The 144,179-nt window shown below is 46.0% G+C and overlaps 1 protein-coding gene and 1 long non-coding RNA gene across 2 annotated transcripts; one reads left to right on the top strand and one right to left on the bottom strand.

The window, feature by feature from the left end:
* Nucleotides 1-78,443: 78,443 nt before the first annotated feature.
* On the bottom strand, nt 78,444-79,484 carry LOC123106752 (uncharacterized). The gene is made up of 3 exons (XR_006451463.1): nt 79,021-79,484; nt 78,713-78,804; nt 78,444-78,613 (listed from the first exon to the last, which is right to left on the bottom strand). It is a non-coding gene; the product is annotated as an uncharacterized lncRNA (long non-coding RNA).
* A 6,834-nt stretch (nt 79,485-86,318) lies between these two features.
* LOC123102746 (exocyst complex component 5) lies at nt 86,319-115,551 on the top strand. The gene is made up of 24 exons (XM_044524176.1): nt 86,319-86,554; nt 86,629-86,826; nt 86,940-87,014; nt 92,434-92,535; nt 92,661-92,711; nt 92,791-92,896; nt 93,697-93,810; nt 93,897-93,988; nt 94,663-94,831; nt 95,101-95,177; nt 95,261-95,359; nt 95,456-95,546; nt 106,858-106,943; nt 107,015-107,191; nt 107,503-107,556; nt 107,645-107,773; nt 107,887-107,979; nt 108,052-108,198; nt 111,990-112,087; nt 112,166-112,250; nt 114,117-114,175; nt 114,831-114,929; nt 115,016-115,099; nt 115,192-115,551. The coding sequence occupies exons 1-24, from the start codon at nt 86,492-86,494 to the stop codon at nt 115,262-115,264; spliced, it is 2,421 nt and encodes an 806-aa protein (XP_044380111.1). The 5' UTR covers nt 86,319-86,491; the 3' UTR covers nt 115,265-115,551.
* Nucleotides 115,552-144,179: the final 28,628 nt, after the last annotated feature.

Raw genomic sequence — 144,179 nt, 5'->3', positions numbered from 1 at the left:
ATCCGTGGGAGGCGTAGGATGAAGATGGTCTCTCTCAAGCAACCCTGCAGCCAAATAACAAAGAGTCTCTTGTGTCCCCAACACACCCAATACAATGGTAAATTGTATAGGTGCACTAGTTCAGCGAAGAGATGGTGAAACAAGTGGTATATGGATGGTAGATAAAGGTATTTGTAATCTGAAATAATAAAAACAGCAAGGTAGCAAGTGATAAAAGTGAGCATAAACGGTATTGCAATGCTAGGAAACAAGGTGTAGGGTTCATACTTTCGCTAGTGTAAGTTCCCTCAACAATACTAACATAATTGGATCACATAACTATCCCTCAACGTGCAACAAAGAATCACTCCAAAGTCACTAATAGCGGAGAACAAACGAAGAGATTATGGTAGGGTACGAAACCACCTCAAAGTTATTCTTTCCAATCAATCCATTGGGCTATTCCTATAAGTGTCACAAACAGCCCTAGAGTTCGTACTAGAATAACACCTTAAGACACACATCAACAAAAACCCTAATGTCACCTAGATACTCCATTGTCACCTCAAGTATCCGTGGGTATGATTATACGATATGCATCACACAATCTCAATTCATCTACTCAACCAACACATAGAACCTCAAAGAGTGCCCCAAAGTTCTACCGTAGAATCACGACGAAAACATGTGCCAACCCCTATGCATAGGTTCATGGGCGGAACCCGCAAGTTGATCACCAAAACATACATCAAGTGAATCACGTGGTATCCCATTGTCACCACAGATACGCACGGCAAGACATACATCAAGTGTTCTCAAATCTTTAAAGACTCAATCTGATAAGATTACTTCAAAGGGGAAACTCAACTAATTACAAGAGAGAAGAGGGGGAGGAGAAACATAAGATCCAACTATAATAGCAAAGCTCGCATACATCAAGATCGTATCGTCTCACGAACACGAGAGAGAGAGAGGGATCAAACCCATAGCTACTAGTACATACCCTCAGCCCCGAGGAAGAACTACTCCCTCCTCGTCATGGAGAGCGCCGGGATGATGAAGATGGCCACTGGTGAGGGCTCCCCACTCCGGCAGGGTGCCGGAACAGGGTCTCGATTGACTTTTGGTGGCTACGGAGGCTTCTGGCGGCGAAACTCTCGATCTAATCTCCGTTCTGGATGTTTTAGGTCACGTGGGTATATATGGGTGCAGGGAGGACGTCAGAGGAGCCACGGGGGTCCCACGAGACAGGGGGGCGCGCCCTAGGTGGGTGTCGGTGTCAAAACCGGCGGATCTCGGGTAGGGGGTCCCGAACTGTGCGTCTAGGCCGGATGGTAACAGGAGGCAGGAAACACGATGTTTTACCCAGGTTCGGGCCAAGTCCTTCACTCGAATCATTTTCACTTTTCCACCTCAGCGTGTTTTGCGAGAAGGTTTCCTTGGCACGTCTTGTCAAAGCAGAGATCGTGTGCCCCCCTTTTACGGGATTCTCATCAATACGGGCGTGGGTAACCCAATCGTGCCCGTTAGCATGTTTTCTCAATTAAAGGCGAGTCCCAAACGGTTACGGGGAGGGCTCCTGGTATTCAACGTCTTATAAAGAGACCAGGGCCTTACTCCTTTTCTCCAATCCCAAAACAAGTTCGCCCATCGCCTCGAGTTCCAACACCCTAGGCTCCAGATTCCGGGCGCCTCAGACCTTCGACAATGTCCGGTTCCGACCTTCAAGGCCGATGGATGCCCCCCACCGTCACGGAGGAGGACGTGCTAAAGTTGAGAGAGGCTAAGTTCTTGACCACCAAAATTCCGCACAGGTTGCCTGCTCAAAGGCAGGCTATCCCCAGTCCCCAGCCCGGTGAGAGCGTAGTGTTCATGTCTCACTTCCTTCGGGGGTTAGGCTTCCCGATGGATCCCTTCGTGAGGGGGCTGCTGTTTTACTACGGGCTGGAATTTCACGACTTAGCTCCGAAGTCTATCCTGCACATTTCCTCATTCATCGTTGTGTGTGAAGCGTTCCTCCGTGTTACTCCTCACTTCGGATTATGGCTCAAGACTTTTGGAGTGGAGCCGAAGATGATCGAGGGACGGCACGCAGAGTGCGGAGGCGCTGTCATAAGTAAGAATGCTGATGCTCCATGGCCCGAGGGCTCCTATCAAGAGGAGCTCGGCTTGTGGCAACGAGAATGGTTCTATATCACCGTTCCCAGGAGCGCCAAGTGGGTGGCGCCTCCTGCCTTTCGCTCGGGTCCCCCACCACGGCTAGCGTCATGGGTTAACAAAGGATTAGATTGGGGGTTATCCAAAGACGTGCCCCTGTTGCAGGGCCGCATTAGGGATCTCTTAGAAGGAGACCTCAACCTGGTCAAGGTGACGCAGGTCATGCTGATTCGCCGAACATTGCCCGGCAAACGTCGCTCCCTTCGTCTGTGGGAGTTTAATCCGGAGGGACCACGAGCTCTCTAGCATTTTATGGGCGCAACGCCCGTGGAGATGTATAAACTGTTCTTCGGATCACAAATGATGTGTCCGGATTTGACCGAGGACGCATGCCTAAGCTGCAATTGCCCGGATACCCAAGTAAGTAACCTTGTGCCCGGACCTACTATCCATATAATCGTCATAAACTTGCCCCTAAAAGAGCTGTCCTTCTAAACAGAAGTGGATAGCGAAGGCAAAGCTGATCAGGTGTCCGGCTCCCCTTCCCGAAACCAGGCTGGATCCCGTGCTTGTCAGGATGTTGAAGATAACGCCTTTGGAGGGAAGTAAGGGGAAGGACAAGGGAACTATTGCCTCCTCGAAGGAGGCTGCTCCGAAGGGAGGAACCGACAATTCCTCTCCCAAGGGGAAGAAGAGGGCCGCCTCTGACGACCCGGAGACCATGGCCTCGAAGCGGGGGAGAAAATCCTCGTCAGAGGGTCCGACGCCGGGGAGTTCCTCGGCCGAACTACGCCCTCAAAGGGATCAGCCCTCCAGCGAGCCGTAAGTAGAGAGAGGTTTTCCTTTTGAGGGATGAGAGAAATCCTTGATTTATATCTGAGAAGATTAACCGAAATTTTACCTTGTAGCTCGGACCTCAGCCCTTCTCAGCAAAGCTCATCTTCGGGGGATCTTCTTCCGGAGATGATGGAGAGCGGGACGCCTCCTCCTGCCGTACCGCCTAGCGAGGCAGGCGACCCTGAGGTGTCGTCGCGGAGGGTTTCTCTGAATCCGGCAGGGGCGGAAGATAGCTATGTGGCCCCCCAAGGCTCTCCATGTCCGGCCTTCGAAAGAGGCCATAGGACAAGTCCGGCACCGTCTGGTGCTCGGCCAGAGGAGCTAAAGATTCTGCTGGGGTGAGCTTCTATCTCAGAGGAGCACCGTGCATTGATGGGCATGGTGATTGAAAGGATTTCATCCGTAGAAAGCGGATTGCATGAGGCCGTCAAAAGTTTGCTGATGGGTTTTGAGGTACGTTAGATAATGTACACTTTTGTCAGTTGCGCATAAGTAAGATGCGCCCTGTGTAGATAGTAGCCCCTGAGACTCTACGCGCTGTCAAGAAATGACGGCACGCAGAGGATCATAATCCCAGGTCTAAGATGTCGCCTTTGAATGTAGGTGACGAGGTGTCCGGAATCAAGCCGAACTGATGATGTGGCCGAACTAAAGCGGCAACTAGACGTGGCAAATGCCGACATCGCGCTTGTCAACAAGCTGCTTGATGAGGCTCAAGGTATGTAATTCTTCGGGCGGCATCAGGTAAGAGGAGCTTCATGCCAGTGTCTTACAATGTGTGTGCTTGACGCAGATGGTACGGCCGCCGTGGAGAATCTTAGGGCAGAACTTGCCCGAGCTAAGGAGCAAGCCAGAAAAAGCGATGCGGCTGCCGAGAAGGCCCTTGAAGAGCTGAGAGCCGAACAGGCTGCTCACTGCCGTAGCAAAGAAGAGATGGCCGAGATGGCCGAGAAGTTAAAGAGCGCTGCAAACCGTTGCAAACTTCTTGAGAAAGAAGACCGGGTGAGACAGACGGACTTAGAGAAGGCCGTTGCCGATGCCAAGGACGCTCGCTCTGTGATGAGAGCTGCGAAGGAGGAGCTGCGTTAGGCCGAACAGATTGCGGCTGGAAAGCCCTTTATGCTGCGGAGGAAGTTTTGTGATCCGAAGTTTGCTCCGTTGGACCGGATGTGGAGGGTGGAGGACACCTATCTGGATTTGGCAGCAAGTGCTGCTGATGCGACCGAACACTTTCGAGATCTAAAAGATCGCGAAGTGGAAAAGCTTTTCTGGTCACAGTTCAACAATCCAGAGCATCCACTGGCAGTGGATGATCGTTTGGCTCAATGGGCCGAACTGAATAGGTTGTCTGGACTCGCCATGGAGTACGTCATGGGTCACCTGTGGCCGGGGAGATCGGAGTCGAAGAGTTATTTCAGCTTGGTGCAGCAATTCCTTGACGCGGTGCCGCGTATAAATGCAATGAAGAGGTCAGCATGCATAGAGGGCGCTAGGATGGCTCTTGCCCGTGTTAAGACATACTGGGTAGAGATGGAGACCACCGTTGTTGCGTCCCGAGATTCGGACATAAGTCGAGTACCCTTCGAGCACTATTTTCAGGAAGTTCTTGAAGGCGCTCGTGTAATAGAGACGCAGTGCCCGAAAGATGATATGTTATGATAGCATATGTAATTATAAAGTAATATTTTGATAAACTGTAGTGGCCTTTTTTATACTTGAGCCTCCAAGTATTGGGAACACCTCATGTGCGGCCGTTTTAAGATATATATATATATATATATATATATATATATATATATATATATATATATATAGAATGTGAAAGATGGCAGTCGTTGGCTACAGCCCCCACTCACATAGTGCGGGGGTGCTCGCAGAAGACGCATTTTCACACTTAACCCAACGTCTTGGTCCTACAAAGGAGGTGATAGCGCAGCGGGCCAGGAAACCAGACTATAATGCTTTAACACTTTCACTTAGCCATAGGAGTTTGACAATGAGACTATTTAGGTAGCTCCTTGGTGGCAACTGCGCTCGTCCGAGTTCGGGCGCGTATGTGCCTGACCGAGAAGCGGCCCTTCGTTAAAGCAGAGGAATCCGATAGATTCTGATAGGTCATCGAGTGGCTGACTAGTCTCACGCTACATCATGACAGTCAGTTTTCGGCTTTCTCTACTGAGGTGCTCGCCTGGCCGAACCGGGGCACAATCGCAGTAGTTCTCCTGGTGCTACCTTAGCCGATAGAGCGGAACGTAAGGTAGCCAAACTCAAGAGCCGGGCAACCCAACATTTGACCAAAGACATGATTCGGAGCTGATGCATATAATGCCAAAACTCGCGACGCCGAACACTCCCTAAGGTGTTCGGTCTTTATGAGTGCGGGCGAAACAACACTCTATTAAAAAAGAAAGCCCCTAGTGTCCAGGTACGTGCAAAAATTCTGACGTGGCCACATGCCAAGACGCCAGCCTCCTCCTTGGTTATATCAGAAAAAACCAGGGGATGTCTAGCAACAAGAGACAGTAAAAAAGGTTTACGCAGGGTCTTAATCTAAAAAGAATCCTTTAGGATGGGTCCCTACTGCACGTCTGCGCATGTGTCTCCGTTGTGCCATATTCTGGACGGGCGCCGCACGACGTTCATCTGTAAAAGAGAGGAACTGAGTTGAAAACGGGTCGTGCCGAAAAAGTTTAAAATAAACAAAGTATAAAGTAAGATATATAAGGTTGAGCTTTATTGTCTCTTATTGTATATGCGTGGAGCCCCTAGTGCGGGGGTATATGGCTTCTAGGCCTGCATCAATGATGATTTTGCACCGAACTCGTCTATCCGCGTTCGTGGTCTTGAATGACCTATTTTGAAGTTTTTTGGCCGGTGAGGCCATTTTGCTATGGGGCTGTCAAAGCGGCCGCACAGTCCTCCGCTTGGGGAGGCGCACTTTAGTGCTTCCCCTTCAAAAAGAGATGATGCCTCGTGGACTGGGCATCTTAAGCGTAAGAGATGCATAATGCGGTATTGCGTTAAAGCGAGCGAAAGCTTCGCGTCCCAGTAGTGCTTGATAGCGACTTGAGAACGGGACGATATGGAAGGTCAGCTTTTCGCGGCGGAGGTTATCGGCAGAGCCGAATGTGACTGTGAGCTGGAGAAAACCCGTACAATGGGTGTCCGGACCAGGTATTACCCCTTGAAAGGAGGTTTTGCTGCGGTGGATTCTTGCTGGGTTTATCCCCATGTGCTGGATTGTATCCTGATATATCAAGTTTAGTCCACTGCCGCCGTCCATAAGGACATTTGAAAACTGGAGTCCGCCAATTATTGGATCGAGTATCAAGGCAGTCCAGCCTACATTCTTGATATTCCTAGAATAATCTAGCTGATCGAAGATGATCGGTTTTGACAACCAGTGGCAGGACCCTTTGGGGATGGGCCGTGTGGTGCGTACCTTTACGGGCGCCACACGTTTTGTTATGTGAAGTGAGTTCACTGTTTTTACTTCTTGTGGGAAGTTCTTTTGTTTCCTGGTGCTCTGCTTTTGGGGTTCGTCCTCGTCTTCGCTTGGTGTGTCGAGCCCCTTGTGTTCGGCATTGAGTCTGCCGGATTGTTTGAAAACCCAATAGTCTCTGTGGGTATGGTTAGCAGGCTTCCTGGGAGTACTGTGTATCTGACATATCCTGTCTAGGATTTTATTTAGGTTGGATGGATCGTCCATGTTATCCTGGGGGGCGATTTTTCCTGATTTTGTCGTGAGCCTTTGAATCTGGCATCGACTGCCGTGCTCTTCGGACTTTTGTCCTTAGTCCAGCGACGGTCCTTGTTGCATCGCGGTTTTCCGTTTCCATCCCTGGTTTCGGATGTACTTGGGTCGCTGGGGCTGCACCTTGCCAACTAGCTGTCCTCCCCTGCACAAAAGCGGGTCATGAGGCTTGTTAGTGCGGCCATTATTCTTGGCTTTTCTTGGCCGAGGTGTCTGGCGAGCCATTCGTCTCGGACGTTATGCCTGAATGCTGCTAAGGCTTCGGCGTCCGGACAGTCGACTATCTGATTCTTTTTAGTGAGGAATCTATTCCAGAACTGCCGAGCTGATTTTCTGGGTTGTTGAGTTATGTGACTAAGATCGTCTACATCCGGAGGACGGACATAGGTCCCTTGAAAGTTTGCTCGGAAAGCATCCTCAAGCTCTTCCCAGCTTCCAATTGTGTTTTTTGGAAGGCTTTTAAGCCAATGCCGGGCTGGCCCTTTAAGCTTAAGGGGTAGATATTTTATGGCGTGGAGATCATCTCCTCTAGCCATGTGTATGTGGAGGATATAATCCTCGATCAAGACTCCAAGGTCTGTTGTTCCATCATATGCCTCTATGTTTACGGGTTTGAATCCCTCTGGGAATTCATAGTCCAGGACCTCATCGGTGAAACATAGGGGGTGTGCAGCGCCCCTGTATTTGGGTCTGCCGGATTCTGATGATGGCTTCATAGCGTTGCTTACGAGAGCTTTCTTTCTTGGCCCATAAATGGACCTGACTGGGCCATGACGCGAATCCTTAAGTGGGTCGCATGCCGATTTAGGTGCGGCGCCACTTGCCGCTTTATGGGGTCGTCTATCCGACCGTGTGGCTTTTTCATTTTTTGAATGCGAGGGCTCTAGGGCCTCTTCGTCGAATTCAGGCAGTAGCTTTCTTTTCGGATAGCTTTTAGTGCGGCGACTGTCGTCGTACTTATCTGTGGTATTGATTACTTTGCTCCATCTAATCCGGAGTGCGTCTTCCGCTGTTTTTAGCTTCCGCTTCTGCTTCTTTAGGCTGCATGCAGTTGCAATGAGCCTCTCGTGGAGATTCTTCTGCTCCATAGGTTTATTCGGCGTGAGACCGTCCAAAATGCCGTTTTCGCCGGAGGAGGGATGTTCGGTTTCTCCATCCGTGTTGCCCTGTTCGGACGGTTGCTCTAAGGCCTGCTCGTCGTCTACTGGCTCGTCCTGCTCTATGGTTGGGTTTTTGTCGAGGCAGGGCTTGGGTCGGCATTTACGCCGACGCTTTGATTGTTTTTCGGGGGGTCGATCTCCCGTCCCATCCCCTTTTTCCTCGTTGTTGCTTCCTTTAGGGGTACCCACCGTGTACACATCGTGAGATGAAGTGGCTGTCCAGTGCCCTATGGGCGTTGGTTCGTCGGTATCTCCTGCATCGTCATCCATGTTGTCGATGTCTCCGGAGTCGAAGTTGAGCACGTCGTTTAAATTGTTGACAGTGGCTACCAAGTGGGTGGTGGGTGGGCTTTGAATTTCTTCATCGTCTGTATCCCATCCTCGCTGATCGTAATTCGGCCAGGGCTCTCCTGATAAGGAGAGAGACTTGAGAGAGTTCAGGATATCGCCACAAGGCGAGTGCTGAAAGATGTCTGCGGTGGTGAACTCCATTATCGGCGCCCAATCGGATTCGATCGGCAGGGGCGCAGGGGGTTCGGAGTTCGGAAAGGAGTCCGGATCCTCGGAGTCACGGATCATGCAGAGTGCGGGGCTAGCGTTCGGCTCGATCACTTTTGGGATCGCAGCCCCCGAGGTGACGTCCAACCGCTCATCCTCGATTGGCGCAATAGGCTCCAAGTTAGGGGTCGGAACCGATGCGTGTGCGGCCTCCAGGACACTGTCCGGGGGCAGAGCTAGATCATGCCCCTCGAGATAGTGCGGCGCGCTTGGCCGTGGCTCGAACCCGTCGAAGATCAAGTCTCCGTGGATGTCAGTCGTGTAGTTTAAGCTTCCAAACCTGACTTGATGGCCAGGGGCGTAGCTTTCGATCTGCTCCAGGTGGCCGAGCGAATCGGCCCGCAGAGTGAAGCCACCGAAGACGAGGATCTGTCCGGGGAGAAAAGTCTCACCTTGGACCGTATCGTTGTTGATGATCAAAGGAGCCATCGGGCCTAAAGGCGACGACACAGAGGAACCCTCAATGAAAGCACCAATGTCGGTGTCAAAACCGGCAGATCTCGGGTAGGGGGTCCCGAACCGTGCATCTAGGCCGGATGGTAACAGGAGGCAGGGAACACAATGTTTTACCCAGGTTCGGGCCCTCTTGATGGAGGTAAAACCCTATTTCCTGCTTGATTAATATTGATGATATGGGTAGTACAAGAGTAGATCTACCACGAGATCAAGGAGGCTAAACCCTAGAAGCTAGCCTATGGTATGATTGTTGTATATGAAGTTGATTGCCTACGGACTACAACCCTCCGGTTTACATAGACACCGGATAGGGTTAGGGTTACATAAAGTCGGTTACAATGGTAGGAGATCTTGAATATCCGCATCGCCAAGCTTGCCTTCCATGCCAAGGAAAGTCCCATCCGGACACGGGATGAAGTCTTCAATCTTGTATCTTCATAGTCCAGGAGTCCGGCTAAAGGTATAGTCTGGCTACCCGAAGACCCCCTAATCCAGGACTCCCTCAGTGGGGAGCGTGCCCCCCACCCTCGTGAGCACCTCGTTCCTTCCTTGACGTGGGGTCCAAGTCCATCGGATGTGTTTCCTTCCAAAAATGACTTCTCCAGTTGATTTCGTTCCGTTTCGACTCCGTCTGATATTCCTTTTCTTCAAAACACTGAAATAGGCATAAAACAGCAAATCTGGGTTGGGCCTCCGGTTAATAGGGTAGTCCAAAAAATAATATAAAAGTGGATAATAAAGCCCAATATTGCCCAAAACTTTAGATAATATAGCATGGAGGAATCGAAAATTATAGATATGTTGGAGACGTATCAGCGTGGAACTGAAGGATGTCCGAGCCCAACTTGCGGACTCCGTGAAGGAGAATAAGCGGCTTCGACGCGGCATTTTCAGTAAGTGCTTGAATGAACTTTTGAAAGAGTTCGGCGAAGAAGCTGGCTAACAGAGTTATGTCTGCAGGTATGTTGACGGGTCGTCCTGCGGAGGAGATGTCCGGGTCTGCGGGTGATCTTCTACCAGAGCTCTCGCAGCTGCACGAACAAGTTTGGCAGGTGATGTAGGGTATTGCCCAAGCCTTGTGGCCATCCGCCTCCCCGCCAGGAGGCATGGGGGGCTTGCAGAGAAGCTCAAGGGCGCACGGCAGTTCTTCCGATTATGGAAGATATCAGCCTGCCGACAAGGCGCGAGGGAAGCCTGGGCCATGGTGAAGACGCGATATACCAAAGCTGACCCAAACCACATGGCCGAGGTCGGACCTGTGGGGCCCGATGGGAAAGAGATCCCCGTCAGTTTGGTGTATGACCAAGTAGAATTAGCCGCAAAGTATTCCCAACAGGATTGTAGGCTAGACAGCCTGTTGGATAGTATAGAAGAAGAATTTGGTCGGTCTTAGTGACTGTGTACTTTAAGTGACATGTATAATGTCCCTAGCCGGATTGTAAATCATTTGTCATGGCGGACCTTTTCGCTTCAACCTCTGGACCCGATAATCCGGAGTGTATCCGAATACCCGCTCGGTTATGTAAAAACCGGAGTATGCATGGAAACCAGGCATAGGGGTCATAAGTGCTTGAATAGACAAGGACCCAACTAGCTATGTTATATTACATGGATAGTAAGAAAAATCTTCCAGGGAGAATAGTTCTGTTAAGGGTTCCTTTCCCTGGGTACGCATGCCCTAATGTACATGTCCAAACTGCGAAAAGAGACGCAGGCTATAAACATCTGGGGGCATGTATCAAAATAAATAAAAGTCATCTTTTGTTCACCGACCGAATATTCCCTTAAGAACGCTAGCTTTCGGCTTCACCCAGTCTGAGGTACACATCCGGCTGACCCGGCCGTAACAATTGCGGAGGTGCTCCCCTTATGCCCTAGCCGAATTAACGGGAACGTAGGGCATAAATACAAGAGCCAGGAAACCCAGCTTGGCCAAAACTTAAGTCATATTGATGCATATAATGGCGAAAAAAGGGTACATGTGGAAGAATGACACATGTGCGGGGCCTAAAGCCCAGAAAAATAATTATATTAAGCTTCTGTATAAGAAGGCCCCACGTATAATGAGCGCGGTTAGCGCGTCAAGATTGTGTAACCAAGACACAAGTTAGCCTTTTAAGGCCTTGAGGAGAAGAAAAAAGAAGAGAGAAAAGATAGATAATTGATATGCAAAAAATTGATGGAGGTAAGGAGACGAACATAGAGTCCGGCACTAGGTGTAGAATCTTCGGAGTCTAGCTGCGTTCCATGGGTTTGGCTCGAGTCGATTGTCCGATGCATACCGCAGACGGTACGCTCCACCGGTCAGAACCTGGTCAATAATGAAGGGACCTTCCCATTTGGGATTGAGCTTGTTCTTTTTCTTCTCCGGCAGGCATAGAACTAGTTCGCCAACGTTATAGGTTTTGGCCTGTACTTCTCTGCTTTGATACCTTCGAGCCTGTTGCTGATAGAATGCGGAACAGGCTTTTGCCACGTCGCGCTCCTCCTCCAGGGCGTCCAAACTGTACTGCCGATCGAGCTCAGCCTCTTTTTCTTCGTACATGCGCACTCGAGGTGAGTCATGAACTATGTCGCAAGGCAGAACCGCCTCTGTGTCGTACACCATAAAAACGGTGTGTATCCGATAGTGCGATTCGGTGTGGTCTGTAGCCCCCATAGTACGGAGTCGAGCTCCTCTACCCAGTGCGTGTTTGATTCCTTTAAGGACCGCACTAATCTAGGTTTGATGCCGGTCATAATAAGACCATTTGCTCACTCGACTTGACCATTAGTTTGCGGGTGACAGACAGAAGCATAATCGAGCTTGATGCCCATGTTCTTGCACCAAAGTTTTACCTCGTCGGCTGTGAAGTTAGTGTCGTTGTAGTGATGATGCTATGGGGGATGCCATAATGGTGCACAACCAGGGATAGGAAGTCTATCACCGGTCCGGATTTAGCCATTTTAACGGGTTTGGCTTCTATCCATTTGGTGAATTTATCCACCATGACCAGTAAGTATTTTTTCTTATGGGTTCCTCCTTTAAGGGGTACGACCATATCAAGCCCCCAGACCACAAAGGGCCAAGTAATGGGGATTGTTTGGGGAGCGGTAGGCGGCATATGGCTTTGGTTTGCAAAAAGCTGGCAACCGACGCAATGTTGGACCAGATACTATGCATCTGCTCGGGTCGTCGGCCAATAGAAACCTGTATGGAAGGCCTTGCTTACAAGGGCCCGGGATGCGGCGTGGTGGCCGCCGAGTCCAGCATGGATTTCTGCCAAAAGCTTCCGCCCTTCCTCTTCGGAGATGCACCTTTGAAGGACTCCGGTAGTGCTTTTCTTATAAAGCTCTCCCTCGTGGACCTTGTAGGCTTTAGATCGCCGCACTATGCAGCGTGCCTCATTTTGGTCCTCGGGTAGTTCCTGCCTGGTTAGGTAGGCCAAGAATGGTTCTGTCCACGGGGCAATAACGGCCATTATCACGTGGGTTGAAGGTGTTATTTCGATGGCAGAGCCACCGATTGTGTCAGAGTGTTTGATATCTGGTGTTCTGGCCGGGTCCGGAATATCCGGTGTGACCTTCCCATACCACGGATGGCTTAAACAGCCTTTCCAAGAAGATGTTAGGTGGGACAGGATCGCGCTTAGCGCCGATACGGGCGAGGATATCCGCCGCCTGATTGTTTTCCCAAGCCACATGGTGGAATTCGAGCCCCTCGAACCGAGCTGACATTTTGAGGACGGCGTCATGATATGCCGCCATTTTCGGATCCTTGGCATTGAAGTCTCCATTTATTTGAGATATTGTGAGGTTCGAGTCCCCATGCACCTCCAGGCGTTGAATGCCCATGGAAACTGCCATCTGGAGACCGTGTAGTAGGGCCTCGTATTCGGCTGCGTTGTTGGAGTCTGTGTATAGTATTTGGACAACGTATTGGACTGTATCTCTGATGGGGGACGTCAGGACGACGCCAGCCCCCAGACCAGCCAGCATTTTAGAGCCGTCAAAGTGCATGATCCAATTGGAGTACGCACCGTACTCTTTAGGAAGTTCGGCTTCTGTCCACTCAGCGATGAAATCGGCCAGTACTTGCGACTTAATGGCTCGCCGTGATCTATATGTTATGTCAAACGGGAGGAGCTCGATAGCCCATTTGGCAATCTGGCCCATGGCATCGCGGTTGTTTATTATGTCGTTGAGTGGTACTTCTGAGGCCACGGTAATTGAACACTCTTGAAAGTAGTGTCGTAATTTCCGGGATGCCATGAATACCGTGTATGCTATCTTTTGATAATGTGGGTACCATGATTTGCATGGAGTGAGGACAGTGGATACATAATATACCGGCTTTTGAAGTGGGAATTTATGTCCATCCGTCTCTTGTTCGACGACGAGCACTGCACTTACAACTTGGTGAGTTGCCACTATATATAGCAGCATTGGTTCGTCGACATTTGGCGCGGCCAAGATTGGATTAGTGGCCAGGATGGCTTTTATTTCTTCCAATCCGGCCGTGGCTGCGTCCATCCACTCAAAGTGTTTGGTGCACCGAAGAAGGCAATAAAGGGGCAGTGCCTTTTCTCCTAATCAGGAGATAAAGCGGCTTAAGGCCGCCACACATCCAGTTAACTTCTGGATTTGCTTGAGGTCAGTTAGGATAGCCAACTACGACAGAGCTCAGATTTTAGCCGGATTTGCTTCAATTCCTCTACTGGAGACGATGAAGCCCAGGAGCTTTCCGACGGGTACGCCGAAAACGCATTTTTCCGGATTGAGCTTAATGTCGTATGTTCGGAGATTGTCGAACGTGAGCCTCAAGTAGTCTATTAAGGAGTCGATGTGTCTGGTTCTAACGACCACATCGTCGACGTATGCCCCCACTATTTTGCCGATCTGCTTTTCCAGACATGTCTGAATCATGCGCTGATACGTTGCGCCGGCGTTTTTGAGCCTGAAGGGCATTGTGTTAAAACAGAAGGGGCCATATGGAGTGATAAATGTCGTTGCGGCTTGATTGGACTCCGCCATCTTAATTTGGTGGTAACCGTAGTATGCGTCGAGGAAGCACAATGAGTCGTGTCCTGTGGTAGCATCAATAATTTGATCGATGCGAGGGAGGGGGAAGGGATCCTTTGGGCAAGCCTTATTAAGGTCCTTGAAGTCGATGCATAGGCGCCAGGATTTGTCCTTCTTTGGTACCATCACCAGGTTTGCTAGCCAGTCTAGATGCTTTATTTCTCTAATTAATCTGGCCTCCAGTAACTTGGCTAGCTCCACTCACATGGCTTGTCGCTTAGGTTCAGAGAAACACCGAAGAGTCTGCTTGACCGGCTTGAATCCCTTTAGAATGTTAAGACCATGCTCGGCCAGCCTGCATGGGATTCCTGGCATGTCTAAAGGATGCCACGCGAATATGTCCCAATTCTCGCGTAGGAACTCCCGTAGTGCGGCGTCTACAGCGGGGTTTAATTGTGCCCCGATGGATGTTGTTTTTGTGGGGTCCGTTGGATGGACTTGGAATTTGACTATTTCATCTGCTGGTTTAAAAGAGGTGGACTTGGATCTTTTGTTGAGTATCACGTCGTCCCTGTCCACTATGGAGCGCAGCGCGGTTAATTCCTCCGCTACAAGGGCTTCAGATAATGCCTCGAGGGCTAGTGCGGCTATTTTCTTCTCGGCGCGGAGTGCTATGTCCGGATCACTAGCTAGAGTGATGATTCCATTGGGCCCGGGCATTTTGAGCTTCCTGTACCCGTAATGGGGTATGGCTTGGAAGATCATGAATGCCTCCCGCCCTAGAAGGGCGTGGTATCCGCTACTGAACGGGGCCACTTGGAATGTAATTTCTTCGGACCTGTAATTCTACGGAGTGCCGAATACCACATCTAGTGTGATTTTCCCAGCGCAACGTGCCTCCCGACTAGGGATGATTCCTCGGAAGGTTGTGCTGCTTTGCTCAATATGGTTTCTGTCTATTTCCATTTTTGAAGGGTCTCCTCATAGATGAGGTTTAATCTACTGCCGCCGTCCACGAGCACTTTAGTAAGCCGAAAGCCGTCCACAATTGGACTAAGGACCAAGGCGGCTGGTTCTCAGGCTGTTCGGAATTTAGGTTCATCACTGGCATTGAAGGTGATAGCCGTGTCGCTCCATGTATTTATTGCTGCCACTTGGCAGACTTCGGTGAGGCTGCGGAGTGCTCGCTTATGCCTTTTATTTGAGGCGAAGGTCTTGAAGACTGTGAGTATTGTATTGTTATCCATGGGATGGTGCTCTGCGGTGTTTTGAATGAGGAGATCCTCACCGCTCTTTGCCACCTGCCGGAGTACCCAACATGCTCTAAGGCTGTGTGTTGGTATGGTATCCGTTGTACTATGAATTTTGCACGGCCCGTTAAGCCATCCCTCCAATATGGTTCCACGCCCTGTAGTGGGCTTTTGCTTCTTTGTAATTGAGTCCGGTGACTTATGAGAGTGCACCCTCTTAGTTTGGACTGGGAGTTTTGTCAGAGCCGGATTATCCCAAAATTGTGTTTGAGTTTTCGAGGCGCTTTCCATCGCACAGTCGTACTATGGCTGCCAAGTCAGCGAAGTGTGCAATGTCACGGTGACTTATGGTGTTGAGGATTCCCTTGTCCATGCAATTGTTGCAGAAGAATGAAATTGTGTCTTCCTCACGATAGTCCATGACCTTGTTCATTACAAGGAGGAATCTGGCCCAATAGTGATGTACTGTCTCTTGGGGCTCTTGCCTAATGCGGGAAAGATCGTTTATATCTGGTTGGGTGGGTGGATTTAAGTCTAGACCTTGACCTAATCTAATACCCAGGGGCGGAGGAGTTTCCGATCTTGGAAGTTCGGGCTCCGGGATGTTGCCCCGCAGGTTCGGCATGCAGCCTGATTCTAGGTTCATGTTTAGGGCAATGTCCTCCCTTGGATGGGTATCCGGCCCGGAGAGCTCGGGAATCCGGACATAGTTCGTCCTCTGGGTAGAGGAAGATTCGTCGCATTGCTCCTCCACCACCGCTATCTGATGGGTGATCGGCGGAGAGTTAATCTCCCTTTGGTCAGGTTTAAGCCCAATCCGATCATAGTCCATAGCAACTCCCAGAGCGGCGATGCAATCCAGGAGCTCGTTCAAAGAGGAGAGCTCCATTGGATCCATCTGCTCGGTGAATTTCAAGCCGATGCGGAGGATATTTTCGATGACCCGAGAAGTCATCGTCGGTGCAGCGGCCGAGCAGGCGGTCAAGACGAAGCCGCCTAGTCGGAGAATTTGGCTTACAGCCAGGGATCCCCCAGAGGTGATGTTGTTCTTGACAACAAGACGAGCCATCCTTCCTTATGATGACGACACAGCGGAACTCTCAATGCAAGCACCAATGTCGGTGTCAAAACCGGCGGATCTCGGGTAGGGGGTCCCGAACTGTGCGTCTAAGGCGGATGGTAACAGGAGGCAGGGGACATGATGTTTACCCAGGTTTGAGCCCTCTCGATGGAGGTAATACCCTATGTCCTGCTTGATTGATCTTGATGATATGAGTATTACAAGAGTTGATCTATCACGAAATCGTAGAGGCTAAACCCTAGAAGCTAGCCTATGGTATGATTGTTGTTGTCCTATGGACTAAACCCTCCAGTTTATATAGACACCGGAGGGGGCTAGGGTTACACAGAGTCGGTTACAAGGGAGGAGATCTACACATCCGTATCGCCAAGCTTGCCTTCCACGCCAAGGAGAGTCCCATCCGGACACAGGATGAAGTCTTCAATCTTGTATCTCCATAGTCCAACAGTCCGACCAAAGGATATAGTCCGGCTGTTCGGAGACCCCCTAATCCAGGACTCCCTCAACGGACTCTGATAGTAGTGTTACTATCTAAAAAGCTCGAATTGTCGAAAATGTTTTCGACAAGATCAAGGTGTTGACTATGATGAGATTTTCTCACTCGTATCGATGCTTAAAAGTCTGTCCGAATCATGTTAGCAGTTGCCGCATTTTATGAAATCTGGCAAATGGATGTCAAAATTGCATTCCTTAATGGATTTCTTAAAGAAGAGTTGTATATGATGCAACCAGAAGGTTTTGTCAATCCTAAAGGTGCTAACAAAGTGAGCAAGCTCCAGCGATCCATCTATGGACTAGTGCAAGCATCTCGGAGTTGGAATATATACTTTGATAAAGTGATCAAAGCATATGGTTTTATATAGACTTGCGGTGAATCCTGTATTTACAAGAAAGTGAGTGGGAGCACTACAACATTTCTGATAAGTATATGTGAATGACATATTGTTGATCGGAAATAATGTAGAATTTTCTGGAAAGAGTTTTTCAAAGAAAGACCTCGATGAAGCTACTTACACATTGAGCATCAAGATCTATAGAGATAGATCAAGACGCTTGATAAGATTTTTCAATGAGTACATACCTTGACAAGATTTTGAAGTAGTTCAAAATGGAACAGTCAAAGAAGGAGTTCTTGCCTGTGTTGCAAGGTGTGAAGTTGAGTAAAGACTCAAAACCCGACCACGGCAGAAAATAGAAAGAGAATGAAAAGTCATTCCATATGCCTCAGTCATAGGTTCTATAAAATATGCTATGTTGTGTACCAGATCTATTGTGTACCTCACCATAAGTTTGGCAAGAGGGTACAATAGTGATCCAGGAGTGAATCATTGGACAGCGGTCAAAAGTATCCTTAGTGGAATAAGGAAATGTTTCTCGATTATGGTGGTGACAAAGAGTTCGTCATAAATAGTTATGTCGATGCAAGCTTTGACACCAATCTGGATGACTCTTAGTCTCGATCTAGATACATATTGAAAGTGGGAGCAATTAGCTAGAGTAGCTCTGTGCAAAGCATTGTAGACATAGAAAATTTGCAAAATACATATGGCTCTGAATGTGGCAGACCCATTGACTAAATTTCTCTCACAAGCAAAACATGATCACTCCTTGGGTGTTAATCACATAGTGATGTGAACTAGATTATCGACTCTAGTAAACCCTTTGGGTGTTACTCACATGGAGATGTGAACTAATCACATAAATATGTGAACTATTGGTGTTAAATCACATGACGATGTGAACTAGATTATTGACTCTAGTGCAAGTGGGAGACTGAAGGAAATATGCCCTAGAGGCAATAATAAAGTTATTATTTATTTCCTTATATCATGATAAGTGTTTATTATTCATGCTAGAATTATATTAACTGGAAACTTAGTAAATGTGTGAATACATAGACAAACAGAGTGTCACTAGTATGCCTCGACTTGACTAGCTCGTTGAATCAAAGATGGTTAAGTTTCCTAGCCATAGACATGAGTTGTCATTTGATTAACGGGATCACATCATTAGAGAATGGTGTGATTGACTTGACCCATTCCGTTAGCTTAGCACAATGATCGTTTAGTTTGTTGCTACTGCTTTCTTCATGACTTGTACATGTTCCTCAGACTATGAGATTATGCAACTCCCGAATACTGGAGGAACACTTTGTGTGCTACCAAACATCACAACGTAACTGGGTGATTATAAAGGTGCTTTACAGTTGTCTCCGATGGTACTTGCTGAGTTGGCATAGATTGAGATTAGGATTTGTCACTCCGATTGCCGGAGAGGTATCTCCGGGCCCTCTCGGTAATGCACATCACTATGAGCCTTGCAAGCAATGTGACTAATGAGTTAGTTGCGGGATGATGCATTACGGTGAGTAAAGAGACTTGCCGGTAATGAGATTGAACTAGGTATTGAGATACCGACGATCAAATCTTGAGCAAGTAACATACCGATGACAAAGGGAACAATGTATGTTGTTATGTGGTTTGACCGATAATGATCTTCGTAGAATATGTAGGAGCCAATATGAGCATCCAGGTTCCACTGTTGGTTATTGACCGGAGATGAGTCTCGGTCATGTCTACATAGTTCTCGAACCCGTAGGGTCCTCACACTTAACGTTCGGTGACGATTGCTATTATGAGTTTATGTGATTTGATGTACCGAAGGTTGTTCGGGGACCCGGATGAGATCATGGACATGATGAGGAATCTCAAAATGATCGAGCCATAAAGATCGATATATTGGAAGGCTATATTCGGATATCGGAAAGGTTTCGAGTGATCCGGGTATTTTTCGAAGTACCGGGGGAGTTACGGGAATACGGGAGTACATATGGGCCTTAGTGGGCTTTAAGGGGAAAAGATGAGAAGCCACGAGGGCTGGCCGCGTGCCCCCCATGGGCCTAGTCCAAATTGGACTAGGGGAGGGGCTGCGCCCCCTCTTTCCTTCTTCCTCCCCTTCTTCTTCCTTCCCCCTCCTAGTAAGACTAGGAAAGGAGGAATCCTACTCCTACTAGGAGGAGGATTCCTCCCCCCTTGGCGCGCCTAGAGAGGTCGGTCGGCCTCCCCTCCCTCCTTTATATACGTGGGGAGGGGGGCACCCTAGAACACACAAGTTGATCAGTTGATCTTTTAGCCGTGTGCGGTATCCCCCTCCATCATAATCCACCTCAGTCATATCGTAGCGGTGCTTAGGCGAAGCCCTACGTCGGTAGCATCATCATCACCGTCATCACGCCGTCATGCTGATGGAACTCTCCCTCGAAGCTCTGCTGGATCGGAGTTCGTGGGACGTCACCGAGCTGAACATGTGCCGAACTCGGAGGTGCCGTACGTTCGGTACTTGGATCGGTCGGATCGTGAAGACGTACGACTACCTCAACCGCATTCTCATAATGCTTCCGCTTACAGTCTACGAGAGTACGTGGACGACACTCTCCCCTCTCGTTGCTATACATCACCATGATCTTGCGTGTGCGCTGGAAAATTTTGAAATTACTATGTTCCCCTACACTTGTATCACCATCTTTTCGCTGAACTAGTGCACCTATACAAATTACCATTGTATTTGGTGTGTTTGGGACACAAGAGACTTTTTGTTATTTGGTTGCAGGGTTGTTTGAGAGAGAACATGAAAGCACAAGTGCTCCCTAGGTGGTTTTGGTAATTAATGTCAACATATCTCTTGTTGGACTAACACTTTTACCTAGTATGTTTCAGATAAGTTCAACAATGAAGTGGCATGGACTAGAGGATGTGGAACCCCTTCAAGATGCTAAGGACAAAGGATTGGCTCAAGCTCCAAGCTCAAGACTCTACATTTTCTATTTTAGTGATCCAAGATCACATTGAGTCTATAGGAAAAGCCAATGCTATCAAGGAGGGATGAGGTGTTGCTTAATGAGGCTATTGCTCAAAGTGCCTAGTAATATGCTCCAAAGCCCTCAACTACTTTCTCACATCCACATATGACCTAAACCAAAAGTCAAACTCGGCCCCACCGATTCTTTCTATCCGGCGCCACCGAGTTCAGGTGTCATAGCCACTGCCACAAACCCTAGGCAAATCGATCTCACCGATAGGGATCTCGGTCTTACCGAGATGGGATTGCAATCTCTATGTATGGATCTATTACCAAAATCGGTCTCACCGAGTTTGCATAATCGGTCCTACCGAGCTTGCAATGTAAACTCTCTGTTTCCCTTTCGTAACATTACGGTCTCACCGAAATGAGCAAATCGGTCCCACTAAGTTTACGTGACCAACTCTCTGGTTAGCTTATTACCGAAATCGATCTCACCAAGTTTGTGTAATCGGTATCACCGAGATTACGTTATGCCCTAACCCTAACCATATCGGTCCTACCGAGTTGCATGTCGGTCCCACCGAAAATCCTAACGGTCACTAGATTTGTTGAATCGGTCCGACCGAGTTTATCAATTCGGTCCCACAGAGATTGGCAAGTTGTGTGTAACGGTTAGATTTTGTGTGGAGGCTATATATACCCCTCCACCTCCTCTTCATTCGAAGAGAGAGCCATCAGAACGAACCTACACTTCCAACTTACTTTTTTTGAGAGAGAACCACCTACACTTGTGTTGAGGCCAAGATATTCCATTCCTACCATATGAATCTTGATCTCTAGCCTTCCCCAAGTTGCTTTCCACTTAAATCTTCTTTCCACCAAATCCATATCCTGTGAGAGAGAGTTGAGTGTTGGGGAGACTATCATTTGAAGCACAAGCGCAAGGAGTTCATCATCAACACACCATTTGTTACTTCTTGGAGAGTGGTGTCTCCTAGATTGGCTAGGTGTCACTTGGGAGCCTCCGACAAGATTGTGGAGTTGAACCAAGGAGTTTGTAAGGGCAAGGAGATCGCCTACTTCGTGAAGATCTACCGCTAGTGAGGCAAGTCCTTCATGGGCGACGGCCATGGTGGGATAGACAAGGTTGCTTCTTCGTGGACCCTTTGTGGGTGGAGCCCTCCGTGGACTCGCGCAGCCGTTACCCTTCATGGGTTGAAGTATCCATCAATGTGGATGTACGATAGCACCACCTATTGGAACCACGACAAAAACATCTGTGTCTCCTATTGCGTTTGAATCCTCCAAACCCTTCCCTTTACATTCTTACAAGTTGCATGCTTTACTTTCCGCTGCTCATATACTCTTTGCATGCTTGCTTGATATGTATTGTGTTTGTTAAACTTGTGCCAAAACTCCACTTCAACTTAAAGAAATTAAAAAGTGCATCTTTTGGTGCTTAATGTCTAATCACCCCCCCCCCCCTCTAGACACCTCTTCTCGATCCTTTCAATTGGTATCAGAGCTTTGGTCTCCATTGCCTTGGTTTAAACACCTTTGGAGGAAGATGTATGTGTCTACTTTGGGCAGTCTTAGACGTTGAGTGCCTATTCTTGATGGAGAATATTTTCATGAGTGGAAAAATGAAATGCTTGATATTTTCAATGAATATCATTTGAACAAGTACATTACTAGCCCTTGTGCACCTCATGTTGATCCTTTGCATCCTACCCTTAATGAGTCTATTGACATGATCTACAACCTTAGAACTGTTAATCTTATCACTAGAGGCTTGCCTAGAAACTTGATTGAATGTTTGCCTACTCTTGATTGTGCCTACACTATATGGAGATTCCTTGAGAAACGTTTTCCAAACTATTCCTTAAAGAACTTAGATGAGATTCTTCATAAGTCCATTGCCTTGATTAAGATGAGTTCCAATGATCCCAAATTTGGTGACTACTTATTTGAGCTTACTAATCTTACGAGTGCCGAAGGAGATGTTGGAATCATTAGCAATATCATTTCCAAAGCTATTAGAATTCATAAAGATAACCACAGAAATGATCATTTATCTAATGAATTACCCTCTCTAGGAATTGATAAATCACAAGATGATGTTGAACATGGATACTATGATGAGGATGAGGATGACAGTGACTATGATCTTAATGATGCAATGAGACACTTTGGTCTTATGGAAAATCTTCGCGGCTACATGGCTGGAGGAAAGGAATGGGTTCTTGATAGTGGATGTACCGATCACATGACCGGAGATAAATACATGTTTCATGAGCTTGTTGAAAACGATGGTCCTCGAAAGTATGTCACTTCCGGTGACAACTCAAAGGGTAAGGTGGTTGGCCTCGGCAAGGTGGCCATCTCACATGATACTCCATACAAAATGTCATGCTCGTTGAATCTCTTGGGTACAATTTACTTTCAGTATCTAGACTTGCTGATTTTGGTTTCAATGTCCTATTTACTGATGTAGATTGCCAAGTGTTTCGAAGAGACAATCATAAAATAGTCTTTATCGGTATACGCAGAGGTGAACTTTACATTGTTGATTTCACTAAAAAGGCTCAATCTAGAACTTGTTTAATTTCTAAATCCTCTAAAGGTTGGTTATGGCATAGACGATTAGGTCATGTTGGTATGCGAAACCTTGACAAGCTTATTAAAGGAAATCATATCCTTGGCGTTAACGATGTCATATTTGATAAGGATAGACTTTGCAGCGCTTGTCAAGTAGGTAAACAGGTTGGAGGAAGGCATCCCGTGAAGAACATCATGACCACAAGAAGGCCACTCGAGCTACTTCACATGGATCTTTTTGGTCCTAACGCTTATAAAAGTCTCGGTGGAAATTCTTTTGGTCTAGTTATAGTTGATGATTTTTCAAGATTTACGTGGGTGTTCTTTCTCGATGATAAATCACAGGTCCAAAAGATCTTCAAAAACTTCGCTAAGAAGGCCGAAAATCAATTTGAAGTGAAAATCAAGAAGGTTCAGAGCGACAACGGAACGGATTTCAAGAACGCAAATGTGGACACCTTTCTTGACGAAGAAGGGATTTCACATGAGTTCTCGGCTACGTACACACCTCAATAGAATGGAGTTGTTGAGAGGAAGACCGGACACTCATCGAAATGGCGAGAACGATGCTTGATGAGTACAAGACGCCAAAGCACTTTTGGGTGGAAGCGGTTGAGACAGCTTGTCATGCAACAAATCATTTGTATCTTCACAAGCTACTCGGCAAGACGGCATACGAGCTCCTCACCTATTGTTGGGGAATGTAGTAATTTCAAAAAAATTCCTATGCGCATGCAAGATCATGGTGATGCATAGCAACGAGAGGGGAGAGTGTTGTCTACGTACCCTCGTAGACCGGCAATGGAAGTGTTGACACAACGTAGAGGAAGTAGTCGTACGTCTTCCCGATCCGACCGATCCAAGCACCGAACATACGGCACCTCCGAGTTCTAGCACACGTTCAGCTCGATGACGATCCCCGGACTCTGATCCAGCAAAGTGTCGGGGAAGAGTTCCGTTAGCACGACGGCGTGGTGACGATTTTGATGTTCAACTATCGCAGGGCTTCGCCTAAGCACCACTACAATATTATCGAGGATTTATGGTGGAAGGGGGCACCGCACACGGCTAAGAAAACGATCACGTGGATCAACTTGTGTGTCTAGGGGTGCCCCCTGCCCCCGTATATAAAGGAGCAAGGGGAGGAGGCCGGCCGGCCCTATGGCGCACCAAGGAGTCCTCCTCCTAGTAGGAGTAGGACTCCTACTAGGAGGGGGGAGGAAGTGGGGAGGGAGAAGGAAAGGGGGGCGCCGCCCCCCCTCTCCTAGTCCAATTCGGACCAGGGGGAGGAGGCGCGCGGCCCACCCTGGCTGCCCTTCTCTCTCTCCACTAAGGCCCATATGGCCCATTACTTCTCCCGGGGGGGTTCCGGTAACCCTCCGGCTCTTTGGTTTTCTCTGAAATCACCCGGAACACTTCCGGAGTCCGAATATAGCCGTCCAATATATCAATCTTTATGTCTCGACCATTTCGAGACTCCTCGTCATGTCCGTGATCACATCCGGGACTCCGAACTAACTTTGGTACATCAAAACTCATAAACTCATAATATAACTGTCATCGAAACCTTAAGCGTGCGGACCCTACGGGTTAGAGAACAATGTAGACATGACCGAGACATGTCTCCGGTCAATAACCAGTAGCGGAACCTGGATGCTCATATTGGCTCCCACATATTCTACGAAGATCTTTATCGGTCAGACCGCATAACAACATACGTTGTTCCCTTTGTCATCGGTATGTTACTTGCCCAAGAGTCGATCGTCGGTATCTCAATACCTAGTTCAATCTCGTTACCGGCAAGTCTCTTTACTCGTTTAGTAATACATCACCTCGCAACTAACTCATTAGTTGCAATGCTTGCAAGGCTTATGTGATGTGTATTACCGAGAGGGCCCAGAGATACCTCTCCGACAATCAGAGTGACAAATCCTAATCTCGAAATACGCCAACCCAACATTTACCTTTGGAGACACCTATAGAGCTCCTTTATAATCACCCAGTTACGTTGTGACGTTTGGTAGCACACAAAGTGTTCCTCCGGCAAACGGGAGTTGCATAATCTCATAGTCATAGGAACATGTATAAGTCATGAAGAAAGCAATAGCAACATACTAAACGATTGGGTGCTAAGCTAATGGAATGGGTCATGTCAATCACATCATTCTCCTAATAATCTAATCCCGTTAATCAAATGACAACTCATGTCTATGGTTAGGAAACATAACCATCTTTAATTAACGAGCTAGTCAAGTAGAGGCATACTAGTGACGTTTAGTTTGTCTATGTATTCACACAAGTATTATGTTTTCGGATAATACAATTCTAGCATGAATAATAAACATTTATCATGATATAACGAAATAAAATAATAACATTATTATTGCCTCTAGGGCATATTTCCTTCAGTCTCCCACTTGCACTAGAGTCAATAATCTAGATTACACAGTAATGATTCTAACACCCATGGAGCTTTGGTGATGATCATGTTTTGCTCGTGGAAGAGGCTTAGTCAACGGGTCTGCAACATTCAGATCCGTATGTATCTTGCAAATCTCTATGTCTCCCACCTGGACTAGATCCCGGATGGAATTGAAGCGTCTCTTGATGTGCTTGGTTCTCTTGTTAAATCTGGATTCCTTTGCCAAGGCAATTGCACCAGTATTGTCACAAAAGATTTTCATTGGACCCGATGCACTAGGTATGACACCTAGATCGGATATGAACTCCTTCATCCAGACTCCTCCGTTTGCTGCTTCCGAAGCAGCTATGTACTCCTCTTCACATGTAGATCCCGCCACAATGCTTTGTTTAGAACTGCACCAACTGACAGCTCCACCGTTTAATGTAAACACGTATCAGGTTTGCGATTTAGAATCGTCCGGATCAGTGTCAAAGCTTGCATCAACATAACCATTTACGATGAGCTCTTTGTCACCTCCATATATGAGAAACATATCCTTAGTCCTTTTCGGGTATTTCAGGATGTTCTTGACCGCTGTCCAGTGATCCACTCCTGGATTACTTTGGTACCTCCCTGCTAGACTTATAGCAAGACACACATCAGGTCTGGTACACAGCATTGCATACATGATAGAGCCTATGGCTGAAGCATAGGGAACATCTTTCATTTTCTCTCTATCTTCTGCATTGGTCCGGCATTAAGTCTTACTCAATTTCACACCTTGTAACACAGGCAAGAATCCTTTCTTTGCTTGATCCATTTTGAACTTTTTCAAAACTTTGTCAAGGTATGTGCTTTGTGAAAGTCCAATTAAGCGTCTTGATATGTCTCTATAGATCTTGATGCCCAATATGTAGGCAGCTTCACCGAGGTCTTTCATTGAAAAACTCTTATTCAAGTATCCCTTTATGCTATCCAGAAATTCTATATCATTTCCGATTAGTAATATGTCATCTACATATAATATCAAAAATGCTATAGAGCTCCCACTCACTTTCTTGTAAATACAGGCTTCTCCAAAAGTCTGTACAAAACCAAATGCTTTGATCACACTATCAAAGCGTTTATTCCAACTCCGAGAGGCTTGCACCAGTCCATAAATGGATCGCTGGAGCATTTCACACTTTGTTAGCTCCCTTTGGATCGACAAAACCTTCCGGCTGCATCATATACAACTCTTCTTCCAGAAATCCATTCAGGAATGCAGTTTTGACATCCATCTGCCAAATTTCATAATCATAAAATGCGGCAATTGCTAACATGATTCGGACAGACTTAAGCATCGCTACGGGAGAGAAGGTCTCATCGTAGTCAATCCCTTGAACTTATCGAAAACCTTTTGCAACAAGTCGAGCTTTGTAGATAGTAACATTACCGTCAGTGTCAGTCTTGTTCTTGAAGATCCATTTATTCTCAATTGCTTGCCGATCATTGGGCAAGTCAACCAAAGTCCATACTTTGTTCTCATGGATCCCATCTCAGATTTCATGGCTTCAAGCCATTTTGCGGAATCTGGGCTCACCATCGCTTCTCCATAGTTCGTAGGTTCATCATGATCTAGTAGCATGACTTCCAGAACGGGATTACCGTACCACTCTGGTGCGGATCTTACTCTGGTTGATCTACGAGGTTCAGTAGTATCTTGTTCTGAAGTTTCATGATCATCATCATTAGCTTCCTCACTAATTGGTGTAGGTGTCACAGAAACTGGTTTCTGTGATGTACTACTTTCCAATAAGGGAGCAGGTACAGTTACCTCATCAAGTTCTACTTTCCTCCCACTCACTTCTTTCGAGACAAACTCCTTCTCTAGAAAGTTTCCGAATTTAGCAACAAAAGTCTTGCCTTCGGATCTGTGATAGAAGGTGTATCCAATAGTTTCCTTTAGATATCCTATGAAGACACATTTTTCCGATTTGGGTTCGAGCTTATCAGGTTGAAGCTTTTTAACATAAGCATCGCAACCCCAAACTTTCAGAAACGACAACTTTGGTTTCTTGCCAAACCACAGTTCATAAGGCGTCGTCTCAACGGATTTTGATGGTGCCCTATTTAACGTGAATGCGGCCGTCTCTAGAGCATAGCCCCAAAACGATAGTGGTAAATCAGTAAGAGACATCATAGATCGCACCATATCAAGTAAAGTACGATTACGACGTTTGGACACACGATTACACTGTGGTGCTCCGGGTGGCGTGAGTTGCGAAACTATTCCGCATTGTTTCAAATGTACACCAAACTCGTAACTCAAATATTCTCCTCCACGATCAGATTGTAGGAATTTTATTTTCTTGTTATGATGATTTTCAACTTCATTTTGAAATTCTTTGAACTTTTCAAACGTTTCAGACTTATGTTTCATTAAGTAGATATACCCATATCTGCTTAAGTCATCTGTGAATGTGAGAAAATAACGATATCCGCCACGAGCCTCAACATTCATCGGACCACATACATCTGTATGTATGATTTCCGACAAATCTGTTGCTCTCTCCATAGTACCGGAGAACGGTGTTTTTGTCATCTTACCCATAAGGCACGGTTCGCAAGTACCAAGTGATTCATAATCAAGTGGTTCCAAAAGTCCATCAGTATGGAGTTTCTTCATGCGCTTTATACCGATATGACCTAAACGGCAGTGCCACAAATAAGTTGCATTATCATTATCAACTCTGCATCTTTTGGTTTCAACATTATGAATATGTGTGTCACTACTATCGAGATTTAATAAGAATAGACCACTCTTTAAGGGTGCATGACCATAAAAGATATTACTCATATAAATAGAACAACCATTATTCTCTGATTTAAATGAATAACCGTCTCGCATCAAATAAGATCCAGATATAATGTTCATGCTCAACGCTGGCACCAAATAATAATTATTTAGGTCTAATACTAATCCCGAAGGTAGATGTGGAGGTAGCGTGCCGACTGCGATCACATCGACTTTGGAACCATTTCCCACGCGCATCGTCACCTCGTCCTTAGCCAATCTTCGCTTAATCCGTAGTCCCTGTTTCGAGTTGCAAATATTAGCAACAGAACCAGTATCAAATACCCAGGTGCTACTGTGAGCATTAGTAAGGTACACATCAATAACATGTATATCACATATACCTTTGTTCACCTTGCCATCCTTCTTATCCGCCAAATACTTGGGGCAGTTCCGCTTCCAGTGACCAGTCTGCTTGCAGTAGAAGCACTCAGTTTCAGGCTTAGGTCCAGGTTTGGGTTTCTTCTCTTGAGTAGAAACTTGCTTGCTGTTCTTTTTGAAGTTCCCCTTCTTCTTCCCTTTGCCCTTTTTCTTGAAACTAGTGGTCTTGTTGACCATCAACACTTGATGCTCCTTCTTGATTTCTACCTCTGCAGCTTTCAGCATTGCGAAGAGCTCGGGAATAGTCTTATTCATCCCTTGCATATTATAGTTCATCACGAAGCTCTTGTAGCTAGGTGGCAGTGATTGGAGAATTTTATCAATGACGCAATCATCTGGAAGATTAACTCCCAATTGAATCAAGTGATTATTATACCCAGACATTTTGAGTATATGCTCACTGACAGAACTGTTCTCCTCCATCTTACAGCTATAGAACTTATTGGAGACTTCATATCTCTCAATCCGGGCATTTGCTTGAAATATTAACTTCAACTCCTAGAACATCTCATATGCTCCATGACGTTCAAAACGTCGTTGAAGTCCCAATTCTAAGCCGTAAAGCATGGCACACTGAACTATCGAGTAGTCATCAGCTTTGCTCTGCCAGACGTTCATAACATCTGGTGTTGCTCCAGCAGCAGGCCTGGCACCCAGCGGTGCTTCCAGGACGTATATCTTCTATGCAGCAATGAGGATAATCCTCAAGTTATGGACCCAGTCCGTGTACTTGCTACCATCATCTTTCAACTTTGCTTTCTCAAGGAGCGCATTAAAATTCAACGGAACAACAGCACGGGCCATCTATCTACAATCAAACATAAACAAGCAAGATACTATCAGGTACTAAGTTCATGATAATTTTAGGTTCAATTAATCATATTACTAAAGAACTCCCACTTAGATAGACATCCCTCTAATCCTCTAAGTGATTACGTGATCCAAATCAACTAAACCATGTCCGATCATCACGTGAGATGGAGTAGTTTCATTGGTGAACATCACTATGTTGATCATATCTACTATATTATTCGTGCTCGACCTTTCGGTCTCCGTGTTCCGAGGCCATATTTGTATATGCTTGGCTCGTCAAGTATAACCTGAGTATTCCGCGTGTGCAACTGTTTTGCACCCGTTGTATTTGAATGTAGAGCCTATCACACCCAATCATCACGTGGTGTCTCAGCACGAAGAACTTTCGCAACGGTGCATACTCAGGGAGAACACTTCTTGATAATTAGTGAGAGATCATCTTAAAATGCTACCGTCAAACAAAGCAAGATAAGATGCATAAAAGATAAACATCACACGCAATCAATATAAGTGATATGATATGGCCATCATCATCTTGTGCTTGTGATCTCCATCTTCGAAGCACCATCAAGATCACCATCGTCACCGGCGCGACACCTTGATCATCATCGTAGCATCATTGTCGTCTCGCCAAACTTATGCTTCCACGACTATCACTACCTCTTAGTGATAAAGTAAAGCATTACAGCGCCATTGCATTGCATACAATAAAGCGACAATCATATGGCTCCTGCCAGTTGCCGATAACTTGGTTACAAAACATGATCATCTCATACAATAAAATTTAGCATCATGTCTTGACCATATCACATCACAACATGCCCTGCAAAAACAAGTTAGACGTTCTCTACTTTGTTGTTGCAAGTTTTACGTGGCTGCTACGGGCTTAAGCAAGAACCAATCTTACCTACGCATCAAAACCACAACGATAGTTTGTCAAGTTGGTGCTATTTTAACCTTCGCAAGGACCGGGCGTAGCCACAACTAAAGTTGGAGAAATTGACACCCGCTAGCCACCATTGTGCAAAGCACGTCAGGAGAACCGGTCTCGCGTAAGCGTACGCGTAATGTTGGTCCGAGCCGCTTCGTCCAACAATACCGCCGAACCAAAGTATGACATGCTGGTAAGCAGTATGACTTATATCGCCCACAACTCAGTTGTGTTCTACTCGTGCATATAACATCAACACATAAATCCTAGGCTCTGATGCCACTGTTGGGGAACGTAGTAATTTCAAAAAAAAATCCTATGCACACGCAAGATCATGGTGATGCATAGAAACGAGAGGGGAGAGTGTTGTCTACGTACCCTCGTAGACCGGAAACGGAAGTGTTGACACAACATAGAGGAAGTAGTCGTACGTCTTCACGATCCGACCGATCCAAGCACCGAACGTACGGCACCTCCGAGTTCTAGCACACGTTTAGCTCGATGACGATCCTCGGACTCCGATCCAGCAAAGTGTCGGGGAAGAGTTCCGTCAGCATGACGGCGTGGTGACGATTTTGATGTTCAACTGTCGCAGGGCTTCGCCTAAGCACCAGTACAATATTATCGAGGATTTATGGTGGAAGGGGGCACCGCACACGGCTAAGAAAATGATCACGTGGATCAACTTGTGTGTCTAGGGGTGCCCCCTGCCCCCGTATATAAAGGAGCAAGGGGAGGAGGCCGGCCGGCCCTATGGCGCACCAAGGAGGAGTCCTCCTCCTAGCAGGAGTAGGACTCCTACTAGGAGGGGGAAGGAAGTGGGGAGGGAGAAGGAAAGGGGGGCGCCGCCCCCCTCTCCTAGTCCAATTCCGACCAGGGGGGGAGGAGGCGCGCGGCCCACCCTGGCTGCCCTTCTCTCTCTCCACTAAGGCCCATATGGCCCATTACTTCTCCCGGGGGGTTCCGGTAACCCTCCGGCTCTCTGGTTTTCTCCGAAATCACCTGGAACACTTCCGCCGAATATAGCCGTCCAATATATCAATCTTTATTTCTCGACCATTTTGAGACTCCTCGTCATGTCCGTGATCACATCCGGGACTCCGAACTAACTTCGGTACATCAAAACTCATAAACTCATAATATAACTGTCATCGAAACCTTAAGCGTGCGGACCCTACGGGTTCGAGAACAATGTAGACATGACCGAGACATGTCTCCGGTCAATAACCAATAGCGGAACCTGGATGCTCATATTGGCTCCCACATATTCTACGAAGATCTTTATCGGTCAGACCGCATAACAACATACATTGTTCCCTTTGTCATCGGTATGTTACTTGCCCGAGAGTCGATCATCGGTATCTCAATACCTAGTTCAATCTCGTTACCGGCAAGTCTCTTTACTCGTTTTGTAATACATCATCTCGCAACTAACTCATTAGTTGCAATGCTTGCAAGGCTTATGTGATGTGTATTACCGAGAGGGCCCAGAGATACCTCTCCGACAATCGGAGTGACAAATCCTAATCTCGAAATACGCCAACCCAACATTTACCTTTGGAGACACCTGTAGAGCTCCTTTATAATCACCCAGTTACGTTGTGACGTTTCGTAGCACACAAAGTGTTCCTCCGGCAAACGGGAGTTGCATAATCTCATAGTCATAGGAACATGAATAAGTCATAAAGAAAGCAATAGCAACATACTAAACGATCGGGTGCTAAGCTAATGGAATGGGTCATGTCAATCACATCATTCTCCTAATAATGTGATCCCGTTAATCAAATGACATCTCATGTCTATGGTTAGGAAACATAACCATCTTTGATTAATGAGCTAGTCAAGTAGAGGCATACTAGTGACGTTTAGTTTGTCTATATATTCACACAAGTATTATGTTTCTGGATAATACAATTCTAGCATGAATAATAAACATTTATCATGATATAAGGAAATAAAATAATAACATTATTATTGCCTCTAGGGCATATTTCCTTCACCTATAACATCCCAAATTTTCAATTTGGAATGTGATACACTAGATCATCATTGCATATCATATTTTATTGCATTTTGGTTGATCCTAGAAATTCTATGCAACTCAAGGACCCTCGGAGATAGTTGGGGATTTTGATATTTTCAAATTTGAGTTCTCTCAAATTTTGAAAATAGGATCATTTGATTTTATTTATTTTATCTTCAATTATTTCTATTACAAAAATATGAGAGAGGGAATAAAATGACTTTCCCAAAATAAAGAAATATTGAGGATTTAATAAAAAATGAAATAAGATTTTATTTTGGTTTTATTTTCTATTTTATTTGAATTTAAGAAAAATGTGCGTTTCTTAAAATTGCATTTAGGCCCCAAATAAATGTTCATCCTATGCGGCTTGATTTTAGAAGCCGGGGAAATTTTATTTCACGACTTTTGGAGTCCGTTTAGTATTCCTTTTGTTTTTTTTCTGAGCGTAATAATTAAAAAAACGTGAACCGACCTATCGGGCCGTGTCCGACCCGGACACCTGGCCTGGCCAGCCTTATAAGCCGGGGGAGCCCAGCCCGAGCCGCCCCCAAACCCTAGCGCCTCGCCCCGCTGCCTCTGCCACCGCTGCCGCACCGCGCCGACGCTGCCCCTCACCGCCGCGCCGCCATCGCCCCTCGCCACCCGCCGAAGTCGCCGCTCGCCGGAGGTTGACCCCATCCGGCCGCCGGTTTTTCTTGAAAAACCGTTCGATTTTCCGTTCGGTTTTTCGTTTCGTTTTTTTTTCTAGATCGGTTTTTTTGGTTTAGTTAATTAGCGAGCGTTCGTTCATTTTAACGAACGCGTTCATCGTTTAGATCCAGATAATGAATGTTTGTTCGTTAATCTGTTCGTCTTTTTCTTTTTCTCGGATTAAATCCGCGATTTTTCTGATCGCAATTCCTGATCCAATTTTCGTTCTAGTATAACTTTTCGCTCGTTTATCGGAATCAGGCGATTCAAGTGCCTGGAGTTTCGTCTTGAAACCATCTTTCCGTTTAACCAACTCAAACAAGTTTTTGCCTCTGTAAAAATTGCCCTAGATCTAGAATAGTAAACGAATCCTATTTCTTTTGCCGTTTGTCTTTCATTGCTTCGCTCGATTTGGTTCTTTTTGCCAACCAGAGTTCTTAAGTTGAACTATCTAGTTAGATCTCTTATTCGAGTTTTACATGTGCATTAGTTGAGTCCTTATTGTATGCTTGTTTGTTTGCGATAGAGTACCCGGAGTGCGCCGCTTGCTACTTCGAATCTCTAGGTTTCCCGGATCATCAGCAAGGCAAGTAACACTTTGATCATACTTCCTATTACCCAGTTTTTATTGCATTAGACCAATCCTCACACATTGCATGATTAGGATCTAATTAAATTGTGGGTCTGGGAAGTAGTTGAGGTAGTACCTATTACCTGTTTATTATCAAACCTTTGGGAGTTACTTCTGTGTTTGCTTATTATGCCATGCTATGCTAGTAGACGTGGATTGGGTGAGTGAAATCCATGACAGATGTGAGATTGTTAAATTAATGGTTTATCTAAGGTGGCAACTTAAATACACATCTGGGTGGATTGAGGCACCTGGGTATTCCAGCGATTGCCTGTTTTTCTTTTGGACCGCCACCCAGGCTCAAAGGGATCATGAGATTATTCATGCTAGAAACTTCCGTGTGCAACCACAAGCTACTATGGGCTCTAGCATAGTTGAGTAAGTCGTGTGAACTCTTATAGTGGTAGACTAGCAGATGTAGGGGTAAGTAGGTGTAATGGTCTACCCGGTCGTAAGGTGCTAGCGCTTCTGAAAGACTATGTCTCGGTCATCCGTTTCTCAAACACCTTGTAGTGTGAGAATCCCAATGGAGGAGATCGAGTCTTGTGGGGAAAAGTGCGGAAACCTCTGCAGAGTGTATAAACTAATCATGGTTAGCCGTGTCCCAGGTTATGGACATCTTGAGTATCTAGTACTTGGATTATCAGGTGAATCACATCATGTTACTCTAATTAATTTTGTTGGGTTTTAATGTTGATGCTTAATTGGGATTGAGAGGGTGTCTACACTCTCAATGTTTAACAACTACCATGATAGTTAAATAAAATTTATTCCTTTGCAGTAGGGAAAATTTGGCTTTACGCAAAACTGTAACCATAGAGCTTTCCACCAGCCAAATATGCATATAGTATAGCCTATTTCTTTCATTGCTCTCTATGTGTTACATTGCCAGCATATTCCATGTGATGGCCCGTTTTGGGCTGCAATGTTCATGTTGCAGACTTTTCAGACGACGAGTAAGGTGCTTTTAGGTCGTGGTTCTATACTCAGTGATGCCGTCGGAGTTGATGGACTCACTTATCTTCCAAGCCTTCCGCTGTTATCGTTATTAGATGGCCTTAAGCCATATTTATTGTAATAAGTTCTCTTTTGAGACACTCAATGTAATAAGTGTGTGATTGCTACTCTGTTATAAATCCTTCAAGTACTGTGTGGTGTTAGCATTACTGATCCAGGGATGACACCTGAGCACAGAGATTGGACCATTTGAGGTCTGGTCGCTTCAAGTACTGTATGGAGGAAACATCGATTGCACCAGCAAGTCAATTTTGCTCACCACCCCAGAAGGAAGAAGGATCAAGTATGTATCCCGACATGTGCTAAAGAGGACTCAAGTAAATTGCTTAACAGGAGTTGTGCAGGAGGAAGTACCAGTAGTGAAGGATTACCCTGATGTATTTCCAGAAGAGTTGCCAGGCATGCCACCGGATAGAGATATTGAGCTTTTGATTGAGCTTTTGCCAGGCACAGGGCCAATATCTAAGAGACCATATAGGATGCCCGCAAAAGATTTGGTGGAGATTAAGAAGCAGATTAAGGAGTTACTGGACAAAGGTTATATTCACCCAAGTTCTTCGCCTTGGGGGTCGCCGGTACTTCTAGTGGAGAAGAACGATGGATCGTTAAGGATGGTTGTTGATTATCGAGGATTGAATGAAGTAACCATCAAGAACAAGTACCCACTACTGATGATCAATGATCTATTTGATCGATTGCAAGGAGCTAAGGTATTTTCCAAGATCGACCTGCGATCAGGATACCATCAGTTGAAGATTCGAGAACAGGATATACCTAAGACGGCTTTTACCACCAGGTATGGGTTGTACGAGTATACCATTATGTCATTTGGTCTGACTAACGCACCTGCATATTTTATGAACATGATGAAAAAAGTATTTATGGAGTTTTTGGATAAGTTCATCGTAGTGTTCATCAATGATATCCTGGTTTACTCGAAGAATGAAGAGGAGCATAAGGAACATTTGCATTTGGTACTTGGTAAGCTCAGAGAACATCAGTTATATGCCAAGTTTAGCAAATGTGAGTTTTGGTTGAAGGAAGTTGGATTTCTCGAACACGTTATATCTGGAGAGGGTATAGCAGTAGATCCCACTAAGGTTGACACTGTGACAAATTGGGAAGCCCTTTCTTGGACTCGCGGGATACTACCAGAGATTCATTGAAAATTTCTGGAAGATTGCAAAGCCTATGACGGAGTTATTGAAGAAGGATACCAAGTTCATATGGACCGAGGAATGTGAGGCCAGTTTCCAAGAGTTGAAGAAACGTTTGGTTACATCACCAGTGTTGATTTTGCCAGATCAGACCAAGGATTATGAGGTGTATTGTGACGCTTCACGTCGAGGACTTGGAGCAGTGCTTATGCAGGAAGGAAGAATTGTTTCCTATGCCTCATGACAGCTTAAGCCTCATGAGTTAAATTATGCCACGCATGATTTGGAGTTAGCAGCCGTAGTGCATGCATTGAAAACCTGGAGACATTTTCTCATTGGAAATCATTGTGAGGTGTACACGGATCACAAGAGTTTGAAGTACATTTTCACTCAGAAGGAGTTGAATCTCAGACAAAGGAGATGGTTGGAGCTCATCAAGGATTATGATATGAGATTGCATTATCACCTCGTAAAGGCTAACGTAGTAGCCGATGCGCGGAGTCGTAAGAGCCTTGTCAACACACTAATGATGGGAGATTTACCAAGGGAGTTAGCCGAGAATCTTCGTGAGCTATGTTTGGAGATAGTTCTGAGAGGCTATGTAGCAGCATTAGAGATTCAGTCTACGTTGATGGATAAGATCAGAGAAGCCCAGAAGACTGACAAGGAGATTGCTTCTATTAAGGAGAAAATAAGCAAGGGAAAATCTAAAGGATTTCGTGAGGATGAGCACGATACCTTATGGTTTGAAGACCGTGTTTATGTGCCTAATGACTCGGAGATCAGGAAGTTAATTCTGCAAGAGGCCCATGATTGACCATATTCGATTCACCCAGGAAATACCAAGATGTATTTGGATTTGAAGGATATTTTCTGGTGGACTGGAATGAAGGATATTGCGGAGTATGTAGCAGTTTGTGATGTATGTCAGAGAGTAAAGGCAGAGCATCAGAAGCCAGCAGGATTGCTACAGCCATTGCCGACACCCGAATGGAAGTGGGATAAGCTAGGAATGGATTTTATCACAGGATTGCCTAGAACACGTTCAGGCTATGACTCGATATGGGTTGTAGTCGATCGTTTAACAAAGGTAGCTCATTTCATCCCAGTGAAGACTACCTATACCAGTGCCAAGTTGGCAAAGATATACATGACCAGGATCGTATGTCTGCATGGAGTTCCAAGGAGCATTGTATCAGATAGAGGAACCCAATTTACCTCAAAGTTCTGGAATCAGTTGCATGAAACTTTGGGTACCAGGCTAGAGTTCAGTACAGCTTTTCATCCGCAGATAGATGGACAAACCAAGAGAGTCAATCAGATTTTGGAGGATATGCTGAGAGCTTGTGCGCTAGATTACGGATCTAGTTGGGACGAGAATTTGCCATATGCAGAGTTCTCATATAACAACGGTTATCAATCCAGTTTGAAGATGGCCCCTTTCGAAGCCTTGTACGGAAGGAGGTGCAGGACCCCCATTGTCGTGGGATGAAGTTGGAGACCGCCAGTTGTTTGGACCAGATCTGATTAAGGAGTCTGAACAGAAAGTAAAATTGATTCATGATAGGCTCAAGGTAGCCCAGTCCAGGCAGAAGAGCTATGCAGATTCTAAACGCAAGGAGACAGTTTACGAAGTCGGAGACCGAGTTTATCTTCGAGTATCTCCACTCCGAGGAGTTAAGCGTTTTGGAGTTAAGGGAAAGTTAGCTCCACATTTTGTAGGACCATACAAGGTTTTGGAGCGTATGGGAGAAGTAGCCTACAAGTTGGAATTGCCCGAAGGATTGTCAGGAGTTCATGACGTGTTCCACGTTTCCCAGTTGAAGAAGTGCCACACAGAGGTGGCTGATATACCGCTGAGAGACATAGTGCCGCTGGAAGCGATTCAGTTGGATAGTGATTTGACCTATGAGGAGAAACCAGTCAAGATTCTTGAGTATGCCAGCCGAGTCACCCGCAGCAAGGTTATTAAGTTTTGCAAAGTTCAGTGGAGCCACCACACAGAGGATGAAGCCACCTGGGAACAAGAGGAAGATCTGTTGAAGGACCACCCTCACCTATTTTCTAGCCAACCCGAATCTCGAGGGCGAGATTCATCTTAAGGGGGGTAGGTTTGTAACATCCCAAATTTTCAATTTGGAATGTTATACACTAGATCACCATTGCATATCATATTTTATTGCATTTTGGTTGATCCTAGAAATTCTACGCAACTCAAGGACCCTCGGAGACAGTTGGGGATTTCGTTATTTTCATATTTGAGTTCTCTCAAATTTTGAAAATAGGATCATTTGATTTTATTTATTTTATCTTCAATTATTTCATTACAAAAATATGAGAGAGGGAATAAAATGACTTTCCCAAAATAAAGAAATATTGAGGATTTAATAAAAAAATCAAATAAGATTTTATTTTGGTTTTATTTGCTATTTTATTTGAATTTAGGAAAATGCGTGTTTTTCAAAATTGCATTTAGGCCCCAAATAAATGTTCATCATGTGCGGCTTGATTTCAGAAGCCGGGGAAAATTTATTTCGGGATTTTTGGAGTCTGTTTAGTATTACTTTTGTTTTTTCTGAGCGTAATAATTTTTAAAAAACGCGAACCGACCTATCGGGCCGTGTCCGACCCGGACACCTGGCCCGGCCGGCCTTATAAGCCGGGGGAGCCCAGCCCGAGCCGCCCCCAAACCCTAGCGCCTAGCCCTGCCACCTCTGCTGCCGCACCGCCGCATCGCGCCGCCGCCCGCCGGAGCCCCGCCACTGCCGCCGCTCGCCGGAGGTTGACCCCGTCCCGCCGCCGGTTTTTCTCAAAAAACCGTTCGGTTTTCCGTCGGTTTTTCGTTTCGTTTTTTTTCTAGATCGGTTTTTTTCGGTTTAGTTAATTAGCGAGCGTTTGCTCGTTCATTCGTTTTAACCAACGCGTTCATCGTTTAGATCCAGATAACGAACGTTCGTTCCTTAATATGTTCGTTGTTTTCTTTTTCTCGGATTAAATCCGCGATTTTTCTGATCGCGATCCTGATCTGATTTTCGTTCTAGTATAACTTTTCGCTCGTTTATCGGAATCAGACGATTCAAGCGCCTGGAGTTTCGTCTCAAAACCATCTTTCCGTTTAACCAACTCAAACAAGTTTTTGCCTCTGTAAAAATTGCCCTAGATCCAGAATAGTAAATGAAGCCTGTTTTTTTGCCGTTTGTCTTTCGTTGCTTCGTTTGATTTGGTTCTTTTTGCCAACCGGAGTTCTTAAGTTGAACTATCTGGTTAGATCTCTTATTCGAGTTTTACCTACGCATTAGTTGAGTGCTTATTGTATGCTTGTTTGTTTGTGATAGAGTACCCGGAGTGCGCCGCTTGCTACTTCGAATCGCTAGGTTTCCCGGATCATCAGCAAGGCAAGTAACACTTCGATCATACTTCCTATTACCCAGTTTTTATTGCATTAGACCAATCCTCACACAATGCATGATTAGAATATAATTAAATTGTGGGTCTGGGAAGTAGTTAAGGTAGTACCTATTACCTGTTTATTATCAAACCTTTGGGAGTTACTTCTGCGTTTGCTTATTATTCCATGCTATGCTAATAGACGTGGATTGGGTGAGTGAAATCCATGACAGATGTGAGATTGTTAAATTAATGGTTTATCTAATGTGGCAACTTAAATACACATCTAGGTGGATTGAGGCACCTGGGTATTCCAGCGATTGCCTGTTTTTCTTTTGGACCGCCACCCAGGCTCAAAGGGATCATGAGATTATTCATGCTAGAAACTTCCGTGTGCAGCCACAAGCTACTATGGGCTCTAGCATAGTTGAGTAAGTCGTGCGAACTCTTACAGTGGTAGACTAGCAGATGTAGGGGTAAGTAGGTGTAACGGTCTACCCGATCGTAAGGTGCTAGCGCTTCTAAAAGACTATGTCTCGGTCATCCGTTTCTCAAACACCTTGTAGTGAGAGAATCCCAACGGAGGAGATCGAGTCTTGTGGGGAAAAGTGCGCAAACCTCTGCAGAGTGTATAAACTAATCATGGTTAGCCGTGTCCCCGGTTATGGACATCTTGAGTATCTAGTACTTGGATTATCAGGTGAATCTCATCATGTTACTCTAATTAATTTGTTGGGTTTTAATGTTGATGCTTAATTGGGATTGAGAGGGTGTCTACACTCTCAATGTTTAATAACTACCATGATAGTTAAATAAAATTTATTCATTTGCAGTAGGGAAAAATTGGCTTTACGCAAAACTGTAACCATAGAGCTTTCCACCAGCCAAATATGCATATAGTATAGCCTATTTCTTTCATTGCTCTCTATGTGTTACATTGCCAGCATATTCCATGTGCTGACCCGTTTCGGGCTGCAACGTTCATGTTGCAAACTTTTTAGGCGACGAGTAAGGTGCTTTTAGGTCGTGGTTCTATACTCAGTGATGCCGTTGGAGTTGATGGACTCACTTATCTTCCAAGCCTTCCGTTGTTATTGTTATTAGATGGCCTTAAGCCATATTTATTGTAATAAGTTTTCTTTTGAGGCACTCGATGTAATAAGTGTGTGATTGCTACTCTGTTATAAATCCTTCAAGTATTGTGTGGTGTCAGCATTACTGATCCAGGGATGACACCTGAGCACAGAGATTGGACCGTTTGAGGTCTGGTCGCTACATCACCGGTAACAAACCACAAGTTGGATACTTTCGAGTATTCGGCTCAAAGTGCTACATTCTTGATAAGCATTGTCGTTCTAAATTTGCTCCTAAGTCTCATGAAGGTTTCCTACTTGGTTATGGCTCAAACTCTCACACATACTGTGTCTACAATAATTTCACCCGAAAGGTTGAAGAGACAGTAGATGTGAAGTTTGATGAATCTAACGGCTCGCAAGTAGAGCAATTGCCAATTGATGTAGGAGACAAAGACCCTTCGGAAGCAATCCAAGACTTGTCTATTGGCAAGATTCATCCAACAGAGGTGAAGGAGAGTACCTCGTCCATCCAAGTGGAAGCTTCTACCTCACGACAAGGTGAACCAAGAGTTGATACGGAAGCATCCACAAGTGGGACACACCAAGATGAAGAAAACGAGGAAGTGCACCAAGATGAACACCAACAACCTCCTCCTCCACCACGACAAGAGAACGACAACGCCAACAACGAAGAAGGCCAAGAAGAAGAACAAGATGAAGAAGATGTTCAACCAAGATCCAAGCAAAAGCTTTCACGAGTTCGAGCAAGAATTGCTAAAGACCATCCCGTCGAGCAAATCTACAATGATATCCAAATCGGGAGAATCACTCGCTCAAAAACTCGTTTAGCTAACTTTTGTGAACACTATTCATGTATCTCTAGCATTGAACCTATGAAGGTTAAAGAAGCTTTGGAAGATCCGGATTGGATAAATGCCATGCATGAAGAGCTACACAACTTTGAGAGAAATCAAGTTTGGACATTAGCTGAGAAGCCCGACAACAACCACAACATCATCGGTACCAAATGGGTGTTTCACAACAAGCAAGATGAAGATGGACAAGTAGTTCGCAATAAAGCATGTCTTGTCTCCCAAGGATACACTCAAGTCGAAGGTATGGACTATGGTGAGACATATGCCCCCGTTGCTAGACTTGAGTCCATTCGCATCTTACTTTCCTATGCTAATCATCATGATATCACCTTGTACCAAATGGACATTAAAAGTGCTTTTCTAAATGGTGAAATAGAGGAGGAAGTTTATGTTAAGCAACCTCCCGGATTTGTCAATCCTAAGAAACCTAATCATGTTTACAAACTTCACAAAGCTCTTTATGGTCTTAAACAAGCTCCTAGAGCATGGTATAAATGCTTACCAAGTTCCTTATTGAAAAAGGCTTTGAAATTATAAAAATAGATTCTACTATTTTTACTAAAAGGGTTAATGGAGAACTATTTGTGTGCCAAATTTATGTCGATGATATTATATTTGGATCAACTAACCCTCATTTTAGTGAAAAGTTTGGAAAGCTAATGTCGGAGAACTTTGAGATGTCGATGATGAGTGAACTCAAATTCTTTCTTGGTTTGCAAATCAAGCAAACTAAGGAAGGTACCTTTGTCTCTCAAACGAAGTACACCAAGGACTTATTCAAGAATTTCAATATGCAAGAATGCAAAGGTATGACTACACCCATGCCTACTAGTGGACATCTTGATTTAACCAAAGATGGTGAACCGGTTGATCAAAAGGTTTATCGCTCTATGATTGGTTCATTGTTATATCTATGTGCTTCACGTCCCGATATTATGCTAAGTGTGTGCATGTGTGCACGATATCAAGCCGCTCCTAAAGAATGTCATCTTAAGGCCGTGAAAAGGATAGTGAGATACTTAATCCATACACCAATTTTTGGCATTTGGTATCCAAAGAGGGCCTCCTTTGATCTTTTTGGCTACTCCGACTCGGACTATGCCGGTGACAAGGTTGATAGAAAGTCCACTTCGGGTACTTGTCAATTTCTTGGTAGATATCTTGTGTCTTGGTCTTCCAAGAAACAAAACTCGGTATCCTTATCCACTGCCGAAGCGGAATACATTGTCGTTGGATCATGTTGTGCTCAATTACTTTGGATGACCCAAACTCTTAAAGATTATGGGATATCTGTAAAACATGTTCCATTAATTTGTGATAATGAAAGTGCTATTAAGATTGCTCACAATCTCGTGCAACATTCTCGAACTAAGCATATTGAAGTTCGTCATCATCTCATTCGAAATCATGTTGCCAAAGGGGACATCTTAAGCATGTTCGCACCGAAAAGTAGTTAGCTGATATATTCACGAAACCACTTGATGAGAAAGTGTTTTGCAGGTTAAGAGGTGAATTGAACATCATTGATGCTTCAAACTTGGAGTAGGAACTCCATTTGATACATGCAAGGCATGAGCCTATGACTAATCCTTGATATTTCTCTTATGTTGACTATCTTATGTCTTGGATATATTTGCACCTTGCATGTTATCTAACCCGTGTAGGTACTTGGATGAATCTAAATCTATGAGATTGCAACTCACTCACATCTTGAGCAATTTCTATATCACCAAGTCTCTACACAATGGTGGATGAAGACAAGGAAGCACGCAACCATTCAAACATATCCTTTGACAAATTTTATGTTGAGTTTCATGATTGTCATTTTGGATGCACAAGTGCTCTTCCTTGCAAAAACTAACCCATGTAGGTAGATGAACTCCAACTCCAAGTGGTGCTCCCAACTCTTGATGAGCTACATCAACCTTGAGCAACCCACACAAGTTCAACTACATGATCATGATCAACGCCACCACCCAAGGTATGTTATTCCATCTTAGAGAAGCTTTACTCCAAGTCATGAGTCAAAGCAACTCGACAAGATGTGAATACATCAAAAAGCTTAAACAAAAAATGGTAACCCCATTTTGAGCTTAAACGATGAGTATGACCTATGATCAAGTGATCTCACTTGACTCCTAAGTCAATATACTCTAACATAGGTGACTTTGTCGACGACCAATTCTAGATGAAGTTCTCTTGTGTTCTTTTCTGTGCTCTTGGATTTGTCTCATGCATATTTGTTTCCCTCTTCAAAAAAAACTTCATCTAGACTCCTTTTAGTTTCTTCTCTTTTTTCTGTTCTGCATTCCTTGCATCAAATTCATTGCAAATCTTTCAGTTAATTCCTTGCAAATCCTTGTGAGATCTTACTTGTCTAATGAGCTGAGGTGACAAGCGTTTTCTCTGCGATGAACTCGGTCTCACCGGTATGATGCTTTCGGTCCAACCGAATCCTCTCGGTACAACCGAACCATACAACTTGGTGTCGCCGATTTCACTACAGGAAAGACATCTTGCCACTTGTTTCTGCATTCTTTTTGATCCAGCTCCACTCAATGAATCTTGTCCTTGACCAGCATCCCATTCAACTCGTTGCTTTGTTCTGTGACTCAAGGACCAAACCCATCATGACAAAAATCCAGAAGAACCCTTCTTGGAAATTGATGTCAAAGGGGGAGAGAGAGATCACATCAAAGCTTAATCATATCTATAGGGGGAGAGAATACTCAAGGGAAGAAAGAGTAATCATCAAGGACCCCAGATGCTTGGTGTTCAAGAGGAGAGAAGTCACATGTCTTCAAGAGGGTAAAGACATGTTCATATTTGCTCATCTACATTAGCTCTGTTTATTTCCTTTGAGCTCTGATTTTGCTCTGATTTTTTGTTCCCTATCTTCTCCCAGTATCCCATGCTAGATTCAGGGGGAGTAAGACATCTATGGGAAGGAAATCCTTGAATTTATTGCACACCTTTACCTTTGGGGACATGTCTATATCCAATGTGGTACTTAGTACTCACTCTACATGTCATCCCAGTCTTGGTACTCTTGTGGTTTCTTTTGTTTGCTCTGGTCAGTAGGTGTATCTGTGTTATCTAACCTTGTTTACGCAGGTTCATCCCATCCTAAGCCAACTCAAGACCACAAGGTAAGTATATGCATCACAGCCATGTGTATGAGAAATTCTTGCTGATGTACATACTGTTTGCAAGAAGGACTCATGAGCATGAAGGTACATTTCTCATATTCACATCATTTGCTCTGATGCATATAGCCAAGATACATGTAACAAATTGCTTACTCTGTCATGTTTATGCATTCACATGCTCCTATATTCCATATTCACATGATTGCATACATGTAGGGGGAGCCTATGCATGTTACATGTCTTTCCAAAGCTTTACTTACTATTCTCTATATCTTTATCTAAAGCTTTGATGTATGTTGTCATCAATTACCAAAAATGGGGAGATTGAAAGCACAAGTGCTCCCTAGGTGGTTTTGGTAATTAATGTCAACATATCTCTTGTTGGACTAACACTTTTACCTAGTATGTTTCAGATAAGTTCAACAATGAAGTGGCATGGACTAGAGGATGTGGAACCCCTTCAAGATGCTAAGGACAAAGGATTGGCTCAAGCTCCAAGCTCAAGACTCTACATTTTCTATTTTAGTGATCCAAGATCACATTGAGTCTATAGGAAAAGCCAATACTATCAAGGAGGGATGAGGTCTTGCTTAATGAGGCTCTTGCTCAAAGTGCTTAGTAATATGCTCCAAAGCCCTCAACTACTTTCTCACATCCAGATATGACCTAAACCAAAAGTCAAACTCGGCCCCACCGATTCTTTCTATTCGGCTCCACCGAGTTCATATGTCATAGCCACTGCCACAAACCCTAGGCAAATCGGTCTCACCGATAGGGATCTCGGTCTCACCGAGATGGGATTGCAATCTCTCTGTATGGATCTATTACCAAAATCGGTCTCACCGAGTTTGCATAATCGGTCCTACCGAGATTGCAATGTAAACTCTCTATTTCCCTTTCGTAACATTTTGGTCTCACCGAAATGAGCGAATTGGTCCCACCGAGTTTACCTGACCAACTCCCTGGTTAGCTTATTACCAAAATTGGTCTCACCGAGTTTGTGTAATCGGTCTCACCGAGATTACGTTATGCCCTAACCCTAACCATATCGGTCCTACCGAGTTGCATGTCGGTCCCACCGAAAATCCTAACGGTCACTAGATTTGCTAAATCGGTCTGACCGAGTTTATCAATTAGGTCCCACCGAGATTGGCAAGTTGTGTGTAACGGTTAGATTTTGTGTGGAGGCTATATATACCCCTCCACCTCCTCTTCATTCAAAGAGAGAGCCATCAGAACGAACCTACACTTCCAACTTACTTTTTCTGAGAGAGAACCACCACACTTGTGTTGAGGCCAAGATATTCCATTCCTACCATATGAATCTTGATCTCTAGCCTTCCCCAAGTTGCTTTCCACTTAAATCTTCTTTCCACCAAATCCATATCCTGTGAGAGAGAGTTGAGTGTTGGGGAGACTATCATTTGAAGCACAAGAGCAAGGAGTTCATCATCAACACACCATTTGTTACTTCTTGGAGAGTGGTGTCTCCTAGATTGGCTAGGTGTCACTTGGGGGCCTCTGACAAGATTGTGGAGTTGAACCAAGGAGTTTGTAAGGGCAAGGAGATCGCCTACTTCGTGAAGATCTATCGCTAGTGAGGCAAGTCCTTCGTGGGCGACGGCCATGGTGGGATAGACAAGGTTGCTTCTTCGTGGACCCTTCGTGGGTGGAGCTCTCCGTGGACTCGTGCAACCGTTACCCTTCATGGGTTGAAGTCTCCATCAACGTGGATGTATGATAGCACCACCTATCGGAACCACGACAAAAACATCCGTGTCTGATATTGCGTTTGAATCCTCCAAACCCTTCCCTTTGCATTCTTCCTAGTTGCATGCTTTACTTTCCGCTGCTCATATACTCTTTGCATGCTTGCTTGATATGTATTGTGTTTGTTAAACTTGTGCCAAAACTCCACTTCAACTTAAAGAAATTAAGAACTGCATCTTTTGGTACTTAGTGTCTAATCACCCCCCCCACCCCTGCCCCCCTCCCTCTAGACACCTCTTCTCGATCATTTCAAAACATCTTCATCCTACACCTCCCATGGATTGATAAACCTTAGGTCATCCACTTGAGGGTAATTTGCTACTGTCCTACAAAAAACTCAGTGCTTGGAGGCCCAAACACGAGTCTACAAGAACAAGTTGTGTAGTAGACATCAAGCTTTTTTCTGGCGCCTTTGCCGGGGAGGTGAGTGCTTGAAGGTATATCTTTAGATCTTGCAATCGAATATTTTAGTTTCTTGTTTATCACTAGTCTGGTTTATAAAAATAAAACTACAAAAAATATGGAATTGAGGTGGCCTCATATTATTTGTCTTTATCATGTCTTTCTTGAAAATGATGGAAAGGAAAATTATGCTCAATTTATAGAAGAAGAATTTTATAAAATGTTTGATAAAAAAATCTTTGAATGATGAGCATGATTGCAATGTTGTTAGTATGAATTCTTTGAATATTCATGATGCTAATGATATGCAAAACCATAAACTTTGGGAAGCTATGTTTGATGAAGATGATAATTTTAGTCCCCCAAGATTTGATGTGCAAATTTGTTATTGCATGCCTCCTATTTATGATGATTATAATGATGAAAGTGAATTTGAAGAGGTCATGACTTTATTTAGTGATGAATCCACTATTTTGGAAGAGGTTGCAATTGACTATGATGACAAAGTTGCTACTTATGATGATTATGGTGATGACATGTATGCTATAAAGAATAATGATAATCATGAAACTTGTCATCATGATTTTAATTTTCAATCACATGACAACTATTTTATTGAGTTTGCTCCCACTAATATTGATGAGAATAAATTTGCTTATGTGAAGAGTAACAAAATTTCTATGCTTATGTATCATGAAAAGAATGCTTTATGCGATGGTTATATTTTTGAATTCATTCATGATGCCACTGAATTTTTTTATGAGGGAGGAACATATGCTTGTAGGAATTGCAATAATATCAAGTTTCCTCTCCATGTGTTGAAAATCTTGAAGTTTTGCATGTTTTGCCTTTCTATGCTAGTTGATTCTTGCTCCCATAATTGTTTGCTCACAAAATCCCTATGCATAGAAAGTGGGTTAGGCTTAAATGTGTTTCCCATGTGGTTCATGATGCTCTTGTTATGTTTCAATTCTTATCTTTCATGTGAGCATCATTGAAATCATCATGCCTAGCTAAAATGGCATTAAAGAAAAGCGCTTGTTGGGAGACAACCCAACATTTTTACCTACTGCTTTTGCATCTTCACATGATTAATCTACTGTAGTAATCATGTTTTATAGCTTTAATTTCAACAAAGTGTCAAGTAAGACTTTTGGGATGGTCTATGGTGATAGTTGATTTGATATTGCTGAAAAACAGAAACTTTTGCACCTAGAAAACTAATTTTCATTTTTTACAGAAGTGTGATAAAATCCTGATTATTCTTGCACAAGATTGATATACAAATTTTCCAGGTTGTCCTAATTTTTCAGAATTCTTGGAGTAGCAGAAGTATGGTTGTTGTCCAGATCATTACAAACTATTCTGTTTTTGACAGATTCTGTTTTCAATGCATAGTTTGCTTGTTTCCTAGCTTCTATGGCTTATATTGCTCAATATAAATTATGAAAATTATAAGGTATAGTAGGAATTGTGTGAGAATAATTATGAATCTTGTCTTTGACAGTACCAAAGTGAATGATTTGCTTTATCATACTGACCTATCTCATGAAGTTCCGTTAAGTTTAGTTGATTGAAGTTTTCAAGTGTTGGAGAGACATTAGGTAAGACCCCAAGGTCGGCGCCGAACAAATGGCATAAACCTTTTGGATTTGTGTCCACCGTGAGTACCATGAGTGCAAGAAATTTGTGCCATACCAAATGCAAAGCACGCGCGGGTGGGTGTCCATTTCGAAGTGATGAAGGGTGATCCAACAAGAGTGCAACAAGTTTTGTGCCATTCTTGAGAGCATCAAAGCACGCTCCGTGAGCGGCATCGGCATGTACGACATGGTATGCATGCGGCCCTCTTCGTTTTCATTCCGTTTTATGCTTGCATGTCCATTTGCATACTCATTTGCCCATATGCTTGCATGCTATCCATTTGTAGGCGTTCCAATCTTTTGAGGTTTTGAAGGTACAACATGAAGGCAAGTCCTTTAACCTCTCGCATAACGGGGAGAAGAAGTTCAAGGCGTAATATGCCGCCCTCATGGCGTGTGAGGGGAAGAAAGCCGTGGAGGAGGTTGGAGAGGGCGAGAAGCCACGACCGAGGGGGTGATCAATCCAACCCCGTGCGCCTCTACTCCAACACCAGCACGATCGGCCGGCTTCTTCATCGACCCGGTGGCCGTCTGCCCGCCGGTCGCCCCGACCCAGCGGCCTCACGCGTCGTCCGCGCTTCTGCCCATCGGTCGCCCCGACCTGGCGGCCTCGCGTCATGTGGCGACCCTTCACCGCCGTCGTTCGCGCGTCGGCTCGCCCGTCGATCTACGTTGGCCGTCACCGCCTTGCTCCGACCAGGACTCCTGCATCACTCCGACCCGGCGGCCTGGCACCATGCGGCGGCCAATCATAGCCGCCCTGCCGCCCGCCGTCGCCGGTTTCATCTCAAACTCCGACGCCACCCCGCCTCCACCGAGCGATGTCCCCGACCTCGCGTGCGATCGGATTGATCACCCGCCCGCCGCCGCGATCCGCATCATCTACGCAGTGCGACCGACCTGGCCCTTCGGTTGCGCGCGCCTTCGTAGGCCATGTGAAGATCGTCCCCGAGTTCAGCGTGCCTCTCCACCGATCGAGCATCGGGCTGCCGCTGTGTCGCCCCGACGGGCCATAGCGCCGCCGCCCTGTGGTTCTCCCTGTGGCTGCATCGACCCATGTGCTGCCGCTGCGTCGCCCCTTTGGGCCGTAATGCCGCGGCCCACGGTCTACCGCCGCCCCAAGTACGTCCGTTCCAGGTCGTCTCCGTGGCAGAACCGACCCTCACGCTACCGCTGCATCGCCCCATCGGGTCGTAGCGAGTGTCGCACGCGGTCTCGGCCGCCGCCCGAGGCTGTCCCCGCGGCTGCATCGTCTCGCGCACCGCTGTTGCGTTGCCCCTTCGGGCCGCAGCGCCATGGCCCGCGGTCCACTCCGCCGTCACGCGTGTCGACCTCCCGTGGTATGCACCGCGCCGTCTCCCTTGGCATGGGAACGCCACCGTCCGGTCCGGTTTTCGTCACATTGTCAGGGTTCTTCGCCTACTTCGAGCACCGCCGCCGCGTCCCTAACCTAGCCTCCGCTGCTGTCGTCAGGCCGCCGCCGCCGCTCTTCTTTGGCCGTCGCCGCCGCTACCCCCGTAGCCGCCGCCGCACGTCCACCTCCTTCGTCTTCGTCCAGCACCAGCCCGTCGCCAGTGTCGCCATCATCTACCCCGACCACTTCGTCTACTCCAACAACCGAGAGCGACATCGGCCACGCGTCGATTAGCGCCGCAAATGTCGTCGAGTCTCCTTCTCTACTGGCTTCTCCGACTTCTTCGACATGGCTTACAGCTCATGCAGGTCCTAGTCTACGCATGTCCGGTGCTAGCAACACCGCCGCGTGCCTTAGTCCATGACATGTCCCCGGGCCTAGCAAGCCTGGAGCGACGCTTCGTCAACTTCGTCTTTGTCCGTCTACGCATGCCTGGTGCTGGCAACACCGACGCGTGCCTTCGTCTACGATGTGTCTCCGGGGTTGCCAACCCCGGCGCGACGCGTCGTGATACGTCTGCAACGTATCCATATTTTTTATTGGTCCATGCTATTATATTATCTGTTTTGGATGTTTAATGGGCTTTCATATACTCTTTTATATTATTTTTGGGACTAACCTATTAACCGAAGGCCCAGTGCAAATTGTTGTTTTTTTTGCCTATTTCAGTGTTTCACAGAAAAGGAATATCAAACGGAATCCAAATGGAACGAAACCTTCGCGGGGATCTTTCTTGGAACAAACGCAATCCAGGAGACTTGGAGTGGAAGTCAGAGATGCAACAAGGCGGCCACGAGGAAGGAGGGTGCGCCCACGGGGTAGGTGCTACCTCTTGAGCACTGTGTTGGTTTTTCCCCGAAGAGGAAGGGATGATGCAGCAAAGTAGCATAAGTATTTCCCTTAGTTTTTGAGAACCAAGGTATCAATCCAGTAGGAGGCTACGCGCGAGTCCCTCGTACCTACACAAAACAAATAAATCCTTGCAACCAACGCGATAAGGGGTTGTCAATTCCTACACGGCCACTTACGAGAGTGAGATCTGATACATATGATAAGATAATATTTTTGGTATTTTTATGATAAAGATGCAAAGTAAAATAAAAGCAAAGTAAAAAAGCAAAGCAAATAACTAGTATTGGAAGATTAATATGATGAAGATAGACCCGGGGCCATAGGTTTCACTAGTGGCTTCTCTCGAGAGCATAAGTATTCTATGGTGGGTGAACAAATCACTATTGAGCAATTGACAGAATTAAGCATGGTTATGAGAATATCTAGGCATGATCATGTATATAGGCATCACGTCCGAAACAAGTAGACCGACTCCTGCCTGCATCTACTACTATTACTCCACTCATCGACCGCTATCCAACATGCATCTAGAGTATTAAGTTAATGAAAACAGAGTAACGCCTTAAGTAAGATGACATGATGTAGAGGGATAAACTCATGCAATATGATGAAAACCCCATCTTGTTATCCTCGATGGAAACAATACAATACGTGCCTTGCTGCCCCTACTGTCACTGGGAAAGGACACCGCAAGATTGAACCCAAAGCTAAGCACTTCTCCCATTGCAAGAAAGATCAATCTAGTAGGCCAAACCAAACTGATAATTCAAAGAGACTTGCAAAGATAACTGTCGGTGTCAAAACCGGCGGATCTCGGGTAGGGGGTCCTGAACTGTGCGTCTAGGCCGGATGGTAACAGGAGACAAGGGACACAAAGTTTTACCCAGGTTTGGGCCCTCTCGATGGAGGTAAAACCCTACGTCATGCTTGATTAATATTGATGATATGGGTAGTACAAGAGTAGATCTACCACGAGATCGAGGAGGCTAAACCCTAGAAGCTAGCCTATGGTATGATTGTTGATGTGTATGTTGTCCTACGGACTAAAACCCTCCGGTTTATATAGACACCTGATAGGGTTAGGGTTACGTAGAGTCGATTACAATGGTAGGAGATCTTCATATCCGTATCGCCAAGCTTGCCTTCCACGCCAAGGAAAGTCCCTTCCGGACACGGGACGGAGTCTTCAATCTTGTATCTTCATAGTCCAGGAGTCCGACTGAAGGTATAGTCCGGCTATCCGAACACCCCCTAATCCAGGACTCCCTCAATAACCAATCATACATAAAAGAATTCAGAGAAGATTCAAATATTGTTCATAGATAGACTTGATCATAAACCCATAATTCATCGATCTCAACAAACACACCGCAAAAAGAAGATTACATCGAATAGATCTCCACAAGAGAGGGGGAGAACATTGTATTGAGATCCAAAAAGAGAGAAGAAGCCATCTAGCTAATAACTATGGACCCGTAGGTCTGAGGTGAACTACTCACACTTCATTGGAGGGGCTATGGTGATGATGTAGAAGCCCTCCGTGATGGATACCCCCTCCGACGGAGCTCCGGAACAGGCCCCAAGATGGGATCTCGTGGATATAGAAAGTTGCGGTGGTGGAATTAGGGTTTTGGCTCCGTATCTGATCGTTTGGGGGTACGTAGGTATATATAGGAGGAAGGAGTACGTCGGTGGAGCAACAGGGGGCCCACGAGGGTGGAGGGCGCGCCTGGGGGGGTAGGCGCACCCCCTACCTCGTGGCCTCCTCCCTTGTTTCTTGACATGGGGTCCAAGTCTCCTGGATCATGTTCGGTGAGAAAATCACGTTCCCGAAGGTTTCAATCCGTTTGGACTCCGTTTGATATTCCTTTTCTTCGAAACCCTAAAATAGGCAAAAAAACATCAATTCTGGGATGGGCCTCCGGTTAATAGGTTAGTCCCAAAAATAATATAAAAGTGGATAATAAAGCCCAATAATGTCCAAAACAGTAGATAATATAGCATGGAGCAATCAAAAATTATAGATACGTTGCAGACGTATCAATATCCCCAAGCTTAATTCCTGCTCGTCCTCGAGTAGGTAAATGATAAAAACAGAATTTTTGATGCGGAGTGCTACTTGGCATAATTTTAATGTAATTCTTCTTAATTGTGGTATGAATATTCAGATCCGAAAGATTCAAGATCAAAGTTCATATTGACATAAAAATAATAATACTTCAAGCATACTAACTAAGCAATTATGTCCTCTCAAAATAACATGGCCAAATAAAGTTCATCCCTACAAAATCATATAGTTTAGTCATGCTCCATTTTCGTCACACAAGAATGCTCTCATCATGCACAACCCCGATGACAAGCCAAGCAATTGTTTCATACTTTAGTAATCTCAAAGCTATAAACTTTCACGCAATATATGAGCGCGAGCCATGGATATAGCACTATGGGTGGAATAGAATATGATGATGGGGGTTATGTGGAGAAGACAAAAAAGAGAAAGTCTCACATCAACGAGGTTAATCAATGGGCTATGGATATGCCCATCGATTGATGTTAATGGAAGGAGTAGGGATTGCCATGCAACGGATGCACTAGAGCTATAAATGTATGAAAGCTCAACAAAAGAAACTAAGTGGGTGTGCATCCAACTTGCTTGCTCACGAAGACCTAGGGCACTTGGGGAGGCCCATTGTTGGAATATACAAGCCAAGTTCTATAATGAAAAATTCCCACTAGTATATGAAAGTGACAAAACAAAAGACTCTCTATCATGAAGATTATGGTGCTACTTTGAAGCACAAGTGTGGAAAAAGGATAGTAGCATTGTCCCTTCTTTATTATATTTTTTGGCCTTTTTTGGCCTTTCTCTTTTATTGAGGACAATGCTCTATGAATGATGGTCATCACACTTCTATTTATTTACAACTCAAGAATTACAACTCGATACTTAGAACAAGATATGACTCTATATGAATGCCTCCGGCGGTGTACCAGGTTATGCAATGAACCAAGAGTGACATGTATGAAAGAATTATGAACGGTGGCTTTGCCACAAATACTATGTCAACTACATGATCATGCTAAGCAATATTACAATGATGAATGTGTCATGATAAACGGAATGGTGGAAAGTTGCATGGCAATATATTTCAGAATGGCTATGAAAATGCCATAATAGGTAGGTATGGTGGCTGTTTTGAGGAAGATATAAGGAGGTTTATGTGTGAAAGAGCGTATCATATCACGGGGTTTGGATGCACCGGCGAAGTTTGCACCAACTCTCAATGTGAGAAAGGGCAATGCACGGTACCGAAGAGGCTAGCAATGATGGAAGGGTGAGAGTGCGTATAATCCATGGACTCAACATTAGTCATAAAGAACTCACATACTTATTGCAAAAATCTACAAGTCATCAAAAACCAAAGCACTACGTGCATGCTCCTAGGGGGATATATTGGTAGGAAAAGACCATCGCTCGTCCCCGACTGCCACTCATAAGGAATACAATCAAATAACACCTCATGTTTCAAATTTGTTACACAATGTTTACCATACGTGCATGCTACGACACTTGCAAACTTCAACACAAGAATTTATCAAATTCACAACTACTCAACTAGCACGACTTTGATATTATTACCTCCATATCTCAAAACAATCATCAAGCATCAAACTTCTCTTAGTATTCAAAACACTCATAAGAAAAAAAAATATTAATCTTGAACACCTAGCATATTAGGATTATTTAAGAAAATTACCATGCTATTTAAGACTCTCAAAATAATCTAAGTGAAGCATGAGAGATCAATATTTTCTATAAAACAAATCCACCACCGTGCTCTAAAAGATATAAGTGAAGTACTAGAGCAAAACTATATAACTCAAATGATATAAGTGAAGCACATAGAGTATTCTAACAAATTCCAAATCATGTATGGCTCTCTCAAAAGGTGTGTACAGCAAGGATGATTGTGGTAAACTAAAAGGCAAAGACTCAAATCATACAAGACGCTCCAAGCAAAACACATATCATGTGGTGAATAAAAATATAGCTCCAAGTAAAGTTACCGATATAAGTAGACGAAAAGAGGGGATGCCTTCCGGGGCATCCCCAAGCTTTGGCTTTTAGGTGTCCTTAGATTATCTTGGGGGTACCATGGGAATCCCCAATCTTAGGCTCTTGCCACTCCTTGTTCCATAATCCATCAAATCTTGACCCAAAACTTGAAAACTTCACAACACAAAACTTAAAGTAGAAAATCTCGTGAGCTCCGTTAGCGAAACAAAAACAAAAGACCACTTCAAGATACTGTAATGAACTCATTCTTTATTTATATTGGTGTTAAACCTACTGTATTCCAACTTCTCTATGGTTCATAAACTATTTTACTAGCCATAGATTCATCAAAATAAGCAAACAACACACGAAAAACAGAATCTGTCAAAAACAGAACAGTCTGTAGTAATCTATAGCTAGCGCAAGATCTGGAACCCCAAAAATTCTAAAATAAATTGCTGGACGTGAGGAATTTATCTATTAATCATCTTCAAAAAGAATTAACTAAATATCACCTTCCAAATAAAAATGGCAGTAGTTCTCGTGAGCGCTAAACTTTCTGTTTTTTACAGCAAGATATCAAGACTTTCCCCAAGTTTTCCCAATGGTTCTACTTGGCAAAAAAACTTACTAAACAAAAATACACAACCTAAAAAGAGGCTAGATAAATTATTTATTACTAAACAGGAGCAAAAATCAAGGAATAAAAATAAAATTTGGGTTGCCTCCCAACAAGCGCTATCGTTTAACGCCCATAGCTAGGCATAAAAAGCAAGGATAGATCTAGGTATTGCCATCTTTGGTAGGCAATCCATAAGTGGCTCTCATAATAGATTCATAAGGTAATATAATTTTCTTTCTAGGAAAGTTTTCCATGTCTTTCCTTAACGGAAATTGGAATCTAATATTTCCTTCCTTCATATCAATAACTGCACCAATCGTTCTAAGGAAAGGTCTACCAAGAATAATAGAACATGAAGGATTGCAATCTATGTCAAGAACAATAAAATCTAAAGGTACATAATTACTATTTGCAACAATAAGAACATCATTAATTCTTCCCATAGGTTTCTTAATAGTGGAATCCGCAAGGTGCAAGTTCAGAGAGCAATCATCAAAATCATGGAAACCTAACAAATCACACAAAGTCTTTGGAATCGTGGAAACACTAGCACCCAAATCACATAAAGCATAAAACTCATGATCTTTAATATTAATTTTAATAGTTGGTTCCCAATCATCATAAAGTTTTCTAGGGATAGAAACTTCCAATTCAAGTTTTTCTTCATAAGATTGCATCAAGGCATCAACGATATGTTTAGTGAACACTTTATTTTGACTATAAGCGTGAGGAGAATTTAGCATGGATTGCAACAAGGAAATACAATCAATCACAGAGAAATTTTCATAATTAAATTCCTTGAAATCCAAAATAGTGGGTTTAGCAACATCTAGGGTTTTAATTTCTTCGATCCCACTTTCATCAATTTTAGCATCAAGATCTAAAAACTCCGAATTCTCGGAACGCCTTCTAGGTAAAGGTGGATCATATTCAGTCACATCATTATTAAGATTCATATTGCAAAACAAAGATTTAATAGGGGACACATCGATAACTTTTAGATCTTCATCTTTATTTTCATAGGAACTAGAAGAACACGCTCTTATAAAGGCATCTTTCTTAGCACGCATCCTAGTGGTTCTTTTTTTGCACTCATCAATGGAAATTCTCATGGCTTTGAGAGACTCATTGATATCATGCTTAGATGGAACAGATCTAAGTTTCAAAGAATCAACATCAAGATAAATTCTATCAACGTTCCTAGCCAACTCATCAATCTTAAGCAAATTTTCTTCAATCAAAGCATTGAAATTCTTTTGTGAAGTAATAAATTCTTTAATATTAGATTCAAAATCAGAAGGCATCTTATTATAATTTCCATAAGAATTGTTGTAGGAATTACCATAATTATTAGAGGGATTACTAGGATAAGGCCTAGGATTAAAATTTCCTTTATACGCGTTGTTACCAAAATTGTTCCTACCAACAAAATTCACATCCATAGATTCATTATTATTCTCAATCAAAGTAGACAAGGGCATATCATTAGGATCAGAAGAAACACTTTTACTAGCAAATAATTTCATAAGTTCATCCATCTTTCCACTCAAAACATTAATTTCTTCTATCGCATGCACCTTTTTATTAGTAGATCTTTCAGTATGCCATTGAGAATAATTAACCATAATATTATCTAGGAGTTTAGTAGCTTCTCATAAAGTGATTTCTATAAAAGTGCCTCCCGCGGCCGAATCTAAAAGATTTCTAGAAGCAAAATTCAACCCGGCATAAATTTTTTGTATAATCATCCACAAATTCAAACCATGAGTAGGGCAATTATGTACCATTAATTTCATCCTCTCCCAAGCTTGTGCAACATGTTCATGATCAAGTTGCTTAAAATTCATAATATCGTTTCTAAGGCAGATGATCTTAGCGGGAGGAAAATACTTAGAGATAAAAGCATCTTTGCACTTATTCCATGAATAAATACTATTTTTAAGCAAAGACGAGAACCAAGCTTTAGCACGATCTCTAAGCGAAAAAGGAAATAGCTTCAATTTAATAATATCATTATCCAAATCTTTCTTCTTTTGCATATCACACGAATCAACGAAGCTATTTAGATGGGTAGCGACATCTTCACTAGGAAGGCCGAAAAACAGATCTTTAATGACAAGATTCGGCAAGGCAGCATTAATTTCACAAGATTCAGCATCGGTAAGAGGAGCAATTGGAGTGCTAATAAAATAATTGTTGTTGGTATTGGTAAAGTCACACAATTTAGTGTTATCTTGAGCCATCGCGACAAGCAAGCAATCCAACACACAAGCAAACAAAAAGCAAGCGGGCAAAAAGAGGCAAAAGGGAAAAGAGAGGGAGGATAGAGAGAGAGGGCGAATAAAACGACAAGGATGATGTAACACCCCGGATATAACTTTCCCAATTTGTACTCCAACTCTTGCCGTTTCCGGTGTTAAGTTATTTTATTTTCTCGGGTTCGGGTTTTTGTCTCCGTGTGTTCTTATCGTTGTCATGCATCTCATATCATGTCATCATGTGCATTGCATTTGCATACGTGTTCGTCTCATGCATTCGAGCTTTTTCCCCGTTGTCCGTTTTGCATTCCGGCGCTTCCGTTCTCCTCCGGTGGTCATTTCTAGCTTTCTTTCGTGTGTGGGGATTAAACATTTCCGGATTGGACCGAGACTTGTCATGCGGCCTTGGTTTACTACTGGTAGACCGCCTGTCAAGTTTTGTGTCATTTGGACTTCGTTTGATACTCCAACGGTTAACCGAGGGACCGAAAAGGCCTCGTGTGTGTTGCAGCCCAACACCCCTCCAATTTGGCCCAAAACCCACCAAACTCTGCTCCATCTCCTAGAGCGTTCAATCACAATCGCGTGGCCGAAAACCGCACCTCGTTTGGACTCCCCTAGCTCCACTTATGCCTATAAATAGCCCCCTCCCCCCCGTTTTCGGATCTCTCTCCTCTTCCCGAAACCCTAAAAGGAAAAAAAATCAGATCTCCAGCCGCCGAACATGTCCGGGGCCTAGCCGGACACGCCCCCTCGCCTATCCGCCGCCGCCATGTGGCAGCGCCGCCTACCACCGCCGCCGGGCCCGAAGGCCCATCTCCGGCCCCCGCGCGAGCCGCCACCGGGCCAGACCCGTGCGCCGCCGCCCCGCCTCTTCTCCTCCGATGCCGGCTGCCGCCCCGCTGCCGCTCGCCGCCGCTCGCCGGGAGCGCCGCCCACGCCGCCTAGGCCTCGGCCGCCCGCGCGCCACCGCGACGCCCCTCGCCGCCACCCGGCCGGCGCCGCCTCTCCGCCGCCCGGCCCCCTCTCCTCCGGCCTCCTCGCTGCTCCGGCGAGCTCCCTCCTACTCCGGCCATCGCGGCCATTACCGGTCGTCGAACCTCGGGACGCGTGCCTGCTACAGTAAACATCTCAGATCTGAGATCTGAAAACCCTAGGGTTGACTTTTTCCCCTTTCCCTCTAATTTTTGTGCAATCTTTGACCTGTCGTAACTTTGCATCCGTAGCTCCGTTTTGGACATATAGTATATCAAAATGTTCGTGTCGATGAGTACATCACTTCATTCCATTGCATCATTTTCATTTGAGTTCATCTTGATGCACGAAATGCTGTTAGAAGGAGGCTTCGTGAGTTAATTGTTAGATCTGCTAGTTCATCTTAGACTTTTGTCATTTTTGCCATGATTATTGTGTGCATGCTATGCCTGTGAGTCCTTCTTATGTTTTGTTAAGGATTTTGTCTTCTTTCCAGAGGTGCAACCCATGCATTTTTAGGATGTGTGTGGTGACTTGTGCAAGCTTGCAAAGTGAGGCACCCGGTAAATCTGTTTTCAGGGACTTAGTAGTTTTCACTAAGTCTGGGATTATTTAGTTCATGATGCCATATGTTCAGCTTGTTTCCTAGTGATCCGTGCCTCTTTTGAGGATGATCGGTAAAGGAGTTTTGTTAATCTTGTTATGCTCTATCCATCCATGTCTTTGTTTGCAATTATGGAGCACCCTAGCTTGAGTCAATCGAGCTCTACTTTTGCTTCGTGGTGAATCTGGGCAGATCGTCAACTCGTTTGCGATTTTGCCGATGCTATTGTAGTTGATCTGTGCATGCTATGCCATTGTTCTTGCCATGTCTAGCTAGAATTTTGTGCCTTCTTAATGGATGTATGCTTGCCTTGCCATGACTTGCACCGTAGTGAGTGCATCAAGTTCGTTTACATGCCTTCGTGAGTTATATTTCAGCATGTCTCAGTTTTCACTAAGTCTGAAAACTGATTGTGTTTTAGCTATGTTCGTGGGCTTGTTAGTATATTTTGTGTACCCTTTTGGCCCCAGGTCACTTTGGGTCTTTTGTTAACCTTGTTGAGTAGATCCATGACATGTTCTTAGTTGTCTTAATCAGGTCATGTATCATGTTGTTTTTCTGCTCCGAAGAGGGCTTCGTGATCTGAAATTTCAGACAAGTGTTAATTTCACAAAGTCTGGAATCTGTTTTGCATTTGCGTTTTTGACATGCTTGTTTGAACCTCATAATGGATGAATTGGCCGTAGCTCAGTGCTAGTCTTTTGTTAAGCATCGTGTGTGCATCCCTGCCATGTATTTTGTTTTCATGTTTGGTGGCTGTAGCATGTTCATTGCATTGCACTTAGATGCCTACTTGATGTGAATCGCAGACCGGTGTCATTTTTGAAACGCTTGCCATTTCCAAACCGTAACTCCGATTCCGGCGTTCTTTATATCGTTTTCAAGCGATTTCATCTCATCTTTCCAGTGGCACCCTTGGAATTCCAAGTTGAGGCCAGGTTCATGCATTTCCTGTCATATCTTGCATTTTGCATCCCGCATCGCATCCCGCATAGCATATCATCTTTGCATCGTGTTGATTGAGTTTGCACGTGGTTGATTGTATCCTTGTTGCTTGTTCGTCTTGTTTGGGTAGAGCCGGGAGACGAGTTCGCTAACGAGGAGCCCGTTGAGTTTGCTTTGAGGATCCAGTCAACTCTGACAACTGTGCAGGCAAGATGATCATACCCTCGAAATCACTACTATCTTTGCTATGCTAGTTTGCTCGCTCTTTTGCTTGCCATTGCTACGATGCCTACCACTTTGCTTGTCAGCCTCCCAAATTGCCATGTCAAACTCTAACCCACCATTGTCCTAGCAAACCGTTGATTGGCTATGTTACCGCTTTGCTCAGCCCCTCTTATAGCGTTGCTACTTGCAGGTGAAGATTGGAGCCGTTCCTTGTTGGGACATTTATTTACTTGTTGGGATATCACTATATTGCTACATTATCTTAATGCATCTATGTACTTGATGAAGGGTGGAAGGCTCGGCCTCTCGCCTAGTGTTTTGTTCCACTCTTGCCGCCCTAGTTTCCGTCATATCGGTGTTATGTTCCCGGATTTTGCGTTCCTTACGCGGTTGGGTTATAATGGGAACCCCTTGATAGTTCGCCTTGATTAAAGCTTTTCCAGCAATGCCCAACCTTGGTTTTACCATTCGCCACCTAGCCTCTTTTTCCCTTGGGTTACCGGAGCCCAAGGGTCATCTTATTTTAACCCCCCCGGGCCAGTGCTCCCTCTGAGTGTTGGTCTGAACCGGGCAGCCTGCGGGGCCACCTCGGGGAAACTTGAGGGTTGGTTTTACTCGTAGCTTGACCTATTTGAGTGTGCCCTAAGAACGAGATATGTGCAGCTCCTATCTGGATTTGTCGGCACATTCGGGCGGTGTTGCTGGTCTTGTTTTAACCTGTCGAAGTGTCTTGAGTTACTGAGATACCGAGTCTGATCGGAACTTTTTGGGAGGAGGTCTATTCCTTCGTTGACCATGAGAGCTTGTCATGGGCTAAGTTGGGACTCCCCTGCAGGGATTGAACTTTCGAAAGCCGTGCCCGCGGTTATGGGCAAATGGGAATTTGTTAATGTCCGGTTGTAGATAACTTGAACCTTAAATAATTAAAATGAATCAACTGAGTGTGTTACCGTGATGGCCTCTTCTCGGCGGAGTCCAGGAAGTGGACACGGTGTTGGAGTAATGTTTGCGCAGGTTGTTCTCTAGTTTCTCGCTCGTGCTTGCCTCCTCTTCTCGCTCTCCTTTTGCGAATAAGTTAGCCACCATACTTGCTAGTCGCTTGCTGCAGCTCCACTCATATTTTACCTTGCCATACCTATAAGCTCAAATAGTCTTGATCGCGAGGGTGCGAGATTGCTGAGTCCCTGTGGCTCACAGATTACTATTACACCAGATGCAGGGCCTGATGATTCCGCTCCAGGAGACGCGTATGAGCTCAAGTGGGAGTTCGACGAAGACTCTCAACGATACTATGTTTCCTTTCCCGATGATCAGTAGTGGTGCCCAGTTGGGGGTGATTGGGACCGTGTCGCATGTTGGGTTCTCTTTTATTTTGGTGCCGTAGTCGGGCCTTGAGTGTATGGATGATGTAATGTTATTTATGTACTTGATTGACGTGGCGAGTGTAAGCCAACTATGTTATCTCCCCTTTTATTATTAATTACATGGGATGTTGTGAAGATTGCCTAACTTGCGACATATGCCTTCAATGCGATTATGTCTCTAAGTCGTGCCTCGACACGTGGGAGCTATAGTCGCATCGAGGGTGTTACAAGTTGGTAATCAGAGCCTTCCCCGACCCTAGGAGCCCCATTGCTTGATCGTTTTTAGCGGCCGAGTTGTGTCTAGAAAAATGTTTTGAGTCATTTAGGAATTATATATCGGAGAGTTTAGGAATTCTTTTTACTTCCCAGTCTCCTCATCGCTCTGGTAAGGCATCCTGACGTAGAGTTTTGACTCTTCTCTTCTCAAATTTCACTAAAAAAAAAATTTTTAGGATCACGCGAGTATCTTGGAATCGTTCTGATGGCTTATGATGAGAATACTGTCTTGGTGCCTCCTGTCAGGGGTTTAGTGGAAGTGTCCCCGGGAGTTGAGCTCTGAGGTGTTGTCATCATAATTTTATCGTTGCAATTCTGGAATACTTGAGATATGTTCGCCGACATCGAAAATCTCTTTTATGCAGTTCGTTGGTGAGATAACCTCGACGCCACCCAGTACTGGGGCGGGAGTTCGGGAGTATCGCCATAACTTGTATAACGGATGCTTTTCGAAGGTTGAGGTAGATGGTTTCCGAAGTTTTTTTGGTTATGTGTTGAAGGATGGATACAGCTGGATGTAGGATTTGCTAGTTTGGGTGAGATATTATGCTTCCCCTGTATCCCCAACACCTAATTGCATAACCGGAAAGGTTCGGGAGTTTCATAGGTTGGAATTCTAGTAGCTCTAGTTCTTCTTCCACGAATATTGGTTTGAGATTGGGATTTCTTACCGATTATTCTTTCTTGATCCGTACCTTGTTGATTTATTTCTCTACCTTAATTCTACGTGGCTTCTCAATTTATGGATATGTGACCATTTCAAGAGGAATGCATTCGTTCATTTTGTTCGGATGTGAAGAGTATATGTTGCAATTTTCATTCCATTGGATTCAGCTTCAATATTTATCTGTCAATGTGCTAATGGTGGTCAACCTCTTCAGGATGGCTCCTCCAACGCGCACGACTCCGAATCCTGATCCGCCACCGCCTCCACCTCCTCCAGAAGCATGGCAAGCTGTGATGGCCGCAACCAATGCAAATACACAGTTGATCATGCAAATTCTTCAAGAGCGCAATCAAGGCAGTCAAGGGAATCAAGGCAGCAATCAGAGTCACTTTGCTACACTCAACCAGTTCCTTGCTAACGGGCTAAAGACTTTTAGCAACAGTGTTGAGGCAACCGATGCTGACGATTGGCTTGTGGATCTGTGTAAGCATTTCGAGTGCAGTAACGTCAGGCATGAGGACTTTGTTAAGTTCGCTTCCTTCCAACTCAAAGATCAAGCTGCGGAATGGTTCCAGCAGTACAAGGACTCCAGAGGTGGACGTGTTATCACTTGGGATGATTTCCGTCGAGATTTCCGAGCTCATCATATTCCTCAAAGCGTGGTTGAAAGCAAGCATGAGGAATTCCACAATCTAAAGCAAGGCTCTTTGTCTGTCTATGACTACAACAAGTTGTTTCAGAAGCTCGCCTGCTTTGCCAAGCAGGACGTCCCTGATGAGAAGAGCATGATATATCAGTTCAGGGGTGGTCTCAGAGAAGATATTCAGCTCGCTCTTGTTCTCTTCGAGCCCTTGAGATACGATGAGTTCTACAACATGGCACTGAAGCAAGAGGCTGCTCAGTTGAGGTGTGATGCTTCCAAGAAGCGAGTCAGAGATGTTACTCCTTCTTCCTATACTCAAGTGGCCAAGCAGCAGAAGTTTTGGCTTGCTCCTCCTCCGTTTCGTCAGCCGTATCAGCAGAAGAGCAAAGGTGGCAGTGGTTCTTCCCACCCACCCAACCCTCGTTTTCAGAACAAGACTTCGTCTCAAGCTCCAAGATCGAGTGCTCCGTATCACCGTCCGCTTTCAGAGGTCACGTGCAACAAGTGCCAACAGAAGGGTCACTATGCCAACAAGTGTCTCAACCAGAGGCGTCTTCCTCCTCCTCCTGTCAGTTCGGCAAGTACAGCTGTGGTCAAGCATAACCCCAAGCACGCCAAGGTCAATTTGATGAATGCAGCTCAGGCAGAGGACTCGTCAGATGTGATCATGGGTAACCTTCCTATTAATGATATTCTTGCAAGAGTTCTTTTTGACACGGGTGCATCACATTGTTTCATGTCAAAGCCATTTTTTACCAAGCATGAGTTCATTTCTTCTCATTTGGGTAAACAAATGGATATCGTTTCTCCTGGCAAACGTTTGAGTGCTAGTCTGGAGGTGCCAGATGTTACTATCACGTTGGGTGACTACAAGTTCCTTTCTTCCCCAATGGTTCTTGGTAACTCGGATATTGATCTTATTCTCGGGATGGATTGGCTTTCTAAGCACAAGGCTCAGCTTGATTGTGCAGCCAGGCAGATTCAATTGACTCATTCGTCTGAGGATGTAATTGTCTTTGCCGCTCGGGATAATACCATCCGTCTGTTTTCTCTCAATGAGAAGGGTGAATTGGATGCCATCTCTCAAATTCCAGTCGCTTGCGAATATCAAGACGTCTTTCCAGAAGAGCTTCCAGGAATGCCTCCGCACCGGCCAGTTGAATTTGTTATTGAACTTGAGCCTGGCACGGAACCTGTGTGCAAACGTCCTTACAAGCTCGGACCTGAAGAGTTGAAGGAGCTGAAGAAGCAACTCGATGAGCAAGAAAGAATGGGTCTCATCCGGCCTAGTTCTTCTCCATGGGGTTGTGGTGTTCTTTTTGTGAAGAAGAAGGATGGAACGGACCGACTTTGTGTTGATTACCGTCCAGTGAATAAGAAGACCATCAAGAACAAATACCCACTTCCCAACATCAATGAGCTGTTCGAACAACTCAAAGGTGCCCAAGTATTCTCCAAGCTTGATCTCCGTATGGGTTATCACCAGATTCGCATTCGTGAAGAAGATATTCCCAAGACAGCATTCAGAACAAGCTTTGGTTCATATGAATACACTGTCATGTCTTTTGGCCTTGCCAACGCTCCTCCGAAGTTCTCTCGCATGATGAACTTCATCTTCAACGCCTACACCAATGACTTCGTTTTGGTCTATCTTGATGACATTCTGGTTTTCTCCAAGGACAAGGAAGATCATGCCAAGCACTTGCGTCTAGTTCTTGATAAGCTCAGAGAACATCAGTTCTACGCCAAGTTCTCCAAGTGTGAATTTTGGCTCGATGAGGTTCTTTATCTTGGTCATATCATCTCTGCCAAGGGCATTGCCGTGAATCCTGAGAAGGTGTCTGCAATTGTGAATTGGGAACCTCCTCAGAACGTGAAGCAACTCCGCAGTTTTCTCGGTCTCACAAGCTATTGCCGAAGATTCGTTGAAAACTTTTCTAAGATCACGAAGCCTCTCTCAAATCTTCTTCAGAAGCACGTCAAGTACGTTTGGTCTCCGGAGTGTGATATTGCTTTCAACACTTTGAAAGAGAAGTTGATCACTGCTCCAGTTTTGACTCCGCCTGATGAATCCAAGCCGTACGAGGTCTTTTGTGATGCCTCTCTCCAAGGTCTCGGTGCAGTTTTAATGCAAGAGAAGAAAGTTGTTGCTTATACCTCTCGCCAGTTGAAGCCTAATGAGAAGAACTACCCCACTCATGATCTCGAGTTGGCGGCAGTTGTGCATGCTCTGTTGACTTGGAGACATCTTCTTTTGGGAAGAAAAGTGGATATTTTCACTGATCACAAGAGTCTCAAGTACATCTTCACTCAGCCTAATCTCAACCTCAGGCAAACTCGATGGGTCGAAATGATTCAAGAGTATAGTCCGAGTATTGAGTATACTCCAGGCAAGGCCAATGTAATTGCTGACGCTTTGAGCAGGAAGGCTTACTACAACAGTCTGATTATCAAGCCTTATCAACCCGAGCTTTGTGAAGCTTTCCGCAAGCTTAATCTGCAAGTTGTTCCTCAAGGTTTCCTCGCCAACCTTCAAGTCTCTCCTACCTTAGAAGACCAGATTCGCCAAGCCCAGCTTCTTGATGCTATGGTGAAAAAGGTGAAGATTGGGATTGCCAAGAGTCAGTCCAAGTACAAGTGCTACCGCCTTGATGACAAGGACACTCTCTTCTTCGAGGATCGTATTGTTGTGCCCAAAGGTGACCTCCGTAAAGTGATCATGAACGAGGCTCACAATTCTCTCCTCTCCATTCACCCTGGGAGCACGAAGATGTATCAGGACCTCAAGCAAGCTTATTGGTGGACTCGAATGAAGCGCGAGATCGCTCAATTCGTGAATGAATGTGATGTCTGCAGAAGAGTGAAGGCAGAACACCAAAGGCCAGCAGGTCTCCTCCAACCTCTTGACATTCCAGAATGGAAGTTTGACCACATTGAAATGGACTTTGTGACTGGGTTTCCAAAGTCCAAGCGTGGCAATGATGCTATATTCGTTGTCATCGACAAACTCACCAAAGTGGCTCATTTCCTGCCTATCAAAGAGTCGATCACTGCAGCTCAATTGGCGGAACTCTATACCTCTCGCATTGTCTCTCTGCACGGTATTCCTCAAGTGATATCTTCAGACCGTGGCAGCATCTTTACCTCCAAGTTTTGGGATTCTTTTCAGAAGGCCATGGGCACTAACATCCGCTTCAGCACTGCTTTCCATCCTCAAACAAGCGGTCAAGTCGAGCGTGTCAACCAGATTCTTAAAGATATGCTCAAGGCTTGTGTGATCTCCTTCGTCATGAAGTGGGAGGATTCTCTCCCTTATGCTGAATTCTCATACAACAACAGTTTTCAAGCAAGTTCGGGCAAGGCCCCTTTTGAAATTCTGTATGGCAGGAAGTGCCATACCCCTCTCTACTGGTCTAAAACTGGTGAACGTCAGCTTTTTGGTAATGACTTAATCACAGAAGCAGAAGAAATGTGCAAAGTCATTCGAGATAACCTCAAAGTAGCCAAATCCCGCCAGAAGAGCTACTATGATAGTAAGCACCGTGATTTGGCTTTCGAGATCAGAGATCATGTTTACCTCCGTGTCTCTCCTATGAAAGGTACTCGTCGCTTCGGTATCAAAGGGAAGCTTGCCCCTAGATACGTGGGACCTTTCAAGATTGTCAGCAAGAGAGGCGACCTCGCCTATCAACTCGAGCTTCCTTCAAACTTTGCAAATGTTCATGATGTGTTCCATGTCTCTCAGCTTCGAAAGTGCTTCAAGACTCCTGACCGCACCATCAACTTCGAGGATATTGAGCTCCAAGAAGATCTCTCATATCGTGAGCACCCAGTTGCTATTCTTGAAGAGACTGAACGCAAGACTCGCAACAAGTCAATCAAATTCCTCAAAGTCAAGTGGTCGCACCATTCCGACCGTGAAGCTACCTGGGAACACGAGGATCACCTCCGTTCTGAGTACCCGGCGTTCTTTTAGTCCTAGATCTTGGGACGAGATCCTTTCGTAGTGGTGGACTGTTGTAACACCCCGGATATAACTTTCCCAATTTGTACTCCAACTCTTGCCGTTTCCGGTGTTAACTTATATTTATTTCTCGGGTTCGGGTCTTTGTCTCCGTGTGTTGTTTTCATTGTCATGCATCTCATATCATGTCATCATGTGCATTTCATTAACATACGTGTTCATCTCATGCATTCGAGCTTTTTCCCCGTTGTCCGTTTTGCGTTCTGGCGCTTCGTTCTCCTCCGGTGGTCATTTCTAGCTTTCTTTCATGTGTGGGGAATAAACATTTCCAGATTGGACCGAGACTTGTCATGCGGCCTTGGTTTACTACCGGTAGACCGCCTGTCAAGTTTCGTGTCATTTGGACTTCGTTTGATACTCCAACGGTTAACCGAGGGACCGAAAAGGCCTCGTGTGTGTTGCAGCCCAACACCCCTCCAATTTGGCCCAAACCCACCAAACTCTGCTCCATCTCCTAGAGCGTTCGATCACGATCGCGTGGCCAAAAACCGCACCTCGTTTGGACTCTCCTAGCTCCACTTATGCCTATAAATAGCCCCCTCATTTTCGGATCTCTCTCCTCTTCCCGAAACCCTAAAAGGAAAAAAAATCAGATCTCCAGCCGCCGGACATGTCCGGGGCCTAGCCGGACACGCCCCCTCGCCTATCCGCCGCCGCCACGTGGCAGCGCCGCCTACCACCGCCGCCGGGCCCGAAGGCCCATCTCCGGCCCCCGCGTGAGCCGCCACCGGGCCAGACCCACGCGCCGTCGCCCCGCCTCTTCTCCTCCGACGCCGGCTGCCGCCCCGCCGCCGCTCGCCGCCGCCTCGCCCGGCTGCCTCCGCCGCCTCGCCGGCGAGCGCCGCCCGCGCCGCCTCGGCCTCGGCCGCCCCGCGCGCCACCGCGACACCCCTCGCCGCCACCCGGCCGGCGCCGCCTCTCCGCCGCCCGGCCCCCTCTCCTCCGGCCTCCTTGCTGCTCCGGCGAGCTCCCTCCTACTCCGGCCACCGCGGCCATTGCCGTCCGTCGAACCTCGGGACGCGTGCCTGCTACAGTAAACATCTCAGATCTGAGATCTGAAAAACCTAGGGTTGACTTTTTCCCCTCTCCCTCTAATTTTTGTGCAATCTTTGACCTGCCGTAACTTCGCATCCGTAGCTTCGTTTTGGACATATAGTATATCAAAATGTTCGTGTCGATGAGTACATCATTTCATTCCATTGCATCATTTTCATTTGAGTTCATCTTGATGCCCGAAATGCTGTTAGAAGGAGGCTTCGTGAGTTAATTGTTAGATCTGCTAGTTCATCTTAGACTTTTGTCATTTTTGCCATGATTATTGTGTGCATGCTATGCCTGTGAGTCCTTCTTATGTTTTGTTAAGGATTTTGTCTTCTTTCCATAGGTGCAACCCATGCATTTTTAGGATGTGTGTGGTGACTTGTGCAAGCTTGCAAAGTGAGGCACCCGGTAAATCTGTTTTCAGGGACATAGTAGTTTTCACTAAGTCTGGGATTATTTAGTTCATGATGCCATATGTTCAGCTTGTTTCCTAGTGATCCGTGCCTCTTTTGAGGATGATCAGTAAAGGAGTTTTGTTAAGCTTGTTATGCTCTATCCAACCATGTCTTTGTTTGAAATTATGGAGCACCCTAGCTTGAGTCAATCGAGCTCTACTTTTGCTTCATGGTGAATCTGGGTAGATCGTCAACTCGTTTGCGATTTTGCCGATGCTATTGTAGTTGATCCGTGCATGCTATGCCATTGTTCTTGCCATGTCTAGCTAGAATTTTGTGCCTTCTTAATGGATGTATGCTTGCCTTGCCATGACTTGCACCGTAGTGAGTGCATCGAGCTCGTTTACATGCCTTTGTGAGTTATATTTCAGCATGTCTCAGTTTTCACTAAGTCCGAAAACTGATTGTGTTTTAGCTATGTTCGTGGGCTTGTTAGTATATTTTGTGAACCCTTTTGGCCCCAGGTCACTTTGGGTCTTTTGTTAAACTTGTTGAGTAGATCCATGACATGTTCTTACTTGTCTTAATCAGGTCATGTATCATGTTGTTTTGCTGCTCCGAAGAGGGCTTCATGATCTGAAATTTCAGACAAGTGTTAATTTCACAAAGTCTGGAATCTGTTTTGCATTTGCGTTTTTGACATGCTTGTTTGAACCTCATAATGGATGAATTGGCCGTAGCTCAGTGCTAGTCTTTTGTTAAGCATCGTGTGTGCATCCCTGCCATGTATTTTGTTGTCATGTTTGGTGGCTGTAGCATGTTCATTGCATTGCACTTAGATGCCTACTTGCTGTAAATCGCAGACCGGTGTCATTTTTGAAACGCTTGCCATTTCCAAACCGTAACTCCGATTCCGGCGTTCTTTATATCGTTTTCAAGCGATTTCATCCCATCTTTCTAGTGGCACCCTTGGAATTCCAAGTTGAGGCCAGGTTCATGCATTTCCTGTCATGTCTTGCATTTTGCATCCCACATCGCATCCGGCATAGCATATCATCTTTGCGTCGTGTTGATTGAGTTTGCACGTGGTTGATTGTATCCTTGTTGCTTGTTTGTCTTGTTTGGGTAGAGCCAAGAGACGAGTTCGCTACCGAGGAGCCCGTTGAGTTTGCTTGTGAGGATCCAGTCAACTCTGACAACTGTGCAGGCAAGATGATCATACCCTCGAAATCACTACTATCTTTGCTATGCTAGTTTGCTCGCTCTTTTGTTTGCCAATGCTACGATGCCTAACTTTTGCTTGTCAGCCTCCCAATTGCCATGTTGAAACTCTAACCCACCATGTCCTAGCAAACCGTTGTTTGGCTATGTTACCGCTTTGCTCAGCCCCTCTTATAGCGTTGCTACTTGCAGGTGAAGATTGGAGCTGTTCCTTGTTGGGACATTTATTTACTTGTAGGGATATCACTATATTGCTATATTATCTTAATGCATCTATATACTTGGTGAAGGGTGGAAGGCTCGGCCTCTCGCCTAGTGTTTTGTTCCACTCTTGCCGCCCTAGTTTCCGTCATATCGGTGTTATGTTCCCGGATTTTGCGTTCCTTACGCGGTTGGGTTATAATGGGAACCCCTTGATAGTTCGCCTTGATTAAAGCTTTTCCAGCAATGCCCAACCTTGGTTTTACTATTCGCCACCTAGCCTCTTTTTCCCTTGGGTTACCGGAGCCCAAGGGTCATCTTATTTTAACCCCCCGGGCCAGTGCTCCCTCTGAGTGTTGGTCTGAACCGGGCAGCCTGCGGGGCCACCTCGGGGAAACTTGAGGGTTGGTTTTACTCGTAGCTTGACCTATCTGAGTGTGCCCTGAGAACAAGATATGTGCAGCTCCTATCGGGATTTGTCGGCACATTCGGGCGGTGTTGCTGGTCTTGTTTTAACCTGTCGAAGTGTCTTGAGTTACCGAGATATCGAGTCTGATCGGAACGTCTTGGGAGGAGGTCTATTCCTTCCTTGACCGTGAGAGCTTGTCATGGGCTAAGTTGGGACTCCCCTGCAAGGATTGAACTTTCGAAAGCCGTGCCCGCGGTTATGGGCAGATGGGAATTTGTTAATGTCCGGTTGTAGATAACTTGAACCTTAAATAATTAAAATGAATCAACTGAGTGTGTTACCGTGATGGCCTCTTCTCGCCGGAGTCCGGGAAGTGGACACGGTGTTGGAGTTAAGCTTGCGCAGGTTGTTCTTCTAGATTCTCGCTCATGCTTTGCCTCCTCTTCTCGCTCTCTTCTGTGAATAAGTTAGCCACCATACTTGCTAGTCGCTTGCTGCAGCTCCACTCATATTTTACCTTGCCATACCTATAAGCTCAAATAGTCTTGATCGCGAGGGTGCGAGATTGCTGAGTCCCTGTGGCTCACAGATTACTATTACACCAGATGCAGGGCCTGATGATTCCGCTCCAAGAGACGCGTATGAGCTCAAGTGGGAGTTCGACGAAGACTCTCAACGATACTATGTTTCCTTTCTCGACAATCAGTAGTGGTGCCCAGTTGGGGGTGATTGGGACCGTGTCGCATGTTGGGTTCTCTTTTATTTTGGCGCCGTAGTCGGGCCTTGAGTGTATGGATGATGTAATGTTATTTATGTACTTGATTGACGTGGCGAGTGTAAGCCAACTATGTTATCTCCCCTTTTATTATTACATTACATGGGATGTTTGTAAAGATTGCCTAACTTGCGACATATGCCTTCAATGCGATTATGTCTCTAAGTCGTGCCTCGACACGTGGGAGCTATAGTCGCATCGAGGGTGTTACAAATGAAGTGGGGAAGAGGAAAACGAGAGGCAAATGGCAAATAATGTAATGCGGGAGATAGGGATTGTGATGGGTACTTGGTATATTGACTTTTGCGTAGACTCCCCGGCAATGGCGCCAGAAATCCTTCTTGCTACCTCTTGAGCACTGCGTTGATTTTTCCCCGAAGAGGAAGGGATGATGCAGCAAAGTAGCGTAAGTATTTCCCTCAGTTTTTGAGAACCAAGGTATCGATCAAGTAGGAGGCTACGCGCAAGTCCCTCATACCTGCACAAAACAAATAAATCCTCGCAACCAACGCGATAAGGGCTTGTCAATCCCTACACGGCCACTTACGAGAGTGAGATCTGGTAGATATGATAAGATAATATTTTTGGTATTTTTATGATAAAGATGCAAAGTAAAATAAAAGCAAAGGAAATAACTAGTATTGGAAGATTAATATGATGAAGATAGACCCGGGGGCCATAGGTTTCACTAGTGGCTTCTCTCGAGAGCATAAGTATTCTATGGTGGGTGAACGAATTACTGTTGAGAAATTGACAGAATTGAGCATAGTTATGAGAATATCTAGGCATGATCATGTATATAGGCATCACGTCCGAGACAAGTAGACCGACTCCTGCTTGCATCTACTACTATTACTCCACTCATCGACCGCTATCCAGCATGCATCTAGAGTATTAAGTTAATGAAAACAGAGTAACACCTTAAGCAAGATGACATGATGTAGAGGGATAAACTCATGCAATATGATGAAAACCCCATCTTGTTATCCTCGATGGCAACAATACAATACGTGCCTTGCTGCCCCTACTATCACTGGGAAAGGACACCGCAAGATTGAACCCAAAGCTAAGCACTTCTCCCATTGCAAGAAAGATCAATCTAGTAGGCCAAACCAAACTGATAATTCGAAGAGACTTGCAAAGATCACCAATCATACATAAAAGAATTCAGAGAAGATTCAAATATTGTTCATAGATAGACTTGATCATAAACCCACAATTCATCGGTCTCAACAAACAGACCGCAAAAAGAAGATTACATCGAATAGATCTCCACAAGAGAGGGGCAGAACATTGTATTGAGATCCAAAAAGAGAGAAGAAGCCATCTAGCTAATAACTATGGACCCGTAGGTCTGAGGTGAACTACTCACACTTCATCGGAGGGGCTATGGTGATGATGTAGAAGCCCTCCGTGATGGATACCCCCTCCGGCGGAGCTTCGGAACATGCCAAGATGGGATCTCGTGGATACAGAAAGTTGTGGTGGTGGAATTAGGGTTTTGGCTCCGTATCTGATCGTTTGGGGGTACGTAGGTATATATAGGAGGAAGGAGTACATCGGTGGAGCAACAGGGGGCCAACGAGGGTGGAGGGCGCGCCTGGGGGGTAGGCGCGCCCCCTACCTTGTAGCCTCCTCCCTTGTTTCTTGACATGGGGTCCAAGTCTCCTGGATCATGTTCGATGAGAAAATCACGTTCCCGAAAGTTTCATTCCGTTTGGACTCCGTTTGATATTCCTTTTCTTCGAAACCCTAAAATAGGCAAAAAAAACAGCAATTCTGGGCTGGGTCTCCGGTTAATAGGTTAGTCCCAAAATAATATAAAATTGGATAATAAAGCCCAATAATGTCCAAAACAGTAGATAATATAGCATGGAGCAATCAAAAATTATAGATACGTTGGAGACGTATCAGTAGGCGCCCCCCACCCTCGTGGGCCCCTCGTAGCTCCATCGACCTACTTCCTTCGCCTATATATATACTCTTATACCCTAAAAACATCCAGGAGAGCCACGGAACCACTTTTCCACCGCCGCAACCTTCTGTACCCGTGAGATCCCATCTTGGGGCCTTTTTCGGCGATCTGCCGGAGGGGGATTCGATCACGGAGGGCTTCTACATCAACACCATAGCCTCTCCAATCATGTGTGAATAGTTTACCACAGACCTTCGGGTCCATAGTTATTAGCTAGATGGCTTCTTCTCTCTCTTTGGTTCTCAATACAAAGTTCTCCTCGATGTTCTTGGAGATCTATTCGATATAATACTTTTTGTGGTGTGTTTGCCGAGATCCGATGAATTGTGGGTTTATGATCAAGATTATCTATGAACAATATTTGATTCTTCTCTGAATTCTTATATGCATGATTTGATATCTTTCCAAGTCTCTTGGAATTATCGGTTTAGTTTGGCCTACTAGATTGATCTTTCTTGCAATGGGAGAAGTGCTTAGCTTTGGGTTCAATCTTGCGGTGCTCGATCCCAGTGATAGAAAGGGAACCGACACATATTGTATTGTTGCCGTCGAGGATAAAAAGATGGGGTTTATATCATATTGCTTGAGTTTATCCCTCTACATAATGTCATCTTGCCTAATGCGTTACTTTGTTCTTATGAACTTAATACTCCAGGTGCATGTTGGATACCGGTCGATGTGTGGAGTAATAGTAGTAGATACATAATCGTTTCGGTCTACTTGACACGGACGTGATGCCTATGTTCATGATCATGTCTAGATATTCTCATAACTATGTGCTTTTCTATCAATTGTTCGGCAGTAATTTGTTCACCCACCGTAATATATGCTATCTTGAGAGAAGCCAGTAGTGAAACCTATGGCCCCCGGGTCTACTTTACATCATATAAGTTTACGATTTATATATAATTCTAGTTTACTTTTTATTTTGCAATCTTTACTTTTCAATCTATACACAAAAATACCAAAAGTATTTATCTTATTATCTTTATCAGATCTCACTTTTGCAAGTGGCCGTGAAGGGACTGACAACCCCTTTATCGCGTTGGTTGCAAGGTTCTTGATTGTTTGTGCAAGTGCTAGGCGATTTGCGTGTAGTCTCCTATTGGATCGATACCTTGGTTCTCAAAAACTGAGGGAAATACTTACGCTACTTTGCTGCATCACCCTTTCCTCTTCAAGGGAAAACCAACACATGCTCAAGAGGTAGCAAGAAGGATTTCTGGCGCCGTTGCCGGGGAGATCTACGCTCAAGTAAAGACATACCAAGTGTTGGAAATATGCCCTAGAGGCAATAATAAAAGCATTATTATTATATTTCCTTGTTCATGATAATTGTCTTTATTCATGCTATAATTGTGTTATCCGGAAATCGTAATACATGTGTGAATAAGAGACACCAACATGTCCCTAGTAAGCCTCTAGTTGACTAGCTCATTGGTCAATAGATAGTCATGGTTTCCTGACTATGGACATTGGATGTCATTGATAACGAGATCACATCATTAGGAGAATGATGTGATGGACAAGACCCAATCCTAAACATAGCACAAGATCGTATAGTTCGTTTGCTAGAGTTTTCCAATGTCAAGTATCCTTTCCTTAGACCATGAGATCGTGTAACTCCCGGATACCGTAGGAGTGCTTTGGGTGTACCAAACGTCACAACGTAACTGGGTGACTATAAAGGTATACTACGGGTATCTCCGAAAGTGTCTATTGGGTTGACACGGATCAAGACTGGGATTTGTCACTCCGTATGACGGAGAGGTATCACTGGGCCCACTCGGTAATGCATCATCATAATGAGCTCAAAGTGACCAAGTGTATGGTCACGGGATCATGCACTACGGTACGAGTAAAGTGACTTGCCGGTAACGAGATTGAACGAGGTATTGGGATACCAACGATCAGATCTCGGGAAAGTAACATACCGATTGACAAAGGGAATTGTATACGGGGTTGCTTGAATCCTCGACATCGTGGTTCATCCGATGAGATCATCGAGGAGCATGTGGGAGCCAACATGGGTATCCAGATCCCGCTGTTGGTTATTGACCGGAGAGCAATCTCGGTCATGTCTACATGTCTCCCGAACCCGTAGGGTCTACACACTTAAGGTTCGGTGACGCTAGGGTTATAGGGATATGTATATGCAGTAACCCGAATGTTGTTCGGAGTCCCTAATGAGATCCCGGACGTCACGAGGAGTTCCGGAATGGTCCAGAGGTAAAGAATTATATATAGGAAGTGCTATTTCGGCCATCGGGACAAGTTTCGGGGTCACCAGTATTGTACCGGGACCACCAGAAGGGTCCCGGGGGTCCACCGGGTGGGCATGGGCTGTAGGGGGTGCGCCTTGGCCTACATGGGCCAAGGGCACTAGCCCCAAGAGGCCCATGCGCCTAGGGTTTCAAGGAGGGAAGAGTCCCAAAGGGGGAAGGCACCCCTAGGTGCCTTGGGGAGGAGGGATTCCTCCCCTTGGCCGCACCCCCCTAGGAGATTAGATCTCCTAGGGCCGGCGCCCCCCCCCCTTGGCCCTCCTATATATAGTGGGGAGATGGAGGACTTCTTACCTTGATCTTTGGTGCCTCCCTCTCCCTCTCCAACACCTCCTCCTCCTCCATAGTGCTTGGCGAAGCCCTGCCGGAGTACTGCAGCTCCATCAACACCACGCCGTCGTGCTGCTACTGGAGCCATCTCCCTCAACCTCTCCTTCCCCCTTGCTGGATCAAGAAGAAGGAGACGTTACGCTGACCGTACGTGTGTTGAACGTGGAGGTGCCGTCCGTTCGGCGCTAGGATCTTCGGTGATTTGGATCACGTCAAGTACGCCTTCTCATCTCCGTTCTTTGAATGCTTCCGCGCGTGATCTACAAAGGCATGTAGATGCAATCCAATCACTCGTTGCTAGATGAACTCCTAGATGGATCTTGGTGAAACTGTAGGAAAATTTTTGTTTTCTGTAACGTTCCCCAACACCAAGTACCCATCACAAACTCTTATCCCTCGCATTACATTATTTGCCATTCGCCTCTCATTTTCCTCTCCCCCCACTTCACCTTTGCTGTTTTATTCGCCCTTTTTCCGTCCGCTATTTTTTCGCTTGCTTCTTTTGTGCTTGTGTGTTGGATTGATTGTTTGTCACAATGGCTCAAGATAATGCTAAATTATGTGACTTTTCCAATACCAACAACAATGATTTTATTAGCACTCCGATTGCTCCTATTACCCATGATGAATCATGTGAAGTTAATGCTGCTTTGTTGAATCTTGTCATGAAAGATCAATTTTCTGGCCTTCCTAGTGAAGATGCCGCTACCCATCTAAACAACTTTGTTGATTTGTGCGATATGCAAAAGAAGAAAGATGTGGATAATGATATTGTTAAATTGAAGCTATTTTTCGTTTTCGCTTAGAGATCGTGCTAAGACTTGGTTCTCTTCTTTGCCTAAAAATAGTATTGATTCATGGAATAAGTGCAAAGACGCTTTTATCTCTAAGTATTTTCCTCCCGCTAAGATCATCTCTCTTAGAAATGATATTATGAATTTTAAGCAACTTGAGCATGAGCATGTTGCACAAGCTTGGGAGAGGATGAAATTAATGATACGTAATTGTCCTACACATGGTTTGAATTTATGGATGATTATACAAAAAATTTATGCCGGATTGAATTTTGCTTCTAGAAATCTTTTAGATTCGACTGCGGGAAGCACTTTTATGGAAATCACTTTAGGAGAAGCTACTAAACTCCTAGATAATATTATGGTTAATTATTCTCAATGGCATAGTGAAAGATCCACTAGTAAAAAGGTTCATGCGATAGAAGAGATTAATGTTTTGAGTGGAAAGATGGATGAACTTATGAAATTGTTTGCTAATAAGAGTGTTTCTTCTGATCCTAATGATACGCCTTTGTCCACTTTGATTGAGAATAATAATGAATCCTTGGATGTGAATTTTGTTGGTAGGAACAACTTTGGTAATAACGCGTATAGAGGAAACTTTAATTCTACGATGTTCCCTAGTAACTAGATCATCGATGGCGCGCGTTGCTGCGCCCATCTTTTTATAATGTTGATTGTTAAGGCTTGATGCAATTATCTGCAGCCTAGCCTATCTGTAAGTTAAAATAGTAGTAGTCCTACCAATCGTATATAATAAGGTGTTTGATGTCTATTTTTTCTGAAGAGATACTCTTGCTAAAGAAAACAACTTAGCACTTTGTTTGTGTATTTATTTATAAAATACAAAGCTGCTCAAGTCATGGGTAGCTAGTAGGTACAACAAACTTCGGCTACGGATCAGTAGATGAGAGAGAGAGAGAGAGAGAGAGAGAGAGAGATGGAATAACATACCATGTGAATCTGCATGTTTAAGATTTTTTTCTTCTCACCATTCTTGATCTGACAAGCATGGTCAGCAAACTAATGCCATAAATTTCCTGTAGATGGTCAAATAAAAGTATAATAAGTAAACGTGAAGGGCCTATGTAGGAAAAAAAGTAATCTCATCGATGAAAATATAGTGGTGAAATAGAAAGCATCAGTCAGATGGATCATAATACACTGCTTGTAAGTGGTAACATTTGAATGGGGTCAAAATGGAATTAAGCTTTTCTTTCATACAGTGAAAGTAAAAAAAGTAGGTCTCACATTGGTAGATCCCAAGACATGTTTGAAGACAGTGAGAGTGGAACATATTGGTTCCTGTGTATCCAATAACCCAACACAGGTTCTAAAAGGTAGATACCTCGAGCAACCCCTGAACCATCAGAGGAACCAGATGCTGAATAAATGCAATCTGGAGATCATGTTACAGCTGTTAAAAAGATGCCCACTTTTCACATCATAATTGGAACGAACTTGATTCAACCTACAAATATATTCACATAAAAAAACTAAATTTCAGTGTACAAACACGTAAGTTCTATTAGACTGAAAAAATCAACAAAAGCATAAGCCAAAATTCTATTTCGGTGATATTCCATAACTCTAAACCTAGTAATCAACCAATAGCAGAAGGTACATATGCTCATTCTTAGCCACAACTGAGTAATAGAACACTAAGTGATCTGTAAACGCTCTTATATTTCTTTGTAGAACATTCACTTGAGTAGTAAACATCAGAGCTTATCAAACTCAAAATATTGTTTCTGAACAATTGCTATCAACGAGCTTAGATAGGTGGTACTCTATGGAGACACCTCATAGAAATGTCTTGGACTAAGTTTAGAGAATTTATTAGAACATGCCATAAGCCCATAAAGACATACAATTTATGTGACGGATGATTACGAATTTTGGGCGACCACGGACTAATTACATTGGAACTGCACATGAACAAATCACCATACTGAAGAGCTTTAATACAATATGATATAATCATAATATTTAGATAAGAAATTAGTTAGAGAGGATCTGAACTCTACCAAGCCAATAAGAACATTGACTTCGAACCCAAGTTCATAAGAAATTGGTTGGGAGGAGTTCTAGTACAGGTAGCCTGAAGATTTATTGTCCCTTCCAACGTGTTCGAGTCCAGCATGGAACAGATCGCTGCAGTGGTATTATGAAGAGATCGCTGCAGATATACCCATCAGCGAGCGGAGAAGGTGGAGCAATAGTGGGAGTGGAGGCGACGTGTTGCACTCCCATCGTGGTAAGGTGGGTGGCGGGGTGGTGTTCTGTCCTCCTCCTCTGTGTCCTACTCCTAGTGACTCTTGATGAACCAATATTAGCCCAATTTAAACCACCATGCATAGGACAATTAGGTGCAAAAACAAGTCAATTGTGTTTATTTCCTTAATAAGCAGAGCTTGAACAACAATGAAACATGCACCTGATCACTGCAATAGAAAACATCAGGGCATTAGTTCTCGTTTTATTCATGAGAATTATTTCAATGCACCCAAAATAAAATTTCATGAGAGAGCTATTAGCCGTACCGGCCGTTGTAGAAGTTACAGAAATCACTCGATGTGGATGATTTGAGACGGCCATCAGTCCGTTTCAAAATTGTAGGTGCAGAAATCAGTCGCTGTGCATGATTCAAAACAACTATTAGTCAGTTTCGAAACTGTAGGTGAGTATTTATAATCCTCCATGGTAATTCAATTATCTCAGCTTGTTGTATATCTTAACAAAGAATTGAACTTCTAGTACAATTTTGTACATCGCGATGGAGAAAGAAGAAAAAAATTAAACCATTATAGCAAAGAAAGAAAGCAGAACAGACACAACCAGAGCTCTTCACCTTTCTCCTCAAGTGGGTTTTCTAGGTGGAAGGCCCACGGGTGGTCGGATTATCAGGAAGCGGCAGGGGGCACACCATCTCCTCTTCATCCGTGGATCCTCGCCCTGACCCTTGTAACCACGCGCCCAACAAGATAAACGGAAAAGGGCGAATTACAAAGGGCTTCGGGGATCAGAGATAAAGGAAGGTGAAGAGCTTGCATTCACCTCATGTAAACCTGACTCTGTATCCTATCAGTCAGGCACAGCCATACCCGCCGAAGGAAGAGCCCTTGTGTCCACCGGGAGGAGATTCCGCGACCATGTTGATGTGGTGTCGGCACGACATTGAGAGACTCCACGCAGCATCCCGGGCGAGCATCGGGCACCCACATCCTGTGCGTCCGCTGGATTCCTCGTGCTGGATCTCCTCGTGGAAGACGGGAAGACGGCGCGTCGCCCGTAGCCCGATCTGTTCCTCTCTCGAGCGCCACAGGTAAGAGAAGGGAGGGCAGCTAGTACTGGGCAGTATGTGCTTGGTCGTGTAAATGGACTATCCGGCCCAGTGTATGAGATTGCTCGGTTTTTTCTTCTGGAGTAGCAGCCCCTTAGGACAGCGCATCCAGCGGCCAGAAACGTCTACATCATAAAAACGGACGGCTGAAAATACAAATCACTGAGAAGGCTCGCTTCAGGTGCGGTTATACTGTCCTAAATTCCTTTAATAATTATGGTAATTCCTACAACAACTCTTATGGAAATTTTAATAAGATTCCCTCTGATTTTGAGACTAGTGTTAAAGAATTTATGAATTCGCAAAAGAATTTCAATGCTTTGCTTGAAGAAAAACTGCCTAAGATTGATGAGTTGGCTAGGAACGTGGATAGAATTTCTCTTGATGATGATTCTTTGAAATTTAGATTTATTCCACCTAAGCATGGTATCAATGAGTCTCTCAAAGCCATGAGAATTTTCATTGATGAGTGCAAAAAAAGAACCGCTAGGATGCGTGCTAAAAAAGATTGCTTTGTGAAAGCCTGTTCTTCTAGTTTTCATGATAATAGTGATGAAGATCTAAAAGTGATTGATGTGTCTCCTATTAAATCTTTGTTTTCCAATATGAATCTTGATAAATATGGGACTGGAGATGAGTCAACTTTATTTAAAAGGCGTCCCAGTGATTCGAAGTTTTTAGATTTTGATGCAAAAATTGGTAAAAGTGGAATTGATGAGGTCAAAACTTTACATAGCAATGAACCCACTATTTTGGATTTCAAGGAATTTAATTATGATAATTGCTCTTTGATAGATTGTATTTCCTTGTTCCAATCCATGTTAAATTCTCGTCATGCTTATGATCAAAACAAAGCTTTTACTAAGCATATCGTTGATGCTTTAATGCAATCTTATGAAGAAAAACTTGAATTAGAAGTTTCTAACCCTATAAAACTTTATGATGAGTGGGAACCTACTATTAAAATTAAGATTAAAGATCATGAATGCTATGCCTTATGTGATTTGAGTGTTAGTGTTTCCACGATTCCAAAAACTTTGTGTGATGTGTTAGGTTTCCGTGAATTTGATGATTGTTCTTTAAATCTGCATCTTGCGAATTCCGCCATTAAGAAACCTATGTGAAGGATTAATGATGTTCTTATTGTTGCAAATAGGAAATATGTGCCCATAGATTTCATCGTTCTTGATATAGATTGCAATCCTACTTGTCCTATTATTCTTGGTAGACCTTTCGTTAGAACGATTGGTGTAATTATTGACATGAAAGAAGGAAATATTAGATTCCAATTTCCGTTAAGGAATAGCATGGAACACTTTCCCAGAAAGAAAAATTAAATTGCCTTATGAATCAATTATGAGAGCCATTTATGGATTACATACCAAAGATAACAATACCTAGATTTATTCTAGTTTTTATGCCTAGTTAGGGGTGTTAAACGATAGCGCTTGTTGGCAGGCAACCCAATTTTGTTTTTGCTCCTTGCTTTTTGTTCCTGTTTAGTAAAAAATGAATCATCTATCCTCTGTTATGATTGTGTTTTTTATATTTTAATTAGTGTTTGTGCCAAGTAAAGCCTTTAGGATCTTCTTGGGTGATTATTATTTGATCTTGCTGAAAAAAACAGAAAGTATGCGCTCACAAGAATAATTTTCATTTTTTACCAGAGAGCGGTAAAATACCAATTCCAACTGCAGTAGATCAATATAAAAATTATTTAAGACATCCTAATTTTTCAGAATGTTTGGAGTTACAGAAGTATTCGAAACTTCCAGATTTCTACAGACTGTTCTGTTTTTGACAGATTTTGTTTTTCATGTGTTGTTTGCTTATTTTGATGAATCTATGGCTAGTATCGGGGGGTATGAACCATAGAGAAGTTGGAATACAGTAGGTTTAACACCAATATAAATAAAGAATAAGTTCATTACAATACCTTAAAGTGGTGGTTTGTTTTCTTATACTAACGGGGCTCATGAGATTTTCTGTTGAGTTTTGTGTTATGAAGTTTTCAAGATTTTTGGTAAAGATTTGATGGATTTTGGAACAAGGATTGGCAAGAGCCTAAGCTTGGGGATGCCCAAGGCACCCCAAGGTAAAAATCAAGGACAACCAAAAGTCAAAGCTTGGGGATGCCCCGGAATGCATCTCCTTTTTCGTCTTCGTCTATCGGTAACTTTACTTGAGGCTATATTTTTATTCACCACATGATATGTGTTTTGCTTGTAGCATCTTGTATGAATTGAATCTTTGCTTTTTAGTTTACCACAATCATCCTTGCTGTACACATCTTTTGGAGAGACACACATGAATCGAAATTTATTAGAATACTCTATGTGCTTCACTTATATTTTTTGAGCTAGATAATTTTGCTCTAGTGCTTCACTTATACCTTTTTAGAGCACGGTGCTGGTTTTATTTTATAGAAATTATTGATCTCTTATGCTAGTAAAATGCACGGTGTTGGTTTTATTTTTTAGAGCACGCACTCTCATCCTTTCGTCATTGCGAGCCTCTTCGGTACCATGAATTGCCCTTTCTCACCTCGAGAGTTGGTGCAAACTTCGCCGGTGCATCCAAATCCCGTGATATGATACGCTCTATCACACATAAGCCTCCTTATATCTTTCTCAAAACAGCCACCATACCTACCTGGCATTTCCATAGCCATTCTGAAATATATTGCCATGCAACTTTCACCGTTTCGTTTATTATGACATGCTCCATCATTGTCATATTGCTTTGCATGACCATGAAGTTGACATCGTATTTGTGGCAAAGCCACCGTTCATAATTCTTTCATACATGTCACTCTTGATTCATTGCACATCCCGGTACACCATCAGAGGCATTCACATAGAGTCATATTTTGTTCTAAGTATCGAGTTGTAATTCTTGAGTTATAAGTAAATAAAAGTGTGATGATTTTCATTATTAGAGCATTGTCCCATGTTAAGAAAGGATGATGGAGACTATGATTCCCCCACAAGTCGGGACGAGATTTCAAACGAAAAAAAGAGGCCATAAAAAAAGAAAAGACCTAAATAAAAAAATGAGAGAAAAAGAGAGAAGGGGCAATGTTACTATCCCTTTTCCACACTTGTGCTTCAAAGTAGCACCATGATTTTCATGATAGAGAGTCTTTTTTTTGTCACTTTCATATACTAGTGCGAATTTTTCATTATAGAACTTGGCTTGCATATTCCAATGATGGGCTTCCTCAAAATGCCCTAGGTCTTCATGAGCAAGCAAGTTGGATGCACACCCACTTAATTTTTTTGTTGAGCTTTCATATATTTATAGCTCTAGTGCATCCGTTGCATGGCAATCCCTACTCCTTGCACTGACATCAAATGATGGATATCTCCATAGCCCGTTGATTAGCCGTGTTAATGTGAGACTTTCTCCTTTCTTGTCTTCTCACACAATCTCCATTATCATATTCTATTCCACCCATAGTGCTATGTCCATGGCTCGCGCTCATATATTGCGTGAAAGTTGAAAGAGTTTGAAAAGGCTAAGTATGAAACAATTGCTTGGCTTGTCATCGGGCTTGTGCATGATGGGAGTATTTTGTGTGATAAAAATGAAGCATGGTCAAACTATATGATTTTGTAGGGATAAGCTTTCTTTGGCTATGTTATTCTGATAAGACATAATTGCTTGGTTAGCATGCTTGAAGTATTATTATTTTTATGTCAATATTAAACTTTTGTGTAGAATCTTTTGGATCTAAACATTCATGCCGCAATAAAGAGAATTATATCGAAAATTATGTTAGGTAGCATTCCACATCAAAAATTCTATTTTATCATTTACCTACTCGAGGACGAGCAGGAACTAAGCTTGGGAATGCTGATACGTCTCCAACGTATCCATAATTTTTTATTGTTCCACACTATTATATTATCTGTTTTGGATATTTAATGAGCTTTAATATACTCTTTTATATTATTTTTGGGACTAACCTATTAACCGAAGGCCCAGTGCAAAATGCTATTTTTTTTGCCTATTTCAGTGTTCCACAGAAAATGGATATCAAACGGGATCCAAACGGAACGAAACCTTCGGAAGGATCTTTCTTGGAACAAACACACTCTAGGAGATTTGGAGTAGAAGTCAGAGATGCAACGAGGCGGCCACAAGGCAGGAGGGCGCGCCCAAGTGGTAGGCGCCCCCACCCTCATGGACCCCTCGTAGCTCCACCAACCTACTTCTTTCGCCTATATATACTCTTATACAACAAAAACATCCAGGAGAGCCACGAAACCACTTTCCCACCGCCGCAACCTTCTGTACCCATGAGATCTCATCTTGGGGCCTTTTTCGGCGATCTTCCAGAGAGGGATTCGATCACGGAGGGATTCTACATCAACACCATAGCCTCTCCGATGATGTGTGATTAGTTTACCACAGACCTTCGGGTCCATAGTTATTAGCTAGATGACTTCTTCTCTCTCTTTGGTTCTCAATACAAAGTTCTCCTCGATGTTTTTGGAGATCTATTCGATGTAATACTTTTTGCGGTGTGTTTGCCGAGATCCGATGAATTGTGGGTTTGTGATCAAGATTATCTATAAACAATATTTGATTCTTCTCCGAATTCTTATATGCATGATTTGATATTTTTGCAAGTCTCTTCGAATTATTGGTTTAGTTTGGCCTACTAGATTGATCTTTCTTGCAATGAGAGAAGTGCTTAGCTTTGGGTTCAATCTTGCGGTGCTCGATCCCAGTGACAGAAAGGGAACTGACACATATTGTATTGTTGCCATCGAGGATAAAAAGATGGGGTTTATATCATATTGCTTGAATTTATTCCTCTACATTATGTCATCTTGCCTAATGCGTTACTCTGTTCTTATGAACTTAATACTCTAGATGCATGCTGGATAGCGGTCGATGTGTGGAGTAATAGTAGTAGATGCATAATCGTTTTGATCTATTTGACACAGACGTGATGCCTATGTTCATGATCATGCCTAGATTCTCATAACTATGCGTTTTTCTATCAATTGCTCGGCAGTAATTTGTTCACCCATCGTAATATATGCTATCTTGAGAGAAGCCACTAGTGAAACCTATGGCCCCTGGGTCTACTTTATATCGTATAAGTTTTCGATCTATAATTCTAGTTTACTATTTTTTTGCATACTTTTCAATCTATACAACAAAAATACTAAAAATATTTATCTTATTATCTTTATCGGATCTCACTTTTGCAAGTGGCTGTGAAGGGATTGACAACCCCTTTATCGTGTTGGTCGCAAGGTTCTTGATTGTTTGTGTAGGTACTAGGCGATTTGCGCGTAATCTCCTACTGGATTGATACCTTGATTCTAAAAAACTGAGAGAAATACTTACGCTATTTTGTTGTATCACCCTTTCCTCTTCAAGGGAAAATCAACGCATGCTCAAGAGGTAGCACGTCGTCAACAACGTCTTCTTCCCGGCGCATCACTACTTCGACACCACTATGCCCATGACTTACTCGGCGCCTCCTTGCGCCCGCGGCTCCACGGCGACTTCATCGACACCGGCTACCCCGACTCGACATCGATCATGACATTTTTCGCACGGCTACCTCGACCATGGCTCCACCACCTACGCTCTCGGCTACCACGACAAACGGCACAAAGGGCTACCGCCTTGCTTGAGCAACCTCGTCGATTTCCACTCCAGCCATGACTCCGTGATGCGTCGACCGTTACGGCTGTTGTGAGGGGGGTGTCCGTAGGATTGCCTTCGGATTCTTCTCCAGTCTCACCGTCTACGTCGCTACCGTTGTGACTGCGGGAGGATGTTGAGTAACGTGATTGTATTAGGAAACATAGGTTAGACTAGGAATTATTTTGTCTTGCCTTGTACTCCAAGTAAATCATGTACTCCTATATATATGCCCACGAGGCTCAAGCAATACAACGAACAACTATTCCACCAAATCCCTCTCTCTCTTCTAACAAAGACCAACTCCAAGAAGGAGGACAAGCGGGATGCGGCGTCCATCGCCTTGATCACACCCGTGGAGGGCATGATGACCAAGGAGGACTCGAGGAAGGAGAAGCGCCGGCAAGACAAGGAAGAGCAAATGAACGCCTTCATGGAGATTCAAAGGAGGAGGCTTGAGATGGAGGCGGACAAGCAAACGAGGATGCTTGAGATGGATGCGGAGAAGCAAGCCAAGATGCTAGAGATCCAGACCGCTAATGCCAAGACCAAGGCAAAAAAAGTGACTCTCGCTAGCATGATGACGGGGATGAAGATCATGAAGGTGGACCTCAACACCGTGTCACCGAGAAAGAGGCCATGGTTCGAGAAGATGCAAGCTGACATGCTCAAACTCGATGACGAGTGATCAATGGCGGCATGCGCCATCCTTTTCTGTATGCTGACAAGTGTGCTGGCATGACACGACTGAAATGGCGTGGTCGAACTCCCGACCTTTTTTCTGTGTTGGCATGTGTGCCGGCCGCTGGCAACCGCGCCAGCAAGAAGGATGTAATGACTTTTTTAAAGGCTGGCATTGTATGGCGGTCGCTAATATGGTGTCGGCATGAACTTTGAATGATGACATGACTGGTGGCATTGATCTATGGCAGCAGTTTTTTTAAATTTGTACTTGAACATGAAATAGGTCTCTTGCATTGGACGCATAGCCAACCCAAAAAGAAACAAAACGAACTCCGAGCAAGCAACCGACGAAAAACAGACGAAAAACGGACAAATTCACTATCCGTTTGGGTCGGTGTATTGGAATTGCTCTAACAATCCTAACCGTTCCAGCGTGGTGCCTTCGTTGAATAGAAAATCCCAAGTTCGACGAAGAAAAAGAAAAAAAAAGATGCGCCTGGCCTGAGCCGTTGTCGATTCCTTCTCGTCCGGCCCGCCCAAACCCAGTCAGCTCACCCAATTTTCCAGATCATACACAAGAGCCGCTGCCCATCCTCCTCCCCTAGATCTCTCCGGCCGGCAGGCAGCCATGCCGTCGCCGAATGACCCGCCCGCGGCGTTGCCCCTCACCCTCGACCTCGAGGACTTCAAGGTGCGCCCCCTTATTCGATTCGTTCTGTATCTCCCCTCCTTCCATCCAGACCTAAGCGCTGCGTGGTTTTGCAGGGGGATTTTTCCTTCGACGCGCTCTTCGGGAGCCTGGTGGATGAGCTTCTGCCGGAGTTCCACGGGGACGATGCGGCAGGGGTACCCCCGCCGCCGCCGCCCCTGCTCGGGGCCGCGCCACCCGTTTTCCCCGCGGTCGACGAGCTTCTCGGGCTCTTCAAGCATTCCTGCAAGGAACTTGTCGACTTGCGTCGTCAGGTCGGTTGCCGCCGGTCCTGGTGGTAGCAGCCTGCGTGATTGGGTGTGTGGGTGGTTGTCCGGTGATGGTATATGCTGATGCTGGTGTTTCTTTTTCTTCCTTTTGTGGATAGATTGATAAGAGGCTCCAAAATCTGAAGAAAGAGGTGGCTACACAGGACGCCAAGCATCGCAAGACACTCGGGGAGGTTAGTTAGCATGCTTGCAAGTTCTCTACGTGTTGACTATATTGTTAATGTTAGTATATTATAGGAAGATAAATGAATGAGACCATATTGGAAAAACAATGCAGATGAGAAACCAGACGAGCCATATATAGAGATTGGAAGTACAATTAACTCTGATACGGTGAAGACATAATGCAAAGTCTTACCGTTTGGAATATTATCTTTAGGCGTTCCTTGTTTCCTCTGGTTGTGCTATTCACTGGGATGAAAGTGCCACTCTAGGCTCGCAGTTAATTAGTTATATATGCCATCAATTACACATAAATGATCAAGTTGGGGGAATCTTTTGTTACCTATATAGGTTAACTTTGTTCTTTTGTTTTCATCGTCGTATGGTACATGTCAACGTATGACGATGAGTAGGTTCCCAGTTTTAAGATCTTCACCCAATCGAATCTATTCAACTGTCTGTTAGATGTCTAAGACTTTATATATTATAATTTTTTCTTACTGTGTCTCTACCCCTCTTGTCCTGTTGGACCTGTTCAGTTGCTAAGAAGGGACATTTTCCTTTAGTAATACAGTTATACCCAGGCAAAGTTTACTAGGCCATTCTGTAGAGAACCTAATGAATAATGCTGAAAAGGGCAGTCCGTGGTGCGAGAATCCAAAGAGACATAACTACAGCAGAAAAAAGTGCAAGGCATGCATTTGATGAGCTTCTATAGAAGAATGACTGTCGTGTTTAATATTTGGTGACTTCTATGCTTCCATCAAATTTTAGTTATGAAGGAAATTTCTGACTAGGGAAATACGCAGAAGAGATTTGTATCCTATTCACACATTTTTCTATTTGCATTTGGTTACCAGCATCTTAGGGTCTATCATTCTGTCAAATGCATCTCTGGAATGGGGATGCTGTTCGATTTTAGAAACTCAGCTGCATGTTTCGATACTTTACCATTTTAATGTGATCTGACTAGGCTTTTGTCAGTTAGGATCCTGGCAAATAGGATCATGTTGTCCCTTGAGAAATACTTTTTTGTAAGGTTCCCTATGAATTACTTTGCGCAATAATCTCCTTTCGAACCCTTCAGCACAAAGTGCCCAACAACAACAACAACAACAACAACAACAAAGCCTTTAGTCCCAAACAAGTTGGGGTAGGCTAGAGGTGAAACCCATAAGATCTCGCAACCAACTCATGGCTCTGGCACATGGATAGCAAGCTTCCACGCACCCCTGTCCATAGCTAGCTCTTTGTCGATACTCCAATCCTTCAGGTCTCTCTTAACGGACTCCTCCCATGTCAAAATCGGTCGACCCCGCCCTCTCTTGACATTCTCCGCACGCTTTAGCCGTCCGCTATGCACTGGAGCTTCTGGAGGCCTGCGCTGAATATGCCCAAACCATCTCAAACGATGTTGGACAAGCTTCTCCTCAATTGGTGCTACCCCAACTCTATCTCGTATATCATCATTCCGGACTCGATCCTTCCTCGTGTGGCCACACATCCATCTCAACATACGCATCTCCGCCACACCTAACTGTTGAACATGTCGCCTTTTAGTCGGCCAACACTCCGCGCCATACAACATTGCGGGTCGAACCGCCGTCCTGTAGAACTTGCCTTTTAGCTTTTGTGGCACTCTCTTGTCACAGAGAATGCCAGAAGCTTGGCGCCACTTCATCCATCCGGCTTTGATTCGATGGTTCACATCTTCATCAATACCCCCATCCTCCTGCAACATTGACCCCAAATACCGAAAGGTGTCCTTCCGAGGTACCACCTGGCCATCAAGGCTAACCTCCTCCTCACAGCTAGTAGTACTGAAACCGCACATCATGTACTCGGTTTTAGTTCTACTAAGCCTAAACCCTTTCGATTCCAAGGTTTGTCTCCATAACTCTAACTTCCTATTTACCCCCATCCGACTATCGTCAACTAGCACCACATCATCCGCAAAGAGCATACACCATGGGATATCTCCTTGTATACCCCTTGTGACCTCATCCATCACCAATGCAAAAAGATAAGGGCTCAAAGCTGACCCCTGATGCAGTCCTATCTTAATCGGGAAGTCATCGGTGTCGACATCACTTGTTCGAACACTGTCACAACATTATTGTACATGTCCTTGATGAGGGTAATGTACTTTGCTGGGACTTTGTGTTTCTCCAAGGCCCACCACATGACATTCCGCGGTATCTTATCATAGGCCTTCTCCAAGTCAATGAACACCATATGCAAGTCCTTCTTATGCTCCCTATATCTCTCCATAAGTTGTCGTACCAAGAAAATGGCTTCCATGGTCGACCTCCCAGGCATGAAACCAAACTGATTTTTGGTCACGCTTGTCATTCTTCTTAAGCGGTGCTCAATGACTCTCTCCCATAGCTTCATTGTATGGCTCATCAGCTTAATTCAATGGTAATTAGTACAACTCTGAACATCCCCCTTGTTCTTGAAGATTGGTACTAATATACTCCGTCTCCATTCTTCTGGCATCTTGTTTGCCCGAAAAATGAGGTTGAAAAGCTTGGTTAGCCATACTATCGCTACGTCCCCGAGACCTTTCCACACCTCAATGGGGATACAATCAGGGCCCATCGCCTTGCCTCCTTTCATCCTTTTTAAAGCCTCCTTCACCTCAGACTCCTGGATGCGCCGCACAAAACGCATGCTGGTCTCATCAAAGGAGTCATTCAGTTCAATGGTAGAACTCTCATTCTCCCCATTGAACAGCTTGTCGAAGTACTCCCGCCATCTATGCTTAATCTCTTCGTCCTTCACCAAGAGTTGGCCTGCTCCGTCCTTGATGCATTTGACTTGGCCAATATCCCTCGTCTTCCTCTCCCGGATCTTAGCCATCTTATAGATGTCCCTTTCACCTTCCTTCGTGCCTAACCGTTGGTAGAGGTCCTCATATGCCCGACCCCTTGCTTCACCAACAGCTCGCTTTGCGGCCTTCTTCGCCATCTTGTACTTCTCTATGTTGTCTGCACTCCTATCCAGGTATAGGCGTCTGAAGCAATCTTTCTTCTCTTTAAGCGCCTTCTGGACATCATCATTCCACCACCAGGTATCGTTATCTTCGCTTCTCCTTCCCCTGGACACTCCAAACTCCTCCGAGGCCACCTTACGAATGCAAGTCGCCATCTTCATCCACACATTGTCCGCATCCCCTCCTTCCTCCCAAGGGCCCTCCTTAAATACCCTCTCCTTGAACACCTGAGCTACCTCCCCCTTGAGCTTCCACCACTTCGTTCTAGCGACCTTGGCACGCTTACCCCGCTGGACACGAATCCGAAAGCGGAAGTCAGCAACCACCAGCTTATGCTGGGGTACAACACTCTCCCCAGGTATCACCTTACAGTCTAGGCACGCACGCCTATCTTCTCTTCTCGAGAGGATGAAATCAATCTGGCTAGAGTGTTGGCCACTACTAAAAGTCACCAGATGTGATTCTCTCTTTCTAAAGAGGGTGTTAGCTACAATCATGTTGTAGGCTAGAGCAAAGCTTAAGACATCTTCTCCTTCTTGATTCCTGATGCCATAGCCAAAGCCCCCATGCGCCCCTTCAAAACCTGTGTTAGATGTACCCACGTGGCCATTGAGGTCTCCTCCTATGAAGAGCTTCTCACCAATCGGTACACTCCTAACCATGTCTTCCAAGCCTTCCCAGAACTCCCTCTTGGTGTTCTCATTGTGGCCTACTTGCGGGGCATATGCGCTGATAACATTGAGAACCAAGTCCTCAGCTACCAGTTTGACCAGGATAATCCGGTCCCCACGTCTCCTGACGTCTACCACTCCATACTTGAGGCTCTTGTTGATCAAGATGCCTACGCCATTTCTGTTTGCAGCCGTCCCCGTGTACCACAGCTTGAAGCCGGTATCCTCCACCTCCTTCGCCTTCTGTCCTCTCCATTTGGTTTCTTGGACGCAAAGGATATCAACACCTCTCCTCACTGCTGCATCAACTAGCTCCCGAAGCTTCCCTGTCAGAGACCCTACGTTCCAGCTACCTAAGCGAATCCTCCTAGGCTCGGCTAGCTTCCTTACCCTTCGCACTCGTCGAGTCAAATGCGAAGACCCTTGCTCATTTTCCACTACATTCGGGCGCCGATGTAGCGCGCCACTAAGGATGCGACGACCCGATCCTCGCTCACTTGCCACCGTATCCGGATCAAGATACGGCGCGCCACTTGGGGGGTGACGGCCCGGCCCTTGCCCATTTTCCACCACACCCGGGTTCCGATGTGGCGCGTCGCTGAGAGGGTTACGCCCCAACGAAAATCTTTTGGGTTTCATCTCCATAAGAGTGGCTGAGTTTTTACGTTGGCTCGCCAAGCCTATCACAACCCTCCTCCTTTACCCGGGCTTGGGACCGGCTATGTTGAGACAACATAGGCGGAGTTGGAACAATTTTTTTGGATTGACCATAGATGCTGTTCAGTAAAAATAAAACACCTTAGTTCAACCCTTTAGCATAAAGTGTCCAGTCGGAACAAAATCTTTGGACTGACCATAGGCGCTGTTCAGTAAATAGTACACATTAGCCGCCCGCATTCTGGTTGGGCAATCAGTGTTATAGTTCAATACCGGAACATTGTTTATAAGGCGTCCCGCCTTCGGCGCTTAGGCGGCAAGGCGCCCTGGCAGCGCCTTGAAATTATGCCTGCTTTAGGCACTTAGGCGTTGGTGCTCACCTTAGGGCGACTTAGCACCTTATAAACAATGCACCGGAGAGTCTGGCAGAAAAAAGAAAGAGCTACAAGAATCCATGTATTTGGTTTCCAAGTTGCAACTGATCACTTCTGTTTCCAGACTTGAGAAAAATTGCTCTTTTGAGAAGTTGTAAAGCTTAAATCTGGAGTTAATTTTAATTTTTTGTGGGTTCTTACATGGATATGGAATCATCAGTATGATTCCACACCAGTAATGTTCTTGTTCTGTAGTGAAGCAATCAAAGTAATTGGTGAAAATATTTTATATTTTAGCTTAATCATTGAGTGAACGCGAAGTTTGATGACTTCATTTTTTTTAGAAAAATGAGATATTCCAATTGTAACCAGATATTGCTGCCATCTTTCAACAGAAAACAAGTTTTGATTATGTGTCTTTGAATAAAAAAATACATGAAGATGGTTATTTTGTGCAAAACTTTCGTGAATTACTGCCAAATGTTGCCAGTCTTTAGTATGGCAGTCTGTTAGATGCACTTTCTATGCATGTCCAAGATCAATACGCAACTTTGTTCAATGTTGTTGTCTCATCAAATTTAAAAGAAGAGCTGGCTGTTTGATTTCTTGTCCCCTTAACTTTATGAAATATAAGTTACACCTATGCCATGGAATATTATTCTAATATTTGCAAGTTTTGCTGAACTAGTGATTCTGGTTCATTTTATATGTTCACTGTTTTATTGTTCTCCAGCTTGAGAAAGGTGTGGACGGTTTATTTGATAGCTTTGCTAGGTTGGATTCTCGAATCTCCAGTGTCGGGCAAACTGCTGCCAAAATTGGTGACCATCTACAGGTGATCATATATTATGCAGTATCTTTCTGTTATTATGTATATCCATTGACAGTAACTTTACTCTTTGGTTAGTTTTTCTGTTGCTCTCTCCAATCCTAACGTTAGAAATACTTTTCATCTCTCAGAGTGCAGAATCTCAGAGGGAAACTGCCAGTCAGACGATTGATCTCATCAAGGTATCGTAATCTAGTTTGAGGCAAATGTTGTTCTGTTTACTGGTATTGATTTCGTTAATTGAAATATGCTTCTTTTTAGTATTTGATGGAATTCAACAGCACACCTGGGGACCTTATGGAACTTTCTCCTTTATTTTCCGATGACAGCCGTGTTGCTGAGGCTGCTTCAATTGCACAGAAATTGCGTAAGCTCTCATAACTTGTTCCTTTCTTTCTAATATCAAGTGAACTACGTACAATTTTTTGTTGCACTTCACATTGTTTCGTTCATCTAGTAGCGATAGCATGTTTTTGTTGTTATGAATAGAGCTTGTTGTATTGTACAGCCCAAATGGCAACTATAACTATACAGTAGGACACTTGGGCTTCAGGTCAATTTACTAGACCTAGACCAATAGGAAACATACAATAAAAATCTAGATCATGGGAACTGTAATACACTCTTATACTATGTTCCATATCTTATCTGTACTAGGCATTTATTTGCTTGATTTGTTTTTCGTGCACAAACACCTTGGAAAGTTGACATATAGTGTGGAGCTGAATTTCAATTTGTTCCTAGCCCTTGTACATGCTTACCTTTATACTGCTCGGATCAACAATGGTCAATTACCAAAATTACCTCAGTTGCCATGTAAATATCCTCTTCTTTTCTGGTGGGCATCATTTTTATGTAGAGAAGTGGGTGCACGTGTGTGCTGGTGTTTTCTGTGTGTGTGTGTGGGTGGGTGTGTGTTGGGGGGGGGGTTGCTTTGGAAAAAGGCCATCACGGTTACATATGTATATCTTAGTTCATTTTTTAACTTTATGCTATTTTTCATTTTTTTATCAGCTAGACTTCACAACTATGTGTTATTTAGCAAGAGCGTCGGTTAGCAATAAATGCAAAACTATGTTGAGCTTCAGATAGTAGTTTTTCTGTTTATCTTTTGAGGTCTCTCGGCACTCATGTTTATCCTAATACAATGCACATATGCTAATGTAGGATCGTTTGCTGAGGAGGATGTTGGAAGGCATGGTGTCACGTCGGCAGTAGGTTCTGCTAATGCAAGCCGTGGTTTGGAGGTTGCAGTTGCAAATCTTCAAGAATATTGCAATGGTCTGTTTTCTTCCCATAAGTTCCCTTGGCACTTCCCTTAGCTATTATTTTTTGCATCTACTTACGACTTCTTATCTTATGTTTAGAACTGGAGAATAGATTATTATCTCGGTTTGATACTGCATCACAGAGACGAGAGTTGTCTACAATGGCAGAATGTGCAAAAATTTTGTCGCAGGTTTGTACTCGATGCAAGGGACATGGCACTGTTTTTCATGCTCAGTTTGGCTGGTTCAAAGAACTCCTTTTTAGACCATTGTGATAGTGTCCACGATGTAGCACCAGTCAAGGTTAAGATAAGGATCACTGTTTTGAATTCTTGATTTGATATTTCTGCCAAGTGTATGATTATGGGAGCACCTCTGCACCTTTTTGGCCTGTTCAGCGTTGCTTTGATATGCCCTAATGCTTACTGGGCTTGATGAGCTCAGGCACCTGATTATTAGATATGCCCTAAAGGTGTCTTGATAAAAGTATCTATAAGCCTCTGCAAACATACCAGCATGCGAGCATCTGCAAACATATCAGTTTGTGAGTATCTGTAAGACTGCAAACATGTCAGCCAAATAAGTAGACCCCCCACCAACTTTGAAGCTGTAACTTCTTTAGTTCTTTCTGGATAGTAGCTTAAGCTTATTGAGTTATTAAGCCTGAAAATAAGCTGGTTGTTTGGCCCCTGGTTATGGTTTCTCCCGATGATTCCACAGGTATACAGTACTACCCCTGCTCCTAAATATAAGACGTTTTTGCAGTTCAAATTGAACTGCAAAAACGTTCTATATTTAAGAACAGAGGAAGTATTATTTAAGTTTTCTCGATTTAACATACTTTATCATGCTACATTGAATGCAGTTCAATCGGGGAACCAGTGCCATGCAACACTATGTTGCAACACGACCAATGTTCATTGATGTGGAAATTATGAATACTGATATTCAAGTTGTTCTTGGTGACGATGGTCCCCAAGCTGACTCCAGTAGTATAGCAGAGGGTCTCTCTATCTTGTACAAGGAAATTGCTGGTATGCACAAATTCTATTTTGACAGTTATTGTTTCTAAGTTGTAGAAGGGGAGCCTTGGCGCAGTGGTAAAAGCTGCTGCCTTGTGACCCTGGCTCAAGTCCTGGAAACAGCCTCTTACAGAAATGTTGGGAAAGACTGCGTACGATAGACCCAAAGTGGTCAGACCCTGCGCAAGCGGGAGCTACATGCACCGGGCTGCCCTTTATTGTTTCTAAGTTGTACTTGGATGCTAATTTATGGTAATCTGATTGTCCTATTGCTGCTTCAGATACTGTGAGAAAAGAGGCAACTACAATAATGGCTGTCTTTCCTTCTCCGAATGAGGTCATGTCAATTCTTGTGCAGGTATGTTTTGGAAAGCAGTCCTCTCTGTGACCAACATTGCTTAGCTTATTGATAAAGCAAAAGACTAATGTACTCCGTTTCAGCGAGTGTTAGAACAAAGGGTCACAGCAATTCTTGATAAACTTTTGATAAGGCCTTCTCTTGCTAGCTTGCCTCCAATAGAAGAAGGTGGCCTTCTACATGTAAGCACTCTGTACACTATCTACTTCCAAATAGTTTTTTTTTTGACATAATTCACTGAAGCATGAGATCTTGTTCCCGTCGAATTGTAATGGCAGTATCTGAGAGTTCTGTCAGTAGCATATGACAAGACAAAAGAGCTTGCCAAAGAGTTGCAGTCTATCGGCTGTGGGGATTTGGATATTGAAGGTACATTGTATTGCAATCTCTTAGTTGTTTCCCCTCTGATCCAAAATAAGTGTCGCAGTTTTGAACTAAGGTTAGTTCAACCTTAGTTCAAAACTGCGACACTTATTATGGATTGGAGGGAGTAATACTATATATTCATCTGGAGCAATTTGCCGTTCCTTTGCTTGCGAAAGAAATATTGACCCATGATCCTTGATTACATCTATTTTAGATCAAGTTCCATTTAATATATTGGGTCTAAAGCAGGATTTGGGAACCGGCAAGTAACTGCCCAGTTTTCGTGAAACTACTGGGCACATACTTATTTTTGGAGCCCTGGTTCACCGTTAATACCCCCAAATGCAAAACATAGCTATCAAAATAGGTATATGCTAGTTTCTACTGCATGTTCTAACATTATTACTGAAACTTTTTTGAAACAACAACAACAAAGCCTTTCAGTCCCAAACAAGTTGGGTTAGGCTAGAGTCGAAACCCATCAGATATGGAAACCGATTCATGGTTCTTCTGTAGCATTGATCCCAAATATCGAAAGGCATCCTTCTGAGGTACGACCTGCCCATCAAGGCTAACTTCCTCCTCGTCGTGCCTAGTAGTACTGAAACCGCATCTCATGTACTCAATTTCAGTTCTGAAAAGCCTAAAACCTTTCGATTCTAAAGTCTGTCTCCAAAGCTCTAACTTTCTGTTAACCCCGTTCGACTATCGTTGACTAGCACCACATCATCCGCAAAGAGCATACACCATGGGTATCTCCTTGTATATCCCTTGTGACCTCACCCATCACCAAAGCAAAAAGATAATGGCTAAAATCTGACCCTTGGTGCGGTCTTGTTTCAATTGGAAAATCATTAGTGTCGCCACCACTTGTCCGAACACTTTTCACAACATTATCGTACATGTCCTTGACGAGGGTAATGTACTTTGTGTTTCTCCAAGGCCCACCACATGATATTTTGCGGTATTTTATCGTAGGCTTTCTCCAAGTCAATGAACAACATAAGCAAGTCCTTCTTTTGCTCTTTGTATCCCTCCATAAGTTGTCGTACCAAGAAAATGGCTTCCATGGTTGACCTCCCAGGCATGAAACCAAACTAATTTTTTGCCACGCTTGTCATTCTTCTTAAGTGGTGCTCAATGACTCTCCCATAGCCTTATTGTATGGCTCATCAGTTTTTTTTCGAGAAAACGCAAAAGCTTTGCATTTCATTGTATTGAAAAGAAAGAGTGTTTTATGTTACAGTCCTCCTGGGAGGCGAATTACAGTCAGGGGACATGAGTTAGTGCACGTCCCAGGTCGGGGGCAAGACTACTCTGAGTCCAGCAGCGCCTGCCGTAGCCCAAAGTTTGGCCTCCTCCTTGATGCCGTGAACTAGTGCCCGGATGGAAGGGCGTGCGTCGTTGAAGACGCAATCGTTGCGGTGCTTCCAGATCATCCAGGAGGTAAGAAGTGTCGCGGATGCCAGCCCCTTGCGCATCGCCTTGGGCGTGACCTGCCGGGCATCATGCCACCAATCAAAGAGGGTAGCCTCGTTGCTCGGGGGCCTGCATGTCATGCGCATCCAGGAAAGGATCTCGAACCAGACGTGCCTCGAGAAGGAACACCCAAGGAGGAGATGGCGCATTGTTTCAGGCTCCTGGCGGCAAAGAGGGCAACTGTTGTGGTGCTGCAGTCCATGTCGGGCGAGGCGGTCCGCCGTCCAACATCGATCCAAGCTGACAAGCCAGAGGAAGAACTTCACTCTGGGGGGTGCCCAACTCTTCCATGTGAGCCTCCAGTTGCCGCAGGTCATCGAGCCGTGGAAGGAAGCAGTGTATGCAGATTTAGCGGTGTAGATGCCCGACGCCGTCCACTTCCACACGAGCTGGTCAGGCGCGTCAGAGAGCGTTGTGCTCTCGATCAAGCGCCATAGCAGGATGTACTGGCCGATTTCATGAATGCCCACAACTCTGTGGATGTCTCGCGCCCAAAGGTGCCCCGGCAAGCCGTCGGCAACCGACGTGGCCTTCCTTCTCCTTTTGGGAATGCAGGAGTGCAGGAGAGGCGCGATTTCGCGGATAGAGCGTCCTCCAATCCATCTGTCCTCCCAGAACTTCGTGCTCTGACCGTTGCCAAGGACGGTGTAAGTGCTGGCAAAGAAGAAGGCGCGCTCCTCAGCGGAAAACTGCAGGTCCAAGCCACTCCAAGCGCGGCGATCGTCGGTGCGGCTGAACCAGAGCCAACGGACACGGAGCGAAAGGCCGTGCGCTCCAGGTCATGGACTCCCAGTCCACCTAAGGACAGTGGGCGGGCAACACGGCGCCAATTGACATGGCAGTGCCCTCCTTTGGCTTCGGCGCGACCAGCCCAAAGGAAGCCGCGTTGGATTTTCTCGAGCAGCTTGAGAGTCTTCTTGGGGGGGGGGGGGGGGGCGCAAGCACGAGCAGCTGGTGGAGCGGAATCGCACCCAGGACCGATTTCGCCAGGGCGAGGCGGCCGTCTCGGTTCATCAGCCACGCCTTCCAAGAGGGGAGGCTCCTGGCCACCTTGTCGACGAGGGGTAGTGGTAGGACTAGGGTTCCTACCGGCTCTACTGCATAGGTTGTAGGGGCAAGGAGGGAGTGGACGCGGCGAGGAACGGGCGCGCCGGCGGCAGGGCGCCGTCGCGGCTTGGGTTGAAGGCGGCGGCGGCTTGGCTGCAGCGGCTAGGGTTTCCGGCTCCTCTAGGAGCCGGGCAACAAAAGATAATAATAGTCTTTATTGCTTGCCTCAAAACGATGTCTTACATGAGTATTTGTAACTTTAGCCTAAGATAACTTTCCTAAGATAACTTGCCTAAGATAACTTGTGGGCCAAGCCCCTAATACTAATGCCCGTTGGGCCTTTTCCTAGAATAGACCAAGCCGGTCATAACATCTCTCCCCGCCTGCGCAAACAGCTCGTCCTCGAGCTGAAAGTCTGGATAGTGTTGACGGAAATCTTCACGCTGCTCCCAAGTAGCCTCCTCCTCCGAAAGGCCCGCCCACTGAATTAGGACGAACCAGACGCCACGACGGAGCTGGGCCTGCAACACCTTTGCTGGCTCTGGAAGAATGCGACCATCGGCGGTTGGAGGAAGCGCCGGAGGAGCCGCCGGTGGCTCGCCACGGAAAGGCTTGAGCAGCCCCACATGGAACACGTCGTGGATGCGGGCGCGGGCTGGAAGCTGAAGACGATAGGCCACCTTCCCAATGCGCTCCACGACAGGGAAGGGCCCGGCGTAGCGAGGGCCAAGCTTGCGCTTCGCGCGCGGGTCCAGTGACTGCGTAGAGCGGTGGAGAAGACGCAGCCACACCCAGTCACCCACTGCGAACTCCGCCTCGCGATGATGATCGTCGTAGTAGTGCTTGGCCGTCTGCTGGGCCTGAAGGAGACGCTGACGGACCTCAGCCAGCATCTCATCACGGGTGCGGATAAGGTCACCCGCAACCGCCGTCCGAGCCGTCTCCGGGTCGACCGGAAGTATAGGCGGGGGTGGTCGACCATAGACCACCTCAAATGGCGTCGCGCGCAGGGCGGAGTGATAAGAAGTGTTGTAGCAGTACTCCGCCCAAGAGAGCCAGTCCACCCAAGCGCGAGGCCGATCACCTGTCACACAATGCAAATACATGGCAATGACTTTGTTAACCACCTCAGACTGACCGTCCGTCTAAGGATGGAACGCCGTACTCAGGCGGAGCTGGACACCCGCCATCCTGAAGAGGTCGCGCCAGACATGGCCCGTGAAGACTGGGTCCCGATCACTGATGATCGAAGTCGGGAACCCGTGTAGACGGACAATGCCGTCGAAGAAGGCCCGGGCCACGGACGCCGCCGTGTACGGATGGCCGAGCGCGATGAAGTGGGCGTACTTAGAGAAGCGATCGACCACCGTGAGGATGACCGACTTGCCCCCCACCTTGGGAAGGCCCTCGATGAAGTCCAAGGAGATATCCGCCCAAACCTGAGATGGCACCTCCAAGGGCTGAAGGAGCCCCGCCGGCCTCAGGGTCTCTGTCTTGTTGCGCTGGCAAGTCTGACAAGACCGAACCCAGTCGCGGACCAGGGCACGATCGCCAGGGATGTAGAAGTCGGCGCGAAGACGATGGAGGGTTTTCTGCACACCCTCATGGCCCGCCGAGTGGGCGAGCTGCAACACCTGGTGACGGAGATCATCATGCGCCGGAACAAAGATCCGGCGCCCATGGAGGAGCAGTCCGTCAGCGAAGCGCCAGGGCTCCTCCAAGTCGCCGGCCGCGAGCTGCTGCTGAAGAAGTGCAACGTCATCTGCTGTCGCAGTGGCGCGGCGAATGTCGGCGAATAGACCGAACGATGGCCCGGAGCGGATGCACAGGGCCGTCCCGGCGGACGCGTCGGCGGTTGGCGCGAGGTCGGAATCGCGACGGGACAGTGCGTCGGCCACGGTGTTAAGACGGCCCGGCCGATATTCGACGGAGAAGTCGAAGCCGAAGAGCTTGCTGATCCACTGGTGCTGCGGAACGGTTGACAGCCGTTGATCCAGCAAGAACTTCAGGCTGTAGTGGTCCGTGCGAATGTGGAAGGTCCGCCCCCACAAGTATGGCCGCCAATGACGCACGGCCTGGACGAGGCCAATGAGCTCCCGCTCGTAAGCTGCCAACTTAAGATGGCGCGGAGCGAAAGGCCGGCTGAAGAAAGCAAGGGGCCCATCGCCCTGATGAAGTACGGCGCCGAACCCGGCGCCCGAGGCGTCACAGTCCACCACGAACGGGCGGTCGAAGTCGGGCATCTGGAGGACGGGGCCCGTCGTGAGGGCCCCCTTGAGGGCCTCGAACGCCGTCGTCGCCTCGTCGTCCCAGGCGAAGGCGTCGCGGCGAAGCAACCGCGTGAGGGGCGCCGCGATGAGTCCGAACTCCCGGATAAATTTCCGGTAGTAGCCGGCGAGTCCGAGGAACCCGCGGAGAGCCCGCGGCGAGTGAGGCGTCGGCCAGGCGGAGACGGCCGCCACCTTATCGGCGTCCATAGCCACCCCGTCGGCCGAGATGACATGGCCGAGGTAGGCGACGGTAGGCGTCCCGAACGAGCACTTCGAGCGCTTAAGGTGGAGGTGGTGCGCCCGAAGCTCGTTGAAGACGATGGCGACGTGCTGGAGATGTTCGGCCCAGGTGGCGCTGTAGATAAGAATGTCATCAAAGAAAACAAGCACAAACCGCCGTAAGTAGGGTCGAAGGACGTCGTTCATCAGGGCCTGGAACGTCGCCGGGGCGTTGGCGAGGCCGAAAGGCATCACCAAGAACTCGAAGTGGCCATGGTGGGTGCGAAACGCCGTCTTGGCGATGTCGTCCGGATGCATGCGCACCTGATGATAGCCCGACCGGAGATCGAGCTTGGTGAAGAAGCATGCCCCATGGAGCTCATCCAAGAGCTCGTCGACCACCGGTATAGGGAACTTGTCCTTGAGCGTGAGTGCGTTGAGGGCGCGGTAGTCGATGCAGAAGCGCCATGTGCCGTCTGACTTACGGACGAGAAGCACCGGCGCCGTGAAGGGCGACGTGGAGATCCGGATGATGCCTGCGGCGAGCATCAGGGCACACTGGCGCTCCAACTCATCCTTCTGCAGCTGGGGGTAGCGGTAGGGCCGCACCGCCACCGGAGTGGAGCCTGGTACGAGGTGAATACGATGGTCGTACACCCAGGCAGGCGGAAGACCCCGAGGATCGTCGAAGAGGTCGCTGTGCTGCTGCAGAAGAGAATCCAACAGGGGGTGCTCGGCCTCCGAGGACGCGGCAGCCAGCTGGAGGTGTGGCACGGCCGGCGCGGCGCCCCCAAGGCCCTCCCACCGGATGCGGCGGCCCTGCCGCCAGAATGTCATCGTGAGCGCATCGAAATCCCATAGGATGGGGCCGAGGGTCCGGAGAAAGTCCACCCCGACGATGAAGTCGAAGCAGCCCAGATCGATCCCTGCACAGGTGATGGAAAAGTGTTCGCCGCCGATGGAGATGGGAATGTCGCGGGCGAGCCCATGGCACCGGAGGCGATCACCGTTCGCCACTGTGATCCGCAGGCGCTCCCCGCCCGTCGTCGGGAGGGCTAGCCGACGCATGGTCGACTCGGGCAGAAAGTTGTGTGTGGAGCCCGTATCTAGCAGGGCCACCAGTCGCTCGCCATGGATCGTCACGGGCAGCAGCATGGTCCGCTCGCCCCGGATGCCGGCCAGGGCGTGAAGGGAGACGATGCACGCTGTCGCTGCGGAATCCGCGGCCGCGTCCTCGGTCACCGCAGGCGGATGTAACGGGTCGGGTGAGTCGTCCTCCTCGATGTAGTCGACCGTCTTTAAATAAAAGAGGCGGGGGCAGACATGGGTCGGCGTGTAGGGCTCATCGCAGTTGAAGCAGAGACCCTGACGGTGACGCTCCTGCTGCTCGGCCGGTGACAACCGACGGAAGGGCCGTGTGGCGGCTGGGGGTGTGGCCGTCGCGGCTGGAAGAGGCCGACCCGAGGCTGAGGAAGTCGGCGCTGGCCGACTGGGCTGGCGGCCGCTCCGTCCGAGTGGCTGCTGCAGTGCCTGGGCCCGTTGCTCGAAGGCCCGGGCGTAGTACATGGCCGTCTGGAGGTCGGGGGGATCCCGGAGCTCGACGTCCACGCGGATATGGTCCGGCAGACCACCCACAAAGAGCTCGGCGCGCTGGGTCGCGGAGACGCCCGGCGCGTGGCACGCTAGGGCCTGGAAGCGGTCGGCGTAGTCCTGCACCGTAGATGTGAACGGTAAACGACCGAGGGCCGCCAGTCGGCTCCCGCGGATAGGAGGCCCAAAAAGGAGGAGACAGAGCTCCCGGAAGCGCTCCCAAGGTGGCATGCCGCCCTCGTCCTGCTCAAGGGCGTAGTACCAGGTCTGCGCTGCGCCTCGGAGATGATAGGACGCGAGCCAGGTACGATCCGAAGCGAGCGTCCGCTGCCCTCGAAAGAACTGCTCGCACTGGTTGAGCCAGTTGAGGGGGTCATCCGTGCCCTCGTAGGTGGCGAAGTCCAGTTTGGCGAAGCGAGGGGGTGTCGGCCCGCCGTGCCCGGGGGCGGCCGCAGTCGCCGCCGGCGCGTATGCTGGGTCGGGAAGCGCCGAGGCGTGGCTCGCCGAGCTGGAGGGTTGATCAAACCGCAGGGAGGGCGTCGGGTGTTCCGGCGCCGTGGAGTAGACCGGGCCCGGAGACGAGCCGGTCGCCCAAGTGGGGATCGACGATGGTGACGGTGGAAACTGCACCTGGTGCAGGGGCCGACCCGTAGCCCTAGGCGCGGGTGGTGGTACTGTCGATGGCGACGGCGCCTGGTGGAGTTGCTGCACCGGCGCCTGCGGTGTGGGGGCCGGCGGTGGCGCCGGAAGAAGCTGCTGGGTCGGGCCCCCCAGCGGCGCGGTGGAGGCCGACCATGCTGGCCACAGCTGTCCCGCAGCCGAGTAGTGCGGCAGCAGCAGCGGCGGTTGGGACGCCCCTCCGTAGGGCGCCTGGAAGGCCGGGGCGGGCCACTGTAGCGACGGCGGCCCGTAGGCGGCTGGCGCTCGGTGGCGGGGGCTGGTTCCCGGCGAGGTAGAGGGTAATACCCCTGACCGCCTGGACAAGCTCCCGCAGGGTGCCCGACACCTCCTCGGGCGAGAGGAGCGGAGGCGGGTCCGCCATGATGGTGATGGGCGCTGTCGGTGTGGTGGCGGTGGTGCCAGATGCGATCTCCGCCATCGCGGTGGAAGTGGGACGGAGGTGGATGGTAGCGGCGGCGGTGATGGAGATTGTGACATGATCGGCCTGGTGTCTCTGGATACCAAATTGGTAGGACTAGGGTTCCTACCGGCTCTACCGCGTAGGTTGTAGGGGCAAGGAGGGAGTGGACGCGGCGAGGAACGGGCGCGCCGGCGGCAGGGCGCCGTCGCGGCTTGGGTTGAAGGCGGCGGCGGCTTGGCTGCAGCGGCTAGGGTTTCCGGCTCCTCTAGGAGCCGGGCAACAAAAGATAATAATAGTCTTTATTGCTTGCCTCAAAACGATGTCTTACATGAGTATTTATAACTTTAGCCTAAGATAACTTTCCTAAGATAACTTGCCTAAGATAACTTGTGGGCCAAGCCCCTAATACTAATGCCCGTTGGGCCTTTTCCTAGAATAGACCAAGCCGGTCATAACAGGTAGCAGCTGCGCGGCAGTAGGTCGTCGGATGGTGAGGGGGATGCCCAGGTAGGTGAGGGGGAACTCGACGATCGGGCAACCCAGGAGCTGGACGGCGGGAGCAGCCTCGTCGGCCTCACAGCAAATGAGTGTGGCAGCGCTCTTGGCGTAGTTAACATGCAGTCCAGAGGCCTGGCCGAACAGGTGCAGGATGGCCTTGACCGCTTCCATGTCGTCGGAGTGGGGATGGCAGAACAGGACGACGTCGTCCGCATACAGCGAGATTGGCGGGATGGATCTTGTGGGATGCAGTCTGCGCAAGACTCCCATGTCCGCAGCACGCTTGAAGAGTCGCCCAAGAATGTCCACGGCGAGGACGAACAGCTGAGGTGAGACGGGGTCGCCCTGGCGCAGGCCCGGTAATTAATACAACTTCGAACACCCCCCGTGTCCTTGAGGATTGGTACTAATATAGTCCGCCTCCATCTTCGGGCATCTTGTTTGACCGAAAAATGAGGTTGAAAAAGCTTAATTAGCCATGCCATCGCCGTGTCTCCAAGGCCTCTCCACACCTCAATGGGGATACAATCAGGGCCCATTGCCTTGCCTCCTTTCATGCTATTTAGAGCCTCACTGACCTCGGGCTCCTGGATTTGTCGTGCAAAACATGTGTTCGTATCATCAAAGGAGTTGAGTTGTCCAGCTCAATGGTAGAGCTCTCATTCTCTCCATTGAATAACTTGTCAAATTACTATCGCCATCTATTCTTGATCTCCTCCTTAACCAGAAGCCGATCTACTCCGTCTTTGATGCACTTGACTTGGTTGACATCCCTCGTCTTCCTCTCTCGGATCTTGGCCATCTTATAGATGTCCCTTTCATTTTCCTTCGTGTTTAATCATGGGTAGAGGTCCTGACTCCTTGCGGGGCATACACGCTGATAACATTGAGAACCAAGTCCCCAACGACCAGCTTGGATAATCCGCCCTCTTGCCTCTTGACGTCTACCACTCCATACTTGAGGCTCTTGTTGATCAAGGTGCTTACTTCATTTCTGTTTGTAGTTGTCCCTGTATACCGCAACTTGAAGCCGGTGTCCTCTACCTCCTTCGCCGTCTGTCCCTTCCATTTGGCTTCTTCAACGCATAGGATATCAACGCCTCTCCTCACCGCTGCATCCACCAACTCCCATAACTTACCCGCCGAGGACCCTACGTCCAGCTACCAATGCAGATCCTACTAGGCTCAATTAGCTTCCTTAACCTTCACACTCGTCGAGTCAAATGCGAAGAGCCTAGCTCATTTTTTACTACACTCGGGCGTCAATGTAGCGCACCACTAAGGATGCGGCGACCTGATCCTTGACCACATATCACTGTATCCAGATTGAGATACGGGCGTGTCACCAAGGGGGTGATGGCCGGTCCTTGCCCATTTAACACCACACTCGGGTTCCGATATGGCACGTTGCTAAGAGGATTACGCCCCAATGATGTACTTCTGGGTTTCATCTCCATAAGAATGGCTGAGTTTTGACGTTAGCTCGCCAAGCTTATCACAACCCTCCTTTACCTGGGTTTGGGACCGGCTATGTTGAGACCACATAGTCGGAGACTTGGAGTTATAATTTCGGAGAAATGGTTTCTATCCAGAAAGCCCAAGGTTTTGGTGAAATTTCTGACAACAAAAATGCTAGCAGTAGACTGTTCGCAAAATCTTGGCCTGAATAATGGTAAATATGTTGGATAGTACATACCTTTAGTATCGCTTGGATATTTGGTTTAATTAATTTCTGCATGCAGTATCATTAATATCTACTATATTCCTGAATGAACTTGTCTTTTGGCGTGGTCTGTTGTGGCGCCCTAAGTAAATATACCAAGTTAAAACATGCTAATTTCTTAGGTTAGCAAACTGTTCTTTCTATCAATGCATCCAGAGATAAGTTTTGTGTTTTCTCAAGAGAGAAAACCCTTCATATGCAATCACAACTAAACACCCAAGACAACGACTCATGGTTATAGACGAGTATAACAAAGGATGCAACCAACACAATCACCGGCCTTAACTCCACCCATCCACACCATGCCTTTACACTGTCGATGTGTTTAGGCATTGGCCACCTAGACTCCTGAGCCATGCCGCCCGCCTAAACACATGTCAAGGCGTCAACCATGGCAAGGCGTCAACCATGTCACCCTAGGTTGCAGTTTCAACATGGCGCTGGCGCCCTGGAATGTATGTGCGCCAAAGCCATGAGCCGACGATGGTATCCACAATATTCAGTGAGCCTCCAAATGGTGGTCCCCATGGGCGCAGCAGCAAGCTTGCCTTGCCGATTCCCTGGCTGGTGTCAAATTTGCAACAACCACGTCAAGACACAGCAGCGGACCGCCAGGATCGCCTGCAGCCATGGAGGCGGGCAAACCTTGCTGACCCACCGCCACCGGCCACCGCATGCTGACAGAGGACACCACTCATGTGTCCAGAGTGTGCCCGGAGGAACTGCTTACGCTTTTGAAGCTGTGGCCCTGTGCACAGGCCTTCCGCGAGTAACTCCCGAAGAAGTTTGCTCGCGGCCAGTTTAGTGGTGGAACGCTGAATCTGCGGCATGCCATTGGCGTGGCCCAGGTGCTACTCATGAGCTTGGATCCACCGGCGGCTTTCCGCCTGGAAGGGCAGGAGCTGCCGCAGCTCGGTGGCTGCCCGCAGCAAGGAAGGACAACACCACTCCATGCATGCACAGCTTGCCACTGAAGGTGGCGAGGAGCCACCCTGCCACCACCGCCACGCCACACCAACTGCGCCTGCGACAACCATCCCGGGGAGCAGGGGCAGTGTGAGGACGAGGAGAGGAGCCACCCTGCCACCAGCGCCACGCCACACCAACCGCGCCTGCGACAACCATCATGGGGAGCAGGGGCAGTGTGAGGACGAGGAGAGGACTCATGGGAGAGCGCAGGAGAAGCCCTACTGCCGTCACCAGCAGTGGCGACGGTCACAATGAGAGGGAAGGAGGAGCGGTGCCTATGTGTTGGCCCGTGAGCCGCCTGGGAGACCGAAGTTTTTTTCTCCTCCTACCCGCATACTTTAATTGAAGGTTCTCTGTAGTCAGAACCATTCTCTTACATCTGAAGCGCACTTGCAGATATGTGTAGTACCATCATGATTATGTCCATATTTCTTGTAGGTCTCACTGAGTCTATATATGTTTCCCACAAAGACGAGTACACGGAATTCGAGCATGCATCACTCAGACAGCTATATCAATCAAAGGTTATAATTTTGCTTTTATAGATTGTATTATTTTCGAATATTGTAGTTGGTCACATTGATGTACTTGGCAGATGGCTGAATTAAGAGCCGAGGCCAAGCAACAATCTGAATCAACTGGGTCAATTGGCCGTGCAAAAGGAGCATCCTTGAATACCTCACCCCAGCAGCTGATCTCAGTTACTGTAGTGACCGAATTTGTTCGTTGGAATGAGGAAGCAATATCGAGATGCACACTGTTGTTTTCTCAGGTGAAACTAATTTTCCTTGTACTAATTATTAATATGTTCCTTGGTAAATAATTTCTGTGTTTGCATTAAGCTTTTGAAAATTGATATCCAAAATAGTTTCAAGAATAATACAATCTATAAAAGCAAAAGAATAAACATGTTATTTTAAGCCACAAGGCCTTGGCCTGTTATTGGCAAGGCCATGTTTCTCCTATAATCTGGAAGTTAATTTCATAGTTGTTCAACTGTGTTCTTTTATTACATAAAGAGACCAATGTATTGTTTTCTGTTTGAACCTACTCTACTTTTCTCACAGTTATAATCTTTTGCAGCCTACTACTGTTGCAGCTAATGTCAGATCCATATTTGCGTGTTTGCTTGATCAAGTAAGTAAAGAACCATGGGCCAGTAATAACATATGGCAGTCTTCAAAGTATGATGCTAGTCTAATGACAATGTTGTTTTGTTATATAGGTCAGCCAATATTTAACTGTTGGGCTTGACGGTGCTAGAGAGAGTTTGAACGAGGCTGCAGCTATGAGGGATAGATATGTTATTGGGACAAGTGTTAGTAGAAGGGTTGCCGCGGCTGCTGCTTCTGCTGTATGCCTTCTTTTCTGTTCTTTAATCTACTTCTAGTTTTTGGCCACGAGGCACATCTGGTCACGGACATTATCTGTGGATGAAGGAGTTAGCTAGATTTAAACTATTTGCAGGCAGAGGCGGCGGCTGCTGCTGGTGAGAGTAGCTTTAGATCCTTCATGATCGCTGTGCAGCGTTGTGCCAGTAGTGTAGCTTATCTTCAGCAGGTAATTTGGCTAAACATGCAACCTAGATTGCTAGGTGATGAACCATGCTGATTTTATCCTTCTCCTGTGTAGTACTTCTCAAATACTATATCACGTCTCCTGCTGCCTGTCGATGGTGCCCATCCATCTGCTTGTGAAGATATGGGATCGGCAGTATCTGTTGTGGAGGCTGCTGCTCATAAAGGACTGTTACAATGCATTGATACAGTCATGTGTGAGGTTTGCACCTTCTCTTTTCCCTTTTCATGTCCAAACAAATTTATGGTGCCATGGGAATTATACGTACTGTAAATCAACTATGGAATAACAAAAAGGTACTGTGAACAAATAATGAGGAAAACTTGCGAACTGTTATTTATGAGTTGATTAAACTATTGAATCAACAGACTAATGAACAATGGGTGATATTATTTCAAATTGATCCCATGCATGTATTGTAGTTTGGTGTGAGAACTTGCTTGTGTATGGTTCTGAGGAGTAATGGCAGGGGGCTCACCTTGATCAGTGTCATGCCATGTCACCGCAAAGGCTTCCAGTATACCGGATTTTGGACATTCGGACTGGTCTGCGGACACTTTAGGGACTTGGTTGGATGGCAAAAGTGGTCCGGACACTGCGGTCCGGACATACGGGAGGTTTGAGGGTCCGCTTTGGAGATGTCCTTATACCTTGAGCAACCGTCTCTTCCACCGTAGCTTCATGGAATCTGTAATCTGTTCTTCCACTTGTTCATCTGGCATAAAATTTGCATTCTCTCCTGCTGCATAATTCACTTGATCTTGATGAGCGGTCTGTGCCGAAAGGTTGCCACTTTCACGAGTACTTGGATTAGAACTAGTGCCACATTTACGGCATTAAATTGACACTCAAATCACTACATTGCATATTATTACAAGCTATTCTAAAATGCTACTAAAATTCAGAAAATATACCTCTCCCTTTGTATTTGCTAACCCCTTTCCCTTCCTTTCCATTTTCTAAATGCTAGTCTGCTAGTGGCACCGTGTGCCACTGGTTTCTGGTGGGTGGTGGCGGAGCGCTGAGAGGCCGAGCTGCCGAGCTCCACCCTACAGCCGGGCGGTGGCAAATAGCCAGGCGGTGGTGAGTGGGCCAGTAGTGGCGGCAGCGCAGTGCACCAGTCGGCGGTCACTGCCTCACTGGGGCAGTAGAACTGCGACTCAGGGTGGGCGGCTGCATCGATTACTAAGTCTCTGGATGAGTTCTCTGGCGACGATGAGGTAGGCAACACTAAGAATCGGCGAGGGGAGGGGAGCAGGCGAGCGGTGGCTTGCACACGTCGGGCGGGTGTTGTGCATCGCGTGCACTGAACAAGCGGTAATGAGGGGAGGGGAGCGATGTCGTATACTGGTCGAGCGGCGAGCGGAGGGGAGTGGCGGCTTGCACTAGTCGTTGTCGAGTGATTTAGGTCTTGCTCTCTCGCCGCCAGACTCTTACTCATGGGGATGATGTAAAGAGACGTGGTCATGTGGGGGTTTAGGGCCAAAATAGCCAGCTTATTATATGGTAGTATTTTTTTTCTTCTGAAAATTCTGGGTGGCAGCCAGACTCTTACTCATGGGGATGATGCAAAGTGACATGGTCATGTGGGGGTTTGTGGGCCAAAATAGCCAGAATATTATATGGTAGTATTTTTCTTTCTGAAAATTCTGGGTGGGCCATGACCCACCCTCCATACCTTCCACACTCTCTAGGTCTGCCAATGGTGGATGAAACAGCTGATGGAGAGGCGGTGGGGCTGGTTGACTGGTTTTCCAAGGATCTGGAAGAAATCCGCAACTAATCAAGTTCATGGCGCCTAGGACCAGTCCCACCAGAAGGCCTGTGCGTCGATCCTGAACACAATGGGACACACTGGAAACATGAAGAGAGGTGCCATCTGCTGCCTGAACATGGAGAGGAGTATCAGGAGAACTAGGAGGACAGGTGGAGTCCGTTGTTATGTGAAAAGAAGCACCAGAATCTGGAACCCATGGCGCTGATATACTTGTAGGTGGTGGTGGTGTGAGGAAGACCTGTGTGCAGAGGCAAACATACAACGAACCAACGCAACCATCTCTTGCTCAGTGGGGAAGATATGAGGGCCTGACTGAGAAGAGTCAGTGGAGCTCTGCTGACCTCTCTTCATGTTTACCTGAGCCCGTTTATTATTGTAGCAGTTCCGAGAAGTGTGCCCTGGTTTACGACAGTAGCCACAGAAGAGACCGTAAGGAGTGCCAGCTCAGGTAAAGCCTCCAAAAGCGATGGTCAATGTCTGCTGACCTCTCTTCAAATTTAGGATGAAGGCGTCGTAGAGACAGATCATCTCTGTCTGAGCTCGCTGCAGCTTACAGCGATGACAAGTGTGACAGACATCAACACCCTGAGAGTCAAGCTGACGTCATGCTGTAGACATCAGGCGAAAGAAGTCACCCATGGTAGCATACATCTGCTGCAGCGACTGAATCTCCCTGAGAATGCAACGGAACATTGCCTCGTTGTGAGGCTCACACTGTTGCTGAAGACAAGCCCACATCAGCTAGTAAGTAGCAAGGGACACAATGTCCATCGAAAGAACATCATCATGCTAGTAACAACAGTGGCCTTAGTCTGAGCATTATCAAGCAGCCAGGTTCGTCTAGGTCTCCAACGCTGAAAGACAAGGATGTTCTCCCGAGCGGCATCATCGACATCCGGCTGGATGACATGCTCAGCTGGTGGCAAAGTGGGTCAAGGCGGACAGGGGCGGTCGACCATAAGAAAGGCCGAAGCCGCTGGCCAGCCATGTGAACTTGCATTTGCAGCCCATACTCTGGGAAGTTATTGCCATTGAAGATGGCCAGTGGTCGCGGAATTGTAATCATGCCTGTACGGGAGGCACCATGGAGCCAAGAAGGCTGGGGGGGCAGCACTTGGTGCTGCTGATTTGGGATCTGCAGGACGTGCTGCTGTCAGGGAAGCAGCCAGCTCGAGGACGATGGATGGCGGCCGGGATGTCAAGCACAGTGGCTGCCGGGCAGCATATCTGCTGCATTGTAGAAGCAAGGGCCGCACACTCGGCAGGGTGCAGCAGGTGGGGACGAGATTTCCCTTGGGTGCACTGGCGGCTTGATGTGGAGCCACGAGGCGACGATTGGAGGGTCCAGGGAGCGATCAGTGGAGAGAAGGGTGAGTTAAGAGGCTACAGTGGCACAGCTTTGGTGGGCCGATGGAGGCTGGGCAGTGCTGTAACCCTAGCCCTGAAAATATACACTTCAGTACATACGAAAATAGAACCCTAGAAAGGAGAAACTACACAGCTAACAGTTACACTTGACAATAATTATCAATACCATGGGCAAATAACGAACGAAAGGAAACTAATGCTCATGGTACAGTTAATAATGTTTTTCGAATTGATCGTGTACCGTATTTTTATTAACTCGGGCATGGCTTAGAGGTGCGAGATTTGAGCGCTCACCCTAGATTGGTCATCTATGCCTCCAACCAAAGCTAAGAGGGCTACATGTAAATGAGTGAGCTCTTGAAAACTTCGTTTATTTCTTGATTTATGATGAAATTAGACCTAGCTGGCATATGCAGAACGAAAACAAGTACTCCCTCTGTTCCGAAATGAACCACGACAAGTATTTCGGAACGGAGGGAGTACTTTATTTCTTCTTTAAGTGATTGCACTATAATGAAATAATTACATTATCTTTAAGGGATTGATGTCCAATGCTACCTTAATCTTTTATGTTTAACTTTCTTCTAAAGAATATCACTTTTTGTCGATTTGGTTTGCCAAGAGTAGGGCCGACTGTGCTGCAGCATGTATGCTACAGTACTTGCACCAATAACATAATCTGTCAAACTGTATTCATGTTGGAAGCTATGAGTTGATACGGTGAATTGATGAATATAATCCCCAATTGCCTCGATAATTGAATGATTTACATAATTGACTGGTGTCACAGGGTATTTTTCAGTAATTTTTAGTTCATAAGCATAATGCCTTTTGCTTTGCTTCCCAGGTTGAAAGATTGTTATCTTCAGAACAGAAAGCAACAGATTATCGGTCACCAGATGATGGAGCTGCACCAGATCATCGGCCAACAAATGCTTGCATAAGGTGCTCATTTGTATATTTGTGCTTCGCATGGTCCAAGATAACTAAATTAACTAATCTATCGTTGTTGGTTTATGCCAGAATTGTAGCCTACCTTTCTCGTGTTCTCGAGGTTGCATTCAGCGCCCTGGAAGGTCTAAACAAACAGTCCTTTTTGACTGAATTGGTATGTCACTAAATGATAATTCTTCACTCTCAAGCGATTGGTTTTCTTTTGTGTACGAATATGCAAATTCACAAGGTCATGCAGAACTAATATACTATGGATTCAAGAAATAAGGATAGGACATGTTTTTTTTCCGAGGAACTGGATAGGACATGTTTTTGCATATTGCATCGTGATGCATGCACATGGTTTTTAAGGTGGGAATGCGAAATGGTGTGATGCCTTAGGGTGTGTTTGGCTTTTAGCCCAACCTTGCCTTGCCAAAATTTTGGTGAAAGTTTGCTAGCCCATTATCTGCCAACATTGGCAAGAAAATTGAACTAGTGTGGACAAAATAGTATTGGCTTGCCAAAAAATCAGCTATGCTCAAAACAAATACCCAAGTTTTTGGACCAAAATATTGCTAAGGTATCTTTTGGGCACAATTCAAACATGCCCTTAGAATCCTAGGAGCAGAGCAGTTAGCAGGGTGAGGGGCAATTTAATGATGAATCATGAGGGAAGAACCAGTGAGTGCAAGCGGAGCGAATCCCAAACAGCAAAAGAGCAGGACAAAGCATGAAATATCATGCACCAAACAGAAAATAAGGAGCACCACCAAGTGCACACAAAAAAAGCAGTGCACGGTGCTGGACCTTTGAGCGCTTGGCGCGCCGTGGTCTGCAGCGCGCACCCTGTTACATCTTCTGTGATCAGACTATGGAGACGATGGCTCATCTCCTCACAGGCTGCTCCTTCTCGCGCATGAGGTGCTTTCCTGGATCTGATTGACGGCTCGGCCTCCCGAGGCAGGGGATGTCTCCTTGGACTGGTGGCAGGCTGCTTGCCTCTCGGTCCAGACCTTGGTCCGAAAGGGCATGTCCTCAACCATCATGCTGGTTGCTTGGTGCATCTGGAAGCACCGCAATGCGATCACCTTTGATAGCGCACAACTCAGCCTATCCAGCCTCCTTGACACGATTAGGACGGAAGCCAGAGCATTGGGCGACTGCGGGCGCGAGCGGCCTAGCTGCGTTGGTCCCGGCTGCTGATATGGCTGGCATTTAGTGGCATTGGGTGCTCGTCTGTGAGCTTGTACAAACTCTTCTTCTATCAATGAATCAAAATGCAAGGCTTTTGCGTTTTCTCAAAAAAAAAAAGCAGTGCAGAGAAGAAACACAACACTAAACACACCACACAGCACAAGGCAACAAAACGACCCAGAGGCTCAGATTTGAGAGCGATTCATGGGGGCTCAGATTGATTTGAGATCTGGCAGCGGTAAGCTCGAGGTCACCATGGGAGGACCTTGATGGCTGGCGGCAGCAGCAGGATCTCGACTTCCTCTTCTCCTATTGTGTCACCTCTGCTCCAGGAGCAGCCACATCAATAATGCGGCGGTGAATGTGTGGCGGTAGTTACTTACGCTGCCGCCATATGATATACTGCTAAGTTGAGGGCAAGACTTTATCATCTTAGGTCCTAGTACGCCTTAACACTGAAGCGACGCCTTGAAAACCATGTGCATATTCAGTACTCCCTAGCATAACTATGCTAGATGTGTCTTTGAATCTGTTGTATGTATTGAATCAAAACTCGGGCAAAGGGCATCTTCATGTTGACATAACATGTTTCACTCTGCAATTTCTGCACTAGTCATCATATCAAAATTTATGATAGCAACTGGGTGTTTTAAATTTTTATTACAAGCAAACACATGGAAGTGCCTGAGACATCTCGTGCAAGCACTATACTGTGATCTAATATACCAAGTAAACACATGTAACAGTGCTCCAATATTGATAATGTTCATCTGTTTGTGATTCTTTACTCAATGTTATATTGGCATGGTAAATATGTACCATAAATAACTGAGCTGTGCCTTAGGGAAACCGCTTGCACAAGGGTCTGCTTAATCATTGGCAGAAGTTCACATTTAGTCCGAGGTACTCTTCTATCATCATATGAATTATCTTTACCTTTTGATCTTTTTATTCATATGACTCTTATGTTTAGTACTGCATTTTGTAACATCAGGAAGGCTTGTGCCCTATCAGGAACAACAACAACAAATTTCGCAGCACCATCCTCGCAAAAAGAAAAAAAAACATAACACTATGCAATGTCAAAACTTGGGTCAAACTACACATTAGGAGAATTTATGCCTCCCCACCCCTCCAAATTTAATAAAGTCAAGGTGGACGATGTGTGGGTGGCATAACCATACTTGTCTGTATTGCTAGATCCCATCAATTAAGATCTGTAGTATCCGTTTTAGGGTGATTTTGCCATCAAATACAAAATTTACTCTGCAAAGGATATTAGAAGTTATACAGCTGAGTATGTAAACTTATGCCAGGTAATATTAGCTTGAACAAATTCATGCTAAATCACTAGTCAATTACCTATATTTGTATGGATAAAGTTGGCACCCTATAGTCCGAGATAGCCATGCCTTATAACATCCTTATATATGGTCTAACATATTGTTATTCACTGCATATGGACTATTGGCCAATTGCCCGGTCAGCCCAGGTTGGTGTCTAAAAGGTTGTCTTTCTTGGCTGAGCTGATTGTACAGAGCAATGTTTGTTTTTGCAGTGGTGGGCTACGGTTGAAACGTGACATTACTGAGTATGGTGAGTTTGTCCGTAGCTTCAATGCCCCTTCCATAGACGAGAAGTTTGAACTGCTTGGAATGTAAGTGTGTTTTTCTATGTTCTTTTCCCCCCTGATGTTTTGTCTGAATTTTGTCCTTGACGTTTCTTTGCATTATGTGTTTGCAGCATGGCTAATGTCTTTATTGTTGCTCCGGAAAGTCTAGCTTCCTTGTTTGAAGGAACCCCCAGCATCCGGAAGGATGCTTTACGGTAGGGACCTGACTCCCTGCATATATAGTGAGACGTCTCTTTTATACCACTGTTTGATAAACTTGCGGCTAAAGTTGGGATCTGAATTACAGGTTCATTCAACTCCGGGATGACTACAAGACAGCAAAAATTGCTTCGATGCTTAACAGTATAGTGTCTGAATAAAATTCACTTGAAGGTTGATGATTGTCAAGCGGTGGAACGCTATGAAATGCTGCAGGGTCATCCCAATCTATTTTGACCATCAGTGTAGCCTGTATAATTGAGCTTCAATATTATGTTAATTCTTTTGGTTCCCTTTGTTTATCTGTTTCTAACTTGTTCTGCCTTGCTGAATCTTAGTTTTACATGTGCGGGTCCATGAAACCCTTGTAGCAAACTGGATAGACAAGCATTATTTTTGTCTAGTAATAGCATTATGTTTGCGAAATGCCTATGTTAGTTTTACCTCAGACTGGTCACAGTCGATGGTCAAGCATAATTAGGTATCGTAACATTGTTTTTTTTTTTTGAAAGAACCGGTGAGCCACCGGCATTCATATATTAAGCAGGTAGAGAGCGGGAAACATGTTCATGATCAAGTGATCATGGGTGGTTACAAGAGGTTGGTTTCGAAGACCCTGAACACCAGGGCTGAGGAGGGATATCCTGCTGTCTAGCCTGGATCTCCTAATGGCGTTGCCAGGCATTTGGCCCCTGCTAGTTTCCAACTCTACATCTCTTCTTATCGCTGTGATCACAGAGCAGATTTGGCTTGGCTCGTGTCTGAAAATTCTGTTGTTTCTCTCCCTCCAGATGTGCCATGTGACAAGGAAGATCATTGTCTTGAGCTTTTCTCTGAGTCTTGGTCTTGATTGTTGAATGAGGCTACGCATGATGCAAATGGAGGAGGTGCTGTGATCTGAGGGGGCGGCAAGGCGCTGTAGCCTGTCACATTCATTCCAGGCCGAGATCCTTTGCCATATTTCCTTACTGACCGGGCACTCTCAAAAGAGATGTACTGACGTCTCAAGATTTCTTGTGCAAAGAGCGCAGAAGTAACCATTCTCCCATTCTCTGCGTTGGAGTCGATCGTTGCACCAAAGACGGTTTTTGAGCAAGAGCCAGAAGAAAACTTTTAAGTTTCCAGGTGCCCATGTTTTCCATATCAGGTGTTTGTCGTCTGTCTTCTGTAAGCTGCTGAATTGCTCTTTGTAAGCAGATTTTGCACTGTACACGCCCGCGCTGTGAAGATGCCAGGAGATTTTATCATCCACTTGTGGTTGCAGCGATATTGCTTCGGCCCGCAGTGCTCTCCATAGGATGATGAAGCTGTGAATCAGGTTCTCGTTGGGTCGTATCTTCATGTCCAGCACCCATTTGTCATTTTCAAGCGCATCAGCAACGCATCTGTTTTTGCCCCGTGATTGCTTGAACAGTCCTGGAAACAGAGTGGCAAGGCTTGGAGAGGTGATCCATGGGGATTGCCAGAAGGAAGCTGTTCTGCCGTTTCCAAGAGTTACAAAGGTTGCATGGTCAAACAAGGCTTTGTCATCCTTGTCACAAGGTAGGTCTGAGCCCTTCCAAGGTCTGTCTTCAGTTTGCCATGACAGCCACAACCATCTGAGTCGCAAAGCGTGAGAGAAATTCTATAGGTCATGGATGCCTAGGCCTCCGTATTCCGTCGGCGTACAAACTTGCTTCCAGGCAACCTTGCATTTGCCACCAGTAAGCTCGTCTTCTTGTGTCCAAAGAAATTTTCTGCGGGTTTTATCAATCTCTCTGAAGAGAAGCTTTGGTGGCCAAAGAACAAAGAGCGCAAAAGTTGGGATCGCCGAGAGAACGCTCCAAACAAGCACTCTTCTCCCTGCGATATTCATCAGTTTATGCTTCTAGCCAGCTAGACGAGCTCGGATGCGGTTCAGGATGAACTGAAAGTGAACCATTTTGGCACGTCCGAGGCTTATTGGTAATCCCAAGTAGCGTATTGGGAAGGCAATAATCTGTCCGCTAAACGCATGCAGAACTTCCTGAAGGTTAATGTGATCACAGCGAATGGGTGTGATGGTGCACTTGCTGATGTTGAGGTGCAGGCCTGAGACTTCCCCAAAGCTGGTGATGATCTGAAACAGTTTGTCAAGCTCTTCCGAACTGGGTTTGCGAAGATGACAACATCATCAGCGTACATGCTGGTGCGCAGTTTCAGTTCTCTTCCAGGCAACGGGGCAAGAATGCCGTCGTCAGCAGCTTTTGTTATGAGCCGGTGGAGGATGTCAATGGCAAGGATAAACAACAACGGGGACAACGAGTCTCCTTGCCGCAGCCCACGGCGGTGGATGAGAGGGATGCCAGGGTCGCCGTTTAACAGGAAAGCAGATGAGGATGATCTGAGCAGCATGGCAATCCAGTCCCTCCAGCGGCTGCTAAAACCAAGCTGCTGTAACAGTTCAAACATAAACTCCTAGGAGACCGAGTCGAAAGCTCGAGCAATGTCCAGTTTAATCAGCAAGGCAGGCTTCTTTTTTCTGTGCAACGATCGAACTGAGTTCCTGACATAGAGGTAGTTATCTTGCAGGCATCTTGATTTGAGAAAAGCGCTTTGAGCTGGTGGTAGCCTTTATTTTATATAGAACACGATTACTGCGTGCTGCCCTTGCGTTCGCGTTGCCCACTGCTGGCGGCACCGGGGAAACCCTAGCCACGTTGCAGCACTCTTGCTCTCCCCACCCGCTGCGTCGCCATCGAAGGGGATGCAGGCGAAGCTGTGCACGCCCTATGAAGGTGCCGGTAGGGCGTCTTTCTTTTGGTTGGTAGCTGTAACGAATCTCGTGTGCTGCTTGGCGAAGCTGTACACGCCCTATGAAGGTGCTGGTAGGGAGTCTTTCTTTTGGTTGGTAGCTGTAACGAATCTCGTGTGCTGCTTGTGGGCCGGTGTCCCTTGCGGCAGCAGGGTTGCCCTTGGGCGGTGCTTGGTGGTGGTTGGCGGGATTTGGGATCTTGCATCTCGCTCTAGGGGCTCGATCGCGGTTGTGCTGCCTTTGGCCGTGGGAGCATGGTGTTGAGCAGGCTTAGCTTCGGTGGCGCTGGTGGTGCCCTGCCTCTTCTCGAGTGGGTAGAGGTCGGCGGTGGAGGTGGCTGGAGATGGTCCTGGCGGAGGTGGGCCGATAGTGGACGGACTCGGGCTACTCCTGGTCGGCCTTGGTGTGCGCCCTAATTTGTTGTTGTTTTCCTTTGGGCAAGGCGGTGGTGGTGCTGGCTCGATCCGGGTGGGGCTGTGTTGCCTTGTTCTAGATTTGGCTGGCCCGGCGGTGGCGGCTGCTGTGCTATGATGCGACTCCTCCCGCTGCGGTATTTGGCATGCTTGAGCAGCTTTGATGGACGTTGGGTTCTATTATCTTGGGTTGGGAGAAATACATGCTTCGCGATGAAGCTAACAATGACGACCTATCTTGGGTTGGGAGAGATACATACTTCGCGATGAAGCTAACAATGACGACGCCCGCGAGCGTTGTCCCCTTCATGGAGGTGTTGTCTTTGGCCTTGATCTAACTCCCTTGCTCGTGCTTGGGGGCCTTTGCTTTGACCTCCGGACCAGGTGGCGGTGGTGTCATGGTGTCGTTCCCTTCTAGAAGGCGTCGTCTTGTTTCTTGAGTAGATGTCGGTTATTGTTTTGGGTGAGGTTCTCTGGGACGCAATTTACATAATCAACGACGCTCTCAACAACACCTTCCCTATGTTTGCCTAGGCCCTGCGGCCCACCTACCGACTTCTCTTGGCAATGGGTGGGGGTGCGTTGGTTTGTGTGTCCTTGGGTCTTGGTCACGCTGTATAGGTCGCGACATTGGTTGTGGCTTGGTTGCTCTGTGGCTTGCCTCATTGCCATTGGCACGAGGTTGGACTACGAGAAGCTTGTATCATAGTAGTAGGCATGGTGGGTGTGTGGTGGATGTGGAGGCTAATTCTTGAGATTAGTGTTGTAATGGTCCAAAGATGTTGTACCCGGCTTCTTTGCCACTTCTTTAATACAATGATACACATGCTTTTGCGTATTCTAAAAAAGGAGATTACTGTCGTGTGGAAGGCTTGCAGTGTGACGGAGACATTTGCATGTATACAGAGATAAAATGATTGCCAAAGATAAACGAAGAACGGTATGGATTTAGTGTTGGGGTAGAACGCCTAGCACACTATAATACAAGGATCATGTGGTTGTGGCGGATAGGGTGAGAAGGAGGAGATGGAGGAGGCTCTCGTGTGAGGCCCCGGATGGGGTTCGAATGAAGAAATCAAATTGGTGAATCGAAACCACTCACAACTATTTAATTTCACTCACATACCTCGAATTGGTCCGTTACCGTGAAGAGGAAGAATCCTTTTTTTTGAAATAAAACGAAACTTTATTCATTAGAAATAACCAATATATCGTTTGTGAGGCTGAGTACAATTTCATTGATAGGTTCCTCGAACCAATCCAAAGTTGAAGAAAATCTAGCTAATCTAGCAAGTTCATGTGAAGAGGAAGAATCCTAGGTAGACTAGAGATAGCTAAATGTTCATCCTTCTTGTGGATCTGGTCCGACTGCGGCCTATTTGTATTACAACGTTTTATAGTACAATGTTTTTTAGGGTATTTATATTACAGTAGTTGAAACCGCCGAGTGACAACAACTTCACGATAAATAGTGACAGGGAACTCGCGGGTTGATCTCCGTCTTCAGTGTTCACTTGGGAAGCCATTGGTTAATCTGAACCGTCTTGTGTTGTCTGTGCTTCAGGTGTTGAACCACATTTAGTCTTGGACTTCTTCAGTTAGTCTTGGCCTTGGTCCTAGAGAGCGACATTGTCCTTAAGATACAACAACTTGTGTCCTAGTAAATGAGTATATAGGAATGTGACATGTTCCCAAGTCTCATGGCTCTTTGATAAATACCGAACCTCGTGGTGAGATCCAATCTGTTTTGCGGTCTGATCTTTCATGACTCTCCACCTTCAGCAATAGTAATCTCTCACCCACACACGTGATGCACGTGAACTAGAGGGATTGAAACTTATGGCTCAGCACGAGAAAACCAATCTCGACAATGGTACTCGCGCGCAAAACAATTACCCCAAAATTTGATACGAATATTAACCCCAAAGAACACATCATGTCTAGTTTTTAAGAATAACCACATTATTTAATTATTACAAGGGGTCATATCATCATCTCCCCCCTTGAAATGAAACCATCCTTGATTTTGAGTCGATTTGTTCAACAATATTTTTGTGCGTAGACTGAACGACGGTTGTAGAAATATCAGCAGCTTTGTCCTTTTTTGCTTCTTCATGCTCTTTTATCTTTTCCTGGTGTTCTTTCCCCCAAGCAATAAAATGTTCCTCACCCACGGGCACGAGGTTGCACTTCTTATTCTTCTTGATGGTATATCTGCGTGTTTGACAATAACACAACATCGTGCTATTTGTACCATGGCTCGCCTAGCAACAAGTGACATAAAACCATCGGTGTCGGAATCACGTCGCACAAAACCTCACAGAATAATTTCCCAACAAAACGGCGCACAAAACCATCGGTGTCGGGACCCAGCAGGTCAGCGTAGCAACCCCTCCAGTTGCATCGTGTAAGCCGAGTGTGGGGAAGGATTTGGAGCCCCCCGTGGCCCAGGCAGAGGACGCCGGGGCCTCCTCTTCCGTGATGACTGCGAGCGCAGAGGCTCTGCCCCCTCGCCAGGACCTCGCGCTTGTGACTTGGGGCACCCTGATCTGGCGCTGGGCATTGGCTGACGCTCGGGCCGCACTCGACCGGCTCGGTGCAGACCTTCAGGACAACGAAGAGCGCCTCGCCCGGGAGCGCTTGAAGCTCGCCTCGGGGTGGCGTCAGCTTGACATGACCACCAGGGAGGCCCAGGTCCGTGCCGCCACCGCCGTCACGGAGATCAAGAAGGAAGCCGCCGAGGCTAAGGCTGCTCGGGACAGTGCGCTCGTCGAAGCGGGGGAGGCTGCCAAGAGCTGCGGCGAGGCGGAAGTTAGCTTGAAGGCGCTCTAGGAAGAACAGGCCGCGCGACCCCTGGTTCAAGTCGGCTTGGTCGTAGGTCAGATCACCTCTGACTTATGTGGCTGCTAGCGGCCTCTAGCAAGGTGTGCCGACCACCAAGTAGACAAAGAAGCCAGTTGGCGAACCTATACACATGTCACACTTCTATTCCCTTTGCCACATGATATATGTTGTCGGGATTAAGGTGAGTCTGTCATCCTTGTGCTAGCCCAGCCTCTTTCTCGTTCCAGTGATGCCGATCACAAACCGGATTATCTCATAATCCTTGTCGCATGGCTATACTTATCTTGGTCGGATCACACGAGGGGCCAAGAGTATAGCTCTCCTGACCAGAGGGGCAAATCCCATCTTGCTTGACCATGTCTTGCAGCATGGGTCTGGACAAGCCCGAAACCTACCTTTATAACTACCCAGTTACAGAGTAGTGTTTGGTGACCCAAAGTAGGCCTGTCACCATCCCGAGTACATGCATCGGCTCAGGTCTTAGGACGTAGAACATATGTTGTACTAGAGACTCCCAAATGACCTATCGCTGCATCTCATAGTTGGCTCTATCCGACTCAGACCTTATCTCGACTCGGTCCGACGAGATCCTTCCGAGTATGTATTATCCGGCTAGCATGCAACACTCCATGGCTAGTGCGACCGAGCCATCCATCATGTGATATGCTAGTCTAGTTGGCTGCGTGTCCACATAGCCCTTTCGACTAGGGACCTTTTAGGACAGTCATCATACAATACATAGTCCTCCAAACAAGTCGCGTACCCACTAATACACATCATTGATAATGTCTAAGGACTATCTTTATTCATAAACACATTTAGATACATTATAACTGAGGACTTTTCGTGCCCTCTCAGGCCATTAGTTCTCCCAGCCGTTGGATCTTGAGATTTGAGTGTTTTTGGTCGTCCAATTGCTTCTAATCCCACCTCTGCTCGCTAATGTTCGTTGCGACCGAGTAGTATCCGTCACGGGCCGCTGCTCTGGTGAAATTTCGGACACCTAATGTAAATTGGGCCTAATGGGCTTCTATCTCTGTATCCGCACAACCAAGAAAAAAGGCCTCTACCCGACACTCTCCTTTCGTTCGCACGGACGCAGCAGCCCTCGCATGGCAGAGGGAGCGACTCTCTCTCATGGCGGCCGCCCTTGAGGATGCACCAAAATGCGATCGACGGCGTCTTCCGGTGCGAAGCGCCTCTCCGGACGACCTCATGTGGTCCGTTGGGTTGCCTAGCCGGTCAAGCTACGGGATGGTGGCTGTTGGCCTGGGTGTGGCAAACAACCAACTGTCGAATCAACTCTGTCAATTCATTGACAAACTAATTAGAGCCCATCAATAGCAATTGATGAGCTGCCTGATGATAACTGCAGGTCAGTTACAAATGCCTTTTCATGTTTTTCATTTATTCACGCACGCCCATATAATCCCCACGATGGGGCTGCTCCTTCTCCACTCACCTCACTTCCGCAAACCATCGTCCGGCAGCCATGGGTGATTCTTATAGGTCTCTAGTTCAATATGATCCTTTTTCCTTCCTAATGCTAACCCCCTCTGTCCCCACTATCTAGATTTAGACTTTGGTTTATACTGTTCTTTCTGCTCACAAACATGTTCTATAGGTTGATGTATTTCAGCTCCATTCTGCTGGATAGAAGATTTACGCCTTACCCATTTGGAAGGTGATGCATGAACTAGGAACATTCGAATTATGCAAGTAGATCTCATTATTACAGCTATGTGTTCCTTCTCCTGAAAAAGATACACTGCAGATTCTCCATAAGACGAACTTTTCGACTGTGTACGGGATTTGATAAGACTTCAACTTTAACCAATTGCAAAATCTGCAACGACTAGCAAACTGAGGTATCTTTTTTTACCAAATAAATATTTATGTTGCTCAAATGGTGCTTGACCACTTCTTTGATAGTGAATAGGGAAAAACTTATTGAGTTGGTCATACTGTTATTCAAAATTGCATCTAACAATTTTGTTAAACCAGGGGATTCAGTTCTATCTTGAATTTCAAACAAATTTTATTTCCCTTGTGTGACATAACTACGGATGAAACTACTCGTGAGGACTACCTCCAAACTAGAGATTAATCATGTTATTTTAGGAGTGAATACGAGACTCCATCAAATTAAACATGTGTGTTGCTGTTCAAAGGGAACATGTCCTTCTACTTCATCAACTGTGCCTTCGAAGCTTATAGAGCAACATATAAGATATACTGTAAATTCGCCTTCATTTTACAGAAAAATCTCCGCTCCATTGACTTTACTATTTGGGTTACTTAACAAATTATCTCACCAAATGTGATGCAGAGGATGAAGGGCTGTGTATTTATTTCTGAAAGTGTAGGTAAATTATTTTTACTAGATTTTTCAACTGTCTGTTACCCTCTCTTCAATAGATGAACTTCCTTTCATTAGTGCTCGCCTATTCCTGCCCATAGCTAAAACTGAAGTATAGATGAAGTGATAGCTATAGAAGTTGGAGTTGGTGGATGATATTGCTTTATTTAAAAATAACATGGTAATTTATGGGGCATGAAAAATACTAGATGGCATGCATCACATGATGGACCTTTAAGGAATGTGATGGCACTGAAGAGAACCACCACCATTCTGTGTCATCGCTGATGATCGTGCAACACATGTTGTGCTTCAAGCACTCCAGTGAAAAGCATTGATCGATGATAATAGTAGTATAGGTAAGAGTTCACCACAAGTCTTTGTTTGTGCATATCACTGTGTCTTTTGAAATTATTTTACGTTTTCTGTTCTGACTGTGCATGCCATGTATTATTTGCAAGAAATTATAGTCCAATTATTATTGCTTATGCTGCAACCATCATCAGGACGGCGTAACGAAAATGGCATGTGCCAAGATAGGTAGGTGAAATGACATCCAACTTGAGAGAAGTTTCCATTACATAGATATATGTATTCTGGTCCTTTTCCTCTTAACATTTTTCTCTGGTCTACCTTCCTCTAAATTGAGTTGTTTGGAATTGGTTGACCACATGCTAAAATAAGTGATACTTGGAGTTAAGCAAGAATTGCAACTTCGTGACAAACCGCCCATTAGATCCAGCCATGTGTCTCCACATAATTACACAAATTTCTACCAATTTACTACAAAAATGGACGGGTGCGGCAACACGCGCCATCATGATCTAGTAGGAAATATAATCATACATGATTGCCACTAGGGCATATCTCCAACATCAGTAACCTCTTGACCACGCATGTGATGTACGTGAAGTAGAGGGATTGAAACTGATGGCTCAGCATGAGAAAACCAATCTCGACGACGGTATTGGCGCGCAAAACAATTTTCCTAAAGCTTCATAAAAAACTTAGGGATTTTTGGACAACTTCCCCCAACATCGATATAGGTATTTACCCTGAAGAACACATTGTATCACTCTCCCATTTACCAAACATTGACCCAACGGTTGCTTTTTATGTTGAATAATTCTCATGTCTAACACAACAACGAGTAAGTTTTGGCATACCCTTATGTCAGAATCGGGGCTCCGGGGACCCAAGAAGGTTCGAACTCTGGGGTGCGCTCGTTCCTACCGCCCTACTCAGCCTCACGACCTAACGGCGATGCTCGGCGTGCTCGAGCTAGAGTGAAGAACAATGGACATGGCATCTTACCCAGGTTTAGGCCACCCTGCGGTGTAAAAACCTACTCCTGCTTGGTTGGAATTGCTTGGGGAGATGGAGTACAAGCATGTAGCTCTAATTGCCCAAAAGCCTCTCCCTCCCCTCTCTATGGTGGCACTCTGCCCTCTCTTATACTAGCCTTGGTCCTCATCCCACGAAAACACATGGTGGGAAGGGTCGCCACAAGGGCCAATCCCAAGGGGGACAGGGCTGCAGCTTATCCTGACTAAAGGCGGTCTTCGCCTGCGAAGGCCTCCTGCCATGATGCGCCGGTTGGCTCGGTGATGACCTTCATCCGGGCGAGCCCATCGTCTTAGTCCTCTTGCACTGAATGGGTAACCTTTGGGGATTTCTTTGGGAATCGGTGCGCTGTCCCTGCTCCCTTAGCACGAAAAGGGAAAGCCTCATCATCCGTGCCCGCTGGCATGGCCCTGGGCACCGCTCGTCATCGCGCGTGTCACCCACGTGGGGATGTACGGCCGTGTGACTCCGCTGAACAGCTCTTGACTCGTATGCCTCCGTGAGGGGCCTTGGGAGGCAGCCTCAAGAAGTCGCCTCGCAAGACTCCTAGTGATGCTTGCTGAGGTACGCCTCGCGAGGCGAGACCCTCGCGAGAGCTTTGCTCGTGAAGTTCGATGGTGGGCCGCACGCTAGGCCCGGGCAGAGCTGCGCCGCGTGCTGGGCCATAGGAAAATGGGCCTGCGTACCCCCAGTCCCACGGGCCCCACAATAGCTCACAGAGCAGTAGCAAGCATGATTCCGCCTGCAAGGGGGGCAAAACAACGTGGGCCCCATTTGCCTGCAGGCCAGACTCGACGCGTGGTGCACGACGGGACGCGTGACACCCCCATTTCCCCCATGACATGTCGGCAACTCTGCCGGGTGCGGTGCGGGGCCACCAATGCTCTTCCTTTGTCTTTGAAGGGATCGAGAAGAGGTGTCTAGAGGGGGGGGGGTGATTAGACACTAAGTACCAAAAGTTGCAGTTTTTAATTTCTTTAAGTTGAAGTGGAGTTTTGGCACACGTTTAACAAACACAATACATATCAAGCAAGCATGCAAAGAGTATATGAGCAGTGTGAACTAAAGCATGCAACTTGCAAGGATGTAAAGGGGAGGGTTTGGAGGATTCAAACGCAATAGGAGACACGGATGTTTTTGTCGTGGTTCCGATAGGTGGTGCTATCGTACATCCACGTTGATGGAGACTTCAACCCACGAAGGGTAACGGCTGTGTGAGTCCACGGAGGGATCCACCCACGAAGGATCCACGAAGAAGCAACCTTGTCTATCCCACCATGGCCGTCGCCCACGAAGGACTTGCCTCACTAGCGGTAGATCTTCACGAAGTAGGCGATCTCCTTGCCCTTAAAAACTCCTTGGTTCAACTCCACAATCTTGTCAGAGGCTCCCAAGTGACACCTAGCCAATCTAGGAGATACCACTCTCCAAGAAGTAACAAATGGTGTGTTGATGATGAACTCCTTGATCTTGTTCTTCAAATGATAGTCTCCCCAACACTCAACTCTCTCTCAAAGGATATGGATTTGGTGGAAAGAAGATTTGAGTGGAAAGCAACTTGGGGAAGGCTAGAGATCAAGATTCATATGGTAGGAATGGAATATCTTGGCCTCAACACAAGTGTAGGTGGTTCTCTCAGAAAAAGTAAGTTGGAAGTGTAGGTTCGTTCTGATGGCTTTCTCTACAAATGAAGAGGAGGTGGAGGGGTATATATAGCCTCCACACAAAATCTAACCGTTATACACAACTTGCCAATCTCGATGGGACCGAATTGATAAACTCGGTCGGACCGATTCAGCAAATCTAGTGACCGTTAGGATTTTCGATGGGACCGACATGCAACTCGGTAGGACCGATATGGTTAGGGTTAGGGCATAACGTAATCTCGGTGAGACCGATTACACAAACTCGGTGAGACCTATTTTGGTAATAAGCTAACTAGAGAGTTGGTCAGGTAAACTCGGTGGGACCGATTCACTCATTTCGGTGAGACCGAAATGTTACGAAAGGGAAACAGAGAGTTTACATTGCAATCTCGGTGGGGCCGATCGCTCATCTCGGTGGGACCGAAACGTTATGAAGGGAAACAGAGAGATTACAATCCCATCTCGGTGAGACCGAGATCCCTATAGGTGAGACCGATTTGCCTAGGGTTTGTGGCAGTGGCTATGACATCTGAACTCGGTGGCGCCGGATAGAAAGAACCGGTGGGGCCGAGTTTGACTTTTGGTTTAGGTCATATGTGGATGTGAGAAAGTAGTTGAGGGCTTTGGAGCATATTACTAAGCATTTTGAGCAAGAGCCTCATTAAGCAACACCTCATCCCTCCTTGATAGTGTTGGAAATATGCCCTACAGGCAATAATAAAATGGTTGTTATTGTATTTCCTTGTTCATGATAATTGTCTATTGTTCATGCTAGAATTATATTGATAGGAAACTCAGATACATGTGTGGATACATAGACAACACCATGTCCCTAGTAAGCTTCTAGTTGACTAGCTCGTTGATCAATAGATGGTTACGGTTGAAGGAAATATGCCCTAGAGGCAATAATAATGTTATTATTTATTTCCTTATATCATAATAAATGTTTATTATTCATGCTAGAATTGTATTAACCGGAAACACAATACATGTGTGAATACATAGACAAACCAAACGTCACTAGTATGCCTCTACTTGACTAGCTCATTAATCAAAGATGGTTATGTTTCCTAACCATAGACATGTGTTGTCATTTGATTAACGGGATCACATTATTAGGAGAATGATGTGATTGACATGACCCATTCCATTAGCTTAGCACCCGATCGTTTAGTATGTTGCTATTGCTTTCTTCATGACTTATACATGTTCCTATGACTATGAGATTATGCAACTCCCGTTTGCCGGAGGAACACTTTGTGTGCTACCAAACGTCACAACGTAACTGGGTGATTATAAAGGAGCTCTACATGTGTCTCCAAAGGTACATGTTGGGTTGGCGTATTTCGAGATTAGGATTTGTCACTCCGATTGTCGGAGAGGTATCTTTGGGCCCTCTCGGTAATGCACATCACATAAGCCTTGCAAGCATTGCAACTAATGAGTTAGTTGTGAGATGATGTATTGTGGAACGAGTAAAGAGACTTGCCGGTAACGAGATTGAACTAGGTATTAAGATACCGACGATCGAATCTCGGGCAAGTAACATACCGATGACAAAGGGAACAACGTATGTTGTTATGCGGTCTGACCGATAAAGATCTTCGTAGAATATGTGGGAGCCAATATGAGCATCTAGGTTCCGCTATTGGTTATTGACTGGAGACGTGTCTCGGTCATGTCTACATTGTTCTCGAACCCATAGGGTCCGCACGCTTAAGGTTTCAATGGCAGTTATATTATGAGTTTATGAGTTTTGATGTACCGAAGGAGTTCGGAGTCCCGGATGAGATCGGGGACATGACGAGGAGTCTCGAAATGGTTGAGACGTAAAGATCGATATATTGGACGACTATATTCGGACATCGGAAAGGTTCCGAGTGATTCGTGTATTTTTCAGAGTACCGGAGAGTTACGGGAATACATATTGGGCCTTATTGGGCCATACGGGAAAGAAGAAAAAGGGCCTCAAGGGTGGCCGCACCCCTCCCCTTGGTCTGGTCCGAATTGGACTAGGGAAGGGGGCGCCCCCTTCCTTCCTTCTCCTTTTCCCTTCCTCTTTTCCTATTCCATATGGGAGGAGGAATCCTACTAGGACTAGGGAGTCCTAGCAGGACTCCACACTTGGCGCGCCCCCTTCTAGGGCCGGCCTCCTCCTCCCTTGCTCCTTTATATACAGGGGCAAGGGGGCACCCCTAGACACACAAGTTGATCCACGTGATCATATTCTTAGCCGTGTGCGGTGCCCCCTTCCACCATAATCCTCGATAATATTGTAGCGGTGCTTAGGCGAAGCCCTGCGACGGTAGTATGTCAAGATCGTCACCACGCCGTCGTGCTGATGGAACTCTTCCCTGACACTTTGCTGGATCGGAGTCCGGGGATCGTCATCGAGCTGAACGTGTGCTAGAACTCGGAGGTGCCGTAGTTTCGGTGCTTGATCGGTCGGGCCGTGAAGACGTACGACTACATCAACCGCGTTGTGCTAACGCTTCCGCTGTCGATCTACAAGGGTACGTAGATCACACTCTCCCCTCTCGTTGCTATGCATCACCATGATCTTGCGTGTGCGCAGGAATTTTTTTGAAATTACTACGTTCCCCAACAGTGGTATCAGAGCCTAGGTTTTATGCGTTGATGTTGTGCACGAGTAGAACACAAGCGAGTTGTGGGCGATATAAGTCATACTGCTTATCAGCATGTCATACTTTGGTTTGGCGGTATTGTTGGATGAAGCGGCCTGGACCGACATTACGCGTACGCTTACGCGAGACTGGTTCTACCGACGTGCTTTGCACACAGGTGGCTGGCGGGTGTCAGTTTCTCCAACTTTAGTTGAACCGAGTGTGGCTACGCCCGGTCCTTGCGAAGGTTAAAACAGCACTAACTTGACAAACTATCATTGTGGTTTTGATGCGTAGGTAAGAATGGTTCTTGCTCAGCCCATAGCAGCCACGTAAAACTTGCAACAACAAAGTAGAGGACGTCTAACTTGTTTTTGCAGGGCATGTTGTGATGTGATATGGTCAAGACATGATGAGATATAAGTTGTTGTATAAGATGATCATGTTTTGTTGAAGTTATCGGCAACTGGCAGAAGCCTTATTTGTCTCTTTATTGCATAAGATGGAAGCGCCAAATAATTGCTTTACTTTATCGCTATGCGATAGCAATAGTTGCAAGAGCAGTAGTTGGCGAGACGACCATGTGACGACACATTGATATAGATCAAGATGATGGAGATCATGGTGTCATGCCAGTGACGATGGAAATCATGACGATACTTTGGAGTTAGAGATCAAAGGCACAAGATGATGATGGCCATATCATGTCACATATTTTGATTGCATGTGACGTTTATCTTTTATGCATCTTATCTTGCTTTGATTGACGGTAGCATTTTAAGATGATCTCTCGCTAATTATCAAGAAGTGTTCTCCCTGAGTATGCACCGTTGTGAAAGTTCTTCGTGCTGAGACACCGCGTGATGATCGGGTGTGATAGGCTCTACGTTCAAATACAACGGGTGCAAAACAGTTGCACACGCGGAATACTCAGGTTATACTTGACGAGCCAAGCATATACAGATATGGCCTCGGAACACGGAGACCGAAAGGTCGAGCGTGAATCATATAGTAGATATGATCAACATAGTGATGTTCACCAATGAAGCTACTCCATCTCATGTGATGATCGGACATGGTTTAGTTGATTTGGATCACGTAATCACTTAGAGGATTAGAGGGATGTCTATCTAAGTGGGAGTTCTTAAGTAATATGATTAATTGAACTTTAATTTATCATGAACTTAGTCCTGGTAGTATTAGCATATCTATGTTGTAGATCAATAGCTCGCGTTGTTGTTTTCATATGTTTATTTTGATATGTTCCTAGAGAAAATTGTGTTGAAAGATGTTAGTAGCAATGATGCGGATTGGATCCTGATCTGAGGTTTATCCTCATTGCTGCACAGAAGAATTATGTCCTTGATGCACCGCTAGGTGACGGACCTATTGCAGGAGCAGATGCAGACGTTATGAACGTTTGGCTAGCTCAATATGATGACTACTTGATAGTTTAGTGCACCATGCTTAACGTCTTAGAATCTGGACTTCAAAGACGTTTTGAACGTCATGGACCATATGAGATGTTCCAGGAGTTGAAGTTAATATTTCAAGCAAATACCCGAGTTGAGAGATATGAAGTCTCCAACATGTTCTATAGCTAAAAAGATGGAGGAGAATCGCTCAACTAGTGAGCATGTGCTCAGATTGTCTAAGTACTACAATCGCTTGAATCAAGTGGGAGTTAATCTTCCAGATAAGATAGTGATTGACAGAATTCTCTAGTCACCATCACCAAGTTAGTAGAACTTCGTGATGAACTATGATATGCAAGGGATAACGGAAACGATTCCCAAGCTCTTTGTAATGCGGAAATTGACGAAAGTAGAAATCGAGAAAACATCAAGTGTTGATGGTAGACAAGACCACTAGTTTCAAGAAAAGGGTAGAGGGAAGAAGGGGAACTTCAAGAAGAACAACAAGCAAGTTGCTGCTCAAGTGAAGAAGCCCAAGTCTGGTCCTAAGCCTGAGACTAAGTGTTTCTACTGCAAAGGAACTGGTCACTAGAAGCGGAACTACCCCAAGTGATTGGCAGATAAGAAGGATGGCAAAGTGAACATAAGTATATTTGATATACATGTTATTGATGTGTACTTTACTAGTGTTTATAGCAACCCCTCAGTATTTGATACTAGTTCAGTTGCTAAGATTAGTAAATCGAAACGGGAGTTGCAGAATAAACAGAGACTAGTTAAGGGTGAAGTGACGATGTGTGTTGGAAGTGGTTCCAAGATTGATATGATCATCATCGCACACTCCCTATACTTTCGGGATTAGTGTTGAACCTGAATAAGTGTTATTTGGTGTTTGCGTTGAGCATGAATATGATTTGATCATGTTTATTGTAATACGGTTATTCATTTAAGTAAGAGAATAAATTGTTGTTCTGTTTACATGAATAAAACCTTATATGGTTACACACCCAATGAAAATAGTTCGTTGGATCTCGATCGTAGTGATACACATAATCATAATATTGAAACCAAAAGATGCAAAGTTAATAATGATAGTGCAACTTATTTGTGGCACTGCCGTTTAGGTCATATTGGTGTAAAGCGCATGAAGAAACTCCATGCTGATGGGTTTTTGGAATCACTTGATTATGAATCAGTTGATGCTTGCGAACCATGCCTCATGGGCAAGATGACTAAAACGCCGTTCTCCGGAACTATGGAGCAAGCAACTGACTTATTGGAAATAATACATACTGATGTATGAGATCCGATGAGTGTTAAGGCTCGTGGCGGGTATCATTATTTTCTGACCTTCACAGATGATTTGAGCAGATATGGGTATATCTACTTAATGAAACACAAGTCTGAAATATTTGAAAAGTTCAAAGAATTTCAGAGTGAAGTGGAGAATCATCGTAACAAGAAAATAAAAGTTTCTACGATATGATCGCAGAGGTAAAATATTTGAGTTATGAGTTTGGCCTTCAGTTAAAACAATGTGAAATAGTTTCACTACTCACGCCACCTGGAACACCACAGCATAATGGTGTGTCCGAACATCATAACCGTACTTTATTAGATATGGTGCGATCTATGATGTCTCTTACCGATCTACCACTATCGTTTTGGGGTTATGCATTAAAGACAGCTGCATTCACGTTTAAAAGGGCACCATTTAAGTCCGTTGAGACGACACAATCTGAATTGTGGTTTGGCAAGAAACCAAAGTTGTCAATTTCTTAAAGTTTGGGGTTGTGATGCTTATATGAAAAAGTTTCATCCTGATAAGCTCAAACCCAAATCGGAGAAATATGTCTTCATAGGATACCCAAAGGAGACTGTTGGGTACACCTTCTATCACAGATCCAAAGGCAAATTATTCATTGCTAAGAATGGATCCTTTCTAGAGAAGGAGTTTCTCTCGAAAGAAGTGAGTGGGAGGAAAGTAGAACTTGATGAGGTAACTGTACCTACTCCCTTATTGGAAAGTAGTTCATCACAGAAATCTGTTCCTGTGACTACTAGACCGATTAGTGAGGAAGCTAATGATGATGATCATGTAACTTCAGATCAAGTTACTACCGAACCTCATAGGTAAACCAGAGTGAGATCCGCACCAGAGTGGTACGGTAATCCAGTTCTGGAGGTCATGTTACTTGACCATGACGAGCCTACGAACTATGAGGAAGCGATGATGAGCCCAGATTCCGCGAAATGGCTTGAGGCCATGAAATCTGAGATGAGATCCATGTATGAGAACAAAGTATGGACTTTGATTGACTTGCCCAATGATCGGCGAGCCATTGAGATTAAATGGATCTTCAAGAGGAAGACGGACGCTGATAGTAGTGTTACTATCTACAAAGCTAGAATTGTCATAAGAAGGTTTTCGACAAGTTCAAGGTGTTGACTACGATGAGAGTTTCTCACTCGTATCTATGCTTAAATCTATCCGAATCATGTTAGCAATTGCCGCATTTAATGAAATCCGGCAAATGGGTAAACAAAACTGCATTCCTTAATGGATTTATTAAAGAAGAGTTGTATATGATACAACCAGAAGGTTTTGTCAATCCTAAAGGTGCTAACAAAATGTGCAAGCTCCAGCGATCCATCTATGGACTGGTGCAAGCATCTCAGAGTTGGAATATGCGCTTTGATGAGATGATCAAAGCATATAGTTTTATACAGACTTGCGGTGAAGCCTGTATTTACAAGAAAGTGAGTGGGAGCACTACAACATTTCTGATAAGTATATGTGAATGACATATTGTTGATCGGAAATAATGTAGAATTATTCTGCAAAGCATAAAGGAGTGTTTTCAAAGAAGTTTTTCAAAGAAAGACCTCGGTGAAGCTGCTTACATATTAAGCATCAAGATCTATAGAGATAGATCAAGACGCTTGATAAGTTTTTTCAATGAGTACATACCTTGACAATATTTTGAAGTAGTTCAAAAATGGAACAGTCAAAGAAAGAGTTCTTGGCTGTGTTACAAGGTGTGAAATTGAGTAAGACTCAAAGCCCGACCACGGCAAAAGATAGAAAGAGAATGAAAGTCATTCCCTATGCCTCAGCCATAGGTTCTATAAAGTATGCCATGCTGTGTACCAGATCTATTGTACACCCTACACTGTGTTAAGCAAGGGAGTACAATAGTGATCTAAGAGTAGATCACTGGACAGCGGTCAAAATTATCCTTAGTGGAATAAGGAAATATTTCTCAATTATGAAGGTGACAAAAGGTTCATCGTAAAAAGTTACGTCGATGCAAGTTTTGACACAGATCTGGATGACTCTAAGTCTCGATCTAGATACATATTGAAAGTGGGAGCAATTAGCTAGAGTAGCTCCGTGCAGAGCATTGTAGACATAGAATTCGCAAAATACTTACGGATCTGTATATGACAGACCCGTTGACTAAAATTATCTCACAAGCAAAACATGATCACACCTTAGTACTCTTTGGGTGTTAATCACATAAACGATGTGAACTAGATTACTGACTCTAGTAAACCCTTTGGGTATAGGTCACATGACGATGTAAACTATGGGTGGTAATCACATGGTGATGTGAACTATTAGTGTTGAATCACATGGCGATGTGAACTAGATTATTGACTCTAGTGCAAGTGGGAGACTGAAGGAAATATGCCCTAGAGGCAATAATAAAGTTATTATTTATTTCCTTATATCATGATAAATGTTTATTATTCATGCTAGAATTGTATTAACTGGAAACATAATACATGTGTGAATACATAGACAAACCAAACGTCACTAGTATGCCTCTACTTGACTAGCTCATTAATCAAAGATGGTTATGCTTCCTAACCATAGACATGTGTTGTCATTTGATTAACGGGATCACATTATTAGGATAATGATGTGATTGACATGACCCATTCCATTAGCTTAGCACCCGATCATTTAGTATGTTGCTATTGCTTTCTTCATGACTTATACATGTTCCTATGACTATGAGATTATGCAACTCCCATTTGCCGGAGGAACACTTTGTGTGCTACCAAACGTCACAACGTAACTGGGTGATTATAAAGGAGCTCTACAAGTGTCTCCAAAGGTACATGTTGGGTTGACGTATTTCGAGATTAGGATTTGTCACTCCGATTGTCGGAGAGGTATCTTTGGGCCCTCTCGGTAATGCACATCACATAAGCCTTGCAAGCATTGCAACTAATGAGTTAGTTGTGAGATGATGTATTATGGAACGAGTAAAGAGACTTGCCGGTAACGAGATTGAACTAGGTATTAAGATACCGACGATCGAATCTCGGGCAAGTAACATACCGATGACAAAGGGAACAACGTATGTTGTTATGTGGTCTGACCGATAAAGATTTTCGTAGAATATGTGGGAGCCAATATGAGCATCCAGGTTCCGCTATTGGTTATTGACTGGAGACGTGTCTCGGTCATGTCTACATTGTTCTCGAACCCATAGGGTCCGCACGCTTAAGGTTTCAATGGCAGTTATATTATGAGTTTATGAGTTTTGATGTACCGAAGGAGTTCGGAGTCCCGGATGAGATCGGGGACATGACGAGGAGTCTCGAAATGGTTGAGACGTAAAGATCGATATATTGGACGACTATATTCGGACATCGGAAAGGTTCCGAGTGATTCGTGTATTTTTCAGAGTACCGGAGAGTTACGGGAATACATATTGGGCCTTATTGGGCCATACGGGAAAGAAGAAAAAGGGCCTCAAGGGTGGCCGCACCCCTCCCCTTGGTCTGGTCCGAATTGGACTAGGGAAGGGGGGCGCCCCCTTCCTTCCTTCTCCTTTTCCCTTCCTCTTTTCCTATTCCATATGGGAGGTGGAATCCTACTAGGACTAGGGAGTCCTAGTAGGACTCCACACTTGGCGCGCCCCCTTCTAGGGCCGGCCTCCTCCTCCCTTGCTCCTTTATATACAGGGGCAAGGGGGCACCCCTAGACACACAAGTTGATCCACGTGATCATATTCTTAGCCGTGTGCGGTGCCCCCTTCCACCATAATCCTCGATAATATTGTAGCGGTGCTTAGGCGAAGCCCTGCGACGGTAGTATGTCAAGATCGTCACCACGCCGTCGTGCTGATGGAACTCTTCCCTGACACTTTGCTGGATCGGAGTCCGGGGATCGTCATCGAGCTGAACGTGTGCTAGAACTCGGAGGTGCCGTAGTTTCGGTGCTTGATCGGTCGGGCCGTGAAGACGTACGACTACATCAACCGCGTTGTGCTAACGCTTCCGCTGTCGATCTACAAGGGTACGTAGATCACACTCCCCCCTCTCGTTGCTATGCATCACCATGATCTTGCGTGTGCGTAGGAATTTTTTTGAAATTACTACGTTCCCCAACAACGGTTTCCTGACCATGGACATTGGATATCGTTGATAATGAGATCACATCATTAGGAGAATGATGTGATGGACAAGACCCAATCCTAAGCCTAGCACAAGATCGTATAGTTCGTCTGCTAAAGCTTTTCTAATGTCAAGTATCATTTCCTTAGACCATGAGATTGTGCAACTCCCGGATACTGTAGGAATGCTTTGGGTGTACCAAACGTCACAACGTAACTGGGTGGCTATAAAGGTGCACTGTGGGTATCTCCGAAAGTGTATGTTGGGTTGGCACGAATCGAGACTGGGATTTGTCACTCTGTGTAAACGGAGAGGTATCTCTGGGCCCACTCGGTAGGACATCATCATAATGTGCACAATGTGACCAAGGAGTTGATCACGGGATGATGTGTTACAGAACGAGTAAAGAGACTTGCCGGTAACGAGATTGAACGAGGTATCGGGATACCGATGATCGAATTTCGAGTAAGTATCGTACCGATAGACAAAGGGAATTGAATACAGGATTGATTGAATCCTCGACATCGTGGTTCATCCGATGAGATCATCGTGGAACATGTGGGAGCCAACATGGGTATTCAGATCCCGCTGTTGGTTATTGAACGGAGAGTTGTCTCGGTCATGTCTACATGTCTCCCGAACCCGTAGGGTCTACACACTTAAGGTTCGGTGATGCTAAAGTTGTAGAGATATTAGTATGAGGTTAACCGAAAGTTGTTAGGAATCCTGGATGAGATCCCGGACGTCACGAGGAGTTCCGGAATGGTCCAGAGGTAAATATTTATATATAGGAAGTCCAGTTTCGGCCACCGGGAGAGTTTCCGGAGTCATTGGTATTGTACCGGGACCACCGGAAGGGTCCCGGGGGTCCACCAGGTGGGGCCACCTATCCCAGAGGGCCCCATGGGCTGAAGGGGCGTGGGAACCAGCCCCTGGTGGGCTGGTGTGCCCCCCTTGGGCCTCCCATGCGCCTAGGGTTGGAAACCCTAAGGGGTGGGGGCGCCTCCACTTGGCTTGGAGGCCAAGCCACCCCTAGGGCTGCCGCCCCCTCCCTAGATGGGATCTACAAGGGGCCGGCGCCCCCCTAGGCCCCTATATATAGTGGAGGGGAGGGAGGGCAGCCGCACCTGAAGCCCTGGCGCCTCCCTCCCTCCCGTGACACCTCTTCCTCCCCGCTTGTGCTTGGCGAAGCCCTGCCGGGATCCCGCTACTTCCACCACCACGCCATCGTGCTGCTGGATCTCCATCAACTTCTCCTCCCCCTTGCTGGATCAAGAAGGAGGAGACGTCTCCGCTCCGTACGTGTGTTGAACGTGGAGGTGCCGTCTGTTTGGCGCTAGGATCATCGATGATTTGGATCACGACGAGTACGACTCCATCAACCCCGTTCTCTTGAACGCTTCTGCTTAGCGATCTACAAGGGTATGTAGATGCACTCCCCTTCCCCTTGTTGCTAGATTACTCCATAGATTGATCTCGGTGATGCGTAGAAATTTTTTAATTATTGCTACGTTCCCCAACAGTGGCATCATGAGCTAGGTTTATGCGTAGTTTCTATGCACGAGTAGAACACAAGTTGTTGTGGGCGTCGATTTTGTCAACTTACTTGCCGTTAATAGTCTTATCTTGATTCGGCAGCATCGTGGGATGAAGCGGCCCGGACCGACCTTACATGTACGCTTACATGAGACTGGTTCCACCGACTGACATGCACTAGTTGCATAAGGTGGCTAGCGGGTGTCTGTCTCTCCCACTTTAGTCGGATCGGATTCGATGAAAAGGGTCCTTATGAAGGGTAAATAGAAATTGGCATATCACGTTGTGGTTTTGCGTAGGTAAGAAACGTTCTTGCTAGAAACCCATAGCAGCCACGTAAAATATGCAACAACAATTAGAGGACGTCTAACTTGTTTTTGCAGGGTATGCTATGTGATGTGATATGGCCAAAAGGATGTGATGAATGATATATGTGATGTATGAGATTGATCATGTTCTTGTAATAGGAATCACGACTTGCATGTCGATGATTATGACAACCGGCAGGAGCCATAGGAGTTGTATTAATTTATTTATGACCTGCATGTCAATGTAAACGCCATGTAATTACTTTACTTTATTGCTAACCATTAGCCATAGTAGTAGAAGTAATAGTTGGCGAGGCAACTTCATGAACGCACGATGATGGAGATCATGATGATGGAGATCATGGTGTCATGCCGGTGACGATGGTGTTCATGTCGTGCCTCGAAGATGGAGATCAAAGGCGCAAGATGATATTGGCCATACCATGTCACTTTATGATTTGCATGTGATGTTTGTCATGTTTTTACATCTTATTTGCTTAGAACGACAGTAGCATAAATAAGATGACCCCTCACTAAAATTTCAAGAAAGTGTTCCCCCTAACTGTGCACCGTTGCTAAGGTCCATTGTTCCGAAGCACCACGTGATGATCGGGTGTGATAGGTTCTAATGTTCGCATACAACGGGTGTAAGCCAGATTTGCAGACGCAATACACTTAGGTTAACTTGACGAGCCTAGCATGTACAGACATGGCCTCGGAACACGGAAGACCAAAAGGTCGAACATGAGTCGTATAGTGGATACGATCAACATGAAGATGTTCACCGATGATGACTAGTCCGTCTCAAGTGATGATCGGGCATGGCCTAGTTGACTCGGATCATGTATCACTTAGATGGCTAGAGGGATGTCTATCTGAGTGGGAGTTCATTGAATAATTTGATTATATGAACTTAATTATTATGAACATAGTCAAAAAGGTCTTTGCAAATTATGTCGTAGCTCACGCTTTGGTTCTACTGTTTTGGATATGTTCCTAGAGAAAATTTAGTTGAGAGTTGACAATAGCAATTATGCGGACTGGGTCCATGAACTAAGGATTGTCCTCATTGCTGCACAGAAGGATTATGTCCTTAATGCACCGCTCAGTGTGCTGAACCTCGAGCGTCGTCTGTAGATGTTGGGAAAACATCTGACATACACGTTTTGATGACTACATGATAGTTCAATGCGTAATGCTAACGGTTTAGAATTGTGGCACCAAAGACGTTTTTGAAACGTCGCAGAACATATGAGATGTTCCAAACACTGAAATTGGGATTTCAGACTAGTGCCCACGTCAAGAGGTATGAGACCTCTGACAAGTTTCTTAAGCCTGCAAACTAAGGGACAAAAGCTCAATCGTTGAGCATGTGCTCAGATTGTCTGAGTACTACAATCACTTGAATCGAGTGGGAGTTAATCTTCCAGATGAGATAGTGATAGTTCTCCATAGTCATTGCCACCAAGCTATTGGAGCTTCGTGATGAACTATAACATATCAGGGATAGGCATGATGATCCTTGAGCAATTCGCGATGTTTGACACCGCGAAAGTAGAAATCAAGTAGGAGGATCAATTGTTGATGGTTAAACCACTAGTTTCAAGAAGGGCAAGGGAAAGAAGGGATACTTCATGAGACGACAAATCAGTTGCTGCTCTAGTGAAGAAACCCAAGGTTGAACCAAACCCGAGATTAAGTGCTTCTGTAATAAGGGGAACGGTCACTGAAGTAGAACTACCCTAGATACTTGGTAGATGAGAAGGCTGGCAAGGTCGACAGAAGTATTTTGGATATACGTTATATTAATGTGTACTTTACTAGTACTCCTAGTAGCACCAGGATATTAAAATACCGGTTCAGTTGCTAAGTGTTAGTAACTCAAAATAAAAGGCTACGGAATAAACGGAGACTAGCTGAAGGTGAGATGATGATATGTGTTGGAAGTGTTTCCAAGGTTGATGTGATCAAGCATCGCATGCTCCCTCTACCATCGAGATTGGTGTTAAACCTAAATAATTGTTATTTGGTGTTTGCGTTGAGCATAGACATGATTGGATTATGTTTATTGCAATACGATTATTCATTTAAGGAGAATAATGGTTACTTTGTTTATTTGAATAATACCTTCAATGGTCTTGCACCTAAAATGAATGGTTTATTGAATCTCGATCGTAGTGATACACATGTTCATACCAAAAGATATAAGATAGTAATGATAGTACCACATACTTGTGGCACTGCCATTTGAGTCATGTTGGTATAAAATGCATGAAGAAGCTCCATGTTGATGGATCTTTGGACTCACTCGTTTTTGAAAAGATTGAGACATGCAAACCATGTCTATTGGTAGATATGCATGAAGAAACTCCATGTAGATGGATCGTTTGGACTCACTTGATTTTGAATCACTTGAGACATGCAAATCATACCACATGGGCAAGATGACTAAAAGGCCTCGTTTTCAGTGAGATGGAACAAGAAAGCAACTTGTTGGAAGTAATACATTTTGATGTGTGCAGTCCAATAAGTGCTGAGGCACACAGTGGATATCGTTATGTTCTTACTTCACAGATGATTTGAGTAGATGCTGAGTATATTTACTTGATGAAACACAAGTCTGAATTATTGAAAGGTTTAAGTAATTTCAGAGTGAAGTTGAAGATCGTCGTGACAAGATGATAAAATGTCTATGATATGATCATAGAGATGAATATCTGAGTTACGAGTTTGGCACACAATTAAGACATTGTGGAAATTGTTTCACAACGAATACCTCCTGGACCACCATAGTGTGATGGTGTGTCCGGACATCATAACTGCACCGTATTGGATATGGTGCATACCATGATGTCTCTTATCGAATTACCACTATCGTTTATGGGTTAGGCATTAGAGACAACCGCATTCACTTTAAATAGGGCACCACACAATTCCGTTGAGACAACACCGTATGAACTATGGTTTAGAGAAACCTAAGCTGTCGTTTCTTAAAAGTTTGGGGCTGCAATGCTTATGTGAAAAAGTTTCAGGCTGATAAGCTCGAACCCAAAGCGGATAAATGCATCTTCATAGAATACCCAAAAAATAGTTGGGTATACCTCCTATTTCAGATCCGGAAGCAAAAGTGATTGTTTCTAGAAAACGGTCCTTTCTCGAGGAAAAGTTTCTCTCGAAAGAATTGAGTGGGAGGATGGTGGAGACTTGATGAGGTTATTGAACCGTCACTTTAACAAGTGTGTAGCAGGGCACATGAAGTTGTTCCTGTGGCACCTACACCAATTGAAGTGGAAGCTTATGATAGTGATCATGAAACTTCGGATCAAGTCACTATCAAACCTCATAGGTCGACAAGGATGTGTACTACTTTAGAGTGGTACGTAATCCTGTCTTGGAAGTCATGTTGCTAGACAACAATGAACCTACGAGCTATGGAGAAGCAATGGTGGGCCCAGATTCCGACGAATGGCTCGAGGCCATAAAATCTGAGAAAGGATCCATGTATAAAACAAAGTATAGACTTTGAAAGAACTACTTGATGGTCGTAAGGCTGTTGGGTGCAGATGGATTTTAAAAGGAAGACGGACAATGATGGTAAGTGTCACCATTAAGAAAGCTCGACTTGTCGTTAAGATGTTTCCCGACAAGTTCAAGGAGTTGACTACGATGAGACTTCCTCACTCGTAGCGATGCTAAGAGTCTGTTGGAATTATGTTAGCAGTTACTGCATTATTTATGAAATCTTGCAGATAGGATGTCAAAACATTGTTTCCTCGATGATTTTCTTGAGGAAAGGTTGTATGTGATACAACCAGAAGTTTTTGTCAATTCTGAAAGATGCTAACAAGTATGCAAAGCTCCAGCAATCCTTCTAAGGACTGGAGTAAGCATCTCGGAGTTGGAATATACTCTTTGATGAGATGATCAAAGATTTTGGGTTTATACAAAGTTTATGAGAAACTTGTATTTCCAATGAAGTGAGTGGGAGCACTATAGAATTTTTGATGAGTATATGTTGTTAACATATTGTTGATCAGGAATGATGTAGAATTTCTGGAAAGCATACAGGGTTATTTGAAAAGTGTTTTTCAATGGAAAACCTGGATTAAGCTACTTGAACATTGTCGGAGTAAATAGCCATGGGTAGCCTAGCCGGCTTCCCCTGGCCCTTCTGAAAAAATTACGAGCCCGCCCGGCTCTCAAGAATTCAAGACATAGGGGCCGCCTTCCCCTTGCTGGCTGCCACCCAGGCCGGCTTTCGGAAGGCGGTCCGACTTTAGCCCTCATGAGAAGGCCGACTCCAAGAAGCCGGCCATGAGAAGGCCGACTCCAAGAAGCCGGCCATGAGAAGGCCGACTCCAAGAAGCCAGCTCCCCCTAAAGTGGTCAAGGCCGTACCCACGAAAGTTTGTACCCACCTAACGGCAGTGCGACGGGGCGTGGCTACAGTAAAGCCTGCCGCCCCCGAATCCCGGAGCACGCCTGGCGCAATGCACCGTACGGGGTAGGCATGACCCGTCCGGCGCGGCACTGTTGCCATGCTGACCCTGGCATCAACCACGACGGGCCGCCAGCACGGCCCACAGGCGGTGGGCCCCTTTGAGCAAAGAGACGCCCGAAGGCGGCCACACCTCCCACCAGTTGGCCCAAGACAGAGCCGGCTCCCCGCAGCCGGCTTGCCGCTTCCCTCGAAGAGGATGCCCCATTAAGGAGACAAGACGCGGTAAGGCTACAGCGATCGCCTGGCAGGCGGCGGTACTGTAGCCATGCTTACCACGATGAAGCTCACGTCAACAAGATGAAGCCACAGTAACCAGCCACCGACCAGGCCCTGGACAGTGGGACCTGCCTGTCAACCAAGGTGCCGGCAGCCGGCGAGACCCACCAGTCGGCAGGCCCTAGCAGCCGGCGCAGAAGCCGGCGAGCGCAGTCACAGACGGCTGGGCCCCGCGCGTAGTCGGATTACCATTGTACCCCTGGGGGGTAGGCCTATATAAACCCCCCGGGGCACCCATGCAAAGGGTTGGACCCCCTGCTAGTTCTAGACACCCCACGAGGAGAAGAAGCAGGCTAGCCGTGCCCTTCTTCCTCCTCCCCCCAAACAGCTCAAGGAGCATTGTGTAGCTACTTGATTCATCTAGTGAGCATGCGGAGACCCCGCAGAGCAGCAATAGGGGTGTTATCTCCACGAAGAGCCCCGAAGCTGGGTAAGATCCGCCGGCGTGCATGTCTTCGCCTTATCCCGTTTCCAGGCACCAGTGATGTCTTACTGGCTCCCATAATGATAAGCCACCCGTTGGCATATGTCGCACCTACCACCCGACATTTGGCGCCCACCGTGGGGCCAGGTGCACCGTCGTCCGGAGATCTGTTCTGGACGGGAACCTTATTCCTCCCCCGCGAGCATAGCCAGCCCGGCATGCCCGATGGCGCTTGCCACAACGCGCTGCAAGGTGTCACCAGCATCTACGCGGCAAGCGGCCTCGCCGATATCCTCGACAAAACTCTCATCTCCGACGAGCTCGCCTCCGATGCGGGCACCGACCACCTCGCCAACCTTCTCAGCCAGCTCCATGTCTCCAGCGAGCCCGCTGCGGACCTGGAGTCAGTTGGCTCCACCGACCCGATGCCTGTCGACTCCGACACGGCCTCCTACGACACCTTCCCCACCAACGTCACGATCTACAACGACCCGCTTCCTCGAGCTGACGGCTGCGATGCTGTCACCACCGAAGTGATGGTTGTCAGCCACGGCGGCCTGGCCGACGAGAGCGCCCGCAACGCCTCGCACACGGCGGCCCACGACTTGTCCGCTCCCCTCCCGGCTAATGCCTACGACGAAGCACTGGAGGCACGCCGCCTCGCCCTCCTCGCAGAGGGCCGGAGGCTAGCTTCCATAAGATGCCTCACTAAGGCCTACCAGCGCGAAGCTGACCGCGCCGCCTTCGGCACGCCGGCCCCAGGAGGGCCGAGCCGGGCCGGCCTTGTCAAGCAACGCGGCGCCGTCATCGCCGACACACTGGGAGTCGACCGCCCGGTCTATGCCACGCCGCTCGAGAACTTGCGTGCCGCCAAGGCGGCCGTAGACGAGTTGGACGGCTTGGAGGCCGAAGACCTCCCCCACATGACCCGGCGCATCCAGCAACTGATCGATGCAGCCGCGCAGCGGCACGAAGCAGACGCCCGCGCGGGAAGCCCTCCCCCGCGCCGAGATCACGGCGCGATGTCCCGGACGCCGGCTACGAGCGACACCCGCACGCGGCGCGAGAAAGAGCCGGCTGCCAGCCGTAGCCGGACCTGAATCTCCATCGAGCGAGACGCGGACGGCCATCCCCGAGCCATGGAATGGCGTGGCGACCCGCCTCCGCCTCCACCCCGTGGAGAGAGATATCCCGCCCCGCCA

The sequence above is a fragment of the Triticum aestivum genome, chromosome 5A (assembly GCF_018294505.1).
Source record: "Triticum aestivum cultivar Chinese Spring chromosome 5A, IWGSC CS RefSeq v2.1, whole genome shotgun sequence".
NCBI lineage: Eukaryota > Viridiplantae > Streptophyta > Magnoliopsida > Poales > Poaceae > Triticum > Triticum aestivum.
The sequence above is the reverse complement of the archived record's forward strand: the minus strand, read 5'-3'. Positions and strand labels throughout refer to the sequence as shown.

Excerpts from the sequence above, each read along its gene's own strand:
- LOC123102746 (XM_044524176.1), top strand. The coding sequence starts at position 86,492 with ATGCCGTCGCCGAATGACCCGCCCGCGGCGTTGCCCCTCACCCTCGAC. Across the intron at positions 108,199-111,989 it reads TTGATACAGTCATGTGTGAG|GTTGAAAGATTGTTATCTTC; the intron begins GTTTGCACCTTC and ends TTTGCTTCCCAG. Across the intron at positions 115,100-115,191 it reads ATCCGGAAGGATGCTTTACG|GTTCATTCAACTCCGGGATG; the intron begins GTAGGGACCTGA and ends TCTGAATTACAG.